Below are 144,179 nucleotides of genomic sequence, written 5' to 3'. Positions count from 1 at the left end.
TACTTTGACATTTTTGTACATTAATAGCGAGAATTATTATACCGTGTTAGTTGTTGTTTCTAATATACCTTGACTGTTGACTGATAATGTTTTCGGCTAGTGTGGGATATAAGTACCAATAAATATTTATTCCTTACTTGTTCTCAAGAACACAAGCAAGCTCATTTTCAAAGCACTTAGCCTCCCAAAGTTCCATAGAAACCTATGGAACTTAGCCTCCCAAAGTGCTTTGAAAATATGCCTCCTTTAAGGTGAACTTAATGAAGAATGAAGCCCTTGTAGAGACATAGATGCATTATTTGGCCAATGAGGTATTGAACATAGGTACAATATGATTTTTTTTTATCCCATAAAAATAGATCTGGAAAAATAGACCACATCATAGATCCATCTAATTTAACATCCTGTGTGTGACAGTAGCAAGCTCAGCCTATGGTAAGTTTCAAAATCTGCATGTGCTAATCGGGATGCTAATAATTTCAAATGTTTTTGGACAGGCATGTCAGGGGGGTGGAGAGTGGGTGACCTTGTGTAATCAGTTAGCACAGCTACATTACCACTCGCTAAGTGGTTAGCACAGGTTTACCGTGTGAGTCCTTACTGTCTACAAAATAGATGTTGGTAAGTTGCCGTTCTACATTTGATGGCAGTAGGAAGACTGCAATGGAAGAAAATGACAACCCTTATAAAAGGGTTGATGTCAGATCCCGAGACAGCATGCACCGACAATTTCCCTGGGTGAGAGAGAGAGAGAGAGAGAGAAGTTGTACCAGTCCCTCCTGAGGAGGTTTCTCTTCAGGTGTGTTCCAAAACCCAAACATTTAGTCCTTCCCAGTTTCAACATGACATCATTCCCTCATCTCTCTCTCTCTCTCTCTCTCTCTCTCTCTCTCTCTCTCTCTCTCTCTCTCTCTCTCTCTCTCTCTCTCTCTCTGACTGGGGTTGACATGTGGTTCCATTTGTTTTCAGTTCTGTTTTTACTTAATCATAATCCACTACAAAACAACTTAGGTGGATGTGGAACCAAACAAGTCAAAAATCTTAAATACGCAGCAATAAACTTGACCCGCTATAATGGCAAAAAAAAGTATGTGAAGATAAAGCACATTATATTAAAGGGAAGGAAACAGCCTCAAAGAGCTCCAGACCAGCTGGTCTAAGGAGCTGAAAGTGATCAATATGATCTGTTCATCATCATTGGCTGAAAAAACCTTCCCTCTTCTTCAAAACATACAAAATGTGCAAAAATCAAACCCCACTAACTCAGGGTATCAAAAGCTCAAATATTTCTAAAGCATATTATGTTCAAACACTCCAGGATTAGGTACTTAGCTTGAATGAAGTCACCTATCCTGAAGAATCATATCCATTCTAGAAGGATTTGACAGAGAAATCAAACTACTTTCCAGCATTTACAGTTACCCAAGGTAATATCAGTGGTTCTAGCATCAGCCCATACTCCAAAACTGCTTTTGTTCACCTGTTGAACTCTGTTATATTGTTGGTCTCCACAATATCTTTAATATATACCATTGTTAGTTGCATATAAGTTGCCCTTATTTAAGTCACAACCCTAACTTTCCCCTTAAGTACTAAGAAAATATCATGACTCGCATATAGGTTGCATTCAGGAGTGCCCGATCCCTTGGTCAGCTTCTCCCCTTCTCCTTCCAATTGTATATTCCTCCCTATGCTTGGTCTGCAAGTACTCAGATCTGCAAATTAATGTACATGTGGAGGGGCAATTTTGATAAAACCTCTAAGTCCAGTTTTGGATATTTTGCTAAAAATGTCCAAAAATTGACAGGCAAACAGTCACTTTCAAACCAGAAAAAGCCTTTGATGGTTTTTTGGTTCAAAAAACACCCTTTTCTAGAAATTTTCCCACAGATTCTATATATGGTGACTAAAGTTACGTGCACAAATTTTGGCACTGCGGCCAAATTGCGTGCATAACTTAATTGTTTAACAAGTTGATCAGCATTGATAATTGGGCAATAGCGAGCAATTATTGGCACTAATTAGAATTTATATGCATAACTTTCTAAGCATATTCTGTAAACTGGTGCACGTAAATTCTAATATGCAAATCTCAAAAGGGGAGTGACTATGGGAGGGGCATGGGCAAGTCTTGGGTATTCCCCAAATGTACGTGTACTAAGTTAGGCATGGGCATTTACACCAGGTTTTAGTTGGTGTAAATGGTTGCACCTACATTTAATTGTAAATCTGGGTGCTATGCATATTCTATAAACCACGCCATTCATTAGGCAGTTTATAGACTAGCGCTAAACATGTTTTTTCTGCACCAATTTTTCAGCACCATACATAGAATCTAGTCCTTTGTACTCAGGGGTCCTTTTACTAAGGTGCGCCAAAAAATGGGCTGCGCTAGTGTAGGTGCGTGTTTTGGGAACGCAAAGATCCATTTTTCAGTGCGCCTGTAAAAAAAAGGCCTTTATATTTTTGCCGAAAATGGATGTATGGCAAAGTAAAAATTGGCGTGCGTCCATTTTGGGTCTGAGACCTTAATACCACCTATTGACTTACCAGTAAGGTCTCACATGGTAACCATGCAGCAATTGTTTACACGTATAGAATGACGATTACCACCCGGTTTACGCCACACACTAGAAAATAAAAATGATTTTCCAGCGTGCATAATGGACGCATGTAAAAAATGAAATTACCGCCCAGGCCATGCGGTAGCTGGGTGGCAACTCTGAATTGACACGCGTTGGGTGTACAGAGGTACCTACACGGCTTAGTAAAAGGACCTCTGAGTGTGTTTTCTTTTGGGACTATATTGGAAAATAAAATCCAAGAGAAAAATGTCCAGAAACCAGCCATTAGGATGTCTAGTGGCCATCATTCTTAGTAGACTAGCCACACAGACATCCCAGCAGAGTAGTGGGGACACTGCAGTAGACTTCACATAAAAGGTGCCAGGTACACATCTCACCATAACCCCTTTATATTGTATGGTGAGCCCTCCAGGAACAGAGAAAAACTTACAGTACATCACTGTACATAATAAGAATAGCCCTCAAGTTTGCAGGTGGCACATATATATAGGTACAGTAGGTATTTAGTGGTTTTTGGAGGTCTCACATGTCCCACCACAACTGTACCAGTTAGAGTGGGATATGAGCCTGGGTCCCCTTCTCTGCAGTCCACTGCACCAACCACTAGGCTTCTCCTGGAACCTGCCTGCTTCTCTAACAAGAATGGTCATCATATCTGAAGCTATCATAGAGGCTGGAATGAACTGTTTCTTTCATATCTTAGGGGGGTGGTAGGGGGGGTCTGTGACCACTGGGGAAGTAAATGGGGTTATGCCTTAATTCCTCCAGTGGTCATTTGGTCATTTAGGGCACCTTTTGGTCACTTCATGATTGAAACAAGTCTAGCCAAAAAGTCTTAATTTTGGCCCTAGATGTTTTCATTTTGTTTAATTATTGCAGAAAAACGTCTAAGTTTTGGTGCTGCACTTGTCCCACCCAAAACACACACCCAACATGCCCCCTTGAAATTTGAACGAACTGTGGAGAAAAAAGTCTAAAATTTGAGTGTCGAAAATCGCAACGTGGACGTTTTTGAGAGAAAAACCTCCAGCTACCACCTTATGATTTTCTTTTTTAAATGAGCCTCTTAATCAATTTACACATTAAACATTGCTAACACAATATTTAAAACTTTTATTAAAACAAATGTGTTAAATGAACTAACTAAAACTTCCAAAACTGAGAGAAAAAGCCAAATAAGCCAAAAACAAACCAAAATGTTTTGCCCTGTGCACAGTCTCTGTGATTCAGGAGGTTAACTTCAAACTTAATCACGTAACTCCTTGTGAATATCAACCACTCTCTCTCTCTTTCTTAAAATGAACATCAAGGATACACACGACTCTCTGAGTTGACTTCTAGCACCTTGTAGATGCATTAGGCAAGTCTGCATTGTTGTAAAATTGTCAAAAGAGTACAGAAAGTTCTTGTTTTCTTGAATCTTTTTCAGGTTTCCAGACTGAGACTTTTAAGAGGAATGTGAAAATATCAGTCATTCCTCTCTTTGGCCCTGGCAATTTGCATTCCTTTTCTTGCCTAAGGATGTGAGCTCCTGTTATAATTTGCACCACTGCAGTGAGTAAAAGAATGGAAGATAATGTCTGGCATTACAGGGAGACAAGACAAATTTAGTACAGACAAAGAAACACCGCTGAAGATTGCCATGGCAGCCGAAGGCTCTGCAAAGTAATTAACCAAAGAGCTGCATCGAAGGGTGAGGATGCTATTTGACTCACTTCTGAAATTGAAGTGCTTTATCAAATTTGAAGTGGTTCAATATGGCTAAATCACTGCAAACTGAACCTGCCCAACAGCTGTTATTTATTTATGTAAAGGTAATTTTATTCTGCCCACTGATTGTGTGAAGCAAAATCTAGGAAGCTTACTGGACTTTTTCAATTTGTTATTTTTTAGTGAGCCACAAAAATGGCAAAGATAATAAATCAAAAAATCCGCTCCAAAATGTTTCAGTCATCTGGACCTCATTGGTTCAATAAATTTTAGAAATGCGCACAGGAAGAACATTTTTAGTTCATTCTTGGAATTATTTTTAGGATTTTTTTAAAACATTTATTTCAGATGGTTCAATTAAAAAAAAAAGTTTAATGTGTATTGGAACATTTAGAGGATGCAGATCAAATGTACACACATTAATGAGTACATTGACACATTAAGGGGCTCTGACACATTAAGGAGGAGATTCTATATATGGCACCTAAAAAAAAATCGGCACCATAATCAGTGCCGACTAAGCATATTCTATAATCGGCACCTACATTTAGGCACCGATTATAGAATATTATTAGTTGATATTTTAACACCTACATCTGTGCGCATCCATTTATGCAAACGGAAGCCTGGTAAAAAATCTCAGTGTGTAGATTTATTTATTTATTTAATTTATTTGTTGCATTTGTATCCCACATTTTCCCACCTATTTGCAGGCTCAATGTGGCTTATATTGTTCCGTAATGGTGATCGCCATTTCTGGAATTAAAAATATAAAGTGGTATTGCATTAAAGTTCATAAGCGACAGAGTAAGTTAGGCAGTCAAGTACAGAGAATTCATTTCCGGAATGAGAAATAAAGTGGTATTGCGTTAAAGTTCATTAGTGACAAAGTAATGAAGTAGTCATGTATAGAGAGTTCGGTTTTGTCCAGTTCTGGTATAAGTTTTGTTGTCTGGTATTTAGAATGGATCATTATGGTATGCCTTCTTAAACAGGTTGGTCTTTAGTGATTTTTGGAAGTTTGTTAGGTCGTGTATTGTTACTATGGTGTTTGGTAGTGCATTCCATAGTTGTGTGCCTATGTAGGAGAAGCTGGATGCATATGCTGATTTATACTTTAGTCCTTTGCAGCTGGGGTAGTGGAGATTCAGGAATGTACATGCTGACCTTTTTGTGTTCCTGGTTGGTAAGTCTATGAGGCCTGACATGTAGACCGGGGTCTCAACATGAATGATTTTATGAACCAGGGTGCAGATTTTGAACGCAATACTTCTTTAAGTGGGAGCCAGTGTAGTTTTTCTCTTAGGGGTTTTGCGCTGGTGTATTTCGTTTTTCCAAATATGAGTCTGGCTGCTGTGTTTTGGGCAGTTTGGAGTTTCTTAATGATTTGTTCTTTGCATCCGGCATAGATTGCATTGCAGTAATCTAGGTGGCTTAGTACCATTGATTGTACCAGGCTGCGGAATATTTCTCTTGGGAAGAAAGGTTTTACTCTTTTGAGTTTCCACATTGAATGGAACGTTTTCTTTGTTGTATTTTTTGCATGGCTTTCTAGTGTGAGATTTTGGTCAATTGTAACTCCGAGAATTTCCAGGCTGTCCGAAACAGGAAGGATGTAGTCTGGGGTGTTTATAGTGGTGGGTTTGTTTGTGTTATATTGTGATGAGAGGATGAGACATTGTCTCATTAATTGAAATGCATCCACCCATGAATTCATGATATGGAGGCTGTGTTTGATTTCATTTGTGATTTCTGTTAAATCATGTTTGAACGGGATGTAGATCGTGACATCATCTGCGTAGATGTAAGGATTGAGTCCTTGGTTGGACAGCGATTTGGCTAGAGGTGTCATCATTAGGTTGAAAAAGGGTCGGTGAAAGCGGTGATCCTTGGGGTACTCCGCATTCTGGTTTCCATGGTGATGATGTATTCGAATTTGATATCACTTGCTATGTTCTTGTGGTTAGGAAGCCTTTGATCCAACTAAATACGCTTCCTCCGATCCCGAAATATTCTAGGATGTTTAATAATATTTTATGGTTTACCATGTCAAACGCACTGGACATGTCAAATTGTAGGAGAAGTACACTATTGCCAGTTGCAATAGCTTGTTTGAATTTGGTTGAGAGAGTGATTAGTACGGTTTGGGTGCTGTGGTTGGATCGAAATCCTGATTGTGATTCATGTAGTATTGAGAATTTGTTTTAAGTAGTCGGTAAGCTGCTTGGTTACCATACTTTCCATTAGTTTGACTGCCAGAGGGATAGATGCTACTGGGCAGTATTTGGTTTTTTCTTTGAATCTTTAGGTATTGGGGTAAGTAGTATGTATCCTTTACCCTTAGGGAAGAGTCCATGTTGTAACATATAGTTTAGGTGTGACGTGAGGTCTGCTATGAAGCGTTGAGGGGCGGAATTTATTAAGTTGTTGGGACATATGGCCAGTTTGCAGTGGGATTTGGCAAACCTGTTGATCACTAAGGTGACGGTTTCATCGGTAAGTAGAGCAAAGTTTGTCCAGATTCGGTCTGCTAGATATTCATCGGGGATTGGGTCCAGACAGTCAGTGAATTTTTCGTGGTCGATGGTATTGATTGGTAATGTGTTTCCTAGCTTTATAATTTTCTCGTTGAAGTATTTAGCAAGGTTGTCTGCTGATGGGGTGTCTGTGTTGGTTGTGGTAACTGGTGTGGTATCTAGTAGTTTGTTCACGAGTTGAAAGGTTTGTGCATGTCTTTGTAGTCTAGCCCTATTTTGTTTTTGTAGTATGACCTTTTGGTTTGTCTTATTGCATATTTGTATTTTCTTTGCATTTGTTTCCATGTGTTAAGTAATTCATCCTTTATTTTATTCCATGCTCATTCAAGCCTCCTAACTTGTGTTTTTAGTTTTTTCAATTCTTCATTAAACCATGGTATCAAGTTGTGTCTTCATGAGGTTCTTGTTTGTAGTGATGCTATTTTGTCTAATATGCTTCTGCATCTGTTGTCCCAATCTAGGAGGTAGTGTTTCGAGACTGTTTATGCTTTCCATTCGTTCTTGTAGATCTGTTGCCAGAATGTTACAGGGTCAATTTGGCTTCTCGTGGTATAGGTTTTGCGTTCTTGATTGTGGTATGTGTCTTTTTTTGTTTAGTCACACTTCCTGCTGTGTTGGTAAGAAGTGATTTGCCAAGATTGTTGTTTTCATTGCTTTCTTTTCTACTGTCACATCTTGTCTTTAGCTTTAGCTGGGGGTGAGCACTTGAAGTGACCTGCCTCCATATGCCACCCCTGCCTTCTAGTTTAAATGCCTAGAAATATGTTGTCTAAATTTCTCCCCCAAGGATTTTTTTTCCTGCCACAGTGAGATGTAGCCCATCGTTACAATATAGTCTTTTGTTTTTCCATGTATTGACCCATCCTCCTATGTACCTAAATGCTTCGAGTCAGCTATTGAAATTGACAGGCATTTTACTTCAAAATGCTTTAACACATTGTACAGTAAGCCTTTTTCCCCATGTTAAGCTCATTAAGGGGCCTTTTTACAATGCCACAGTACAGCTACTGTGGCATTGCAGCATGCCAATCTGGCACTACCTCTGGCCCACCGTGGGAGCCAGCGGTAGTGCTGTCCCCACTGCATGCCATTTCTGGTGTCACAGAATTTGTTTTTTGTGCTGGGGGCTTAGCCGGCTGTAATTTGTCAGCGCCGCATGCTGCCTGGTTACCACCATGTTAGCATGGGAGCCCTTATCGCCTCCTAAATAGGCAGCAGTAAGGGTTCCTGCTGGAAATGGCCATGCGGTACGTGTGTACTTACTGCACAGCCATTTTCTCTTTTTTGCCTTTTACCTGTGCATGGCAAATCCACGTGCTAATGCTACCGCAGGGCCCCTTTTACCGCAGCTTGGTAAAAGGGGTCCTAAGTGATTTTGCATGCGCAATATTAAGTTGAAAATGACATCATCAACTATGGTACAAATGGAAAAAGAAGAAAAAAGACCTCTGATGCCGATTGATTTCCCTAAGGTTTGGGGATGTTTTTAAAGCATGAATATTCAGCCTAAAAGCCTCAGGCTGATTAAGCTCAAGTGCAACAGTAGCACTGAAGACACAATATCAAAAATACCAAAACCACAGCCCCTGAAGAAGCCCTTAAGTGAAATTGAAGGCCACTGTCAGGTCCAGATTAGTGTCTTTGTTCTTTGTTACATAGTTTATTGTTCTATTTGCAGTTTTTTTAATGTTATGGACACTAGTAGCATAAAAAAAAACTGCAAAAGTTAAAATATATAAAAAACTGGAAAGGGGGGTTTTGACCTATGAAAGAAACTGGTTGCCTAATTGAGGATACTTTAAAATATTAAATATTAAAATATTAAATTAAAATATTAAAATATTAAATTCAATATTAAATTAAAATATTAAATATTAAAATATTGTGTCAATTAACACGTGGGGTCTTTCAGTGGCATAGCTAGGTGGGGCGCCAGGGGAGCATCCGCTCCCCCAAATGGAGTTCTGCCAATGCTGGCACCTATTTGTTTCTCATCGTGTTGCATTGAAAATGTGCGCCGGCTCCGGCGGAAGTCAGCTCTCGCGTCGCTTTTGCTCCCCCCTTGCCGTCAACCTGGCTCCGCTTCTGGGGTCTTTCCCCCCATTTCCATTCATACCATAGTTAGGGCTCCTTTTACCAAGCCGCAGTAGTGATTACTACGCACCAAATGCAACAAATCCCATATGAATTGAATGGGCTTATTCTCATTTGGCGCACTGTTAATCGCTAGCGTGGCTTTGTAAAAGGAGCCCAAAATGATGAGTCATTTTCATCTTGGCTCTGTGTGTGATGTTACTGTGGTATATTGTGGAGCACAGGAGGTTTTTTTTCACCGCGTGGTTTGTTAATTTTTCGGTGGCACACTATGAAATGCACATCCCTAGTGAATTTGACTGATGCAGATTTTATACTTTAAAGTGATTACTTAATTATGTGAGAAAGAAGGCTTCAGAATGAAATACTATTATTAGGCTTTGAAACAGTTAGGAATGCAGATAAAATACAAGGTGATTAAAAAAGAAAAGCTACTAAAAATATACCAAGGAAAGAAATGTAAAACTTCTCTGAAATATAATTTGATATTAGTGAAGAAATGTCTTGGCAAGTAAAGCATAAAATGGTCTGTGTTAAATCCAAGGGAGCCTATTCCTTTTTCTTTTTTGGAGAGCCATCATTTATCACTAAGACACTAATACCTCCTGAAAGAGCACAGACAACTCTGTGTCACAAATGAAATACCAGGGCCATTTTCATAAAGAACACGGAGAACAGCTGTCAACATTAGCAGGCTGCACAGCAGTTTCCAGGTAACAAATATTAGATGGTGGTAAGACCTTTTAGAAATATATTATGAACCTCTAAATGTGTCATGTATTGAAATGTCTACTAATTTGGGGGCACTTTTACTAAGCTGAGGGTGGTAGATACTTGCAGTGCCCTCCCGCGGGAGGTGGTGATGAAAACTGTTGCAGAATTTTAAAATGCGTGGGATAAACACAAAGGAATCTTGCATGGAAGGCAAGAAACCAAACTAACTTAGCAGTGATTAGATGGCAACACCAGTAATTGGGAAGCAGTGCCGGGCAGATTTCTACGATCTGTTCCCTGATCATTGCTAGACAGATTCAGCTTCAGGAACTGGAGAACAAGGCCAATGCTAGGCAGACTTCTATGGTCTGTCTTCTGAAAATGGCAAAGACAAATCAAGATCAAGTAAGTAGTATCTCATCACACCTTATACTACAAGTTTATCTTGTTGGGCAAACTGGATGGACCATACAGGTCTTTATCTGCCATCATCTACTATATTATATGATATTGTTATCTTACTGTGTTAAACTAAATAAAAAAAAATAGTTTGAAAAATTGTATCTCATTCACCTGTTACCATCAAACTTAATTTCAAACAAAGTTTTAAACGAACAAGACCTCAAATCTCCCAGTAGGAACAAATACACAAGGTATTGCAAAACCCACCATCTTAAATGGGAGTGGGATATTATCATTGGTCAATTTAAGAGAAACAAAAGAGGAGGGAAAAAAGAATCAGCAGCAAAAACTCCCAAACTATGGAGAAAATCTACTGATTAAAAAAAAAAAAATGACCTCTCTTTTACCAAAAAGTAGAACAAGTGAATGAACATACAAAATTTATTCAAAAGTAGAGGAGTGTGGTAGCCGTGTTAGTCCACTCTTAAGGCTATCAATAGAAATCAAACAAAATAAAACATGGAAAAGAAAATAAGATGATACCTTTTTTATTGGACATAACTTAATACATTTCTTGATTAGCTTTCGAAGGTTGCCCTTCTTCCTCAGATCGGAAATAAGCAAATGTGCTAGCTGGCAGTGTTTATAAGTGAAAACATTCAAGCATTACTGTGACAGTCTGACAGGGTGGGAGGAGGGGGGTGGGTAGGAAGTATGCATGGGGACATCAAAGCATATCATTGATATTCTAACAGGGTGGGTGTGGATAGGTGAGGGGAGGGTGATCAACAGAGACATACAGCTTTATGGTTTATAATGGGCTAGGAACCCCAGATCCTTGTTGAGTCCTTTCTGTTGGGTGTTAAAATATTCAATCATTCTGACTTCAAAGGTCTTACGTTCTTGTATGGTTTTAAAGTTACCTTTGAGGATTCTCACTGTGAAATCACTGGTACAGTGTCCTGGTCCTGTAAAATGTTGACCAACAGGCGTGGGAACCCTGCTGGCACCAGTATTGTTCATATGATGTCTATGTAAATTGAATCTTGTCTTAAGCATCTGGCCTGTTTCTCCAATATAGCATCCTTCGTTACATTTTTTACACTGAATGATATATACCACATTGGAAGATGAGCAAGTGAAAGATCCCTTTATGTTGCATATCTTTCCTTTGTGGATGACTTTGGGGTCCTGTGAAATATTTTGGCATAGTTTGCAACTGGATAAATTACAGGGAAGTGTGCCCTTCTGTTCCTTTTCAGTCTGTGAAGGAAGTTTACTTCTGATTAGCTTGTGTTTTAAATTGGGTGGCTGTCGGAAGGCCAGTACTGGTGGGGATGGGAATATCTCTTTCAGTAATTCATCCTCCTGGAGTATAGGTTGTAGATCTCTTATGATTTTCCTCAGTTTTTCCAGCTCTGGATTGTATGTCACTACAAGCGGGATTCTGTCTGTGGATTTTTTCTTTTTGTACTGTAGCAGATTCTCCCTGGGTGTTTTGATGGAGGAGGCAATATTCTTGGAGATTATTTTGGGGTTGTAGCCCTTCTGTTTGAAAGATTCAGTCAGGGTTTTAAGGTGTCTGTCTCTGTCCCCTGGGTCAGAGCAGATACGGTGGTATCTTGTGGCTTGGCTGTAAATGATGGATCTTTTTGTATGTGAAGGATGGAAGCTGGAGTTGTGGAGGTAGCTACATCTGTCTGTGGGTTTCTTGTATATAGATGTTTGTATACAGCCATCACTGATTGAGACCGTGGTGTCCAAAAAATTGACTTTTTCTGGGGAGTAGTCAATTTTGAATCTGATTGATGGTCTGCATAATAAAAAAATATACACATCAAGACTAAACCCAAACATTCTTTCAAAACCTACATCACATTTAACATCAAACCCAATTCTTAATTCTCTTACCGGCCTTACATGGGTCGCTGGGAACTCACTCACGCTCCAAAGCTAAACAGCGGAAATGTCATCACGACGTCCGCCCATGCGTATGGAGTGTGTCAGGATCCCCTTCTATATATCATATAGCATATTATGCTATATTTATAAGAAAGTTAATGTTTGCAATTTGTATATGATAGGTGAGAGTGTGAGAGAAGTGAATGTGATTTGTATGCAGCAGGGTGAGTGGATGGGCATATATTAGTAGTTTAATTTTAATTCATCTGTTTATTGAAACACTTAATAAAGGAATTTGATACTTGAATAGTTGTTAGTATTGTGTGTAATTTTTATTGGAGAGACATTTGTATTTAAATGGCCGCATACTATTTTCCAGTTCCTTTAATTGTGATCTCCCTCCCCCATGCCCTGTTCCACACATAAACTGATTAGTCGGCTTGCTACAATTAGGGGCCTGGTTATTAAGGTGTGCCAAGCAGTTAGCATAGAATTTTGTACATACTAACCATTAACCTAGGTCCAAGATAACATCTTCCACATATTAAAAACAGCCAATCTGCTAAAAATCCAATGCTAAGGGCTAGATTTAGTAAATGGTGCTCAAATTTAGGAACTGGGAAAAATCTATGCTAAGAGCTATTTTGTAATGGGCAGTCCAGGCTGATTGCCTTTATAGGATAATACTTAGAGCAGATTCTCACATCCAAAGTTGGGCATCGGGACTTACGCCACCTGAAACTTTGTATGAATCCTAGTGCACATGTTGGGTGTCACGATTGTGACTGCATCCCATGCCTACACTCACCTTGCCTTCTGGTGACCAGGCCCTAAGACTGCTGTGGACTGTCTTCTTCCTGTTTCAAACATGTTCCAGAGTTCATTCCAGTCCTATTCTGATGTTCCAGCATTCCAGACTTGCTTTGGGGTTCCTGCAGCCAAACCTCACTTTGGTGTTCTTGCAACCAAGCCATGCTGTGGTGTTCTTGCAGCCAAGCCTCACTCTTACTTGTGACCTCATCTGTAATTGCCTTTATTAAGCACCTGCCATTTTTTATATCATTTAGAAGCACAAGGAAGCCGGTGCAAGCCCCTAAATTGAAAACTCCAAATTGAAAGCACATATTGGTGCCTGATTCCTGCTTTTAAATATATGCCTTCCAAGTTTAAAAAAATAAACATGAATGCTTATATTTAAAGGAAAAGAAAACAGACACCAATGTGTGCTTCACTTTTGGGTTTGCCAGGCAAATGAGCACAAGAGCTGAGCTTGCCATGAAGTTCTTCTGCACATGTGCTAAGCACATCCTCCCCTTGCTTTTGCTTTTACCGCATGCATATAATTTCAGTATCATTTCCTGTGAGCATTGGCAAGCTAGGTTTCTAAGCTGTTCCAGTGGTATGGTTTCTGAGCTGTTGGCTTACCACGGCAGCTCTGAGCATTAGAGATAAGAGTAACTTCTTAGCATGATATGGGACAGGAATGAGGTAGGTTATGGGTGGAGATAGGACATGGATAGTGCTTACTGTAGTAGTGGATTAATTAAAATTATTTACCTGGAGTACGGGGTTTTATGGGGGGCTTTGGGCATCTTCTGGCTCAGTGAGAGGCATTGGTGGCCAGCAGAATGTCCCATTCAGGCTCCAGAGGCATCTGGGGTCCCCTGGGAGGAGGTCACGCTGTTCGCGACCTCCCCTAACACTGCCCAGCCAAGGAGTGCTGTTTCCCAGCCAGGCAAGCTGAGAAAATGGCCACAGTCAGCCTGTAGTAGGAGGCTCTGAGTATGCGTGACTTTTCACGCATGTATGGTAGTGCTCCCAAGCCAGCACTAGGCCCAAAATGAAGCCAGGGCCTAGGTTTTAGAGGCACCCTGGCGGAATGCCACAGTAGTTGACTTCCACGACCTGGATCAGCGGTGGAAGTCAAGTGAGGACCCTGCTGGGAACCAGATAAGGGGTCTGGTGGCCCAGAAAATGTTTTAGTGTTTTTTTAAATGTGTTTTTTTTAGTCCCATTGGGCCAGGGATTAAAGATTTCCTTTGCCCTTTTTTTCAACTATCATAAAAACTGAAACAGTGAAAAGATGAACAGAAACAGTTAATGTGGTTTCTGACAGTGTAGCAGCTTCATTTATCCAGAAGAGGGAAAACTTTCTTGTGCTGTAGATAACTGTATATAGAGGAACAGAATGATACTGCATAATAAATTATAGTCCAGATGTATGGAACACTTTTGTCATAGAAACAAATAAAAACCCTTCTGTACATCCGGCCCATTGTACACTCAGCTATAAATAACACACACAACACAGGCTGATTATATCTTCTCATTCCTTTTCTATAGCAAGTTACAATGAGATTTGTTTGAAAGATCTACTATGATTAAATAGTTACAATACAATCTGTAATGGGGAGTAAGGCATGGTAGTGAGGATTAAATTAAAAATGAAACTTTAAATCTAATTGACTGTTAATTCACATCCTATGTTAGAAAGTAGTGCTTACAAGTGTATCTTCAAAATACGGTTGACAAAGCTTGATCTCCCATACTAGGAACGTATCCTGCAAAAATTATTCAATTTGTTTTTGCAATTTTCAGATTTTTTCCCCCAATTTCATAGTCTTTTCTTTTTTTGTTTGTTTCACATATTTGCTACAATGAAATTTTAAAGAGAGCAAATCAATTGCCCACACCTTAATTCAAAGATTAATATGCATTAAATTGATTTGCCTGTGCAAAATGTTTTAAGGTGTGCTAATAAATGCACATCTCTACCCCATAAATGGGTAGAACAATTTACAAAATTATTTACCCAGGCAAATTGGTTGTTCGTGAATTATTCACTGTTCCCTTTGATACAAGCACACAAGGGGATCCATATCATGTTTACTACTGTGGGCAGAAATAGGATAGCGGAGGCAATAAAGGGGACCATTTACTACTGGTTAGAGTTTACATTCCACCCTTCTTCACAATTCAAAGCAGATTATATCCTAAACATCAGAATGATAAAAATATAAACACACCAACCACACAAACACCCTGCAGAAAATAATATGCAATAAGATTGGGGTCCTTTTACTAAGCCACGGTAAAAAGTGGCCTGCGGTAGTGTGGGCACGTGTTTTGGGTGCGCACTGGGCCATTTTTTTACCGCAGCTGGGAAAAAGGGCTTTTTTTTAATGGGCAGGGAAATGGACGAGCGCTGAAATTAAAACTAGTTGCACCTATTTATTGTCTAAGCCCTTACCGCCACCCATTGACTTAGCAGTAACGACTCATGTGCTACCTAAGCAGAAGGGATCAAAACACACAAGGGTGGAAGAGCGCCAAAGTCCAAAAATAACCAGTCCTGAAACCACGATAGTAAGAGCACCAAAAGAAAGTTTATTGGGACCCTACACGGTCCATGTTTCGGCTATACAGCCTTCATCAGGGTCTAAAAACATAAAATTAATAAATTTAAAACATCAAACGTAAAGCATAAAAACGAATTATACTACAAATATAAGTTATAAGACATGACAGAAATTCTAAAGACTTTGAAAAATACTAAAACAATTTTTAAAAATACAAATTAGTATGAAATGATATTAATCATAAAAATCAATCATAAAAATCATTGAAATCAAACATAGTACAATGATATATTTTGCACAGGACATACATTATAGTATTTTGTAATAGAATAATGGGATATACATATCCATATATGTACATATACGTATACTCACACACGTCTATATATATATATATATACATACATATATATTAAAAATTAAAAACACGGATGTATAATAGCTGCAAAAGTCAGACACCCTAACCATATTGTTCTTATAAATGAAAACAAATAAATGACAAGATGAAAACGTACATATATAGTCTAATGCATAAGTGTATTTATATACTGAAAAAAACTAAAATGTTTATAAACGGCGTCATATGTTTACGTACCAATGGCTTGACATATACAGATTGGCTTCTTAATCTCTCAGATTGGTAGGTAAAAAGTATATGGACCTCATCGATTTTAAACCATAAAAATGAGTAATAATTAAAAAAAACCCAAGAAACCATAAAAAAGTAATAAAAATGGAGAAAATTGAGGAAAAAAGTTGAGAAAAATAATTATAAAAGAAAAAATTATTAAAAGAAAAATTAAAAGTCAAGTAAGAATAAAATATAAAAAACATATTGACAAAGTCTTATATGATCAATGGGTTCAAAAAACATAAGGGTAAAAACAATAGTAGGAGAGACCAAGTAAAATGAAATACAATGTAAAACATAACGTGAAGGGACCAAAACTGCTGATTACCACTGGGAACACCCCCATGCTAGCCCAGTAGCAGTGCTGATTTGGCACATGCTATCCATGTGCTTATTTTTTCATTTTCAACATTTGTATATTATTTTAAAGATTAACCGTACCATACAGAAAAATGCAGGTGCAAATTTCTTTTCCCTAGGCACCCATGAGCCTGCCTCAGGAGTCTCTTGATTGTGTTGTATCATAGAAGTAATGAGTCTGTCTTCAAAAACTGAAACGTTAAAAGAGGTTTTAAAAAAGACCGTTCAATAAGTAATGATTTAAATGATTTGCACTGCCCGCAAATGCTGTTGAACAGGGAGGCAAAACCTAGCGTCAAGCCCTATCTATCTGCTTAACACCTCAATCATTACATAGGCACCCATTAACACCTGTTAACTACTTAACACCTAATTCACTATACAGTCACCTGTTACACCTCAGTCACCACCTATGGCCCCTGTCCATGTTCTCTTCCTTGCCCTGTCCCTTCCTAATCTTCTTTCCCCCCCACTCCCACTGTCTACCATTAGAACCATCCGCTGCCCTCCCACCCTGCCCGCCACCGCAATACCCTATTCACCTCCATCCCTCACCTCACCATCCCTCTTGTCCCCCTCCTCCTTCCTAGCTCTCAACCTTCGGCACTTCCTTCCTGCCATTAACCCATCCCCTTTCCTCCTAAGTACACCCCGTCTTCGTTGCCTTCGTCGCCCGACCTCCCCCACCCTCCTCTGCACTCTCTTGCTCCTCCTCCTGCTATCCGCGGGAGACATAAACCCTAATCCAGGTCCCCCTCACCTGTCCCCGTCCTATCCCTGCGAACGATCCCGGGACGTCTCCAATCTCGTCTCTATTCCCCTCCTTCCCCCTCCTCCCTCCCCTTCTCATGCGCTTTGTGGAATGCCCACTCAGTCTGCAACAAACTGTCTCTCACCCACGATCTCTTTATCTCTCGCTCCCTTCAACTGCTCGCCCTAACCGAAACCTGGATCTCCCCGGAAGACTGCCTCAGTTGCAGCCCTCTGCCATGGAGGCTATCTCTTCTCCCACACGCCCCGCCCAGTTGGCCGCGGTGGAAGCGTTGGGCTACTACTCTCACCCTCCTGTAGTTTCCAACCCCTCCACCTTCCGCAGTCTCACTGCTTCTCATCCTTTGAAGCCCATTCCATCCGGCTATTCTACCCATTACCACTCAGAGTGGCAGTCATTTACCGCCCCCCCTGATAAATCCTTCCCTTCCTTCCTTACCGACTTTGATGCTTGGCTCTCTGTCTTTCTTGACCCCTCATCTCCGTCCCTCATTCTCGGAGACTTTAACGTACATGCTGATGACCTATCCGACCCCCATGCTTCTAAGTTCCTCACCCTAACATCCTCCTTCAACCTCCAGCTGTGCTCCACCACCCCTACTCACTGTGACGACCATTGTCTTGACCTCATCCTCTCCTCCTCCGGCTCACCCTCCAATTTCCACGTCTCAGCTCTTCCTCTCTCCGACCATCACCTGATCACATTCACACTTCTTCACCCCTCCCTCCACCCCGTCCAACTTTAACCACCACCTCCAGGAACCTCCAGGCTATTGACCCCTCCACCTTATCATCTACTATCTCTAATCTCCTCCCCTCCATCACGTCCTCCGCAACTGTCGACAAAGCGGTCTCCGCTTACAATACCGCTCTCTTCTCTGCTTTGGATACCCTCGCACCATCGATCTCCCATCCCACAAAACGCACCAATCCCCAGCCCTGGCTGACTCCTTGCATCCGTTACCTTCGCTCCTGCTCCCGATCCGCTGAGCGCCTCTGGAGGAAATCTCGTACCCTTTCAGACTTCCTCCACTACAAATTCATGCTATCCTCCCTCCACTCCTCCCTATTCTGTGCAAAACAAGACTATTACACCCAATTGACCAATTCTCTCAGCTCCAACCCTCGTCGTCTCTTCACCACCCTTAACTCCCTCCTAAAAGTGCCCCCCGCTCCTACTCCCCCTTCTCTCTCTCCTCAATCACTGGCTGACTATTTCCGCGACAAAGTGCAAAAGATCAACCTTGAGTTCACGACCAAGCCACCACCTTCTCTTCACCCTTTAACCCTCTCCCTCATCCAACCTACCCAGGTCTCTTTCTCCTCTTTTCCTGAGATCACCGAGGATGAAACTTCCCGCCTTCTTTCCTCCTCGAAATGCACCACCTGTTCCTCTGATCCCATCCCCACCAACCTACTCAACACCATCTCCCATACTGTCACCCCCGCCATCTGTTGCATCCTCAACCTCTCTCTCTCCACTGCAACTGTCCCTGACACCTTCAAGCACGCCGTTGTCACACCTCTCCTCAAAAAACCTTCACTTGACCCTACCTGCCCCTCCAACTACCGCCCCATCTCTCTTTTACCCTTCCTTTCCAAAATACTTGAGCGCGCCGTTCATAGCCGCTGCCTTGATTTTCTCTCCTCTCATGCCATCCTCGATCCACTTCAATCTGGTTTTCGCCCTCTGCACTCGACTGAAATGGCACTCTAAAGTTTGCAATGACCTGCTCCTGGCCAAATCCAGAGGTCACTACTCCATCCTCATCCTCCTCGATCTTTCCGCCTAGTTTGACACTGTCAATCATGATTTACTTCTTGCCACGCTGTCCTCTTTTGGGTTCCAAGGCCCTGTCCTCTCCTGGTTCTCCTCTTATCTCTCCCACTGCACCTTCAGGGTACACTCCCATGGATCTTCCTCCACTCCCATCCCACTATCTGTTGGAGTTCCCCAGGGATCTGTCCTTGGACCCCTTCTCTTCTCAATCTACACCTCTTCCCTGGGCTCGCTGATCTCGTCTCATGGTTTTCAGTATCATCTTTATGCTGATGACACCCAGCTATACCTCTCCACACCTGACATCACCGCGGAGACTCAGGCCAAGGTATCGGCCTGTTTATCCGACATTGCGGCATGGATGTCCAACCGCCACCTGAAGCTGAACATGTCCAAGACCGAGCTCCTTGTCTTTCCTCCTAAACCCACTTCTCCTCTTCCTCCACTCTCTATCTCTGTTGATAACACCCTCATCCTCCCCGTCCCATCTGCCCGCAACCTCGGAGTCATCATCGACTCCTCCCTCTCCTTCTCTGCGCATATCCAACAGACTGCCAAGACCTGTCGCTTCTTCCTCTTCAACATCAGCAAAATTCGCCCTTTCCTCTCTGAGCATACCACCAGAACTCTCGTCCATGCTCTCATTACCTCTCGCCTTGATTACTGCAACTTACTCCTCACCGGCCTCCCACTCGGCCATCTATCCCCCCTTCAATCCGTTCAGAACGCTGCTGCACGTCTTATATTCCGCCAAAACCGATATATTCATATCACCCCTCTCCTTAAATCACTTCATTGGCTTCCGATCAGATATCGCATACAATTCAAGCTCCTCCTCCTTACCTACAAATGCACTCAGTCTGCGGCTCCTCACTGCCTCTCCATCCTCATCTCCCCCTATGTTCCCGCCCGCAACCTCCGCTCACAGGACAAAGCCCTTCTCTCAGTACCCTTCTCCACCACTGCCAACTCCAGGCTCCGCTCATTTTGCCTTGCCTCACCCTATGCCTGGAATAATCTTCCTTTACCCATACGCCATGCCCCCTCCCTACCCATCTTCAAATCTCTGCTCAAAACTCACCTCTTCAATGCTGCCTTCGGCGCCTAACCGCTCGAGAAATATAAAATGCCCCAATCTATCCACCCTATCAGATTAACTGTTCACTCGTCCTCTAGATTGTTCACTTGTCTTTAGATTGTTCTCTTGTCTTTTAGATTGTAAGCTCTTTGAGCAGGGACTGTCCTTCTATGTTTGAATTGTACAGCGCTGTGTAACCCTAGTAGCGCTTTAGAAATGTTTGTTAGTAGTAGTAGTAGTAGTCTCTTGATTGTGTTGTATCATAGAAGTAATGAGTCTGTCTTCAAAAACTGAAACGTTAAAAGAGGTTTTAAAAAAGACCGTTCGATAAGTAATGATTTAAATGATTTGCACTGCCCGCAAATGCTGTTGAACAGGGAGGCACGTGGGTGCCGAAACACAGTACTGTGTTGAATCATCATTAAAAATCAACAATAAAAGCTGTATTTTCATATTGGTTGCTCCTTGGTCTTTGTTGGAAGAGCCTTGATCCATTTCCCACTCCTGTTTTCCTGCTTTATTCTGTATTCTCCCAAGTACTGTATGGAAGCGGCTAAACAGGCGTGACTGGAAATTGCTTCTATTCCCTTTGATCACAGGGGGATAGGGTAAGATGTGGGAGGGGAACTGGTATAGGAGGATAAAAGCAAACCTGAGGAGAGGGCGTTTTTAAGTGTGCAAGTGGGTTTAGGGGGGTAGTTATTAACAGTGTTGCATAGTAACTAAGTAAATGCAATTAGTTACTGTACTTAAAAGTTCTGTTACTTTTATTTGTAAAGAAATACAGAATAATATTTGTTACTTTTACTGAAGTAATAATTTCAGCAATTTTTACTACTGTTACTCAGTTACATCAGATGCTTGCAGTTCAAAGTAAAAAGTAAAAGTGGAAGCAAGACGTAAATGATGATTCCTCAGTAAACCAAATGAAACAGCAACACCAGGAACAGGATTTTGCTATTGCAAACCTCATTATGCAAATAACCAGTAATGGCTCAGCCATCATGGACCAACCCATACATCGCGCACACAAAATATAACATACTTTGACCTGAGTAAATGGCTACTTAAGGGTGGCAATGCAAAACAAAAACATATCAGTGTTGTAGAGCACATTTTTCTCTTTCAGATGATACTGTTCACAAGCTGATTCAGGCAGACTCTTTTTTAATAATTGGCTTTGAACTTTGGTACATTTTACCATTTGCGCTGACAGTGCCAACTTTGAAGAGATCCTGCAGGGCGGTTATAGATGAAGGTTAGTTGCAAATCTGGCAGTATTATGTCCAGCACAAGCATAATGCTGATTCAAAATTTTAAGTCTGTATCTTTGTTTGCATGGAAGTTGTTGCGGTCTGAATATTGGTCCAAATATGTTCCGATGAGTCGCGACCAATTTTGATGCACACTTTGAGTCAACTTGTTTGACTGGATTTTGCATCCATAATGTTAAAATGTATTTCATCAGAATTAGCATCAAAAACTGTACAGGATAGTGCTGGGCAGACTTATATGGTCTGTGCCAGAGCCGGTGGTGGGAGGCGGGACTGGTGGTTGGGAGGCAGGGATAGTGCTGGGCAGACTTATACGGTCTGTGCCAGAGCCGGTGGTGGGAGGCGAGGCTGGTGGTTGGGAGGCGAGGATAGTGCTGGGCAGACTTATATGGTCTGTGCCCTGAAGAAGACAGGTACAAATCAAAGCAGGGTATACACAAAAAGTAGCACATATTTATGGACTGCATAGACCCAACCCCCGGTGAATACCCAGCGGATCGAATTTGGAACAGCTTCGATTTACTAACCGAAAACACTATTTCTCAAGCAATCAACAAATTTTCCAAAACCCACTCCAAATTGGACACCTGTCCCAGTTATCTATTAAGGTCTGCCCCCAAACGCTTTATAACAGAACTTACGACATACCTGAACTACATGCTACAACACGGACTCTTCCCCAAAGACAAAGGAAACATATTACTCACACCGATACCCAAAGACCTAAAGAAAAAACTAAACGACACGACCAACTATCGACCAGTGGCATCCATCCCCCTGATTGTCAAAACAATGGAAAGTATGGTAACACAACAACTTACCAACTACTTAGACAAATTCACAATACTGCATGAATCACAGCGGGATTCAGATCCAACCATAGTACAGAAACAGTGATAACCACCCTCATAACTAAATTCAAACAACTAATAGCAACAGGACACAGTGTGCTACTCCTCCAATTCGACATGTCCAGCGCATTCGACATGGTTAGCCACCAAATACTCTCGAACATCTTAGACTACTTCGGGATTGGAGGAAATGTACTAAAGTGGTTCCAAGGATTCCTAAAAGCTAGAAGCTACCAAGTGATCTCAAAATCAAAAACGTCAGTACCATGGACACCAGAATGTGGTGTCCCACAAGGATCACCGTTGTCACCAACCTTATTCAACCTAATGATGACACCTCTAGCTAAATCGCTATCCAACCATGGTCTTAATCTGTATATTTATGCAGATGATGTCACGATATACATCCCGTTCAAGCATGACCTAACAGAAATTGCAAAAGAAATCCAACATAGCCTCCAAATAACGAATTCATGGGCAGATGCATTTCAACTGAAACTAAACGCAGAAAAGACACAGTATCTCATCCTATCCTCACAATACAACTCAACAACAACAGCACTATATACACCCCCAGACAACACTCTTATTGTCTCCGATAGCTTGAAAATCCTGGGAGTAACGATTGATCGAAACCTTACACAAGAAGACTATGCGAAAAATACAACAAAGAAAATGTTCTACGCCATGTGGAAACTTAAAAGAATCAAACCCTACTTCCCAAGAGACGCATTCCACAGCCTAGTACAGTCAATGGTGTTAAGCCACCTAGACTACTGAAACGCAATATATGCGGGTTGTAAAGAACAAGTCATTAAGAAGCTTCAGACAGCCCAAAATACGGCAGCCAGACATATTCGGGAAAGCAAAATACGAAAGCGCCAAACCGCTAAGAGAGAAACCACACTGGCTTCCACTAAAGGAACAAATTGCCTTCAAAGTATGCACCATGGTCCATAAAATTATACATGGAGAAGCTCCGGCCTACATGTCAGACCTCATAGGGCATTTTGGACGAGAATTTGATCCGCTTTATTTGGACCCTTTTTTTCAGGTCCAAGTCCCAAAAAAGTGCCCCAACTGACCAGATGACCACCGGAGGGAATCGGGGATCACCTCCCCTGACTCCCCCAGTGGTCACTAACCCCCTCCCACCAAAAAAAAAACACTTTAAAAACTTTTTTTTCCAACCTCTATGCCAGCCTCAAATGCCGTACCCACCTCCATGACAGCAGAATGTGTTCTATCCTGTGACAGTCTTTCCCTGGTTCTGATGTGGATCTCGGGTGAGAGTGACACCTTTTCTGTTATGTGCACTGCAGAGTCACATCAACAATGCATTGTGGTGGGTGTAGGGTATTGGGCTCCGTGATTCCAGTAGCTTGTGTTAAATGCTCACGATGTTGGTAGTTGGTAGGCTCTACTCCCATGGTACTTTTCCCCCTGCTTACTGGGTCAGAGTGTGCCCTGTTTTGTTTCCGTTAGTCCATGAGGTAGTGGCCATTTTTGTAACACAGTTTTAGATCCCTTTCATGTGTTAGCCACATTACAGAACTTAGTTCTTCCCTTGAATGATGCTGAAAGAGGGCATTGTACAGCATTCTGCCAGCTCTGACCTACTGCTAATCTCAGTACCAGGGAGACTCTTTGCCAGTGGGGCACAACCTCTGATTTGCAGTTAACTGTGAGTAAACGTGCTTATTCAAATAAAGGACTTTTTCAAAGAGATTAGTCTTCAGGTGTCAACTGGTGTGCCAAGGTTCTACAGCAGCAACAAGTCCTAGAGGCCTGCGTGTATGCAGGTCCCTGGAGCACTTTTAGTGGGTACCGCAGTGCACTTCAGGCAGGCGGACCCAGGCCCCCCCCTATCTGTAACACTTGTGCTGGTAAATGGGAGGCCTCCAAAACCCACTGTACCCACATGTAGGTGCCTCATTCACCCCTAAGAGCTATGGCAGTGCTGTACATTTGTGGGTAGTGGGTTTTGGGGGAGAGGGGTTGGGGGCTCAGCACCCGTGGTAAGGGAGCTATGCATGTGGGAGCGCTTTCTGAAGTTCACCGCACTGACCTCTAGGGTGTCCAGTTGGTGTCCTGGCATGTCAGGGGGGCAAGTGTACTACGAATCCTAGCCCCTCCCATGACCAAATGGCTTGGATTAGGACGTTTCTGAGCTGGGCGTTTTTATTTTCCATTATCGCTAAAAAAAAAACAAATGCCCAGCTTACAAACAACTAAATCCATGGCATTTGGGTCCGTACAAACCGTATTTTCGAAACGAAAGATGGATGCCTATTTTTTTTTAAAATACGGTCTGTCCCACCCCTTCACGTACCCGTACTCGGAAATAGATGCCCATGGAGATGGGCGTTCGCGTTCGATTATGCCCCTCCACGTATTTGAATTTTTTAGCCATTCTTATAAATGTGTTTGGATTTTATTAGACCCCAAAACTGGCATTTTGGTAAATGTTGCGCGCTCATGGAGTGACAACCTTTCATAAAAGGGGGTCTAGATCTGCAACTATTGCAGTTAGAGACCTCAAATTTTGGGAAACTTCATTTAACACCTGACTCGCGCAACAGATAAAATCTGAACAAAATTGGAGACATGATGGTGTGAAGGTTTAGACCACTTGGCATGGAATGACCCATATGATTGAGGTCTACAAAATCTTGAGTGGTCTTAGACCAGGGGACACTCAATGAAATTACACTAAAATACTTTAAAAACAATTAGGAGGAAATTTTTTTTCACTCAAAAAATAGTTAAGCTCTGGAACAGTGGTTAGTGTATCTGGGTTTAAAAAAAGATTCAGAGAAGTTCCTGGAGGAAAAGTCCATAGTCTTATGTTGAGATAGACATGGGGGAAGCCACTGCTTGCCCTGGGATTGGTACATGGAATGTTGCTACTATTTGGGTTTTTGTCAGGTACTTGTGACCTAGATTGGCCACTGTTGGAAGCAGGATACTGGGCTAGATGGACCATTGGTCTGACCCAATATGGCTATTCTTATGTTCTTATGTAATATTCATGAGATCAATTTGCACATACTGTCTACTTGGAATGCAAATTGATCTCATACATATTCATTGTGGATATCTTGAAAACCTGACTGGGTGGGGTCGGGGTTCCCTCAGAACAGTTTTGGGAACCCCTGGTGTAAACTAACCAGACACATGTGAAACCTCAGAATTAATTTTATAAAGTATTAAAAAATGGACACTAATATCCAACTATATGTAAATGTGGTAGCAAGCACAGTCCTCACCCATTCCTATTCTCAAGTTTGGGTTTGTGGCTAGCCTGAGAAGCTAACAAGGGGCCCTGTTTACTAAGCCATGCTATTTGCCCATGTTCCTATAAGCGACATAGCATTTAGTGTGTGCTAAAAATGTTAACGCGCCCTTAGTGCTGCTTAAACAGGGCGCTAGGTGTGGATAATCAGGAGGACGAGCGTAGGTCATAGAGAAAACTGTAAGCTTTGCAAGGATGATACTTTCATAGCCCAATATAACACTTGTCCAAAGGTGTGGTATATGAGCTTTTGACACCAGAAATCCAGCAGCACGCTTACTAATTCTGTTCTAAGAGTGATTTTTATCCTATTTGTCCAAAGCTATTCTTTCATTTTCACAGTTTCTTCCCTACAAACAATTTTTTTCTATTGCAATGCCCACTTCCTTTCTCTAAATGCACTCACTATCAAAGGTGCCATTAATGGCTATGGACCTGCAGATTTCTGGGCAATACCTCATTACAGTTGGCAACCTTTCAAATTCTGTTTATATACTAGCCAAGAGACCTATTTGTTATGTACTAAGAATAGACTCAGAATGGGGGAGGGGCTTCAGTACATCAGATCAGCCTCTATTGTGACCTTTTTACTAAAGCTTAGCGCACACTTATGCTAAGAAGCCCTTTTTATACCAATGAACTTCTCTTAGCATTTAACGTGTACTAAGCTTTAGTAAAACGGCTCCTAAATCTACTCGTAGGCATTCGATTGGTTGATTTTATCTGCAGGAAATTTAAAGATATCCGTAGTAGTTTAAAAAAACAAACTGCAGAGCAGTGAGTTAACCTAACCCCTGTGCCTGATCATTTTTTTCCCATCCTAAAACACAAAACTCTCAGTATAATTTTAAATCGAGCCTTCCCAGTCTCCTATCCGAAACGTCTCTGTAACCGACCCCGACCACACGCGCGGTAAAGCAGCCCTTGTTCCAGCCCTCCTTCAACTTTCCCAGACGACCTTAAAAAAGCGACGAGAGCGCGCCCAATCCTCACGGCCGCTTCACTTCCTGAGACTTCACTGCAGCTATAGCGCAACATGGCGGGTGGCGGAGAACGGGCAGAGCGCGAGGCCGTTTCCGCCTCGCGAATTGTTGTGTTAACGCTGCTCCTCCTGCTGCTGCTGGGGGTCGGGGCGGTACAGGCAGAGGGCTGCGGGGTGCGAGCCGTCACCGCCTCCAACTGGACCAGTGTGCTGCAGGGAGAGTGGATGGTGAAATTGTGAGTAGCGGCTATCCACCTTAATTCCCCTCCCCTGACGGCTGAAAAGGGACGAGCTGGGCAGAAATTTGGTGCAAGAGTAAGGGGACTTTCCATTTTCAGAGCCCGTGTAACCGTTCAGCCGCTGCATTTTTTCCAAGAGACAGGGCGGGGAAAAATCCACCAACACCAAACAAAAGAGCTGCAGACTGTCAAATGGGCTTGAAACAGCAGAAGGTGCATGCACATGCATTCTTCTTGGCAGTAGAAGCTTGTAATATTAAGCATAGGGGTTGGTTGGCTTCCTTTTTCGTTTTGCTGTCTGCAGAGTGATAGGATGCGGCAGGTTCTGGCCCAGAAAGTGCAGAGATGAGGGGAGGTTGTGATGCCTATTCGCTCACAAAGCACTGATAAGGGAGGTGCACTGCTGATTCATTTCCTATTCCATGCAGGCAGACCGTTGAACCTACACGTTTTGAATGGTAAAAGCGGTCACGCTTGTTAATTTACTTCCTAGCTCTGATTGCCGTCTGAAAAATTGGAGTGATTTGAGAAGGTTTTCTGGAGTGGAATTAACCAGAGAAGTAAGAGTTGAAATCCAAATGATGCTCTTGTGATCTTGGGGAAAGTCGTTTAACCCTCCATTGCCTTAGGTATAAACTTAGGGGGGTCTTTTACTAAGGCACACTAATATTTAGGGCGCGCTAAACGTTAGAGACAACCATATGAGCGTCTCTAACATTTATCACTCCCTAATTATTAGCGTGCACAAAGAAACGATAGCATGCCATAGTAAAAGAGGCTCTTAGGAATAAATATTCAGCCAGTAGCAGAAAGTTTGTGTTTTTTTGTTTGCTTCTGGCATTATGCCCAGATATTTTATGCCAGGCATCACATTGACTATCCGGATATATGCGGTGGCTATTTCTTATGCGGTTAAGTGCAACATTCAGCACTTAACCGCCTAAGTGAAACAGGATAAAGATAGGACTGAATTTTATGCGGCCATATTTGGTCATTTAATTTGGGTGGTTAAGTGCTGAATGTTGGCACTTAGTTGCCAAAATGTGGCCACTGCCCCCGGATTGCCCTCAAAATAGCTGTTTTTTTTTTAGTTTAGAGTTTAGTGCTAATATTCAGTTAAGTGCTGCGGAATATCAGCGGATAGCACACTTATCAGTGGATAATCCCCATACAGGCAATTTGACTGGCCATGAGCCTCTTCTGGTGAGTTAAATTGCTTTGAATATTGACTCGTTAGATGGTCTTCTAGGGGTGGAGTGATACCTGTAGTTACTGATTGTAACTCACCTTGAACTACTACTGAAAAAGCCAGAAGTAAATCCAAAATCCCCTTTCCTTGGTTATAGTTTATGGGGTCTCTACTTGGGTTCTGATAGGATGAGACTGGTGTGACACAGAAGTAATAATGATACTTAATCAACATGACATCAGCTCACTGGGAGCAGATGATACTCTAGAAAAAGCATCCGATGTGGTAACAGAGCTGAAGAAAGGTATCCCCCTCCCCCCCTCCAGACACAATCTCCAAGTGGCACTGTGTCTGCCACAGGATTCCATAAGGGAGCACACTCACTGGTGGTGGGTTGAGGGGGAAGAAGTGGATTTAATACGTGGGATGCCCCCCTCTGAAATTGTGTGTTGCAGAAGGCCTTTAATATCTGCTGGCTGTCACAAAATAACAGTTAGGCCACATAGAAGTTTCACCATTCTGTAGTAGGGCGCTTGTTCTCCTAGGCCAGTGATGGGCAACCTTTTGAGCTTGGTGTGTCAAAATTCGCCAAAAAACCAAGCATAACTCGGGTGGTGTGTCACTTCGAGAAAAATCACTGCTACTAGGACCGCCCCCGGGCCCCCCTACCCGATATCGCTGCCCACCCGAGGTCGCCGGGCCCCCCCTCCACCCGCTACCTGGCCCGGAACTAACCTTAAAGCCTCCTTTCACGTCGCAGCAAACAGCAGCAGGGCAGACCTCTCCTCCTTCCTTCTGTGCTCCGCCCTCGCGGACGTTACGTCAGGCGAGGGCGGGACACGGAAGGAAGGAGTGGCCTGCCCTGCTGCTGCTTGCTGCGACGTGAAAGGATGCTTTAAGGTTAGTTTCCGGGAGCGAGGAGGGAGGGCAGACCACACTGCGGCGGCGCCACGTGTCATCGAAAATGGCTACGCGTGTCAGTGCTGACACGCGTGTCATAGGTTCGCCATCAGGGTCCTAGGCAGTTCGTACTCTGGTTAGGAGGTCTGCCCCTGCTTGCGGAAACATCTGAATGGAACAAAAAAGAACCCTTTTGTAGTCTGAATACATACCAGAGTTTCTTATATTTGTTTGCATTTATGACTAGCCTAGCTGCAAACTACAGAGCAGTTATTCTGACTTGGGGGTTGGGAAAATTAATGGAAGCGGAAAAGATAAGAGATGTACCTTGACTCCAGTAGGTTGCAGGACCTGTGGCAGCATGCATTTATCAGACTGAAATCATCATGTTGGTTGTAATTTGCAATATAGGTATAACTTTTTTTTTTTTTTTACTGAAATTTGGTTAGGACAGGTGCTAGATGTTGTGCCTGTGGATTTTTGCAAAGTTGTAAGGGGCCCTTTTACTAAAAAGTGTTAAGAAATGGACTTTAGCGTGTTTTAATGCAGAACTTTCTAGAAATGAAGAACTTTAACCACTAATTAGTGAAGACTGCTTTTTAACATGCATATGGTTACTGAAACTGTGGTGATGAGTGAACTACATCTTGCATCATGCAGCTGTCATCAATATACTATAAGAAGGAGCAAAGTACTACGGAGGAAAAAAGTCTTTGGTCAAAGTTTGATTTCACTTCATAAGTACATAAGTACATAAGTAGTGCCATACTGGGAAAGACCAAAGGTCCATCTAGCCCAGCATCCTGTCACCGACAGTGGCCAATCCAGGTCAAGGGCACCTGGCACGCTCCCCAAACGTAAAAACATTCCAGACAAGTTATACCTAAAAATGAGGAATTTTTCCAGTCCATTTAATAGCGGTCTATGGACTTGTCCTTTAGGAATCTATCTAACCCCTTTTTAAACTCCGTCAAGCTAACCGCCCGTACCACGTTCTCCGGCAATGAATTCCAGAGTCTAATTACACGTTGGGTGAAGAAAAATTTTCTCCGATTCGTTTTAAATTTACCACACTGTAGCTTCAACTCATGCCCTCTAGTCCTAGTATTTTTGGATAGCGTGAACAGTCGCTTCACATCCACCCGATCCATTCCACTCATTATTTTATACACTTCTATCATATCTCCCCTCAGCCGTCTCTTCTCCAAGCTGAAAAGCCCTAGCCTTCTCAGCCTCTCTTCATAGGAAAGTCGTCCCATCCCCACTATCATTTTCGTCGCCCTTCGCTGTACCTTTTCCAATTCTACTATATCTTTTTTGAGATACGGAGACCAGTACTGAACACAATACTCCAGGTGCGGTCGCACCATGGAGCGATACAACGGCATTATAACATCCGCACACCTGGACTCCATACCCTTCTTAATAACACCCAACATTCTATTCGCTTTCCTAGCCGCAGCAGCACACTGAGCAGAAGGTTTCAGCGTATCATCGACGACGACACCCAGATCCCTTTCTTGATCCGTAACTCCTAACGCGGAACCTTGCAAGACGTAGCTATAATTCGGGTTCCTCTTACCCACATGCATCACTTTGCACTTGTCAACATTGAACTTCATCTGCCACTTGCACGCCCATTCTCCCAGTCTCGCAAGGTCCTCCTGTAATCGTTCACATTCCTCCTGCGACTTGACGACCCTGAATAATTTTGTGTCATCGGCGAATTTAATTACCTCACTAGTTATTCCCATCTCTAGGTCATTTATAAATACATTAAAAAGCAACGGACCCAGCACAGACCCCTGCGGGACCCCACTAACTACCCTCCTCATGACCGCAGAACCTCCATTCTTCATTGGCTAAAAAACCTCCAATATTTGCGTTTCTTTACTATCCTCTAATTTGTTTCAATTTGCTGTTTGTTTTGTTTTCCATAAAGTACAAAGTACTATATGCTATACTTTTTTTATGGAAACTCCCCCCCCCCCCAAAGTAAATTTGAAACATAATAATTTAGAGGAGAGTAAAGAAACACAAATATTGGAGGTTTTTTTTTAGCTGGTGAATAATGTGAGTCGTGAAGTGAAATCTAACTTGACCACAGATGAACATTCTTCTCCGTAGTACTTTGCTTCCTCGTATAGTATATTGATAGCTACATGTAGTTCACAAATCACTGCAGTTTTAGTAACCATATGCATGTTTAATGCAGAACTTTCCCATGCACTGAGCCCATTTCTAATCTGACCCTCAAAATAGCATTTTTTTTTCCTTATTTTTGCAGGGCCTGTGCTAATGTTTCCATGAGCGCACAAGACCTGCAAAAATATTAACACACGAGCACTTGCGGTCTCCTATTCAGAAGGCACTAAAGGGGTCTTTTTACTCAGGTGCTCTAAAAGGTGGCCTGTGCAGCTTTTAAGTGTGTGGGTTTCTCACAGGCTGCAGCTATCTTTAGCGTGCCACTAAAATGACCGCTTTTCTGTTTTTCGTTTTAATGGCCACGTGCTCATTTTCCCATAAGCATGTGGCCATTAACACAGGAGCCCTTACGGCCACCTATTTAGGAGGCGGTAATGTGCCCACGCTATCTGATTAGTGCAGGGCGTTCCTATTCTCCGCCCATAGGCACGCCTCCTGTGCTGGAAAAGAGAAAATATTTTCCAGTGCGGGATCAGCACGCTCTAATCTGAAAACTACTTCTGGATGCCTCGGCGCATCCCGTGGTAGTGCCTTATATACATCTAACTTTTCCTACATCTGCACGCAACTATGGAATGCATTACCATGTGCCATAAAAACAACACACGATCTGGCAGCCTTCCGTAAATTATTGAAGACTAACCTGTTCAAAGAGACTTATCATTTGGACCCTTCTTAAATGAACTGACTTCACAACTTTACAAGAACAAGCTAACATTGAACTCTTCTTATTTGTTTAATCTCATTGACATTATTGAATGTTTTAACGAATTGAATATCTATTCGTGGCTAACTTATATTTTCTGTACTTTAAATGCATAATACTCTGTATTTTTCATTCCGGTAATGGCGATCGCCATTACTACATAATGTAAGCCACATTGAGCCTGCAAAGAGGTGGGAAAATGTGGGATACAAATAAATAAATAATGCATAGTAGGCCTACTGCACCTTAGGAAAAGGACCCCTAAGTCTGCATTATTCAGTTAGCATGTGCTGTTGCAAATGTGCTAGCTAGATATTGCTTCCACGTCCATGACATGCTCCTCCCGCCCCAAAACTAATGAAAATTAGTAAACAGCATGCAGTTAGCGCATGTTGACTAAATGCAGTATAGTAAAAGGGGCCCTCGGGGAACTTAATTCACAGTCTTGGATCATAGGTGTAGTTTGGGGTGGGCTTAGGGGACACTGCCCTCCCCCCCTTTCCAAAATTGCAGGTGCTAATGTTGAATTGGTGCTCCCCCACCACAAAGGAAGGAACTAAACTGCGTGTGTCTAAATAGGGAGCCCATTAGTAAACTGAGTAGACTGGGACTTGATTAGCAACTGGTTGAAGATGGGGTCAGAAGTTTGATGGTAAATGGAGCTTGCTTGGAAGAAAGGTAGGTGTTGACTTCGTCTTGGAGATGGTTGTGGTTCAGTTCAGTAGATTTGTGAGGGATATCGTGGTGGGTTAAGGATGGAAATGGGTTTTTTGGGGGTTTTTTTTTTCTTTCACATTTGACAGTAAGATGGATTCAGACGATATGAGAAGTGATCTGAAGAAGCTTAAGGTGTGTATGACTGCTTTGCAGCTAAGTTTCAGTTCTAAAACAATACATTTTTATATTTGATGTTCAGAAATCCAAGGGAATGGGTATATAGTGGGAGGTGAGATACTGATGGCCATAGAACAGGAATGAGACCTGGTGATTACATGCAGTGATCTCTGGGTTTCATGAGACAGTATGTCAAGACAGTGGTGACCAGAACTGGAGGAGATGCCAGGGTACATTGAAAGAGATACTTAGGAAAAAAAAGGTTAACATGGGTTTGCACAGGTAATCAGTGAGAACTTGCCTTAAGTATTTTGTCTAATTCTGGAGGCTGAACCCTAACAATCACATGGAGGTGGTTTAGCTAGGTACATAACATAAAATATTGCCGTACTGGGAGAGACTGAAGGTCTGTCAAGCGCAGTATCCTGTTTCCAACAGTGGCCAATCCAGGTCACAAGTACCTGGTAAGATCCCAAAAGAGTAAAACAGATTTTATGCTGCTTATCCTAGAAATAAGCAGTGGATCTTCCCAAGTCCATTTTAATAATGGCTTATGGATTTTTCTTTAAGGAAATTACCCAAACTTAAAAAAAAAACCCCTGCTAAGCTAACTGCTTTACCACATTCTCTGACAACAAATTCCAGAGGAGTGAAGTGAAGAAATATATTTTATCAGATTTATTTTACATTTTACTACTAAGTAGCTTAATTGCGTGCACCTTAGTCCTTCTGTATTTGGAAAGAGAAAGCAAGCAATTCACATTTACCTGTTCCACTTCACTCAGTAGTTTATAGACCTCTATCATATCCCTCAGCTGTCTCTTCTCCAAGCTGAAGATCTCTAGCCGCTTTAGCCTTTCCTCATAGGGAAGTCATCCCATCCTCTGTCACTTTTGCCACCATTCTCTATAGCTTTTCAAATTTTGTTATATCTTTCTTTTTTTTTTTTTTTTTTTGAGATGCAGTGCCCAGAATTGCACACAATATTTGAGGTGCGATCGCACCATGGAGCGATACAAAGGCATTACAATCTCAGTTTAATTCTCTGTTCTTTTCCTAATAATTCTTGACATTCTGTTTGCTTTCTTAGCAGCTGCTGCACACTGAGGAGAAGGTTTTAACCTATCATCAATGATGACACCTAAATCCTTTCCTGGGTGGCAAATCTTAATGCAGAACTTTGCAGCATGTAGCTGTGGTTTGGGTTCCTCTTTCCTGCGCTATAATCCCCCTGAGCCTGTACTTTAGTAATGCTTTTGATAGCTCCTTTGCAGATCCCATAAGCTTTAACCTCCAGCGCCCACTTAGAGAATCCAAATGCCTGAAAAGTATGAATGATGCTCAACAACTATACCTTCCATTCACTTTGAAAAAGGCTTAAAACAAGGGGTCATGATACAAGACTCCAGTTTTATGTTGATATGTTTATAGGTGGGGGATGCATGGGTTACTCTGAGTGGGGAATGAAGATGAAAGAAGTACTGGACTTTTAAAGACGGCGTGGGATACTTGCAAATAGTGAAGAGCTGACAGTACCACCCATCGGCATGAGATTAAAGTGCCATACTAAAATGTTTGAACACTAAGTTTTGGTTAGGGATGTGTGTAGACATGTTTTTAAATTTCATTAGTTTTCACTTTTTCCCCCCGATTTATTATTTTTTTAAATGGGGTGGAGGGCTGATAGTGTTTGTTATAGCACCTAAAAAAACGCTAATTGACTTAAGGTCGTATTTACTAAGCTGCACTAATTTTTTTTTAGTGTGCATTAAAAATTAGCGCATGTTAAAGTTAGACACCCATTATATTCCTGTGGGTGTCTCTAGCATTAGCGTGCACTAAAAGGTTTGCCCGCCTACAGTGTGGCTTAGTAAACAGGGCCCTTAGTATGGTTAATTTGTCTGTATGCATTAAATCAGTTTAGCATACCCCAAGTTATAAGGTGCGTACTAACAAATGCACATTCCTAGTTTTGGTAAAGTGTGTCTGTCTTATAGGCTGCAAGGATAATACAGAGAAGGAAAGGGAAAGGGACTTGATATACCGCCTTTCTGAGGTTTTTGCAACTACATTCAAAGCGGTTTACATATATTCAGGTACTTATTTTGTACCAGGGGCAATGGAGGGTTAAGTGCCTTGCCCAGAGTCACAAAGAGCTGCAGTGGGAATTGAACTCAGTTCCCCAGGATCAAAGTCAATTGCACTAACCACTAGGCTACTCCTCCAGAAGTCGTTGCAGAAATGCAGTGCTACTATGGAGGGATACAGGAGGAGGAGTGTCTGGGCTACCAGCTGGTATTGGCTGATAGGTAGCAAAACTTTGTCATTTTGACATGGATGGAAATGCAGAAGATCCCCTATGCTTATCTATCCAAGGTGAGAGAATAAATTTGAGGAAGATGGATTTCTCTTTACCCAGAAAAGGTTCAGACTTCTAGTGCAGGGGTGAGCAACCATGGTCCTCGAGGGCCATAACCCAGTCAGGGTTTCAAGATTTCCACAGTGAATATGCATGAGATTGATTAGCATGCACTGCTTCTATTGTATGCAAATAGATCTCATGTATATTCATTGTGGAAATCTTGAAAACTCGACTGGGTTGTGACCCTTGAGGATCATGATTGCCCATCCCCATTCTAGTGGTTATGCTGTCCAAATTACAAGAGGACCTTACGAGACTGGGAGACTGGGCATTTAAATGGCAGATGACGTTTAATGTGAGCAAGTGCAAAGTGATGCATGTGGGAAAGAGGAGCCCAAATTATAGCTATGTCATGCAAGGTTCCACGTTAGGAGTCGCTGACCAAGAAAGGGATCTAGGTATCGTCGTTGATGATACATTGAAACCTTCTGCTCAGTGTGCTGCTGCGGCCAAGAAAGCAAATAGAATGTTAGGTATTAGGAAAGGAATGGAAAACAAAAATGAGGATGTTATAATAATGCCTTTGTATCACTCCATGGTGCGACCGCGCCTTGAATATTGTGTTCAGTTCTGGTCACCGCATCACAAAAAAGATATAGTGGAATTAGAAAAGGTGCAGAGACGGGCGACAAAAATGATAAAGGGGATGGGATGACTTTCCTATGAGGAAAGGCTAAAGTGGCTAGGGCTCTTCAGCTTGGAGAAAAGGCGGCTGAGGGGAGATATGATAGAGGTCTATAAAATAATGATTGGAGTGGAACGGGTAGATGTGAAGCGTCTGTTTACGCTTTCCAAAAATACTAGGACTAGGGGGCATGCGATGAAGCTCCAATGTAGTAAATTTAAAATGCATTGGAGAAACTTTTTCTTCACTCAACGAGTAATTAAACTCTGGAATATGTTGCCGGAGAATGTGGTAAAGGCAGTTAGTTTAGCAGAGTTTAAAAAAGGTTTGGACGGCTTCTTAAAGGAAAAGTCCATAGACAGTTATTAAATGGACTTGGGGGAAAATCCACTATTTCTGGGATAGGCAGTATAGAATGTTTGTACTTTTTTGGGATCTTGCCAGGTATTTGTGATCTGGATTGGCCACTGTTGGAAACAGGATGCTGGGCTTGATGGACCTTTGGTCTTTCCCGGTATGGCAATACTTATGTACTAATGGTAGGTGACATCTTTATCAGTATGGGGCCAATGCAGTAATCTTGAGTTAGAGCTGTGCACTCATACTTGCATTAGGAAGCGTGTGCTAAAGATTAAAATTGTGTTCTTGGAAATTGCACACAGTTCGTATTACTAACATAGGAAAGCACACCAGATGAATGCACAGTTATATCTTGCATTCAAAAGAATTGTATCTGCCACTGGAGTTGCATGTGCTGGAGTGCTATTCTGTAGATATAATTTTTGCAATACCAACTCTTATTGGCACAGGGGAATTTGTATGTCCATGCATGTGGTGGCATGCTATTTTACATGGGCATTTCTAATCAGTCCAGCACATTGCTCTTTTCCAGCACACCACCACCTCAGTCCTTTATCCCTGCTGTTTTTTTAAATTTTTTCACCTATTCACTTCAAGGAAGCTAGTAGAAAAAAACAGTTCAGGTCCTGAATTCCCGTTACAAACGGGCATGAAATCTTAGCTAACGCTGAGTGCAAAGGAACAACGAACTGTTTACCCTTCCTTTGAGCTTGTGTTAAAGGACCAATGGCTGAAAACCTTGCACTCAGCCTTTGGATCTTCTGCATGCTTCTATAAATCTGCCTTTAATAGCTAATGTCTTCATTATCATGGGATTTAAATTAGCTATATATGTGCTGATGTTAGCCTGAGTCTTTGCATAATAGGTCATATGCAAAACTTGTTTTTAACATAAGGCACCCACCAAATTGTATGCGAAGACCAGCACATGTGAGTGCATTGGGACAGCAGTCAGACTGAATGAGTTCATTGGTTACTAAGTATTACTATGTATTTGTAGAGAGTTTGTTTTTAAACTTAGGAAAAATGTGGCCTGGTTCTCAGACTAACAGTTGGCAACTCTGTATCTTCCTTAGTGACGAAAAGTCATGCAAGCAGTTGTAAAGTTTCAACGATTGACTTTGAAAAATTGAATCATGAATAATCGAACTAATGTACAGAATTTTTTTATGTGGGGATTTGGGAAATTATGGTACCTTTTTATTGAACTAATCCCAAGAAATGAGACACAGAATGCATTATATTTTAATTTCTTGGTGCCACATGGAAAGTTCCCTATTTGATCCCCACGTCAGGTCTTCTACTGCTTGAGTTGGCTGATGAGATGATTCTTTGGAGGCAGCATGGAAAGCATCCAGGAAGGAGATCATGCTTATTTTATACTGCTTATTCTTAGGATAAGCAGCATAAAATGTATTGTACTGTTTTGGGATCTTGCCAGGTACTTGTAACCTGAATTGGCTACTGTTGGAAACAGGATGCTGGGCTTGATGGACCTTTGGCCTGTGGATGAGGAACCTAATGTTTGTATCAGCAGGCTGAGAACCAGGGGGGCCAAGTTCAAATTCCACTGCAGCTCCTTCTGATCTTGAGTAAGACATTTAACTCTCCATTGCCTCAAGTACAGACTTAGATTGATCCCTTTGGGACCGGGACATACCTCTGTACCTGAATGTACACTGCTTTTGATAGCTTTTGGGTTTGCAGGCGGTATATAAGAAATTAAATATAACAAATACGTGGCTGGATACAGGTCCCATGATTGCAGTGCTCTGGAAAGAGGCTGTTACATGGTGCCCTGGCCAGAACCATCACAGTAATGTCCAAAATAAGTATGGTGGGGCAGTGATACATAAATCCCCAGAAGTGCCAGATCCAATCCTGGTTCTGATTATATGCAAATTCAAGGGAGCAGGAAGAAGCCACCAGATAACACATGCTTTAGAGATTTCAAGGTGCCCATTTTAACATATACATTAATATTTAAAAGGGCTTTCAGTTTGTCTTTAACATGAAAAAAAAACAGGGTAAATATATTATTTCTTTTCTAGATACTGGTATAGCAACAAATGTTCAGCATAGCCTTCATGCATATATTGGCTCAATGTCAGTCAGTTGACTGATTTCTAAATTGGACCTGGATGTTCTGTGCTTGACAATTTCCAGGCACCAGCACTGAATATCCAGTGGGACAGGCAATATTTGGTTCTGTACCTGCATAACTAACCTGTCAAATTTAGGACTGCCTTCTGTGTGGTCAGTCCCTCATGCTGTGAAGGCATTGGCATGGAATATCTGGAGAATGCTGGGATGGTCTGAACCTTTAATCAGAGGTTAAGTGTTTGAATATCAGTGGCTGGCTCCCTCAGCATGTTTTATGCTTTAAGTGAGCAGGAGCCTCTCCTGCCCCTCCCCCAAACCATGTGGAATATCAACCCCTCTGTTTATAACAGTGCTTTAACAGTACACCAGGAATTGTCTCTAAAAATAAGAAAATCTAGCATCCCATCTCCTAGGTGGTATGTGTTTAAATTGATGTGACGGGGGCAATTTTTTGGCTTTTTTTTTGAGGGGGGGGGGGGGTGATTAAGGCCCTCTGTCAAGAGCAGGGGTTCTCAGTTCAGTCCTCGGACCCACCCAGCCCCTCTTTCCCATTCATATTGTAGTTCTTCCCAGCTACCCTTTTTTTTCATGGTTGTCTTTTTTTCTTTTTTTATCCTTTCTTTTCTTTCTATACTTGTCTTTTAGGTTGTATACAACCCAGATGGCTAGTTATGTTGGGCGGGATAGAAAGTCTTTAATAAACTTGAAACTCATCAAGCTTAGGTTTAACAAAATAATCTTTGTATTTTGCAGTAACTAATCTGGTTATCCCTAAATATAATGAATTACAGTACTCGATATGAGAAGAAAACAGTATTGCACACAATTGTCTATAGATCATCCATCTCAAAATAGGAACATATTCATCATAAAAAAGCCTAACTTGAAAACACAATAGATATTAAAGTGACAAACTTGTACATTTCTTGTCAGGGAAGACTGAATCCACACCTAAACTACGGAATGAAGACTGATTGTAAAGTCTGTTGAGCAGGGACATTCTCACACTTATTTAGTGTACAGCGCTGCATACATCTAGTAGTGCTATAGAAATAAATAGTAGTAGTAAGAGGTATCAGCCTGCTGCTTTTTAACATATTTATAAATGACCTAGAGATGGGAGTAACTAGTGAGGTAATTAAATTTGCCGATGACACAAAGTTATTCAAAGTTGTTAAATCACAAGAGGATTGTGAAAAATTGCAAGATGACCTTGAGAAACTGGGCATCCAAATGGCAGATGTTGTTTGATGCATGGTTCCACGTTAGGAGTCGCCAACTAAGAAAATCATTGATGATACTTTGAAAGCCTCTGCTCAGTGTTCTGCGGTAGCAAAGAAAGCAAATAGAATGTTAGGTATTATTAGGAAAGGAATGAAAAATAAAAACGAGGATGTTATAATGCCTTTTTCTCCGAGGACAAGCAGGCTGCTTGTTCTCACTGATGGGTGACGTCCACGGCAGCCCCTCCAATCGGAAACTTCACTAGCAAAGGCCTTTGCTAGTCCTTGAGCGCCCATGCGCACCGCGCATGCGCGGCCGTCTTCCCGCCCGAACCGGCTCGTGTTCGTCAGTCTTCTTTTGTCCGTGCTCGGTACGGTCGTGTTTGCGCCGTTCGCGCCCCCTAAGTTGACCCTCGCGCGTCTTTTTGACTTTTCGCTAGTTAAAAAAAAAAAAGGGATTTCGGAGAAAGGCCTTTCGGTCTTTTTCCCCTTCCCGTATTTCCAGTTTTTGCCCCGTTAAGTTTCCTTTCGTTTTCGGGGTAGGCCCTTTTGAGGCCTCGGGTCGAGTTTTTTCTCTCCCTCTTTTTGGTGCCTTACCACAATTACGAGTTTTGATTTCGCCGGCGTGATTTTTCCGCCCATGTCATCGAAGTGCGCTCGGGTAGTCTCGCTCACTGATAGACACGCGTCGTGTCTTCAGTGTCTGGGGGCTGGGCACCGCCCGCAGGCCTGTAGTCTTTGCGCCCTTTTACAAAAAAGGACTCAGGTAGCGAGATTGGCCCAGTGGAACGTGTTGTTCTCGGGCTCTTCGTCGGCAGCAGCACCTGGGGTATCGAGTGCATCGACGTCGACAGCGTCAAGACCTCCGACCTCGGCGGCGACTGTATCGATTGCATCGAGGCATCGACCCTATGCATCGTCGGTACCGAGTCATCGGAAGGCTGCGTTGGCGTCGGTGGTACCGGGACCTCCACTAGTGCTGATGTCGTTGGACGGTGGTGCTTCGACTGGAGTGCAGGTGAGGGCTGTCCATTCCCCTGCTGGTGGCGGTGAGCCTTCGGGTGGGTCTCCCCCTACCCTGGGGGCTCCTGCGGTACAGCCCCCCCGAGACCGACCGACCTTCGGCCTCGGCCCCGAGGAAGCGCTGGTTGGATTCTACGTCCTCGTCGGTACCGGGAAGTTCCGGTGACATGCTTCGTTTGAAAAAGTCAAAGAAGCATCGACACCGGTCTCCTTCCCGCATCGGTACAGAGAGCTCTGGGTCGCCGAGGGAGTCGGCACCCAGTAGGCATCGGCACCGGGAGGACCGCTCACCCTCTGTTCAGGAGGTGTCGATGCGCTCCACCTTGGACAGCCCGGAACAGCCTCCACGCCCGGAACAGACTCTGACTTCGATGCCTGCATCGGCTTCCATGTCTTTCTCCACAGCCGCCCTGCACGAGAGTCTCCGGGCCGTTCTCCCAGAGATCCTGGGAGAGCTGTTGCGCCCTTCCCCTCCGGTACCGGGGGTGCTTGCACCACCGGTACCGTCGAGTGAGGCGCCGGCTGGCCCCTTGCCCGGGGTGAGGTCTCAGACATCGGTGCCGCTTGCGGTACCGACTGCGGTCGCCTCCCAGGAAGGCTCCCCGACGACGTCGGCGGAGGGAGCTTCGCCGGTGCGGGCGAGGGATTTTACCTCTCGACGCTCACACCGTGGCCGTGTTTCCACGGAGTCGAGCCAGGCACGGCTTCAGACACAGGTTCATGAACTTGTGTCTGATACCGATGGTGAGGCCTCGTGGGAGGAGGAGGAGGACATCAGGTATTTCTCTGACGAGGAGTCTGATGGCCTTCCTTCTGATCCCACTCCCTCCCCTGAAAGGCAGCTTTCTCCTCCCGAGAGTCTGTCTTTTGCGGCCTTTGTCCGGGAGATGTCTACGGCCATCCCCGCTGTTATGATTGGGGTCTGAACCCCTCTCAAACTTACCTCTTTCCTGGGGGTCAGCTTCTTAGCTGGCTTCTGTTTCTTTCTCTGTCCTTTCTGAGCTGGCTCTGTCTCTCTGTGCTTGCAGCTTCCAGCAGCAGGGCTCTAATTGTTTCATTATACTGCACCTGTGTGGGTAGTCTGAGTTGCTCTAACTCTCTTTGGGTGTACTGGCTTCAAGTGTTTCACGGTTTTGCATTGGTGTGGGTTGGGCCTCTCTGGGTCAGTGTGCTTTTGCCTAGGTCTAGGGAGTGTGACATCAGGGAGGGCCTTGATAAGGAAGTGGTGTTGTTTCCTTCAGGGCCTTTGCAACAGTGGTGTTTGCTGTAGGTAGGGTGGTGCAGTGTGCACTTCTGACATTGTGTCTAGTTTCCCTGCTTGCTTTTGCTAAGGGCCAGGTTAGTGTTAGTGCAGTGTGCACTGGTGACTGTGTGTTTAGCTTTCCTGCTTTTCCCTTTTGGTTCCCTTCTGTTCCCTCTTGGTTTTGGTAGCATTGCTGTGTGTAGGGCTTTGGAAGCTCTGTTGCTGATAGAAGTACTTCAGGGTTTGGTGTTGTTAGGAACACTGCAGAGTTTGCTGTTAGAAGTACTTCTGGTGTTTGTGCTATTAGGAGCATTGCAGTCTTTGCTGTTGGTGTTTGGTGCTTTAGAAGCACTTTTGGCTTATGTGTTAGCTTCCCTCCTTATGGCTCCCCTGTCTTCCCTTTTAGTGCTAGGAGCTCTTCTGGTTGCTTGCCAGAGTAGTGCTTAGGAAGCACCTTGTTAAGTTGTATCTAGCTTGCTAGAGCAGTGCTTAGGTAGCTGGTTAGTTCTGTGTTCAGCTTATTAGTGTAAAGCTCTGCTTGTAGCTTGGTGCTTAGTAGCACCTGTGTTAGCTTTGTGTTTAGTTCCCTGCTCTGTTAGTTTAGGGCTTAGGAAGTCCCTTTGTTGAGCAGGGCTTAGGAGCTCCTGTTTTAGTATAGGGCTTAGGAAGTCCTTTTGTCAGTTTACTGTTAGGAACACTCCTGCTGGTTTAGGGCTTGGGAGCACGTAGATCAGTTTAGGGTTAGGAGCACTTCTGTTTCCAGTCCTGGTCCCTATGTCACCCGGTATCCAGTAAGTCCTGTCGGCTACTCGAACCCAGAAGCTCAACTCCTGGGGGGCTTAGTAGCTAAGCACAGGTGAAGCTGTGCGGACCAGTCCAGTGTGCTCCAGTCCAGTGTGTTCCGGTCCGGTGTGTGTTCCAGTCCTGTGTCCTCCAGTCCGGGGGATTCCAGTCCATGTGTTCCTGTTCGCTGGGTAGTGCCTGCAGTCCCTGCCGGTGTGCTTACCCAGTGTTGGTTGGTGGGTTTTGCCTGCTGTTGTCGCTCCTCGGCAGCAGCCCAAGGGCTCACATTTGCTCCAGAGCCCGGCCCCGCGGGCTCTGAACCTGAGAACCTGACACCCTTCCTGGTGGTTGTGGAGGACGAGCCCAGGGCTGAAATGTTTGAGCTCCTGGACTATCCTTCTCCACCTAAGGAAGCGTCCACAGTACCCATGCATCATGTCCTAAAAAAGACATTGCTGGCGAACTGGACCAAGCCTCTAAGTAATCCCCACATTCCCAAGAAGATCGAGTCCCAGTACCGGATCCATGGGGACCCAGAGCTGATGCACACTCAGTTGCCTCACGACTCTGGAGTTGTGGATCTGGCCCTAAAGAAGGCTAAGAGTTCTAGGGAGCATGCTTCGGCGCCCCCGGGCAAAGACTCTAGAACCTTAGACTCCTTTGGGAGGAAGGCCTACCATTCCTCTATGCTCGTGGCCAAAATTCAGTCTTACCAGCTCTACACGAGCATACACATGCGGAACAATGTGCGGCAGTTGGCGGGCTTGGTGGACAAGCTCCCTCCTGAGCAAGCCAAGCGATTTCAGGAGGTGGTCAGACAGCTGAAGGCATGCAGAAAATTCCTGGCCAGAGGGGTATATGATACCTTTGATGTTGCGTCCAGGGCCGCTGCTCAAGGTGTGGTGATGCGCAGACTCTTATGGCTGCGTGCCTCCGACCTGGAAAACAGGATCCAGCAGCGGATTGTGGACTTGCCTTGCCGCGCGGACAATATTTTTGGAGAGAAGGTCGAACAGGTGGTAGAGCAGCTCCACCAGCAGGATACCGCTTTCGACAAGTTCTCCCGCTGGCAGCCTTCAGCTTCTACCTCCACAGGTAGACGTTTTTATGGGGGAAGGAAGACTGTTCCCTACTCTTCTGGTAAGCGTAGGTACAATCCTCCTTCTCGACAGCCTGCGGCCCAGGCTAAGCCCCGGCGTGCTCGCTCTCATCAGCAGCATGCGCCTCAGCAAGGTTCCTCGGCTCCGCAGCAAAAGCAAGGGGCGAGCTTTTGACTGGCTCCAGCAGAGCATAGCCGACATCAACGTGTCAGTGCCGGGCGACCTGCCGGTCGGGGGGAGGTTGAAAGTTTTTCACCAAAGGTGGCCTCTCATAACCTCCGATCAGTGGATTCTTCAAATAGTCCGGCAAGGATACACCCTCAAATTGGCCTCCAAACCTCCAAATTGCCCACCGGGAGCTCCGTCCTACAGCTTCCAGCACAAGCAGGTACTTGCAGAGGAACTCTCCGCCCTTCTCAGCGCCAATGCGGTCGAGCCCGTGCCATCCGGGCAAGAAGGGCTGGGATTCTATTCCAGGTACTTCCTTGTGGAAAAGAAAACAGGGGGGATGCGTCCCATCCTAGACCTAAGGGCCCTGAACAAATATCTGGTCAAGGAAAAGTTCAGGATGCTTTCCCTGGGCACCCTTCTCCCCATGATTCAGGAAAACGATTGGCTATGCTCTCTGGACTTGAAGGACGCCTACACGCACATCCCGATACTGCCAGCTCACAGACAGTATCTGCGATTTCAGCTGGGCACACGTCACTTCCAATACTGTGTGCTACCCTTTGGGCTCGCCTCTGCGCCCAGAGTGTTCACGAAGTGCTTGGCTGTAGTAGCAGCGGTGCTTCGCAGGCTGGGAGTACATGTGTTCCCCTATCTTGACGATTGGCTGGTGAAGAACACATCCGAGGCAGGAGCTCTACAGTCCATGCAGATGACTATTCGCCTCCTGGAGCTACTGGGGTTTGTGATAAATTATCCAAAGTCCCATCTTCTCCCAGTACAGAGACTCAAATTCATAGGAGCTCTGCTGGATTCTCGGACGGCTCGTGCCTATCTCCCAGAGACGAGAGCCAACAACTTGTTGTCCTCCGTCTCGCGGATGCGAGCGTCCCAGCAGATCACAGCTCGGCAGATGTTGAGATTGCTGGGCCACATGGCCTCCACAGTTCATGTGACTCCCATGGCCCGCCTTCACATGCGATCTGCTCAATGGACCCTAGCTTCCCAGTGGTTTCAGGCTGCTGGGGGTCTAGAAGACGTGATCCACCTGTCCACGAGTTTTCTCAACTCCCTGTATGGGTGGACGATTTGGTCCAATTTGACTCTGGGACGTCCTTTCCAAATTCCTCAGCCACAAAAAGTGCTGACTACGGATGCGTCTCTCCTGGGGTGGGGAGCTCATGTTGATGGGCTTCACACCCAGGGAAGCTGGTCCCTCCAGGAACGTGATCTGCAGATCAATCTTCTGGAGTTACGAGCGGTCTGGAACGCTCTAAAGGCTTTCAGAGATCGGCTGTCCCACCAAATTATCCAAATTCAGACAGACAACCAGGTTGCCATGTATTACATCAACAAGCAGGGGGGCACCGGATCTCGCCCCCTGTGTCAGGAAGCCGTCAGCATGTGGCTGTGGGCTCGCCGTCACGGCATGGTGCTCCAAGCCACTTATCTGGCAGGCGTAAACAACAGTCTGGCCGACAGGTTGAGCAGGATTATGCAACCTCACGAGTGGTCGCTCAATTCCCGAGTAGTGCGCCAGATCTTCCAGGTGTGGGGCACCCCCTTGGTAGATCTCTTTGCATCTCGAGCCAACCACAAAGTCCCTCAGTTCTGTTCCAGGCTTCAGGCCCACGGCAGACTGGCATCGGATGCCTTCCTCCTGGACTGGGGGGAAGGTCTGCTATATGCTTATCCTCCCATACCTCTCGTGGGGAAGACTTTGTTGAAACTCAAGCAAGACCGAGGCACCATGATTCTGATTGCTCCTTTTTGGCCGCGTCAGATCTGGTTCCCTCTTCTTCTGGAGTTGTCCTCCGAAGAACCGTGGAGATTGGAGTGTTTTCCGACCCTCATCACACAGGACGAAGGAGCGCTTCTGCATACCAACCTCCAGTCTCTGGCTCTCACGGCCTGGATGTTAAGAGCGTAGACTTTGCCTCGTTGGGTCTGTCAGAGGGTGTCTCCCGCGTCTTGCTTGCTTCCAGGAAAGATTCCACTAAGAGGAGTTACTTCTTTCTATGGAGGAGGTTTGCCGTCTGGTGTGACAGCAAGGCCCTAGATCCTTGCTCTTGTCCTACACAGACCCTGCATGAATACCTTCTGCACTTGTCTGAGTCTGGTCTCAAGACCAACTCTGTAAGGGTTCACCTTAGCGCAATCAGTGCATACCATTACCGTGTGGAAGGTAAGCTGATCTCAGGACAGCCTTTAGTTGTTCGCTTCATGAGAGGTTTGCTTTTGTCAAAGCCCCCTGTCAAACATCCTACAGTGTCATGGGATCTCAATGTCGTTCTCACCCAGCTGATGAAACCTCCTTTTGAGCCACTGAACTCCTGTCATCTGAAGTACTTGACCTGGAAGGTCATTTTCTTGGTGGCATTTACTTCAGCTCATAGAGTCAGTGAGCTTCAGGCCCTGGTAGCCCAGGCCCCTTACACCAAATTTCATCATAACAGAGTAGTCCTCCGCATTCACCCTAAGTTCTTGCCAAAGGTTGTGTCGGGGTTCCATCTGAACCAGTCAATTGTCTTGCCAACATTCTTTCCCCGTCCTCATTCCTGCCCTGCTGAACGTCAGCTGCACACATTGGACTGCAAAAGAGCATTGGCCTTCTATCTGGAGCGGACACAGCCCAACAGATAGTCTGCCCAATTGTTTGTTTCTTTTGATCCCAATAGGAGGGGAGTGGCTGTGGGGAAACGCACCATTTCTAATTGGCTAGCAGATTGCATTTCCTTCACTTACGCCCAGGCTGGGCTGGCTCTTGAGGGTCATGTCACGGCTCACAATGTCAGAGCCATGGCTGCGTCAGTGGCCCACTTGAAGTCAGCCACTATTGAAGAGATCTGCAAAGCTGCGACGTGGTCATCTGTCCACACATTCACATCTCATTACTGCCTGCAGCAGGATACCCGACGCGACAGTCGGTTCGGGCAGTCAGTGCTTCAGAATCTGTTCAGGGTTTAGAATCCAACTCCACCCCCCTAGGCCCATGTTTATTCTGTTCCAGGCTACACTCTCAGTTAGTTGGATAAATTGTTAGGTCAATCTCAGTTATGTCCTCGCCGTTGCGAGGTCCAATTGACCATGTTTGTTGTTTTGAGTGAGCCTGGGGGCTAGGGATACCCCATCAGTGAGAACAAGCAGCCTGCTTGTCCTCGGAGAAAGCGAATGCTACATACCTGTAGAAGGTATTCTCCGAGGACAGCAGGCTGATTGTTCTCACAAACGCGCCCGCCTCCCCTTTGGAGTTGTGTCTTCCCTTGTCTTTGTCTTGCTACATAGGGGACTGACGAACACGAGCCGGTTCGGGCGGGAAGACGGCCGCGCATGCGTGCGCGAGGATTAGCAAAGGCCTTTGCTAGTGAAGTTTCCGATTGGAGGGGCTGCCGTGGACGTCACCCATCAGTGAGAACAATCAGCCTGCTGTCCTCGGAGAATACCTTCTACAGGTATGTAGCATTCGCTGTATCGCTCCATGGTTTGACCGCACCTTGAATACTGTGTGCAATTCTGATCACCGCATCTCAAACATACAGCAGAATTAGAAAAGGTACAGAGAAGGGTGGTGAAAATGATAAAGGGGATGGGATGACTTCCCTATGGGGAAAGCCTGAAGTGGCTTGTGCTCTTCAGCTTGGAGAAGACAGCTGAGGGGAGATATGATGGAGATCTATAAAATACTAAGTGGAGTTGAACGGGTAGACGTGAATTGCTTGCTTGTTCTTTCCAAAAAATACTAGGACTAGGGGGCATGCACAGAAGCTACAAAGTAGTAAATTTAAAACGCATCGGAGGAAATATTTCTTCACTTAACGTGTAATTAAACTCTGGTATTCATTGCCATAGAATGTGGTAAAAGCAGTTAGTTTTGTGGGGTTTAAAAAAAGGTTTGGATTGCTTCCTAAAAGAAAAGTCCATCAGCCATTATTAAAATGGACTTGGGGAACATCCACTGCTTATTTCTGGGACAAGCAGCATAAAATGTATTATACTGTTTTGGGATCTTGTCAGGTACTTGTGACCTGGATTGGCCACTGTTGGGAACAGGATACCGGGCCTGATGGACCTTCTGTTTGTCCCAGTACGGCAACACTTATGTACTGTGTACTTATGTATATAAGAGAAGTATTTATTATAGGGTTTTTTTTTATAAAGATGTGCTAGTGTTTTTAGCATGTGCTAAACGCTAATCCCTATGTATAGCGCCCTGAAACCACTAGCATGCCTTTTTAAAAGGACCCCTATATTGTTTGTCAGGGCCTGGGAGCATCCCAACGGTGGATATTTTGAGTATTCTTCAGGACAGAGGTTGGGCCTAGTAGTGCATCCCATCTCAACCCCTGGGAAGTCCAGCTTTGTTTGCAAAGGCGGCATTCAAGCAGGACTATTAAAGTGAGAGGTTTAAGGAATTCTCATTTTATTTTCCTATTAGGAGAGTCATTTTTTTCTCTTGTTGGTGTTGATTCCTTTAAGGAGGTATTTTTATTGAGATGTAATTTTATGGTTCTTTTTTCTTTTATGGAGGGTCCAGCAGTGGCGGCATCACTGAACGGATTTGTTCTTCATTCTAGAGAGATGTTTGTGTGGGGAATTTATTTTTTTTTGGGGGGGGGGGGTGCATTCCTGTGATAGTATTTTTATAAGAAAAGAGGAAGACTGAGGAGTCTAGGATACCTATCTCAGGGCCTATGGAGAACCAAGAGGAAGGGGGAATCCACCTCTGGTGAAAACATTTTTTCCTTCAGGGCTTATAATTTTGGGGGACTTTTCTGTTATCCAGTGTCTTCCCTGCCTAGCAGAACCCTTACATTTTTTTTTCTGCAAATTTATATACCCTCCATAGAGCACCAAAATTTAGGAACCAAAATGCTGCATGCTGAGCACAAATTCTGTAATGGCATCTGGGCTTCCAGATTCAATACTAGCTTAAGTCAGTATTTAGGTGTGCCTACTTTACCATATGTCAATAGCAGGTCTAAATGTAACACTTCAGAGTGTAAATGGAAGTATTTTATAGCCTGTGTGTGTAAATGTTTGATATGCCCAACCTATGTATCTCCCCTTATACACGCCCCCTTGCATTTATTTATTTATTTGTTGCATTTGTATCCCACATTTTCCCACCTTTTTGCAGGCTCAATGTGGCTTACATTATGCCGTAATGGCGATCGCCATTTCCGGATTGAGAAATACAAAATAGTGTTACATTAAAGTTCATAAATGTTGAAGTAAATTATAAAGTAAGTCGGATAGACAGTTCATTTCAGGCATAGAAATAAGGGGGTGATGCGTTAATGTTCATTGGTGAAGATTGAAGCGGTCAGGTGTAGAGAATTCGGTTTTATCTGGTTTGGTAGAGTTATGGTGTTAGGTCATTTATGATGGCTCATTATGATATATCTTTTTGAACAGGTTGGTCTTTAGTAATTTCCAGAAGGCTGTTAGGTCGTGCATTGTTTTTAAGGCCTTTGGTAGTGCATTCCATAGTTGCGTACAGATGTAGGAGAAGCTAGATGCATATATTGATTTATATTTAAGTTCTTTGCAACTGGGGTACACTTTGTGGCCCAGATTCAGTAAATGGTTCCTAATTTGGTTGCTGGAAAAATTGGCATGGAGCACTTATTCTATAAAGAGCAGTCAGTGAGTGTGCTTTATAGAATAGCACTTAGAACCCATTCCCTCGCCCAAATTTGGGTGCTGGTATTTATGCCTGCTGAAACCTAGTGTAAATGTTGGTGCCCTGGTTGGTGCCTGGGAATGGCATTATTCTGTAACTCCGTACACAAATTTTAGCAACACTCTGGCGACACTCTTTTGAGTTCCACACTAGGGGATTTAGGATCATATTGAACAGGAAGAGGCGTGTGCAAAATCTATTGCTAATTAACTGCAATAATTGTTTTAATATCAACTTATTGTTAGGTCATGGTTTGTTAGCTAATTAATTTGCGTGTGCATCTTCAATCTGCGTGCAAAATTGGGCACCATATATAGAATCTGGGGGTATGTGACTTGTGTGCTCCTACGTTATAGTACCACTGAGTATGTTCCTAGCACTTATGCATGTGAATGTAGTATTAACACCCCTAAGGGCAAATATTCTATATCTTAGTTCTCAAATGCCACTTAAATATTTATTTTATATATTTATTTGTTGCATTTGTATCCCACATTTTTCCACCTATTTGCAGACTCAATGTGGCTTACAATAATACATCATGACAGGCGCCAATCAAGAGTAGATAAACAATTGGTTACATAAAGAACAAGTGTAACAAAATGGATATAATCAATTCAATAAAGCATAGATCAAAAATATGTTTTTTTTTTCTGCCAACTATATCTCATTCCTGCCATTCAAATCCAGACAAAACTGATTTTATTTTGGATAAGTAACTCTTGAAAATTCCTATACATGGCCTCCTCTATTAATATGAAATGTTAATCCTGTTTCAACTGTTCATAGCTTTGCTATTGTTTGACTCCGCCCATATAATATATGAGCAAGTAAAGGGTCATAGATTTGATATACTGCCTTTTGTGGTACAACCAAAGCAGTTTACTTTATATTAGATGCAAGTATTTTGTAAATCCATTAGGGACAGAGAATCTGTTTTGTACCTCATAGTAACACAGTAGATGATGCCAGATAAAGACCTGTATGGTCCATTAAGTCTGCTCAACAAGATAAACTTATAGTATAAGGTATGATACATATATTTAATCTTGATTTGTTGTTGCCATTTTTTGGGCACAGACCATAGAAGTCTGTCCTGCACTGGCCTGTTCTCCAACTAGTTGTCATCAAAGCCCCACTCCAGCTCATCCAAATCTGTCATACCACGATCGGGGCACAGACTGTAGAAGTCTAACTAGTACCAGCCTTGTTCTCCCAGTTATGGAAGCTGAATTTTTCCAGCCAAGATCGGCGCACAGACCGTAGAAGTCTGCACAGCACTGGCTTCACTTTCCAATTACTGTTGCCATTTAATCACCGCTAAACTTGTTTGGTTCCATGCCTGCTATATCTCTCAAATTTTTTAATTCCGTTACCTTCTCTAGGATTTTCTTACGTGAACACCAAAGAGAAGTATTTGTTTAGTTATGTTCATTTTATCCTCATCACTTTCCACATAGCTGTTCTCAGTGTCTTTCAGTCTACCAGTTCCATTCCTATCTTTTCTCCTTTCCCCAATATATCTGAAAAAGGGCGCCCTGACAAAATAGCCTGGTAACAAAATGGCCCCTCCCACAAAATAGCCCCCTAGAAAAAAATGCAGTGCCATATTCTGGGCAGCCTGATCAGGCCCTTTTGTCAAGGGCTATATTGTGGGCAGGCCGTTTTGACAGTGGCTGTTATGTCAGGGGCTATTATGTTGGGAACTTTTTTTTTGTTTGGAGCTTTTTTTCTCGGGGCTATTTTGACCGGGTACCCTGAAAAAGATCTTGTCACCTCTCTTTACATCTGTAACCATTTTTTCTTCTGCCTGCGCTTTCACTAGCTGTATTTCCCTCTTCTTTGAGTTTATTCCGGTAATCTTTTCCATGATCCTCTTGTTGCGTTCTTCTGTATTTCTTGATCACAGCCTCTCTCTCTTTTGCAACCTTGGGCAAAGGAGGGTTAATTGAGCAAGCAGAGTTACAAGGAGCCCAGGTTCTCGGCTCACTGCTCTAACCATTGGGCTACTCTTCCAAGTAGTATGAATTTTATTTATTTATTGCATTTGTATCCCACATTTTCTTACCTCTTTGCAGGCTCAATGTGGCTTACAATACATCATGAATAGTGGAAATAAGAAGTGAATAGACATTTGGTATTATAGAAGGTTTTTGGGTTACATGATAATGTTAGAACATGATAGTAATATAACAAGAAAACATTATGAGACAATTCTGGGTACATGTGGGGGAGTTCACATTTGTCGATAAATAAAATGAACTTAACAAGCAGTTATAACACAATTGGCATTAATTAGAATTTATGTGCACAAATGTCTATAAAGTGATGCGTGTAAATTAAGACGATCTGAAAAGGGGGCATGGTCATGGGTGGGACATAAGCGTTCCTAGAATTTACGCACACTGTTACGTAATATGCCCGTTCCACACGTAAGTTAGGTGTCTGCATTTACACCAGGTTTCCATTGGTGTAATCGGCAGCAATTAAATATAGTAGCGGAAAACCTGTGTTGGGCATATACTATACACTATACCCAAAATTTAGGCGTGGTTTATAGAATACGCCTAGGTGTATTTTTTTTTTTTAAGGCATGATATATAGAATCTAGCCCTAATTATCTGACAGCAGCTGGTATCGAGTTGATCACAGAAGATCATAACTGGGGATAAGTGAAGGGATTGCGTCACCTTCTAATTTAGTTTATAACTGGCTACTTCTTACACTGGTTGCTAGTAGAAGGTGTCCACTGAAAAAGCTGATCATAAATGAACACAGTTAAATATATTTATATCGGTAGATGAAAAGTTCATTTCAGGGACTCTGTAGTTGGTGGAATGGGGGTCTTCGCGTTTTCAGTGATAATGGGAAAATATAAGTTTTGTTGTAACAGGAACACTCTTGTGTAGGTGCTAACCTTGTTAGCATTTTATACAATGCGAGCTATCTTGGAATGGATGCGATAGTTTATTGCTGCTTTTGAAAAGATGCCTGATGGCACACTTGAAGATATGTCACTCATGAGTTATGTTGATCTCTTTTGAGGGGAAGATAAATGCCACCTCAGACTCTAAATCATTAGACATCCCTCTGTGTGGCTAGCCAGACTGGTGAGGAGAGGGGATAATGGGATGAAATGATATATAGCGTAAACTATTTATTTTCCTTAGTTTGACAAAATAATTTACAAATGGCAGAATGAGGTCTTTATCACTGCATATAAATATCAGTCAGTGGGATTTTTTTTTTTGGTCTTCAAAATGATGATCCTTGTTTTGCATTTAATACATACCACAGGCAGTTGAGAGGCTTAGTCCTTTCCAATATTGTTCTAGCCTGCTTTTCCCCTCCCACAATCTCTTCTTCCCCGTCACACTTATGGTTCTGACTTTTTTAATTTTCCCATTGTTTGTTTTTTTATATTATTTGTGGAAGGTGGTGCCCAGTGGAATTCTGGGAGTTTGCCTGTCAGTTTGGTAAGACGCTATATACTTCTGATGGAAAAGAGGCTTGCCAGGTAACACTTGTGGGGGAGAGTATCTTCTGTTGCTGTATTTTGGTCGTGAGTCTTCCTTGAACTGAAGCCGTTGGCTCTGAAAAAGGCAGGCAGCAATTTTGAACTCAGAGTGGCTGAAAAATCACAGCATCGGTTTTTGGTTGCTGTTTGTGTAATGCTTTTGTACCTTATTTTTACTTGTTTTTCTTATTCTATGAACATCTGTCAGTTTGTATTTTAGAAATCAGAATGTAGCAAAATCTGTCCACATGATAAGAAAATAAAATTTCCTGGTAAAGTATTTAAAAAAATATTTTTTGTTGTTGCTTTGTTCGGTAGTTTATGAATATTGGAAAATACATTAAAATTTTTTTTTTAATTTTCTGCTCAGGTTCATTCGCTCTGGAGCAGTAAAAATTAAATATATACAGGAAAACATATACACAAATGCACAATCTCTGCATGACACACACACATTTCTTTTTTAACCTTTTAGTTCCACATATTGAACACTGCATTTTTTTTTACTTTACGTTTATTGAATATTTAAAAAATATTTACAACTAAATCAAAATAACCATAAATACATCATGTATCATATACAACCAACAATGTGAACAATGCATTTTTAAGACATTAATTCATTTTATGTTTTTAAAAATTTTTATAATTCTGCTACTGTTTTTCTTCTGTTGCTGTGGGATTGGTATGGGATTTGATAAGTACATAAGTAATGCCATACTGGGAAAAGACCAAGGGTCCATCGAGCCCAGCATCCTGTCCACGACAGCGGCCAATCCAGGCCAAGGGCACCTGGCAAGCTTCCCAAACGTACAAACATTCTATACATGTTATTCCTGGAATTTGGGATTTTTCCAAGTCCGTTTAGTAGCGGTTTATGGACTTGTCCTTTAGGAAACCGTCCAACCCCTTTTTAAACTCTGCTAAGCTAACCGCCTTCACCACTTTCTCCGGCAACGAATTCCAGAGTTTAATTACACGTTGGGTGAAGAAAAATTTTCTCCGATTTGTTTTAAATTTACTACACTGTAGTTTCATCGCATGCCCCCTAGTCCTAGTATTTTTGGAAAGCGTGAACAGACGCTTCACATCCACCTGTTCCACTCCACTCATTATTTTATATACCTCTATCATGTCTCCCCTCAGCCGTCTCTTCTCCAAGCTGTATAGCCCTAGCCTCCTTAGTCTTTCTTCATAGGGAAGTCGTCCCATCCCCGCTATCATTTTAGTCGCCCTTCGCTGCACCTTTTCCAATTCTATATCTTTCTTGAGATGCGGCGACCAGAATTGAACACAATACTCAAGGTGCGGTCGCACCATGGAGCGATACAACGGCATTATAACATCCTCACACCTGTTTTCCATACCTTTCCTAATAATACCCAACATTCTATTCGCTTTCTTAGCCGCAGCAGCAGAAGGTTTCAGTGTGTTATCGACGACGACACCCAGATCCCTTTCTTGGTCCGTAACTCCTAACGTGGAACCTTGCATGACGTAGCTATAATTCGGGTTCTTTTTTCCCACATGCATCACCTTGCACTTGCTCACATTAAACATCATCTGCCATTTAGCCGCCCAGTCTCCCAGTCTCGTAAGGTCCTCTTGTAATTTTTCACAATCCTGTCGCGATTTAACGACTTTGAATAACTTTGTGTCATCAGCAAATTTAATTACCTCGCTAGTTACTCCCATCTCTAAATCATTTATAAATATATTAAAAAGCAGCGGTCCTAGCACGGACCCCTGAGGAACCCCACTAACTACCCTTCTCCATTGTGAATACTGCCCATTTAACCCCACTCTCTGTTTCCTATCCTTCAACCAGTTTTTAATCCACAATAGGACATTTCCTCCTATCCCATGACCCTCCAATTTCCTCTGTAGCCTTTCATGAGGTACCTTGTCAAACGCCTTTTGAAAATCCAGATACACAATATCAACCGACTCCCCTTTGTCCACATGTTTGTTCACTCCTTCAAAGAATTGAAGTAAATTGGTCAGGCAAGATTTCCCCACACAAAAGCCATGCTGACTTGGTCTCAGTAATCCATGTCCTCGGATGTGCTCTGTAATTTTGTTTTTAATAATAGCCTCTACCATTTTCCCAGGCACCTTTCTGCATTAGTCAAAGCGGTTTACATGTATGTACCTGGGACAAAGGAGAGTTAGAGTCAAAAGGGCTGCAGTGGGAATTGAACCCGGTTCCTAGGCCACTGCACTAACTATTGTACTACTCCATTCCTGTGGCTGAATTCTTTGCCATGGGCAAGAATATGCAAATGTGCGGTTGTGTATTGGAAAGAAAGCCACAAGCTTGTTCTCTGTATGGTGTGACTTGCTGCTCAACAGGTGCCAAGAACGATATTAAATGAGGGAAACAGAAAAGTAAAATTTTGAAACTACAAAGAGCCAAAATTAGGAGTAAGTATGTTGGACAGTAGCATATTTAGCACTGAAGATTATAAGCCATTTTTTTACTTCTGTCATTCGTAGTGTATAGTCTGAAATTCCCACACTGTACGATAACAGATTGTGAATCATGACTTTCCTGTACAGAATCAGGATTAAAGCCAATGAAGAAACCTTTATATGCAAATGTTTTCATTCATTCCTGCATTCATTTCAGAATTTATATACCGCTCAGGCCTCAACGGTTTAAAATTTAATTTTCCAGGTACTGGGTCTGGTCCTAGTGGGCTCACAATCTAAGTATTACATTGTACTACTGTTTCAACCCACTGCCGACTGTCGGGCAGCTGTGGGAATTGAACCCAGTTCCCTAGGTCCGCAGCCCGCTGCAGTAACCATCAGGCCATTCCACACTTTCAGCTGTGGGCTTGTGGAGTGCAGTCCCCCCGCCCCCCCCCCCCAGCCCAGTGTGCACAATCTAGATGAATGTGTGCATATTTCTGCTAACCAAGAAACCATTTGATCATTTGAGGGGGATGACGTACCTTCCAATTTTGACCAGATAAAGCACCATAGTAGGGAAAATTCCTTGTATGTAACACTTACTTGCTAATCAGGGCTAATTATTTCAGTATGTTCCTTATTGGCTCCTTTGATTATAAATGCAGCAGCAGGTCTACACAAGGGAGTCTGCAGGGTTAACTTGGGAGACTCTTGGAGGTACGTGAAATATCTTATGATACTATGGGATAAATTGAATGTGCTTAGTAAGTTATGTTAAAATGCCGGAATCAGTGTGACATTTGCAACAGCTGAACACCACAGCCCACAAATTTTTCAATATGCCCTTGAGTACCAGCATGGTAGAATTGGATTTGATATGCTGGGTGGAATTTGGGCATTTCTTGTGTGTGGGATAGAACTCTAGCAAGTCAGTATTTATGTCCATAAGTAATTTTACATATTACATATAAACGGACAATTTCTAAGTTGTTTTATCGCTTGTAAAAATTCAAATGGTTATAAATAAAAAAGGAAAAACAAATCCTCAATTATTACCTTAAAAGGAGTGAAAACTGGGATTACTTTAATCAGTGGGATCTGAATTAGAGACTTAAGTATATGTATTGTTAAATAACTTCTGGTTTTTAAAAGAGAATGTAATCAGATCTATTGTTTATAACTAATATTGGTCAATAAGTATGTTTTCAATGAAATGATTTGACTATACACCGTATTGGCCTTGAAGAAGCCAACCAGATGGATCAATGTGGAATAATGAATTAGACGAGTAATATCTGGGGATAATCAGGTTTAAAACTACGTTTTTTTTTTTCTGTTTACTGTTTAATTGATCTCCTTGTCTTGTTTCACTCTCCCTATTTAGTGGTCTAAGGAAGAGACTAGAATTACCTGACTGAAATAATTCCTATATATTACTTTCTCTGTATTTCTGCCAAGTTGTTTTATCGCTTGTAAAAATTTAAATGGCTATTAAAAAAAAAAAAAAGGACAATTTCTAAAAAATATTTAAAACAAAAAAATGCTGTCTTGTTAATTTGAAAAGAAACAACTCGCTGTATATATTCATTTTAAACAGTGAAGTGGTACATAGCCTTGTCCCCAGAGCCCACATTCAGTCCATTGAATACCGTTTCTCTCTCTCCCTCCCCCCCCCCGTCCCCTACCCGCAGTGGTTCAAGATAGCATCATCCTACTAGTGCAATCTCTGTCTCTCCAAACAGATGTTCAGTTGAGGATACCTACTTCCAGTCCGAGCATATTTCCGTTAATAAAATACATCTCAGTCTTTGTATTTTCATTAATCTAACTACTTATGGTCCACGCCTTTCCCAAATGTACCTCCAGCCATCTACAGGCAGTCTTCTTTCTGTCTGTCCTTTTCTTTTCTATCATCTACTGCCTAATCTCATGGGTTCCATTGTCTTGCACTATGGAAATCAAGCACCGTCTTCTATGGGTTAATCTGCTTCTCTGTTTGTGTTATCCCATTCCATGGCTTCCTCTTGCGTCTGTAGCTGTTTTTAATGCTGAAACGAATGCTTCCTCTTCTGTGCTTTCTTGCCCTCTTCTCCCTGAAAGCAAACCTGTTGTATCTCACGTGTCCCATTTGGGGCTGGAACCTGCACCTACTTAGCTCTTAGAAACTCATCCCCCCCCCCCCCCCCCCCCCCCCCCCCACAGAGCCCCATTGCTTTCTTCATGCCCACAGGATTCTGGGATTTGTTAGGAACTGGGCAGCATTCTGGTTAAGGAGGAGCCTAATCTGAAAGGATGGACTCCACCTTAACCGGTATAGAAGTAGGCTGCAGACATAACATTTAAAAAGGAGAGAGAGAGCAGCTTTTAAATTAGAGCAGTGAGGTTTGGAATAGTCGCCCTTTCCTTTCTGAGCACACTACCAGAACCCTCATCCACACTCTTATCACCTCTCGCTTAGACTATTGCAACTTGCTTCTCACAGGTCTCCCACTTAGCCATCTCTCTCCTCTTCAATCTGTTCAAAATTCTGCTGCACAACTAATATTCCGCCAGGGTCGTTATGCTCATATTAGCCCTCTCCTCAAGACACTTGACTGGCTTCTTATCCATTTCTGCATACAGTTCAAACTCCTCTTATTGACCTATAAGTGCATTCACTCTGCAGCTCCTCAGTACCTCTCCACTCTCATCTCTCCCTACATTCCTCCCCAGGAACTCCGTTCACTGGGTAAATCTCTCTTATCTGCACCCTTCTCCACTGCTAACTCCAGACTCCATTCCTTTTATCTTGCTGCACCATATGCCTGAAATAGACTTCCTGAGCCGGTACGTCAAGCTCCATCTCTGGCGGTCTTCAAATCTAAGCTAAAAGCCCACCTTTTTGATGCTGCTTTTAACTCTTAACCCTTATTCACTTGTTCAGAACCCTTATTTTATCATCCTCACTTTAATATTCCCATACCTCTTGTTTGTCCTAATTAGATTGTAAGCTCTGTCGAGCAGGGATTGCCTCTTCATGTTCAAGTGTACAGCCTGCGTATGTCTAGTAGCGCTTTAGAAATGATAAGTAGTAGTAGTGATAAGTAGTCCTGTTAAAACAGGACATTTAGGAAATCCCAATAGAGAGTTTCAACAAAGGTGAAAGAAAGCCAGAAATGTTTAAGGGTAGAACAGAGCAAAGGTTGCAAATTATCCCTGACAATTTCTAAGCAGCATGTAGATGCAAAGAAAAAAAAAAACCACGCAAACTGTGTTGGGTCCCCTGGGAAATAGTGATCATAACATGATCTAATTTTACTTATTATAATAATGAGTGCAGTCACTAAGAAAATCTAACTGTAGCAGCATTTAATTTTCAAAAGGGTAATGGAAATGAAAGAAACTATTAGAACCAAAAGAACATCTTTCATAATATGGGGACACGATCCAAAAAGTAACAATAAGCACTGACTGGCAAGTTAGATGCAAAGCATCGATAAAGAAGGCCAAAAGAGAAACTTGCCTCTGAGGCAAAAACTCATAGTAATAGTGTTTTCAGGTATATTGGAAGCAGAAAGCTTATGAGAGAATCCGTGGGACCTCAGGGAAGACAGGGCCATGTACAGAGATTGAATTAATTCTTTGCCTCAGTCTTAAGAAGATGTAAAAGATTTACCTGTACAGAGATGATTTTAAAGGGTGACTATGCAGAGGAGCTGACAGAAATCTTGGTGAACCTGGAAGATGTACTGAGCCAAATCAACAAATTATGGAGTAGTAAATCACCTGGACTGGATGGTATACAACAGCAGAAAAGAGGAGGAATAAAATAGTGACAACACACAAAAAATAAAGCATCATACAAAAATTAAATAAAAATGTTAGTGTTGGCAGCCACTTGTGTGCCTGCCTCTGGAGTCTTAACAAATGAATAACGGTGGGAAAATGTCTTAATGTATCGTCAAGGCAAAACAGAGCAGTGAACTGGTGATCACATCCCGACAGGAGCATGAGAGCGAGAACTCCAAGGCCTGTCCCCCCTTGGAGGTTAGGGAGGACCCCGAGGAAAAGACAAAGCAGGACTTCTAGTTTGGCTGACGGGAGGTCCGTCCCCCCCCCCCCAGGCCCCGCCAGCAGAAGAGGTCTTCCTCCAGCTCGGTTCTTTCCTCTGCCGCATTGCCCGCCAAGCAGCTGCTTTTTCCCTTCAGGCTGTGCATGCTCAGTTTTGAAACTAAGCATGTGCAACATGAGAGAAAAAGCAGCCACAGAGGCAGGCAATGTGGCGGCGGAAAGACCAGTGCTGGAGGAAGAAGACCTCTTCTGCTAGTGGGGCCTCGGGATCCCCGCCAACCAAGGCATTTGCAGTTCTGGTGGGTGGTTGGGTGGGGCCATAAGCACGCCAATGCTGGCCTTGTGCCAGTTTTCTATAACCAAATCTTGGTGCCAAGATGCCGTTATAGGATTGGCACTAAGCGCACAGAATTGGGGCCTCTAAATTGAGGCACCAATTTATAGAATTGCCCTTCACCCCTCTTCCTTTCCTCTAGAGTTATGAAAGAAGTATGGAAAGATGACATTGACTGGGAATTGAACCTGGGTCTCTTGCATGGGATTCAGCATTGCTATTGCTGAGCACCCATGCCAAATTCCTAAAGTGAATTAAAAATTGTATTCTGCACATCCCATACCACTTAGGCTTTGTGATGCAGCAAGGATGTGAGTCATGACTTCACATATAGATCTGCAGGGAAGCCACATAGCTATTTTCTCCGTCTCTTATCTTGGAACATTGCCCACCCATTCCTTCTTGGAGCGTCTCCCCTGTCATTGGTTTATTTTGGACCATCAGGGTGAATGACAGCTTCTGTGGTGCCATCTGTCCTTTAAGGCAAAGTGTACATAGTGTTCTAATTAAAGCAGCGTTATGGTCCTTTCCAAATGCTGTGAAGAAAATTGGTTATCGGTGTAATATCCCCATTTAAGACTACAGTAAGGGCGTGATTCATCAAAGTCTTCTCCCACAGATATAGAATTGGTGACAGTCTTAGTGATATGGCCTTTGAGTAGAATATTCTGTGATATGAATATTGAAATCCATGCTTAAGTGTGTGTTCTGAGGGTATTTCCCAGACTTTTCTCCTGTATCTGTGTGGAGAAAAAAGGAAGGGGAAAGGGTTTGATATACGTCCTTTCTGTGGTTACAATCAAAGTGGTTTACATATTAGGTACTTATTTTATTCCTGAGGCAATGGAGGGTTAAGTGACTTGCCTAGAGTCACAAGGAGCTGCAGTGGGAATCAAACACGAGTCCCCTGATTCTAAAGCCACTGCACTAACTGTTAGGCCCTACATGTAATGATTTATGTGTTAGTTTTATAACTGCCCTCATTGATGGAAAATAACACTTGTATTTTCAAGTTAAAGTACATAACACTTGTTAATTTATGAGCATACTATTTCTGATAAAGGTTATGTATTCAGTTTAAAATCCCCCCCCCCCATTGCTATTACTAAATATTTATATAGCACGACGAGGTATATGCAGTGCAGTAAAGGCTTAAGGACAGTATTTGCTCTATAGAAGTTAGTCTAGTTGTGACTGTGAGGCAGAGGCGTGGCCAGACACCCAATTTTGGGTGGGCTTGGGCCCAAGATGGGTGGGCAGAACACCATCTTGTCCCACAAGTGATTTGGTCTGTCCCCATCTCGCCTGCATGCCATATGGTCTCTAAAACATCCTCCCTCCCCTACATACCTTTTAAATAGCAGATTTTCACTGGCAGTGAGCAGCAACTAATACACACTGCTTATGTTAGCCCCACAGCCTTCCCTCTGATGCAATTTCATGTATCTACATAGGCGGGAATACATCAGAGGGCTGTGGGGCCAGTGCGAACAGTATGTATCAGTCACTGCAGGTAAAGATATGCTATTTACAAGGTATGCAGGAGGGAGATTAGTTGGGAGTTTTTGGATGGTGGGGCTTGGGGATCCCTGCCAGCCACATCATAGGTGTGCTACTACTGGTGGGCCTGAGCCCAAAGTGGGTGGGCCTGGGCCACGCCACTGCTGTGAGGAGTAAATATGAATTCAGAAATGTCACTTTTTTTTTTCCTCTCCTTTGCTTTCACCCATTGTTAAACTGATCCCAGTGGATAATCTAGTAGGAGCTTTTTTGAGGGGAAATAGTGACAACTGCAGCTAAGAAAAGGTGACAACGGTGCTTTAGGTGTGATGCCCTAATGATGACACCCTTAGCCAAATTACTAGCCAACCAAAACCTCAACCCTTATATATACGCAGACCATGCCACGATATCTATCCCGTTTTAAACACAACCTAAATGAAATCACCAACGAGATCAACCAGAGCCTCCAAATCATGCACTCCTGGGCGGATGCTTTCCAGCTAAAACTCAATGCAGAAAAAACTCACAACACAATATAACACAAACAACTTCACCACCATAACCACACCATACTGCTGCCTTCCCATCTCACAAAATTTGAAAATTCTCAGAGTTACCATTGATCATAACCTCACACTCGATGCCCACGTGAAGAATACGACAAAAAAGATGTTCCAATCCATGTGGAAACTCAAAAGAGTAAAACCTTGGGAGTCAAGATGGCGCCGATACGCTGAACGCTGTAAACCTGCTCAGAACAATTCGCTGCTGAACCTGATTTTCCTCAAAAAATAATGCCCCATAAGTGAAAAGGGTCGGTGAGAGCCTTACCTTCTCAGGTTCTTACGTCTTCCCCGATGCAGCGAACTCTGGACGGATTTGCAATTCGGCGTCCACCAGGTGATTCGGGAGGAGGAAATCCGCTAGACGCCAGTGCAGGGGCTTGGACGTCGTTGGAAGTTGAGACCTCTTTATCTCCCCCGATTGTTGGTACTCCACTCTGTCCAGCCGCGATTCGGGAAGGGATTGCCGAACTACAAGCCCCGGAAGTCGGAGGCGATGTGGTCGGCGGAGAGGGCCCCATCCCAGAGTTGGAGTCGGCTGTTGAAGGTAAAACAACGCTGGAGAACCCGCCCAGAGTGGTAACGCTTGACATGCTTTGGCAGTCAATGCAAAAAATGCAAGATTTAATTATAAATTCTACTCAAGAGACTAAAAAACTTGCCAACACTGTAGGCCAGCTATCCCAATCTTTGGATAAGCTGAAGCAGGATTTAAAAGATCAGGAAAAACACTCTCAGGAAGAAGCTGTAAAAACAAATGAAAAATGTATTGCAGTGATGAAAGATAATATGTCTATGCGTCAAAGGATTGAACAAATAGAAAATTATAATAGGCGATTGAATATGCGAATTCTTAATTTCCCCAAACCAGTAGGAATGTTACCATATGATTTGTTCAAAAAGTTTCTTCTGGAGAATTTAAAATTTTCAGCTCAAAATATTCCGCCGATAAATAAGATTTATTTTTTACCTACAAAAAAAGATCGAGAAGGTGTTTTGGAGGAAGCTGAAGAATTGAAGGACATTTCACAGATATTGGAGGACTCCTTGTCCGAGGTTGTAACTAGAGCTACCCTCCTAGTATCTTTTGTATTTGAACAAGACTTTGATGCTGTATTAAAACTTTATTTTAAAAATACACAGCAACAATTTTGTGGACAGAAATTGTGGATATTTCCTGATGTGACTAAAATCACTCAAGAAAGAAGAAAACAGTTTCTGGAAATGAGAGAGGAAACCAGGTCTTTAGGGGCAACTTTTTTACTTGCTTATCCTTGCAAGTGTGTTATAAAATATCTAAATATAAAGTATGTGTTTTTTGTACCAACACAATTGAGAGAATTTATAAATATGAAAAAGCTTGTCAAATGATAAAACCAACATAAAGTATTCAATGGTGGTATTTAAGGCTATGCCTTTTCTTATAATTTTCCTTTTTTTCTATGTTCCCCTGAACAATTTTGACTCCTTCCTCTTTAATTGTGGTCAAAGGAAGATATGATGAAACATTAATGTTTTTCTTTAGAATAATTTTATTCCTATTTGGATGTTGTGTATTAATCATATCTTTGTTTCATGTTGCAAGTATAATGCTTGTAAAGTTATGAAAAGTTAATAAATAAAAAAAAAAAAAGAGTAAAACCTTACTTCCCGAGATATATCTTCCGGTCCCTGGTACAATCGATGGTACTGAGTCACCTGGACTACTGCAATGCACTGTACGTTGGAACCAAAGAACAGAACATCAAAAAACTCCAAACAGCCCAAAATACTGCCGCCAGACTCGTATTTGGAAAATCTAAATATGAAAGTGCAAAACCCCTAAGAGAGAAACTTCACTGGCTTCCACTTAAGGAACGCATCACATTCAAGATCTGCACGATTGTTCACAAAATCATCCACACATATGCCCCAACCTATATGCTAAACCTTGTAGACTTGCCTCCCAGAAATGCCAAAAGATCATCGCGCAAATTCCTGAATCTACACTTCCCCAGCTGCAAAGGACTAAAATACAAGCAGATGCATGCAACCACTTTCTCTTACATGAGTACGCAACTGTGGAATGCATTACCTACTACCTTGAAAACCATTGAAGATATAACCAACTTTCGAAAATCTCTGAAGACGCACCTCTTCAACAAAGCATACAAAGAGAACCCATAACCTTACTAAATCACCCCACCAACTAGCCCAGATATGACAGTCTAATTTTTTTTTACCTATCCACCTAATCCTTTTCTTCTCTCCCTATCTAACACTTTTACATCACTAATCATATCTATTATCCTGGAATGGCAAAACCATAACAGAACTCTGTAAGCCACATTGAGCCTGCAAATAGGTGGGAAAATGTGGGATACAAATGCAATAAATAAATAAGATTGCATGAGTAGAGAAAATTATAAGGAAAGAGTATTGGACGGCAGGATTGAGAATGAGAAGAATAGGACCAGTTGGATGCAGGGCTCACTGGATTTGAGTGAGGCGTTTGCTGTATAACGGAGAGGAAGCGGTCCTATTGACATAGATCAGGGGTGTCCAACCTCTGTCCTCGAGGGCTGGGGTTTTCAGGATATCCCCAATGGCTATGCATGAGATCTGTTTGCATGCACTGCCTCCATTGTATGCAAATGGATCTCATGCATATTCATTGTGGAAATCCTGAAAACCTGACCTGAAGAGGGCTGAGGTTGGACACCGCTGGCATTAGACATAGATAGCACTTTTAAGTGAAAGTGAATGCTGTCCTCCAGAAACTTGCATAAGAAAAACTGCCAATGAAATGGGTAGTTGGGAGCTTGAGGGCCTGATGTTCAAAAGCAATTATCTATAAAGCGGCAGCCTATATGGGTAGTTGCACTGGTTGCCGCTATTCATGGGTACATAAGTATTGCCATACTGGGACAGACTAAAGGTCCATCAAGCCCAGCATCCTGTTTCCAACAGTGGCCAATCCAGGTCACAAATACCTGGCAAGATCCCAGAAAAGTACAAAACATTTTATACTGCTTATCCCAGAAATAGTGGATTTTCCCCAAGTCCATTTAATAATGGTCTATGGACTTTTTCTTTAGGAAGCCGGCCAAACCTTTTTTTTAAACTCCGCTAAGCTAACTGCATTTACCACATTCTCTGGCAACGAATTCCAGAGTTTAATTACACGTTGAGTGAAGGAAAACTTTCTCCGATTTGTTTTAATTTTACTACATAGTGCCGGAGTGGAGTAAGGGGGAGCAGGAAGTTATCCAGATTGCGCAATATTCATTCCCTAACTTTATCTGGATGGGGGGTCTCTATATCGCCACTATTATGATAGCAGCAGTTCAGCTGTCTACCTGCATATTTAGCACAGGTCATTAGCTGGGTTACAGTGCTGAATATCCATGATTTGTTTAAACTGCATCATTGGTGCTTTTTTTTTTTTTAATATCAACCTTGTAAGTCTTTAACTACTGGAAGTAATTACAGAACCTTCTTTTCATTTGCTGAAATCAAATGTACATAGTTAACAGCGGGTAAGATTTGGTGCACAGTAGTACTATTGTGTAATGTTGCCCACATAAAGGTAGGCAGTTTTATGGAAACTCATTCTAAGTACCCTCTTGGGGGCCCTTTTACTAAATGGCATTAGAATCTGGGTTTAGCACATCTCTTAACGCATGACTTTTCCCGCGCACTAAGCCCAGATTCAATGCCGGCAGTATTTGGGGCTTTTTTTATTTTGCAGGCCCCATGCTAATTTTTCAATTAGTGCATGAGACTTGCAAAAAATTAATACGAGAGCCCTTAAGTTCTCCTGCATTAACTCGGTGTAGCACTCATTAATGTGCACGTGTAAGCTGGTTAATGTTTCCATATGTATTCTCCACTCATGACTTGCCCCTACAAAAATTAATTTTTAAAAAAATAGATAATGCATGCGTAGTGCGCACAAACACGCAAAATGTTTTTCACACATTTTGTGGTAGTTTGTTTTTCTCGTGCTAACCACACGTTATAGCTTAATGCCCTATAGTAAAGGGCCCCTTAGTGTCTTTCACTAAAATATTGAGTCATTCAATATCAAGGACTTTAGAACACAGTGTATGGCCCATGGCTACTCAAATGTTCTGAGTGGCGGTCCAGAAACTTCAGCTCTCTGAAACCCGGGGTCTGCAAAGTATCATGTGCACATCATGTCTTGTGTGTTTTTTTTTTTTTTTTTTTTTAATATTTAACCATGCAACTTCAAAACAGTTTCTCTTTCTCTCTTCTCATTGTCCTCCAACACAGATTCTTGTTCTTTCCTTACCACATACACTGTCTTGTACCCCATTCCAGATCTCCCTCTCAAATGCATACATTATTTTGTAGAGAGCTGCATGAGGATGGGGTTAGTGGAAATCCTGCAGAGATCCCCCTCCAGGTCCATGGGACTCCTGTGGGGATGAACACAGGTCCTGCAGGGATCTCGCGGAAGTGTAGTGCCAGACCACCCTGCCTATCCTTTCCTTGTGCCATAGCAATTTGTAATAGCACTAAAAAAAATTAATGGATATGGTTGATAGTGTTGAAATCTCCATAAGCACTGAGAGGGGACGATATCAGCAAGGGCTACTGTTAATACCACAAGTTGGGTTATTTTAGCACGGGGTTGGTGGGGATGGAGGAGATTCCAGTGGGCACAGATGGGGATAGAGGAAATTCCAGCAGGGACGGGTGAAATTTCTGTCCCCATGCAACTCCTCTGTATTCTCACTGTCTTCTTCTTTCACTGCTCTCCTTCCCCCCCACCCCCACCCCCATAACCTTTTGGCGCTCTTTCCTTCTGTCCGACACAGTTTTATCTCCCATCAAGGCACTGTCCAACTTCGTTTAATCTCTTTTCGTTCCATCTCTCTCTCCCATTGTCCAGTAACTCTCTCTCCCTCCCCTCCCTTCTTTCTCTGGGTCCAATATCTCTTTCCATCTTTCTTCACTCACTTCTGCCCAGACACTATCCAATATCTTTCTATCTCTTTCTCTCCGCCCCCCCCCCCCCCCCCCCCCCCCCCGCTACCTTAGTGTTTCTCTGTCCAGGTTATCGGCAGCAGTTCACACAGGCTGTGTTCCGCCAAGCCTGGAGCCTGCTCTACACTTTTTCACATCAATAACAACAAAACTCATGTCTGACATAACAAAGGGCCGCAACTTCATTAACACACAAATCTTATTTCATAAATATAACAATTTAATTCATAACATCAACATGTACAATCACCCCCCAAACCCCAGAAAGGCCTTCCTCCATCCCTGAAGTTAGTCTGTAACAAACTAGCCTTAGCAAGCATTGAAAAAGGCAACAAACAAAATATTTTGAACCCACTGGGAACAAAAAATCTCAAGCACTCTTGACCAAGTCCAAAGTGTGCGATAACGCAGGACTTACCAAAAATCACCATGGCAGTGCCGCACATGATGTAGCATATACTTTACAATTTTCACTTAATTTAGGCAAGGGCTTCTTATCAGTTAAAAAAAAAAAAAACCCAAAACATTCTGCCCCCCCCCCAAAAAAAAACCCCACCCTCAAATACACCAGAAATACGGAGGGAAGGGTTGGGTGATCACCATGAAACTCCCACCTGCTCTCATGAACCACTTCCCTCCCACACAAAAAATATTATCTGCCCGCCAATATCTCCAACATTCCAAATTCTTTCCCTGGCATTCCCACACCCAAACAAGGAGCCTTAAAACCTTCCCTCACTGTCACCTATACCTGATCCTACCTTTAACTTCCCCCCCCCCCCCCCCCCCCCCCCCATTTAGGCTTGCTCAACTGCTGTTATCCACTCACAGCCAAGGCTGTGAGACTCCTAAATAAGACACTGCACAAGTCTAGTCCAACACCATCACAAAACAGAGAGATACAGTTTCTAGGTGTGTCTGAGTAGAGTGGAAGGCAGATCTGGTTCCTTTTTTTTTTCTTTCCTGTGTGTTGAATATTTCATCAATATATCTCATCTATGACACGCTGTTTTGCCTCCCGAGGATAAACATCTTTTGGGGTGATGTGATCCCTTTGTGAAAATCCAGAGCATTTAGGTAAGGAGAGAAGGTTTTCACAAAGGTTCTTCAGTTTCTTCTGTAGTGTATTTTACGTAATAAAAAAATATTCACCTGTGAGGTTATGGGGCGCATTTTCAAAGCACATATCTCAAAATGGCAACAAAAAAATAAAAAGGTACATCTGCCAGAAATGTCCAAATTGCAATTTTGGAGCAGCAGAATTTGGTCGTTGATGAAAATAGATTCTGAAGAACAAAACACAATCTACAAGTGATCAGTGAAACTGGTCTTTTTTTTTAATTTTAGATTTGCATAAGGTATCTTGTTAACACAGTGGGAGACTGATAGAGACATCTCTCTGCTAGTAGTGCAAATGGTTACATTTATAGCTCTGAAACCACAGATGAGGTAATAGATTATATTCATTCCAAAAATACAAAGGACAGGGGTCTTTTGAGTGACAAATGTTTTTTAAGAAAAGCAAAACATGGTATTTCTCAACTATTGATAAGGAAAGTCTAACAATTATACAATATTTTGTGTCTTGGGAAGAAATAAAACAGTTTTCAATAGTAATTTTTTATCTAGAGATAAACACCTTGTACCAAGTTATTCTCCTTCCTCCATCTTGGGGCTCCTCATTAGTGTAAATTTAGAAACAATCCTGTTCACGTACTAACCAAGTATGGCCCTTTAATGTCCGATGAGAATTGCATCTTCTGAACTCGCTGAAGGCGGTTTCTTACATTTTCAGACAAAAATGTTAACCCTAAGTTTTCCAGATCCACAGCATCTTACACTGCAGTTTCTCCTAAATAGCAAGGGGGCATGTTTTGGGCAGGACTAAGGAGGGACCAAAATTAGGATGTCCAACAGTGGTAATTAAATGGGAAGAAATGGTCAAGTCTAAAAATTAGGATGATTTTTATTTAGACCTAATTCGACCAGGGTGCTGTGATTGAGCATCTGACCACTGAAGGATTAAGGGCCCGATGCACAAAGCTTACTGTTCTTTGTTTGCTTTTGACTGGTTGTAGCCGTCTAAAGCAAACATAATTTAGCAAGTAATGCACAAAGGGTTTTCCGTAGCTCTAATGTGTGTGGTTAGCAGCTACAGAAAGCACTCTGCAAATGCATTACAAGGAGGTCATTAGTATTAAAATGAGCATTCCAAGTAATGTATAAACAGTTCCGTGCACAGAGTGCCAACCTTTTAACATGCAGAATTTTATGGCTGGTCTGGACCTGTCATTATGGGCAGCAGGCTGCTTGCTCTGTATAGTAGTGCAAGCAGACTGCCCCCATAAGGTAGGCACTCAAGTGCATGAACCCCCCACCCCCAGAGATTTTGGCATTGTCCCCACAACCCCCTGTCCACAAATGCAAAAAGCCTCGATAGTCCAGTGGACCCTGAACCCACCCCATGCCTCCCAACTCCCTCCGCACTCCCCGACTCCAAGTGCAAAAAGGTGTTGCAGTCACATACAGTAGGTATTTCCCTGTTACTGAAGGTCTCAGTCTTATAAGAGTTGTAGGAGGATACGAATCTGGGTGCCCTGGTTTGCAGTCCACTGCATTGACCACTGGGCTGCCCCTTTGGCTACAAGGATGTCTGTGTGGCTATTTTTGAAAAAAATGCTGCCAGACACACATCTTTGTCCCTGGTTTTTGACCTTCATAATTTGGAAGTTTCAATTTGTAAAATGGATGTTCATTTTGGACGTTCTCACATATTTTTAACAGGAAACCCCATTATAGTTTCTGTTTGAAAATGGCTGTGATATGGGCTTTTTTTCCCCCCCATGGGCATCATGGGCAGGATATCCAAATTCTGACTTGGATGTCCTTTTGAAAATGCCCCCCCCCCCCCAAGTTTTATTTGCTTAATTTGCCACTGATTTTATTTCTGTCTTTTATTGTACAATATATCTTTTCTGTTTGTAGCTATGCCCCATGGTGCCCAGCATGTCAGCAGATTGAGTCAGACTGGGAGAATTTTGCCAAAAGTAGTAAATCTCTGGAAATTAATGTTGGAAAAGTGGATGTCGCTGAAGAACCAGGTACTGTCCTGTAGAAAAAGGATTCCATGCCAAAAAAAAAAAAGTACAGAAACTATGTGGATAATATAGCTCATGGAATTTTTTTTCTAAAGTCTCTCTTTGTATCTCCATTCTCTGTGTGTGTGTATATGTGTTAGTGTAGTCTAGCAGTCGAGATGAGGTAGTCTAAATGGCACAGATCTCACATTTAGGTTTGGAAAGATCAATTGGAAGTATGACACACTATCATTAGATATCGCTGTCAACAGATTATAAAAATTTACATTTTACTTTTTAGCAAACTGTCACCATACCAAGGCAACAGGTATTGCTGAGCTTCACCACTACTAGATGGTAGTACACACACAACTAGAAGAAAAATTGTATACTTCAGTCTCCAGATATTTATATATATATATATATATATATTAGTATCCATTAGGATAGCAGTGCAGTTGAGGCATGAGGTTTCACAGTAGAATTTACAGCAGAGAAAATTAAGGTCCTCTTTTACAAAGCCACTCTTCTTGTGTGATAAATAAGAGGAAGCCCATTCAGTTCCTATGAGCTTCCTGTAATTTGCTGCATGGGATTCGCTAACGAGACTTTGTAAAAGAAGCCCTAAATATACATTTTTATTTTTAAGAGCTATCCCAGCAAGCAGCAGTGGGGGAGGAGGAGGGTGGCGTTGAAGGAAAGTACTCTAGCGATTCTTGTATGGTAAATCAGAGGAAGCCCATTCAGTTCCTGTGGGCTTCCTCTAATTTGCTGCATGGGATTCGCTAAGGAGGCTTTGTAAAATAACCCTAAATATACATTACTATTTTTAAGAGCTATCCCAGCAAGCAACAGTGGGGTGGGAGGGGGAGGAGGAGGGTGGCGTGGAAGGAAAGTATTAGGAGTATTCATCTTGAAATTTCCAGTCTTGCATTTCTGTTTTATCTGTATTCTCTGTTTGCATGTGTGTGTATCTGTGTTGGCTCTCTGTGTTTGTGACCAGGAGATTAGAAGGGAGGGGCAGTTGGAAAGGAGCAGTTCCCTAGCTGCAGTGTTTCAATGTATGTTTCTGTACAGCAGCTATTTGAAATTTTTCTCCCATAGCAATGCATTGGAATATTTGAGGAGCTGTGGTGAGGGGCTTTTTTTTTTTTCTTTTGAACCTGTGGCCCTATTAAGCCAAATTTTGAACTTGTTGCATCTTTTCCAGGGTTTTACCCATGCCAAATTTTAGTACCATTGCATTAAGATTCTGGAGAGTTATAATTGTCCCGAGACAGATGGACAAATATGTTTTTGACATGTAATTTCTTTTCAACAGTTGTTTTGGTTGAAAAGAGAAATACATATGTTCATACTGATCATAGTGATAACATTTGTGATAGGGGTCAAATCAAGGTAGGTTTGAAATTTGTGAGTGGAAGTGCTAATCGTCATGCCTTCACTGTGGTGTTTTTTTTTTTTTTTTGTATATATTAACAATTGTTACCTTAAGAAAAGTCTCTCACATTTTATATATATATCATACTTAAATTGGAAATGACTGAATATTCAGGCTGCAAACTCTTAATGAGTAAAAAAAAAAAATCTGTAGGGGAAAGAGGGTTGTAGGTGGATGCAGTTGTCTAGGGAAGGACAGCATGACCATTGCCAGGCTAGATAGTGTAAGATGGCTGGGTGGAAGCATTCTGGGCCCTTCCCCCCTCCCCCATTCCATGTCTGGCCTGGTGAAGAGACACATTGGGATAGTGAAGTTAGTTGATTGTCTCTCAGTAATATAGCCACCAATGAGCAGCCGTGGAGAACCTTGTTGTAGTGACAGAAGGGGTGATGGTGACAGCATGATGTAAACAGTAATGGATTTAATATACCACCCTTCTATGTTACAACCAAAGTGGTTTATATTTATTATGTCCCTAGTGGGCTCACATTCTAAGTTTTCTACTTGGGACACTGGAGGGTTAAGTGACTTTGCCCAGTTCACAGGAGTGCACAATGGGAACTGAGCCTAGTTCCTCAGGTTCTCAATCCACTGCACTAACGGTTACATTATTCCCACATTCCTCAGCCTGGTGCTCTAGGGGGGCTACTGTTATACCCATCCCTTCCATTAGAGGGGAGGGAATAGGCTGTAAAGAAGCAGGATGTTGTCCTGGAGCCGGAGGCTAAAATGCATACTCTGTAAAGCAGACTATAGGCTATATATGTGTAAAGAAATTTGGAGACACATCCTTCCATGCTCCACCCCCTCTCAGCTACGCAGTAATGCTCCTGCATGTTTTTTTATAGAATTATATTGGTACTTAGGTACGTATGGTGCAGAGGATGAGCTGAAGGAACGCATCCAAGGAGCAAGGCGTGCTCCTTTGTGTGCCTCCTGAGGGCTCTGTCTGTTCTTATCATGGGTAAGCTTCGTTCTATACTTCTGTATATGTGTCTTCACCAGCCCATCCTGGTGTTCTGGGGACACCACCCTCGGCGGAACCCTAGAGCACCTTCTTTATCTAAGCCATTCCAAACCCAGTCCTCGGGGCACACTTAGTCCCATCGAGTTCAGGATATTCACAATGAACATGCATGAGATAGATGCACTGCCTCAATTGCAGGCAGATCTATCTCATACAGTTGACTAAGTTTGCCCCAAAGGAGTTGGTTGGGAAAGGCTGATCTGGACAGTTAATCACTATCCCGCTAACTGCTTTCTCCCTCGGCTCAATCCCAGTTTTCCAATACAGCTATGCTTTCTTAACTGCCATTCAATCAGCAATAAATATTTCTGAATCCGTGATCTTATAATAGTAACACTTAGATATTCTATGTCTAACCGAAACTTGGCTCACTGACTCTGATGCTTCATATTTAAAATTGGTGCTTCCTGCAGACTATACTTATCTTAGTGGTTAGTGCAGCGGACTTTGATCCTGGGGAACTGGGTTCGATTCCCACTGCAGCTCCTTGTGACTGTGGGCAAGTCACTTAACCCTCCATTGCCCCAAGTACAAAATAAGTACCTGTATATATGTAAACTGCTTTGAATGTAGTTGCAAAATACCACAGAAAGGCGGTATATAAAGTGCCTTTCCCCTTTATCATAGTCACCCAAACCTCCACAGTGGGGGTATCACTATTATTTTCTTGCCTAGAATTAGCTACTCTCAATCTAACATTGCCCCCTACTTCCCCGTCGAGGCCCTTCATTTTCACCTCTCAGGTTCCACCCCTGCTGATTTCTTGCTCATTTTTCACCTCCTTCTTCTGTCTGCTGCCTCTTTTAACTGTCTTCACTAACTTATCATTGATCACTGTCTTAATAATGTATGGCCTATCATCTTAGGGGACCGTAATATTCATATTGACAAACATTCTTCCCCCTGTTCCTCAGTCCTCCTTACCCGTATTTAAGATGTCAATCTCACCCAACGTGTGGCTGGTCCTACCCACTGAAACTGTCACACTCTAGACTTAATTCTGTCACTAGCAAATGATGCCAAAGCTTTACATCTGGCTTCAGTTCAACCTATCCCCTGGTCAGACCATTCTCTTATTTTATTTAATCTCACAACTTCCGCTTCACCTACTGTCCCCTTAAAACATCTTCCTCCAGGGACTTTTCTAAAATCACATCATCTCTTTCTGAACATCTTCACTTAGATATTTCCTCTTTCAATACATTTTCTTTAGAAGTGAAAATTGCATACTGGAATTCTGACTTAAAGGAGGGCTGCGATTTCCTGGCCCCCTTAACTGTACACACCTCTTCCTATCCCAGTCGCCACTCTGACCCATGGTATTCCTCTGACCTGCGTCTCCATAAATGACAATTGAGACGGGCAGAAAGAAAATGGTTATGTCTCTCTACCAACTTTTTTTCCCCTTGCCTTTAAGGCAGCCGCTCAATCTTACAAACAGGTTATTGCTACCGCCAAAAATATATATATATTACTCTGCTAAAATTACTAAAGCCCCCAATATAGCGATTTTTATATAGAACCTTAAGACACTTAACTACATTCAAAAATTCTTCAAACCATGTGGACAAACCCAACCCACCAGTACAATTACTTGCAATGCATTTTCAATCTAAAATCCCAACTCTCCGAGGCCGTTTCAGTAATGGACTTCATCCTAATCCTTCTCCATCTTCTATTACTTCGCCACCCCCCCCCCCCCCAACTTCTACCCTACCTTCTCTACCAGCACTATCTAGCTTTCATATCTCTATATTCTCTGACTTCTCCAAAATACTGTCCCAGATGTGATCTACCACCACTCTTCTGGATCCCCAACCTTTGACTCTGGTTAAAAAGTATCAATCCATCATTCTACCCTTCAATCATTATCCTAAATTCAAAGACTTCAAACTGCCTTTCAGTGACCAATCAAACTACAGGCCTACAGCCAACCTTTCTTTTCTCATAAAGATTGTTTAAAAAATTGTTCATTCTCAACTTACTGATATCATTAATCAAACTAATGTCCTGCACCCAAACCAGACTGGCTTTTGCCAGCATCATAGCACTGAAACAAACATTGTTAGGCATCACCAATATTATTCGCTATTCCTGGATAAGTTTAGACCAGTACTTCTCCTCTCCCTAGACCTTTCCGCTGTTTTTGACTTAGACCATTCTGTTCTGCTGTCTCGCCTACTCTCTATACGAGTCACAGCCAACGTTCACCAATGGTTCGTCTCCTACCTGGAAAACAATATTGTCTATTCCAATGACACGCAGTCCATTCATTTTCACCTTTCAATAGGTGTTCCCTAAGGGTCTATTCTCTCTCCTTTGCTCTTCAATATTTTCATGGACCCCCCCCCCCTTTCTTAACAGTAGCACAATCCATCGACTTCTTTTGTGTATGTAGATGACATTCAAATCCTGTGTCCTATAGATTCAGCTGATCAAAAAGATATGTTGTCACTTAACACCCATCTTAAGCAAATTTACGTCATGGCTTACAGAAAATAAGCTGATTCTTAACCCAGAAAAACCTAAAGTTATATTATTCTCCCCTTCTTCAAATCAGCCACTTCTATCTTCTATCCTTCTTAATGGTTGCTCTGTCTCCCAGGTTCATTGTACGCAAATTCTTGGATTTAGTTTTGATTCCACACTCACCCTTAGTGAGCAAATATCCAAGGTTGTTCAATGTTCCTTTTATAAGTTTACGTCTCATTAGATCAGCCCAACCTCTATTGTATCCTGCTGCTCCCAACATCCTTGTACAGTCTCTAGTTATCACACAAATAAACTACTGCAATTCTCTTTATCTTAGACTCTGTGCTAAAGATCGTTACCGAGTTGGTTTAAAACACTGTTATCAGAATCGTCTACCATCTTAGAAAATATGATCACGTTAACTTGTCACCTTAAAACCTCCCATTGATTACCTGTCCCACGCCACATCACCTTTAAGATCTCCTGCTAATCTTCAAAACCCTCACCTTCTCGGAACCTCTTTACCTCTCATAATACCTCACTCCCTGTTCTCAAACTCGCACTCTCAGATCTGCTCAACTCCTTACCATTCTCACTCATTGTGGAATTTTTCATGAACATATTTGACTTGCCATGTTCTCATTTCAATGTCCAAAACTATGGAATTCCCTACTGGCCCATTTCAGACAGATTACCTCTTTGCCACTTTTTAAACTTTTCTTTTTCAAGATGTGTATTCTTAGCTGCTCTGGATGAGGCAACATATACCTGGTAAATCTGTTTCCCTCCCTTGCTGTTTTTCCTCCTATACTCTTTCCTATTTTTACATTGTAATTCCATCTTACCCCTTCTGTATCATGTTTGTCTCTGTTAGTATTTTCTCCCTTTCTCTTTTTGGCCTGTATACCACCAAGATGGTTGCCCTGTTGGGTGGGATATTAAATTTCTAATAAACTTATAACTCCTTTACGCTGCCTCAGTCCTGGTGGTAATTTTCTCACATTGTGCTCCCTTAAAAACTTCTCTGTATTGTGGTACAATAGCCTACTTTACACTTATTTTAATGTACTGTACGTCTATGTCTACTGTGTGAGCCAACTCCCATGCCAAACCTATTTCTGTATTATTCACCAACACTTCTGCTTACCCCTCATTAACTGCATGTTGCTGCTGGTGTATGGCTTCTGCATTGGTGCCTGGGTGCATGAATGGCACGTTGCTTTGCAAGGGGTAAAATTCCTTTTATTTTACTTATTATTTTTCTTAACAGTAGTTGTTTGCTCCTGTATGATCAGGAATTTTTAGGGTTTGTGGACATTTTGATAGTTTCCTTTTCATCCATTAGCTTCTTTAATATTCTGCCGTTCCAAAACAGTTGCTGCTCCAGTTGAAATACAAGTCTGCTGACTAAATCTTGATCTTAAATGCTCCTAACAGATTTCTTTAATCTGTAGTTCATGTTAGGAAAAATGTACTGTTCTAGTTTGTGGTGTTTTTACTCATAGTGATGTATCTTTACTTAATGTGGTGTGTTTTTTTGTTTTTTAAATCTAGGTTTGAGTGGCCGTTTCTTTGTCACCACACTCCCTACAATTTTCCAGTAAGTCTTTTTTGTAAATAAAGTTGTTCTCATCTTTTGTGCTAAAATAAAAGGCCTGGGTTAGTTTTGGCAGTATATGTGGAGCCATCCAAAGTGGCTCAATCAATTAACAGTTGCTATTCAACTTTTTTTTAAAATTTTTAAATATACACCTGTTTTTGAAATATTCAACTTTTTTTTTTTTTTTTACTTTTTTAAACTTTTTTAAATATATGTAAAAAAGGAAAAAAGCCTCTGTATTCCCGTTTTCAGTACATATTTGTGTCTGTTAACCGGGATGGCAACGGCAAGGACGGCACTAAAAGATAAGTGTTCGTCACAATGATGTGTTTTTGTTGATTAAAAATAAGAGGAGGTTTTTTAGCCTATGAAGATTCCATCCCGGTTAACAGACACAAATATGTACTGAAAACGGGAATACAGAGGCTTTTTTCCTCCTTTTTTACATATATTTAAAAAAGTTTAAAAAAGTTAAAAAAAAAAAAAAAAAAAGTTGAATATTTCAAAAACAGGTGTATATTTAAAATTTTTTTTAAAAAGTTGAATAGCAACTGTTAATTGATTGAGCCACTTTGGATGGTAAAATTTCATTTGTTTCAAACGCAGTGGTATTGTCCTATTGTTTATTTAAGTATATGTGGAGCCTACAAGTTGTGTCTAGTCATGTTCTATAGTTCAGTGTTTCCCAAACTTTATCTAATTTGACCCCATTTTAACACTTAAAATTTATGTGACCCTAGTTAACGATGAAAAAAAATAAATATCAGACCTCCATGTTCTTTCCTTCCCTCAACAGCTTCATTTTCCATCAACTCATTCAAAGGATGAAGACAACAGTACTAGTGGCAGGAGTCCGCCCAGGACCTTGTTACTGTTGTTGGTTCCGTTGCCACCTTTATACTTTATATAAATGGGGAAAGACGAAGCGAATGAGAGAGCAGGGGAATGGACAGCTGCTACTTTGTGTTTTCAACATCTGGGGTCATGTAACATATTTTAGTATTAAGATGGAGTCAGATTGGATAAACCTTTGGCAGAACAGCTCTTAGGGATCATGAATGAAAATAAAGGTTAACAAATGAAAAAAAAATGGTGATGGCTAGTAACTTAATAGAATAGGTAATACATTTCTTGGTTAGCTTTTGGATCAGAACAGAATGAGTGAATGATGATATCAGAAAACGTAAGTGAATTATAATGACAGTATGGATGGGATGATCAGAAGGTGATATGCAGTAGAATTTTTGACTCCTAGGGCCCTGTTTACTAATCTGCGCTGTAGGTGCACGCTAACATTTTTAGCGCTCACTAACACTAGACACCCATAGGAATATATGGGGGTGTCTATCATTAGCGTGTGCTAAAAACATCTAGCGCGCCTTAGTAAACAGGGCCCCTAATGTGTTAGGATACAAAACAGCTACATTTTTCTTGTCACATTAAATAGCCAGCGTGTTAGTAATGAGTTTGGAAAAGCCATTTCTTTCATGTAAAAATGTATGTGTACCCATGGAATTCACAGGTTACAGGGAGGAGGGGTTATGACTGGATAGACTTCTGAAGTATGTGTGTATTTCCTATTTTGTGATGGAAATACCTGTTTGCTCCATCAACACCTGCTTTGGGGCATACAAAACTGTCTGCCAACTACTTATTTGGAATTGGGAGGAGTACACTTACATGTACTCAGTTTCAAGTGATGCCACTTTTTTTTTTTTTATAAAATGGCTGTTCTGTTGAATGTGCCACCAAACAGACAGATTTTTCTGTGACTTTATTTAAAAAAAAAAGAAAAAAAACTCCACATTCAGTGAGACTTTTTTTTTAACAAATGAATACTTCAGATTTTGAATGTTTTGACCTGGATAATCCTATATAAAATTGGGCTTTGCAACTAACTAGGAGGAGATAACATTAAAAAGCTTCAAACATGTTTTAATACTTATTTCACTAAGCATGTTGATGTGTTTTTTTTTTTTTTATTGAGCGTGTGTGTGCGTTTTAATTTCACATGCTCAATAAAACAGACACATCAACCAAAGTGGAAGAGTGGCCTAGTGCTTAGAGCACCGATCTTGCAATCCAGAGGTGGCTGGTTCAGATCCCGCTGCTGGTGCTCCTTGTGATCTTGGACAAGTCACTTAACCCTCCATTGCTCAGGTACAAACTTAGATTGTGAGCCCTCCTGGGACAGAGAAATATCCAGTGTACCTGAATGTAGCTCACCTTGAGCTACTACTGAAAAAGGTGTGAGCAAAATCCAAATAAATTAAAATAAATAAAGCAATAACAGTACACACTTCCACACCCTAATGCTGTTTTCACGTACCTTGTAAAATAGGACTCAAAAGTTTGAACAAATGTAACACTTTTCCAGTGAACATTTAGGAAAAATCTTATGTGACCTTTTTCAATTAGTAACAAACACAAAACCACTCCTGTAAAGTAAATAAGGTTAATTTCAGTCAGAATTTGTTCAAAATATCCTCCCTGAGCAGACACCCAAGCACAAAGGCCTGTATCTCAAGTCTTACTGCAGCATCACTTAAATATTTGATTAAGTTCTTCCTGTGCAGTCGACACCCTTTTTGATGTTCTGTTGTACCAGTTTTATCAATCTTTTTGAGAAGCTTATTTAAGCTCAATATCCAATTCTTTGTCAGAAATTTAGCAATAAGTTATTTGGCACTGTAATGCTTGGAGTTAATTTGTTTTAAAAACTCAATCATATCTTCTTCAGTAAACACCATTTCACAGTTAGTATAAATAACGACATCACACTGCCGTCACTGTTTCTTCGAGTCTGAGTGGGAGTCCTCTATCTACAGTCCTGACAGTGCCTAATGGTTAGGGTGGTGGACTCTCGTCCTGGGGAACTGAGGAACTGAGTTTGATTCCCACTTCAGGCACAGGCAACTCCTTGTGACTCTGGGCAAGTCACTTAACCCTCCATTGCCCCAGGTACAAATAAGTACCTGTATATAATATGTAAGCCGCATTGAGCCTGCCATGAGTGGGAAAGTGCGGGGTAACAAATGTAACAAAAATAAATAAATAAGGGACGGGCAAGCTCTGTAGGACTCCAGGAACCTACCTGTTCCTAGTGATTGATTGAAAACACAATGTTGAATCACTATCCCCAACTAGCAGCAGTAAAGTTGGAGGACTGGAACGGTGACTGCCGTCACATTTGCATGGTAGAAAAAGTAAATAAGCGGTGAGTTTTGGTGGTCAATTTTGGTGGTCAATTATGCAAAGTGTTGATTAATGCTTATTTTGGTACAGAGTTTCCAAATTTGCTTAAATTACGCTGTTACATAGTAACATAGTAGATGACGGCAGAAAAAGACCTGCACGGTCCATCCAGTCTGCCCAACAAGATAACTCATATTTGCTGCTTTTTGTGTATACCCTACTTTGATTTGTACCTGTGCTCTTCAGGGCACAGACCGTATAAGTCTGCCCAGCACTATCCCCGCCTCCCAACCACCAGCCCCGCCAAACAACAAAGGTTGATGGCAAAATCCAGGGGTTCTCTATTTCCTCAGTCACTGTAAATTTTTATATATATATATATATATAATATCATGTAATACTGTTAGGCTTAAGGCTTTTACTATAGTTTTAACGTGACTATTTCTGATGTGTTGAAGACATCCATGTAAAAGTTACTACAGTATGTATCTGTGCTCTATAGTGCCAAGGATGGAGTCTTTCGCAGATATCTTGGCTCAAGGACATCAGAAGAATTCCAGAATTACATCTTAGAAAAGAAATGGGAATCCGTAGAACCTGTGGCAGGATGGAAATCTCCATCATCTATTACGTAAGTAGAGCTTATCTTTCTCATAGTAAAAGTAGGAATCTTTCTCTTGTCTGTATCCAGAAATTTAGGTGGAATTAGTGCCCCATCAGTTTTCTTGCTTGCAGTTCCCTATGCATTCCAGATTTACTGTTCTTTTGTTCTGATATTTCCTTTACTATTGAGACTCATCGCACCATATTTAGAAGCTTACCTCATAGAATTGTAATGGAGGAAACATTAGATGAGAAGTAGGAATGTACGGTTCCAGGGATTTTATTTTTCACAGGTGCGACATACTTCCTTACCAATCCCATTTAACACTTACATGTACTTGGTTTCAACTAAAAGGATTAATGATTACTACACAATTCAGGCACAATGCAGGGAATAGGGTTAAGATCCTGAATGATTTAATATCTATATTTCTATATATACTTCTATAAATATCTATATATCTATCTATATCTGACTGATATTCAGTGCTATTTAACTGGCCAGGAGCCATTTCTGGCTGGTTAAATAGCATTTAGATGGCTAACCACTAATATTCAGCAGGAGATAGCTGGTTATCTCTGCTGAATATTTGCAGTTAGCACATATAAGCTAAATTAAGACATCCTAAATAGCAGTCCTATCTTTGGCCACTATAAATTTAACTGGCCATTGCTGAATATTTCCTCAGCCGGTTAAGTTTGAGCTGCCAAAAAACCACCGGATATTCAGTGCTGGTCACTGGAAATGGCTCGGTATTGATTATCAGGAGTCGGCGCCAATTGTGGCACGTCTACTTCTTTTGCAGTCTGAATATCGGGGTCTGAATATCGGGCTCTCTTTCTCTCTATGTATGTATGTGCGTCCAAGCCAGGTAAGTCCTGCTTGCTGGGGTCAGTGGCTTTATCCGGATAGTGTTGGGATGGCCTGTAGGCAGAGCCAAGACACATCCAGAAGTTACCAGGGTACAGCCAGTATTCAATGCTGATACCCAGTTAACTATCTAGATAAGTTAGGACAGCAGAATCCTAGGGTTAGACAGACTCTGCTGCCACCGGACCAAATCCCACTCATCTCATTAATCTTTAGGGGGTACTTGATTAGGGGATGGGTTAGTGAATGTATAGATAGAGGTAGCTATATGGTTGGGGAGCATCATAGTTGATAGATGGGAGTAATCCAAGTGGGAGGCATTTAGATGCTTGAGGGATAGGTGTGTGGAGCCGTATGTGTGTGTGGGGGGGTGGGTAGGGGGAGAGGCATCTGTGTGTTTGATTAGTATTAGTGGGTGTGGAGGGGGTCCTGTGGTAGATCTCTCTGGCTCAAGGGTCTTGGGTAGATTAGAGCAGTGTTTCCCAAGTCGGTCCTGGAGTACTCCCTTGCTAGCCAGGTTTTCAGGATATCCACATTGAATATGTATGAAATTGATTTGCATATACTGCCTCCTGTATATGCAAATCTCTTTCAAGCATATTCATTGTGGATAACCTAACTGGCCAGGGAGTACTCCAGGACCAACTTGGGAAATACTGGATTAGGAAACCTTCAAGTTTTTAATCCAGTGGTTAGAGCAGTGAGTTAAACTTCCGTTTTTAAACAGTAGAAAAGTTAGGGACGTTATACCATATTTTAGTTCACCTTCAGATATAAAAGGTGCATTAAGCTTAATGAACATTTTTACTTATGCTTTTGTGCACGTATTTTTATTAGGGGTGGGCAATTAACACATTAATGGCCCTGTTTACTAAGGCGCGTTAGTGTTTTTTAACTAACCGTGTAGGCGCCTATAGGGATATTGTAGGCGCATACACAGTTAACGTGTGAAATGTTAACGCGCCTATAACGTGGCTTATTAAACAGGTCCCTAATATTTTAACAGAGGCCATGCATTTTAATGCAGCCTAATCTAATTTTTTTTTTAATGCTGACCAGTGACCCACTCTTACTTCTACAGCAGGGCTCCATTCTCCTTCCTCGGCACTCCTTATCTCTCCCTGCATGGCCAGGCTCTACATATATTTGAGCTGCCACAGTGCAGGAATTTGGGAATTTTCAAATCCTACTAGTCTTGTGGGATTTGAAACCGCAAGATTTTCCCAACTTACTGCACCGCATAACTTGAGTATCTGCAGAGCCCAGCCATGCAGGGGGAGATGAGGAACACCGAGGAAAGTGAAAATGAGCCCTGCTGTAGAGGTAAAAATGGGGAGCAGGTTGGCGTTAAAGGAGCGCTGAGGAAGGAGCCCTGCAGGAGGAGGGGTAGAGAGGCTGGGGAAAGGGGCCATGAAAGAAACTCGAGGAGAGGCTGGGAAGGGGGACATGAGAGAACCTGGGTGAAAGCTGGGAGCATGCTGTGATTATGCGCAATTAACCTCATGATTAAAATGTTTAATCATACAATTAATCATGATTACATTTTTATCGCTGCACTTTAACTCTTGTATACTGTATTTTTACTGTGTTCTGGGTTAACTTTTTTAGCTCGTGATTTAAAATGTGAACTAAAAGTTTTGAATACCTTTTTTTCTTTATTTATTGGGATTGTTGCCTGTTTTTCTGGGAATGTCTAAGAAGTCACAGTACAAACATACATACCATTTTATTACAATGGCCTCTTTGTAATTGGAATTTCAGTAGTTCTCATCGATGTCTTGATAAGGGATATGGAATAAATCTAGAAGAATCACATGGATTAAAGATGGCAGCCTGAGAGCAATATGCTATGGAGGAGGAAGAATGTTAAGATAGGCAAATTATTATTTCAATCATTGTAAAGTGAAGATCACTAAGTGATAATTCTTAAAGAATTGTGAATGATTTTCTTTGTTTCCAGCATGTATGGAATGGCGGGTCTTTTTCATCTGTCAGGATGGATCAGGGTAAGTGGTAAATCCATTTACTGTATTCTATATATTGGTCAAATGTAAGTATTACTGAGTGAAAAAAGTGAGATTTTTATCTGTCTGTGGCTCTGTATCTTTGAATCTGAAAGATATCTCACATATACTGTAAGAGAAATCACTGGTAGAAGTTATTTTTATTTATTTTATTGTAAACTGTTGCAAGGTGTAGCATACTGTTTTAGGATCAAATCCAGCATAACGCCCCAAACCTTTCTCTCCTTCTCTTGTTCACTTTTCTGTTATTGGTCAGTAATTCCATCTTTCACCCAGATGTAAGAATGCTAGAAGACACTTTTTTCATTTCTTCCTAAAACAGCTGTGTTGAGTATTCAGCTGTCAAACAAGGGTCTCTACATTTTGAAGGTTTATCATGTCATGTCTAAGAGTAGTAAGCTGTGACCTGTGCATATTCTGTACACAGTTCTTGCTGTACTGAAGTCAGTGATGGTATGTCTGCTTCCAGGCTTGCCCCACCATTAGCCTTACTGCTATTCTAAGCAGAAAGGTGTCAGGTAGTGTCATGTTGGGTGAAGGTCCATTTGACATTGTCTTTTTAAGAAGTTGACTCTGCATCTTGACACATTCCCACTTTTTCTCTGTAACAAAGCTTTGACTTATTCCCATATATTTTAAACAAAATACTAGCATGTAATGTCATCTGTGCCAAAGTTATGTTAGAAAATTATATAAAAGTAAGAGGAGAAGGAGGCCTCTCTGGTACTCGAATGTAGTAGCGGAAAAGATAAGGGAAAGGAGGCTAGCCTTTGCACGTTATAAGACGACTCCAGAAAGATGAAGACAGGATAGAATACCTAAATAAGCGAAGAGAAGCTGGAAAAGATATCAGGAAAGCGAAGCGGCAAATGGAGGAAAGGATAGCTAATACAGTAAAATTGGGGGACAAGACCTTTTTCAGATATGTAAGTGACAAGAGGAAGTGCCATAATAGCATTGTGAGGCTCAAAGCTGAGGGAGAGAAATATGTGGACTGCTTAAAGATTATTTTAGCTCTGTGTTCACGAATGAAAGACCGGGGGTAGGGCTGCAGAAAACAAAGGCTAAAGGGGATGGATATATGGTAGACCAAGACCCGTTTACGGAGGACTGTGTTCGTGAGGAGCTTGCCAAACTAAAAGTAGACAGAGCGATGGGGCCTGATGGGATTCACCCGAGGGTGCTTAAGGAACTCTGAGAAGTTCTGTCAGCTCCGCTGACGGACCTCTTCAATGCTTCCTTAGAAACTGGAGTTGTCCCGGTGGACTGGAGAAGGGCGGATGTAGTTCCTTTGCACAAGAGTGGAAGTAAGGAGGAGGTTGGGGCTTACAGACCTGTCAGTCTGACCTCTGTGGTGAGTAAGCTAATGGAAAAACTTCTTAAGAGGAGGATTGTGACATTTCTTGAACTACATGGAATGCGGGAACTGAGGCAGCATGGCTTCATTAGTGGCAGGTCATGTCAGAAGAATCTGACTGTCTTCTTTGACTGGGTGACGAAACAGTTGGATGTGGAAGGGGTGCTTGATGTGGTATACTTGGATTTCAGCAAAGCCTTTGACACGGTTCCGCACAGACGACTGATAAATAAATTGAGTGCCCTTGGTATGGGACCTAGAGTAACTGGGTTAAAAATTGGTTGAATGGTAGGAGACAGGATAGTGGTAAATGGAGCTTGCTCTGGAGAAAAGTATGTCGTCAGTGGAGTGCCACAGGGATCGGTCCTAGGGCCGGCTCTTTTTAACGTCTTTGTAGCGATATTGCAGAAGGCTGGTAAGGTTTGCCTCTTTGCAGATGATACTAAACTCTGCAACAGGGTGGACACCCTGGAGGGTGTGAATGACATGAGGAAAGATCTAGCGAAGCTAGAGGAATGGGCCGATATTTGGCAACTAAGGTTTAATCCCAAAAAATGCAGGGTCATGCACTTGAGTCGCAAAAATCCGAGGGAGCGGTACAGTATAGGGGTGAAGTGCTTCAGTGTGCGAAGGAGGAGCGGGACTTGGGGGTGGTTGTGTCTGATGACCTTAAAGCTTTCAAACAGGTAGTAAAAGTGACAGCCAAAGCCAGAAGGATGCTTGGGTGCATAAAGAGAGGCATGACCAGCAGGAAAAAGGAGGTGATAGTGCCGTTGTATAAGTCTCTGGTGATGCCTCATTTGGAGTACTGCGTGTGCAGTTCTGGAGACCGCACCTATGGAAAGATATAAACAGGATGAAGTCGGTCCAGAGGGCGGCTATGAAATTAGTAAGCGGCCTTGAAAGCAAAAATTATAGGGACAGGCTTATGAACCTCAACATGTATACGCTGGAAGAGAGGAGACATGATAGAAACGTTTAAATATCTCAAGGGCATTTATGTACAGTAAGAGAGCCTTTTCCAAATGGAGAGCTCTGGAACGAAGGGGCATATGACAAAGTTAAGAGGGAATAGCCTTAGGAGTAACCTGAAGAAGTATTATTTCACAGAAAGGTGGTGGAGTCGAGGACTGTTCCAGAATTTAAAAAGGCATGTGGGATCGCTTAGGAACAGGTAGAATTGGGGGTTACAGAGGATGGGCAGACTGGATGGGTCATATGGCCTTTATCTGCCGTCATGTTTCTATGTTTCTATATTCAGTCATATACCTCACAATCACCCCCTTATGTATTTGCTTAAATAATTGCCACTGATCAGTTTCCTACTCCACGGGAATGTCTGTTTCCCAAGCTTATGCATATTTTAAGTCTTGCTTATACCCTGGTTCCATAATTCTATGAAACTTTTAAATACCTCCCCTTCATAGTACTTTGTCTACACAGTATTTCAATGGGTTTAGGCTCATTACACACTATCCCCACCCCCTTCAACTCATTTCCTCAAGTAGTAGGCTGTGATCAACAGTGTGAAAAGCAGCAGATCGAGAAGGATGAGAATAGAATACAGACCTTTGGATCTGGCCAGGAACAGGTCATTGGAGACTTTAACAAGCGCTGTTTCAGTTAGATGACGAGGGCGAAAGCCAGATTGAAGTGGATCAAGAATAGCTTGAGATGAAAAAGTCAAGACAACGGCGGTGAACAGCACATTCAAGTATCTTGGATATGATGGGGCGATATTTGGAAGGACAGGTAGAGTCCAATGAAGGTTTTTTAAGGAGTGGTGTGACTATGGCATGTTTGAAGGCATCAGGAACAGTCACAGTGGAAAGTGAAAGATTGAGGATATGACAGATAAAAGGGATGACAGTAGGAGAGGTAGTGTTAAGTAGATGGGTGGGAATAGGATCAGAGGAACAGGTAGTTAGTTTTGAGGAGGAAAGAAGATGTGCAGTTTCCTCTTCAGTGATTTCAGAAAAGGAAGCAGGGGTTGGAGGGTTGAGAGAATGGACTAAGGGCAGGAGAGGTGGAGGTGACTTGGTTGAGAATTCAAGTTTAATCTTGTGAACCTTATGAAAATGCTCAGCCAGAGTCTGGGGAGAAAGTGAAGGGGGAGTTGGAGGTGAAGGCACTTTGAAGAGAGAGTTCAGTGTGGCAAAGAGACGTCAAGAGTTTGAGCCAAGAAAATTTGTCAACTGGATGTAATAGTCCTGTTTGGAGTGGAGGAGTGGCCTAGTGGTTAGGGTGGTGGACTCTGGTCCTGGGGAGCTGAGTTCGATTCCCACTTCAGGCACAGGCAGCTCCTTCTGACTCTGGGCAAGTCACTTAACCCTCCATTGCCCCAGGTACAAATAAGTACCTGTGTATGTAAGCCGCATTGAGCCTGCCATGAGTGGGAAAGCGCGGGGTACAAATGTAACAAAAAAAAAAAGAGCAGACTGGAAGGATGTCAGCAAGAATTTGAAATGTATGAAGTCAGCATGGGCACGTGATTTCAGCCAAAGGCGTTCGGCAGAGCGGGCACAGGAATGTAGGAATGTAGGTAGCGAATTCTAGAGGTCAGCCAAGGCTGGGGTTTGGTACGCCTTACAGAACGGGGAATGGGAGGAGCAAGAGTATCCAGAGCAGAGGAGAGAATAGGAAGAGAGAGCCTCATTGACAGACTTGGATAACAAAGTGGTAGAGAAGAGATTTGAAACACTGGAGGACAGAGTAGAAGGGTCAATAGCATGAACATTCCTAAATGTATTGGTTAAGATTGGACGGGACTGGGGAGGAGGGTGTTTAAGTGTGAAAGTTATCAGATGGTGGTCAGATCAGAGAGGGAAAGAGCTGAGGCACAGAAACTGGAGAGTGAGCAGTTTGAGAAGATCAAGACAGTGGCTATTCTCGTGAGTTGGGGTAGTGGAGCACAGTTGAAGATTGAAAGAGGATGTTAAAGCGAGAAACTGAGAAGCATAAGAGTTAGAGGGATCATTAACATGAATGTTAAAATTCTCAAGAATGAGGAAAGGAGATGAAGGTTCAAGAAAGAAGGAAAGCCAGGCGTCAGTCAGTGAGAAAGGAAGAAAGAGACTTATCAGGAGGTCGATAAATGACTGCTACTAGGAGAGGCAGAGGAGTGAATAGACGGATGGCATGGACTTTGAAGGAAGAAAAGCAGTGAGACTGAGGTGGAAGAAGAGGTTGAAATCTACAAGAGGGTGAAAGTAGTAGCCCGACACCACCTCCGCGGCCAACTGGGCGAGGAGTATGGGAGAAAAGATAACCTCCATGGCATAGGGCTGCGACTGAAGCAGAGTCTTCTGGGCGAAGCCAAGTTTCAGTTAGGGCAAGCAGATGGAGAGTACGAGAGATAAAGAGGTCATGGATGTAGGAAAGTTTGTTACAGACAGAGCGGGCATTCCACAGAACACACGAGAAAGGCAGGCAAGAAGGGGGGAGACAACATGAGGATTCGACATCTGCACCGAGGAGTCTTAGTCACACACTTCAGGTGAAAGCCAAGAAGCATCGTTATCGGTCACTCTCAATGCAAGGTGCCAGGAGCTCTGGGGCGTCAAAGGATTCGTCGGTGCTGGGAGGATCGCTCCCCCTCCATACAGGAGGTGCTGATGTGCATCGACCCCAGTAGTTCTGCAACCTGTGCCTCAACTGGTACCCCAGCTTTTCCCTGTTGGCTCTCAATGAGTGCATCCGGGCCTTGCTCCCAGAGCTTCTGGATGTTCTTATGCAATGGTGTGCATTAGTGTCATGGGTGCTTGTACCTACTCTGCCTCATGTTGTGGCCCTGCCTGGCCCTCAGCTTGTGGTGTGGCCTTCGACACTGGCGCCACTTGCAGCCCCGGTGTCGACTGCCACACAAGCCGACATCCCCCCCGACGTCGTTGGAGGAAGCTTTGCCGGTTTCAAGGAGGTAGTCGACTTGTCGACGCCACTCTCAAGAACATGGTTCCTCGGCATTGAGGCAGGTTCGGTCTTGGCAATCTGATAGGGAGATATGTCCGACACGAAGGAAGAGCGCTCATGGTTTTCAGAGGAGGATCCCAGATACTTTTCCTCAGATGAGTCTTATGGGATTCTCTCTGAACCCTCCCCTCCACCTGAAAGAAGACAGTCTTCCCCCCCCCCCCCCCCCCCCCGAGAGCCTTTCATTTCCACCTTTTGTAAAGGAAATGACTAAAGCGATTCAATTTCCTTTGGAAGTGGAGGATGAGCCCAGGGCCAAGATGCTCAAGGTCCTGGACTACACATCTCCTCCTAAGGAGGCTGTGACTGCCCCTCTCCATGAGGTGCTCAAGGAAGTCCTCGTCAGGCGCTGGGAGTCCCCTCTGTCGGTCCCAGTCATGCCCAAGAAGATTGACACCCAGTGTCGGATCCACAGTACATCTGGCTTTGATGGACCTCAACTGCCTCACAGTTCCATGGTGGTGGAGTCCACTCCCAAGAGAGCCAGGAGTACTAGAGACTATGCCTCGGTGCCCCCAGGCAAAGAAGGTAGAACCCTGGATTCTTTTGGGAAGATGTACCAGGCTTCAGTGCTCTTCTCCTGCATACAGTCCTACCAGCTCTTCACGAGTGTCTACTTGTGAAACTTGGTGTGATAGTTGTCGAACTTGGTGGATGTGCTCCCTCCGGAGCATGCCGAGCATTTTTGCCAGTTGATGAAGCAGCAGAAGGCGTGTCGAAAGTTCTTGGGTAGGGGCACTTACAACACTTTTTTGATGTGGCATCCAGGATCTCTGCACAAAGTATAGTAATGCATAGACTTTCATGGTTGTGTGTTTCTGACTTGGAACACTGTTCAGCAGTGGTTGGCGGATGCCTTTTGCCAGGGGGATAACCTTTTTGGAGAGGTTAAGGAGGTCGCTGAGCAAATCAAGAAGCATACTGATATAATTTCTTCTCTCTCCCGCCGGGTGCCTTCTGCATCTACCTCCTCAGCTGGGAGGGTTTTTGGCAAGCCTGGAGCGATTCCTTTTACTATTCTAGGTGTAGGTGCACTCCTTTGGCTCGCCAGCCTACTCGGGCTCAGCCCCAGCGTGCTCGCTCACGTCAACAGCATGCGCCTAAGGCCTCTGCTGCTCCCCAGTCAAAACGAGAGACAAGCTTTTGACTGGCTCCAAAATTCTGCAAAACACTGTTTAAATTTGTTCTGTCCCTGGAATTTTTGTCTTTAATTTTAGCTATATAATGGTGAGTCCAAAACTACTACAGCTTAATTTTCAAAAGCTTACTTGTTTTATTCCGCTTCTGAAACCACATCTGCTTCGTATTTACTAGTTCAAAATTTATTCTTGTAGTTTAAGATCCTGAAGCTCTAAATTGACTTGTTTTGGGTTCTTGGGTACTGTTTTTCTTTAAGCTGAGCAGGAGTCCTCCAACTGCATTGCTTGGGGGGGGGGGGGGGTTGCTTAATATTGTATTTTCATTTTCTAGGTACAGGCAGGTTGTCTGGAATCCTGTGGAGCTTTCCTGTCCCTCACTATTGAAAATATGATGGTGAAACAGCTGCTCCCCACTGGCAGGACTGTAGGTGGAGGACTCCCACTTAGTTTAGAGGGAACAGTGTTCGTGGACCTCCACTATAGATTTTTATGCTTCCTTCTCAGTGTAGAAATGTATGGGCCCCTATTGCAATAAATTGCCCTCTGACTACCAGCTTGAGGCATTCCTAAATTACTCCTTGGGGTATGTCAGGAGACTCATTCAAGCTTAAGTATTCCTCTGTAGTTTCCCTATTTTTTTTTCTCTCATGTCTTCCTTATTAAACAATGCTGCATTGAGTTTCAGAGCGGCTTCCTCTTCTCTCTCTTCCTCTTCTGTCAATGTCCACTCACACCATAGTGCAGCATTGACCAAAGTTTCCAATTTCACATTTTAATACTTTGGAAAGCATGCTTTTTTTCCCCATACATATTAGATCAATTCAGTGAATATGTATCAAGGCCTCCTGAGTAGCACCTGTAGTCTCACTATGTAGAGTGACGCTCCAGCTATATATCTACCAGGTCAAATAATCCCAAGGCCATATTTTGTGATTTAATAAATCAAATTTAATTCCCCTTCTGAGGATACTAGAACTGTATACGAGAAAAGACACTTCTGCAGTCAGATTTTTCCAAGTGACTTTCATGCTTTATAATTCAAAGATGAAAGAAAAATGTAGTTTTAAAATCAGATGATCCCTGAAAAGAAATTGCAATTGGAGACAGCATATGCTCTTGGTCAACTGTAAAATTTATGCTTTGTTATCTCTGAGTGTAGATAGACCTAAAGGGTACGTTTGTCCTTGGATTTGCATCACAGGACTTGTAGATTTGTTGCCATTGCTTTGAGGTTGCAGATAAGATTGTGATCAGAGTCCCAAATACTTTTGACAGATTAATTTGATCCTCACATTAACTTGTAGTGTAAAAATGAAATAACATAGCTTTCGAGGCATTCAGCACTTGGGCAGGGAATAAATTTAGTTGAGAACTGTGTGAAGAATGTGAATTAAAGTTCTTTGATCTACAGTGGAAACTTGTTTGCTATGAAAATGTATAGGCTTTCATATCTCAAAAAGCAGTTGTCGCATGTAAATGTGCGTGTGCAAGTATATACTAGATTTTCACAAACAGAACCTCTCTTTCTAATTTGCTTTGATAATATGAGACTAGGTTCACTCTTTGATTGGCTATGGACAAATATCAAAAGCAGTCTTCCAGCGATATGGCCAGTAAAAGCAACAAAAAGGATGGAAGCCTGGAGAGGATAAAATGGCGGTGCCCACAGGGATGATGGTAACTGTTTTCAGAGTCTGCTCTCTCTGACTTAATGGCAGCAGTTACTAAAGTGCTTGACCCTCCTGGACATTTTGCTGAATGGTATTGCATTCGCATGACAGAGCTTGAGACTAGGGTTTCTGTAGTGGAAGATGACACGTGCTACGCGAGCAGAACTGGAGTCCTTACGTGCCCAGACAGCCAGGCATTATGAATGCCTTGAGGAGCTAGAGAACCGCTCATGCAAACTTGCAATTCCTGGGTTTTCCAAGACAATTCCGGATGCTCACATTTTTCCTCTCTTGGAGGATTGGATAGTGGACAGTTTCCCTCTACAGGAAGCAATGGGTTCAGTAAGGCTGGATTGGGCACACTTTCTAGGGTGTAGACATGAGGATTCAACCAGACCATGGATCATAATTGCTAAGTTTTCAGAGTTAACGACTCCAAATGGAGGTGTTGTGACACTATTTCCTGGACAGGGATACATTTACTTATGATTCATTGCCCATTAGAATCTTCCAGGATTACTCTGCTGACCTTGTTAGAGAAGCAGAGGTGTTTTTGGCCCCATTTGATCCACGTTGGCAGAGCAGTTCATGTTTCTTTACCCAGCCCTCTTCAATATATACCACGAGGGAACCTGGCACCAAATGGACTCTGTGGAGAAGGCCCAAGAGTTTGAGTTGCCTTAATGTGCTTCCTGGAGTGGATTTGCAGACTTGGTGACTCTGATGGGCACTTGATAGGTAGATTAATGCATCGCTAGGTACTACATAGCTGTGCTTGGCTACCATTTCTGTTATGTAATTAGATTATAATTGTAAAACTTATTGGTCCTGTAATAACTGCTGTGGTGGGTTGCGTATATCATGTAGACTGTTACTAATATCGAGTGGGCAGATGGCGCAGTGAGCGGGGACTCTTGCTGCACTATTCCTGACTCTTGCACACAAGTCGGCTACGCTTGGAGTGCATGAAGGGTAATGAGTTGGGGTTGTTAAAAGGGGTAACTAAGGTGGGGAAAAAGAGGTGGGTGGGCTGGGCTGGGAGGGTCTTTTTCATACTTGGTGGGTGTCTCGGAGCTCTACCTAAAGCAATGTGGTTTTCCATTATGGTTTAGCCACTTGTCCAGGGTGAGGGCTGTGCACTCTGGGCCAGCAGGTGGCTATGAACCTATGCTTGTGCCTCGCTTTCCAGGCCTAGGAGCATGCTCCTTGTTGTTGTTCAGCCACATGGAATGTGGGGGATATTGCATCCCTTGTGAAGCGGACTAAAATGCTAGCAGTTTTGTGATGTCAGGGGGGGTAGACATTGCTTGCCTACTAGAAACCAGATTAAATGATTTAGAATATCAGAAGCTCTGGTGGCAGTGGGTTGGAGAGGTGTATTTTGCTTCCTCTGGTGGCAGAAGAGAAGGAGTGGCACTATTATTCAATAAATCCTTAAGCATATTCTGTAGAGGAACTTGTTAAAGATGAAATCAGAGAGTTTCTCTTACTAGTCGTATATGGTCCCACCCCTTATGATCCCATCTTTTACCCACACAGCAGATATCATTTACCCTGGACAGAAGGGAGGGGGTGATTCAATCCTTTTGTCAGGCACTTGAGGTGGTGGATGCTTGGAGGTTGCTTCACCTCACGGAACACAATTACACGCTCATTTCCCTTTCAATATTATATTATTTTTTTACTATCTCTTTCTTTGTTTTCGTCAGTCACTGAGGTGGTGGTGGGCCCCGAGGAACTGTCCGATCATTTTGTGGTGTAGATCAACTTAGATGGTCCACTAAGCTATCATAAGACTGTTGGCTGGCAATTCACTGCTTACTTAGCTCAGAACAGGGACCAGTTTCTGACTCACAATGAGCAGCATGTAGAACATATGGTACAGTCAAGTGGTTTACATTTATTATAAGCAGGCACTTTCTCTGTTCCTAATTGACTGAGTCTAAGTGGATCTTTTTATTTATTTTTGTGTACCCAGGGCGGTGGAAGTTTGAGTGACTTGCTCAGAATCGCAGATAGCTGCATTGGGAATTCATAAGGGGTGGGACCATATACGACTAGTAAGAGAAACTCTCTGATTTCATCTTTAACAAGTTCCTCTACAGAATATGCTTAAGGATTTATTGAATAATAGTGCCACTCCTCCTCTTCTGCCACCCCAGGAAGCAAAATACACCTCTCCAACCCACTGCCACCAGAGCTTCTGATATTCTAAATCATTTAATCTGGTTTCTAGTAGGCAAGCAATGTCTACCCCCCTGACACCACAAAACTGCTAGCATTTTAGTCCGCTTTACAAGGGATGCAATATCCCCCACATTCCACGTGGCTGAACAACAACAAGGAACATGCTCCTAGGCCTGGAAAGCGAGGCACAAGCATAGGTTCATAGCCACCTGCTCGCCCAGAGTGCCCAGCCCACTGCACTAACCATTAGGCTACATCTCCACTCTATAAAACATATTGGAATTGATGCTCAAAGCTCCTTGTGGTTAACTTGTAAAATTGTCTTCATAAACTCCAGCATTTTCATTTCCTGCCTCTCATATTAGCTGAAATTTATACACATTAAGTAGAAGGTGAAGCTGGAGGTGTTGTGGGCATGCTTGTAACTTTATGGACTCAGTACTGATATTTGCTGCGTAAGTCTGGCTGTACGTTAAATGCTGAAAATTCAGCAAGAACTGTTTGATTTGTAATAGGAAACAAAAATAAAAAGTAGACCTAATTTATAAAATTGACTTTTTGATTGAACAGAAAAGCATCAACACATTACTAAGATGAGAATTTGAAACTTGATTTTGTTAATTTGACCAATTAATTTGGACCTGCTGTTATAGCCAGTGAGAGAAATGTGATTTAAAAGTCTGTAATTTGTTTGTTGATATAATTTGTTTTACATTGATTTTTTTTAAATGGTGCACAGGAAATTAGCTTAATACGGTGAATAATGTCTTAAATTTAGATGTGACTGTTTCATCTGGAAATTGAACATTGTGCAATAATTTTTTTAAAGGTAGAAAATGCAACAGTAAAAGCTAGAAGGATGCTTGGGTGCATAGAGAGAGGAATGGCTAGTAGGAAAAAGGAAGTGATACCCCTGTGTAAAACTCTGATGATAACTCGTTTAGAATAGTGTGTGCAATTCTGGAGACCACACCTTCAAAAAGATATAAACAGGATGGAGTTGATCTAGAGGGCAGCTACTGAAATGGTCAGTGGTCTTCATCATAATGCATAATGGGGACAGATTTAAAGATCTCGATATGTATACTTTAGAAGAAATAGCAAAAAGTGCAGCTGGGCCTTCAGGATTGAGATAGTCCTTTAATTCTGAAAAAAGACCCAACATGGGCCGTGTTTCGTTGCCAGAATGCCTGCCTCAAGGGTTGCTTAGAACAGAAGGCATAGTCCGTTCAGTGTATATTGTGAACTTCTGAAAAATCCTCACCCGAGCTGAGCTGGGCTGGCAGTGGCCACAGAGCAGGCAAAAATTCTAATAAGCATTCCAACTGGTGCTTGATTTCTATTGGCTGCTGCCTGAGCTTCTCTTCCACGTAGGATCCTAGCCAGTCCAAGTCAGAAGTACAGAATACACACTGAACGGACTATGCCTTCTGTTCTAAGCAACCCCTGAGGCAGGCGTTCTTGCTGTGAAACATGGCCCATGTGTGGTCTTTTTTTTCAGAATTAAAGGACTCTATCACAATCCTGAAGGCCCAGCTGTGCTTCTTTTTGCTATTGTTTGTGTTTGTATGCTGTTTCACCCTCTCTTTTGTTATCTTGTGCTTTAGAAGAAAGGCAGGAGAGGGGAGATATGTTAGAGATGTTTAAATATCTTCCTGGCATAAATGCACAGGAGGCAAATCTCCTTTCAGTTGAAAAGAAGCTCTGGGAAAAAAGGGGATAGACTCAGAACTAATCTGAGAAAAATACTTCTTCACAGAAAGGGTGGTGAATTCATGGAACGGTGTTCCAGTGGAGATGATGGAGACAAAAACTGTATCTGAATTCAAGAAAGCTTGGGACAAGTACATAGGATCTCTAAGGGAGAGGAAGGGATAGTAGATAGCAAGGAAGGGCAGACTGGATAGACTATATGGTATTTATCTGGCATCATTTTTCTGTTGGGACTTATTCAGGAAAAAAGGGTTTTGTGCAGAAATGACCTTTTTTTTTTTTTTTTTTTACCAATACCAGTGCATTCCTTGTATACAACTATATCCCCACTTCTGTGTCCAATGCAGTTCACAACAATGGTACATAAATACAGCATTACAAAAGTAAGAATGATACATGAGCATCACAAAAGTAAAATTTCCACCAAGTCTTAAGCTTTTTACGAAAAGCAAGATAGCTCGACTCTAATCTAATATCCAAAGGTAGAAGATACCATTTGGAAATCGCAAAAGACCCAGCCATCTTAGAAAATCTCAGGACGAAGAACCTTCAAGTCCTTAACCTAGAGGAGGATCTAGAGAGAGGTGCACAGATTAAATTGGTCACCAATTCTGATGTAAAGCCATAAATAGTCAAAAAAAATCATGCAGACAGACTCAAACGATATTCTCTTGCAAACCGAAAGCCAATGCAATTTAGTCATATAATGAGAAATGCTGTCAAATATTTTAAGCCTAAAAATTAGTCTAGCAGAAGTTTCACAGAAAGACCTGAATAAAGAACATTGCAGTAATCAAGTTGATCAATATTAGCATCTGAATTTAACCTAAAAACTGACTGATCAAAAAACAGTCTTACCCAATCTTAATTGTCACAGCTTGCACTGGTTTTTTTTCCAAAGCAAGTTTACTTGTGGTTCAAAGGTTAACCATGAATCAAGGACCCCCCCCCCCTAAAACCTTAGCTTTATCTTCAACTGAATATAATTTATTTAAACAATTTCTATACCACCTATAACTAGGTGGTTTACATTATTCATAACACAAAAAAAAAAAAAAAAAATCCATAAAAAAAATTCAGTCTTCAAAAAATTAAAAAATAAAAAAAACGCTGATAACAGTTTTGTCTTCAACAACTTTCTAAATTGTGTTGCACTACTACAATGGCAAAACTGGCCAGGCAATGCATTTCACAATATAATCCCAGCAGGAATAAAAGCTGTGGCCCGTGTATCTGCATACTGTAGCTGAGCTACTGTATCAGTTGAAAGTCTCATAGCAGTTTACGACCGCAGTACGCGTCTTGGATGTAAACAGTCAACGTGTTTTCGATAAAATGGAGCAACATCAAACAGAACCTGATGTATAGTTGTGAACACTTTAAATTGGATCCTTCATAGAACAGGAATCTAATGTTGAGCATAGATGTTACATGGGAAAACTTTGCCTTCCCCATTATCATTCTCACGGCTGCATTCTGAACCACTTGCAATGCCTTGACACTCAAGGACGGCATACCAATGTACAAGGCATTGCAGTAGTTCAAATGTACCAGAACCATACTTTGAATAACACATCGAAAACCATAAACAGAAAGCATACGTTTCAGTCTATATAACATATTCAAATGTTTAAATGCCACCTGAACTACATTCACAACCTGTGATCATTTACTGTCCACAGTTACCCCTAACAATTTCATCTCTTTAAGTGGTACACACATGTCTCTTAAGCATACAGTAGTCAGTCAAACAGTTCCTCTTTACCACAATCATAACTAATCCATGCTCAGCCATCCATTGCTTCACTCACCATGTATTCACTTAGTTGACCATTCAAACCATCTCCTCAAGATAATATCAGGAAAAAAAAGCAATACCCAGAGCTTGAAACACGTTGTCTAACGATGCCAAAAATATATTACACAGTAAAGCTGACCCCGTGGCACCCCTCAGCCAATCTTGGCCACATCTGAAATCTGTAAACCACTTCGTACAATCATTGGTCTCTCCCTCAAGTACGAGATAAACCAACAAAGGACCTGTCCTGCCATTTTTAATTTCTGCAAAGCATCAATTAAATTCAAGCTCACAGAGTCAAATTCTCCGGATGTATCCAAAGATACCAGACAAAAATAAGTACTATCCTCCATATTTCTCTTACTGTAATCAATAGTAGAAATCATCAGAGTCTAAGTACATATTGAAATGGATCTAGACCACCCACTTTCTCTCTAAATTCATCAGGCTGTTTTATCACTACTTTATCTAAAACGTCACCTAAAAAAGGCACAGTTGATATTGGCCAATAATTATTCAAATCTGCAGAATCCGATGTAGCTTTCGTCAACAAAGGTTTCACTGTAACCTGTTTACAAAAATCCAGAAAAAATGCCCTCCCTTAATGATGTATTCACAATCAGTCCTACAGATGGGGCTATCATATGAGCTAATTCCTGTAACACACCTGCGGAATAGGGATCACGCAAAGACCGTGTAGGTGTAATCGACCTCACTATCGTCTCAACCACTTTAGCATACACCAACTCAAACATAGCTCTTTTTTTTTTTGTACCCCGCGCTTTCCCACTCATGGCAGGCTCAATGCGGCTTAGGTACTTATTTGTACCTGGGGCAATGGAGGGTTAAGTGATTTTGCCCAGAGTCACAAGGAGCTTGCCTGTGCCTGCAGTGGGAATCAAACCCAGTTCCCCAGGACCAAAGTCCACCACTCTAACCACTAGGCCACTCCTCCACATTTAAAATCCTGTCGCATCAACTGACTCTAATGTCGTCTGTTGATCTTGCAAATCTACAGCAACTTTCAATTTCATCACCTTCTCACACAAAAAAGCCAAAAACATATTAGCATCTGGCCCTTTTAACATTTTCCTTTATCTTGTAGCCATACAACAGAAAATTCACTGTTTGATATAACTCCCTAGGTCTGTTCATCCATACAGTTTGCATGGCTGCATTCCTGGTGTTGGGGTTGGGAAGGGATTAGTGCTTACCACCTCCATTTAAAAATAATATTGTGTATTTATTGAATTTTACTATACTTCCAAACAATACACATATCAGAAAACTTAATTTAGAGGAAATATTAACATACAATTAATATATCAAGCCAAAGAAGAAAATATACATCACTCAAGTCCACAGTAATTGGATCCAGGATTTAAGGAGAGGATTTTCGAAAGAAAGGAATTAACATACCCAAAATGCTTGGGAGTGGCCTAGTGGTTAGAGTACTGGTCTTGACATCCTTCTCTTACCCTTCAAAAGGGGGGCAAGAAGTCATACTCTTTTCTATACTCTATAGAGTTTAAAATTAAACTACCTGCTTCAAGGCAACTTTAATTTGTATTTTTTGTTCACAAAGATATGCAAGAGTGTGAAGAATTTCTGTGGCACTATAACTTCCAGTGAAGGCAGGAAAACATTAGCTAAGCTTCACTTTTCTTTATGGCCAAATATAGGAATGTGTGACATGAATCTTTTATAACACTTTTTTAGGGGAGAATGTTGGAGAGATAGTTTGCTGTTAATGGGGTACAGAACAAGGTTGCTCATGAAGATGTGTTTGTAAACTCCACTTCTCTTTCTTTTCTGGCTCTCAAAGTATTTCTGATTGAATTAAACATTCTTTAATCCATGCTATTCAAATAATCTTCTAGTATAAAATGCTAATTTCTAGTTGGGTAAAACAAGGAACAGATTTTTATGTGGGAGTGTTGGTGAGGAGACAAAAGGGTTGAGTAAGTAGCCCAGTTCTATAATTTATACATTTTCTAAAGGATTGGAGCAGGTTCTGTTTACGTAAAAAGGATTAAAACCGCATATGTGTCTGAACAAGGGGGATCCACAGGTGCCATGGCACCTTCAAAATTTTCCTTCCTCTTTCGTACCTCAGTCTCTAGCACTTCCCTTCTTCCCTCCTGAGCTAAGTACTGATTTCTTACCTCTCTCCACCATGCAGCAATTCTTCAGCCTGCTTAACAAAATGGGGCCTTGATCATCTGCATGTGCTCAAGGCCTGCTAGTTTCGACTCCCCTCTGAAACAGAAAGTTCGTAGAGGTGGAAGCTGGAAGGCCTTGATCATGTGCAGATGCTCAAGGCTGAGCTCCAGCTGGCCATATTGTTGAGCAGATTGCAGCGTCACCATCTGGGGGAGAGAGGTAAGAAACTGGTAGCACGGGAAGATGAAGAAAGATGTTAAGCCCTTGGAGAGCTCTGGAACGGCTCCCATGATCATATTTTTTTTATTACTCTGCTTCTCTACTCAAGCTTGTGGATGGGGGAGAAAGCTGTATGCTGGAAGGACAATCCATGATGAAGAGAATGCATTTGAAAACACCCACCTTCTTGAGAAAATTAGTCATGGGATAGGAGTCAATGTTCTTTTGTGGATTATGAATTGGTTATTGGACAGAAAACAGTGGATAGGGTTATATGGAAGGGCATAATCGAACGCGAATGCACATCTCCATGGGTGTCTATCTCCGAGGATGGGTCCGCGAAGGGGCGGGCCAGACAGTATTTTCGAAAAAGATGGGCGTCCATCTTTTGTTTCGATAATACGGTTGGTGCCGGGCAAATGCATCGGATTTGGGCGGATTTGAGCTGGGCGGTATCTGTTTTCAGTGATAATGGAAACCGAAGGTGCCCAGCTCAAAAACGAACAAATCCAAGGCATTTGGTCATGGGAGGGGCCAGGATTCTTAGTGCACTGGCCCCCCTCACATGCCAGGACACCAACCGGGCACCCTAGGGGGCACTTGTAATAAAAAAAAAATACCTCCCAAGTCCATAGCTCCCTTACCTGGGGTGCTGAGCCCCCCAAATCCCCCCCAAAACCCACTCCCCAGAACTCTACACCATTACCATAGCACTTATGGGTGAAGGGGGGCACCTAGATGTGGGTTTTGGGGGTGGTTTGGAGGGCTCCCATTTACCAGCAGAAGTGTAAGGTGGGGGGGATGGGCCTGGGTCCACCTGGCTGAAGTCCACTGCACCCACTAACAACTGCTCCAAGGACCTGCATACTGCTGTGATGGAGCTGGGTATTTGAGGCTGGCATACAGGCTGGAAAAAAAGTTTTTAAAGTTCTGTTTTTTGGGTGGGAGGGGGTTAGTGACCACTGGGGGAAGTCAGGGGAGGTCATCCCCGATTCCCTCCGGTGGTCATCAGGGCAGTTGGGGCACTTTTTGGGGACTTGTTCATGAAAAAAAAAGGGTCCAGAAAAAGTGACCCAAATTCTTGCTTCTGGCGCCCTTCTCTTCTCGGTCGATAAACACGCCCCAGTCCCACCTTCACCACGCCTCTGACACGCCCCCGTCAACTTTGGCTGTTCCCGCGACAGACTGCAGTTGGAGGCGCCCAAAATCGGCTTTTGATTATACCAATTTGGGCGCCCATGAGAGAAAGGCGCCCATCTCCCAATTTGGGTTGAAATATGGGCGTTTCTCTTTTGAAAATAAGCCTGATGGCCATTTTTCTCAATGGTGGAGTGTGAACAGGAAATCCACTCCTTCCAAATAAAAGAAGAACCAGTTTTTATATGAGCATGGCTCCAAAGCCATCTAAGAAGAGGACAAGGATATTTCACAAGTAGAATCTAAAAAAATAAGAGCCTTAAGAGTGTCATAAATGATGGGCCATGAGGAAACTATGGCGGAAGATGACAATAAAGGTAGAAAGTCTAATGAAAGAGGATGATTCATCTCTTGTTCCAAAAGAAGCCATGCAGGAGCAGGCACACTAGAACAATTAAGCCATGCTACTACTTCTGTTTTTAAATCTATGTTGAAAGCTCACTTTTTCACTACTGCCTTTGGCTCCTAACCGTTACTAATTTGCCCTCCTCCTTCCCTGTTCCTCTTTACCCTGTAATTCCCTTGTCTGTAATGTCTTGTCTGTCTGTTTTACTTAGATTGTAAGCTCTTTGTTCAATCAAGTGTTCAGCGCTGCGTGCGGCTGGTAGCGCTATATAAATGTTAGTGCCGCAGGGATCTGTACTGAGACCGGTGCTATTTAACATATTTATAAATGATCTGGAAATCGGATCAATGAGTGAGGTGATTAAATTTGCAGATGACACAAATATTCAAAGTTGTGAAAACATATGTGGACTGTGAAATTGCAGGAAGACCTTTGGAAACTGGAAGACTGGGCATCCAAATGGCAGATGATATTTAATGTGAAGAAATGCAAAGTGATGCACATTTGGAATAATAATCTAAATCATAGTTACCTGATGCTAGGTTTGTATTGAATTGTATTAATGAATGTATATTCCTCTATTAACCCTTAAGTTGCAAAGTAGATTACAGGTATTAAAACAACTTCGTATCAGAAGTAATAGTGAAAAAGCACAAATTTAATAAAAGTAGTATCCGTCGACCTGCCTAATACGAACAACATTCCTGTCTAAAAGGATGAGGCGTATGTTCCTAAGCTACAATCACTGCTTAGAAAAAAAAAAGGGGGTTTTCAAGGCCTTTCTAAACAGAAGATAGAATGCTACGCATCGAATTTCAATTGGAATACTATTTCAGACTTTTACACTTTGAAAAGTAAAAGAGTGTTCCCAGATTAATGTACAGTTTGTATCTTTTGTAAAAGGGATGCTCAATAAAAACCTTTCCACAACTTCTAGAATTAAATCCATTATCTGACAATACTAAAGACTAAGCTATTATCTCAGGGTTCAGCTCATAAAGACTTTTATAAGCACAGCAAGAAAGTTTAAAAATTATGTGACTGTTAATCTTTAACCAGTGCAGTTCATTAAGTAATGGGGTAGCTTCACTGTATCCTCTCAAGCTATAAATCAGCCTAGCGGAGGTGTTTTCGACCTGTTGACGTTTTTTCTTCAATTTCACAGTTAATGAGAGTTACAATAGGCTAAGTGAGGCACTAAAATAGCCTGTGCTACCATTCTAAAACAGGACTGAATGAGGACCTTATTGTATTGATCTTACTGAATGTATGGGAAAAAATTAATCTTTTAACTAATTCATTAATTTGATGTTCAAAATTAAGTCTTGAGTCCAAAATAATTCAAGTACTCTAGACTTAGCCTTAAATTTGAGTACTGCACCTCAAGATAAAATTATATCGACAGTAGAAGCCCAATGATGTTCCCCAAAACCAAAGAAGAATAGTCTTTTAAGTGTTCAGTTTTAAAAAGTTGGCTTTTGCCACGCTTTCGACTATGGCTTTTAGCCTTTTAGTGTCCTGTATAGTGCCTGGCTCTAGCCAAATGACAAATATATCATCTGCATAAGACAAAGCATAAATATTCAATTTTTCTAGATATTTCCCCAGAGTATGGTCAGCCCCCAATAAAAAAAACAAAAAAAGAACTAGGTGTTGTAGACAATACGCCGAAATCATCTGCCCAGTGTGTGGCAGTGGCCAAAAAAGCAAACAGTATGCTAGGAATTGTTAGGAAATGGATGGTAAATAAGACTAAGAATACTATAATACCTCTTGCACCATGGGGTGCACTGTGTTCAGTTCTGGTCACTACGTCTCAAAGATGTAGCAGAATTAGAAAAGGCTCAAAGAAGAGTGAAAAAGCTTCAAACATTTTTTAATACTTATTTCACTAAGCATGTTGATGTGTCTTTTTTTTTTTTTTTTTTATTGAGCGTGTGTGTGTGCGTTTTAATTTCACATGCTCAATAAAACAGACACATCAACAAAAGTGGAGGAGTGGCCTAGTGGTTAGAGCACTGGTCTTGCAATCCAGAGGTGGTTGGTTCAAATCCCGCTGCTGCTCCTTGTGATCTTGGGCAAGTCACTTAACCCTCCATTGCTCAGGTACAAACTTAGATTGTGAGCCCTCCTGGGATAGAGAAATATCCAGTGTACCTAAATGTAACTCACATTGAGCTACTACTGAAAAAAGTGTGAGCAAAATTCAAATAAATAAAATAAATAAAGCGATCACAGTACACATCTCCACACCCTAATGCTGTTTTCACATACCTTGTAAAATACAATACTCAAAAATTTGAACAAATGTAACACTTTTTTCCAGTGAACATTTAACAAAAATCTTATGTGTCCTTTTTCAATTAGTAACAAACACAAAACCACTCCTGTAAAGTAAATAAGGTTAATTTCAGTCAGAATTTGTTCAAAATATCCTCCCTGAGCAGACCAGTGGCATAGCCACAGGTGGGCCTGGGTGGGCCGGGGCCCACCCACTTAGGACTCAGGCCCACTTAACAGCAGCACTCATTTAGTGGTAGCTGGTGGGGATCCCAAGCTCTGCCAGTTGAAGACCTCCCCCTGATGGTGCTGAAAACATTGCTCTCCACTTCAGCAGTCTGAGCTTCCTAAGCTGGCACCTGCGCATGCTCAGTTTTCGGCGCATGCCTGCTGCAGGCTGCCAAGGTGGAGAGCAGTGTTTTTCTGCCAGCTGAGATATATTTTTAAGTTGGTGGGGGATGGGGTAGAACACTTGGTGCCCACCCATTTCTTATCTAGGCCCACCCAAAATCTGCTGTCTAGCTACGCCCCTGGAGTAGACACCCAAGCACAAAGACTTGTATCCCAAGTCTTACTGCAGCATCACTTAAATATTTGATTAAGTTCTTCCTGTGCAGTCGCTGCCCTTTTTGATGTTCTGTTGTACCAGTTTTAGTAATCTTTTGAGAAGCTTATTTAAGCTCGATATCCAATTCTTTGTCAGAAATTTAGCAAAATGTCATTTGGCACTGTAATGCTTGGAGTTAATTTGTTGTAAAACTCAATCATACCTTCTTCAGTAAACACCATTTCACAGTTAGTATAAATAATGACATCACACTGCCGTCACTGTTTCTTCGAGTCTGAGTGGGAGTCCTCTATCTACAGTCCTGACAGTGCCTAATGGTTAGGGTGGTGGACTCTCGTCCTGGGGAACTGAGGAACTGAGTTCAATTCCCACTTCAGGCACAGGCAGCTCCTTGTGACTCTGGGCAAGTCACTTAACCCTCCATTGCCTCAGGTACAAATGAGTACCTGTATATAATTTGTAAGCCGCATTGAGCCTGCCATGAGTGGGAAAGTGCGGGGTAACAAATGTAACAAAAATAAAAATGATAAAGGGGATGCAACTCATTTTTCTTTCTCACAAAAATAAAACAATCTGACCTGAGTGTGGGTGATATGGATGGGCCAGGCTAGACTGGAAGGGATATGACTGTGGAACAGATGGGCTGTGGGTGGGGAGTTAGAGGAGAAAGGAAATGAAACATGAGGTGGAGTTAATTGGTAGGGATCAGCTGGGGTTGGGGAAGAAGAGAGACTGGTGGGACATTCAGTGCTTCCCTAGCTCTTTTTAAAAGGGAAAGACAGCTGAGGGGTGATTATATGCTTGAAGTCTACAAAATCCTGAGTGGTGTAGATCAGGTAAAAGTGAATCAATTTTTCATTGTTTCAAATAGTGCAAAGACTAGGGGAAACTCAATGAAGTTACATGGAAATACTTTTTAAACAAACGAGGAAATATTTTTTCACTCAAAGAATAGTTAAGCTGTGGAACTCTGCTGGCGGATGTAGTAACAGCGGTTAGTGTATCTGGGTTTAAAAAAAGGTTTGGACAAGTTCCTGGAGGAAAGGTTCATAGTCTGCTATTGAGATAGACATAGGAGAAACCACTGCTTGCACTGAGAGTGGTAGCACAGAATGTTGCTACTATTTGGGTTTCTACAGGTGCTTGTGACTTAGATTGGCCTCTGTTGGAAAGAGGATACTGGGCTAGATGAACCATTGGTCTGACCAGTCTGGCTATTCTTATGTAGGATACTCCCCCCAATGAACTGTTTGAAGGTTGACTAAATATTTTTGACATATGCTGGCCAGCAGTGTTGTGGCCCAGCTTGGTAGCATATTTGGTACCTCTCTTTCAGCTTGCTTAGATTCATAGTGGGCCCCCAACTTAAATTAATGAAGAGAATTGTCTAGCTGATAGGAACAGGGCAGTATTTACCCCCTAACTCTCATCTCTATGAATTTCAAGGGGTCCTATTAATCATTTAACCTTATCTAATGATATTGGATAGAATTCCTCCAGTATTGAGGAACTTTTCAGATGTTTCCATTTCACTCAGACTGGTTCTAAATCTTAGGTGCCCTTTTACTAAGCCGCGTAAGCGTTTACGCGCGCCCAATACGTGCCAAAATGGGCTTACTGCCTGACTACCGTGTGGCTCCTGTGATAATTTAATTTTTGCATGTCTAGAAAAATATTTTTCTGATGCGTGTAGCGTACGTGTACAGGTCATTACCGCACAAATTCTTTACCGCTAGGTCTATGGCTGGCGGTAAGGTCTGAGACCCAAAATGGATGCGCGGCAATTTTGATTTTGCCGCACATCCATTTTCGGGGGGGGGGGGGGGGGAAGAGGCCTTTTTTACAGGCGCACTGAAAATTCTGCGCGCGCCCATAACCCGCACCTACACTACCACAGGCCACCTTTTACCAAGGCTTAGTAAAAGGACCCCCTAGTGTAGTTTCTTTAAACCATCTTAACCTAAAAATCTGCTGACACAGCATTCACCCTTTCCTCCTCACTCTTTTTAACCCAGCTACTCTGAACCAAAAGATTCCTAACAGTTCTACATATTTCTTCTGTCTTGTTTTTTTTTCCCTTTTCAGTGATCTCAGACAATGCATTTTTATTCACTTTTTGAATGTTGGCTAAGTAGGAACTTGATTCTCTCTGCCAGACTTTATCTTGCTCCAAGCCAGATTTCCTCCAGCACCACCCAAGGCAATGTACTTCTTGTTTCAGACCCCTCAGGGCTGTGGGATACCTGTGATTTATTACCTTGATCTAGCTTTAACCAATTACTTGGAGCTAACCCATCCAAAGCCTCACTCACCACCGTCTGCCAATCATCCAGCTGTAGCTCCACATTATCCTTGCTATTTTTATTGTTCTTCATTCTTCATGATTATCTTAACCCTAGTATTCCTTGTTCCTTCGTCCTCTTGCTGTCTAGAACAGTCCTTTACTGATGGAAATGGGCTTTCATAAAATTGTCCTCCTTCCTCTTAATTCTATTAAAAGCATTTTAATTGAATAATTTAATTAGCACTAATACTTGGCTTTTTTAACAAGCAGTTATTGGCACTAATTAGATTCAGTTAACATGTAAATTTTGGTACAAGTTGGAAAAGATTTTTTATTTGTCCCAAAAGTACAAAGACTAGGGGACACTCGAGGAAGTTACATGGAAATACTTTTAAAACAAATAGGAGGAAATGTTTTCATTCAACGAATAGTTAAGCTCTGGATCTCATTGCCAGAGGAGGTGGTAACAGCGGTTAGCGTATCTGGAGGAAAAGTCCATAGTCTGCTATTGAGACACACGGGAAGCAACTGCTTGCCCTGGGATTTCTAGTATGGAGTGTTGCCATGATTTGGGTTTCTGCCAGGTATTTGTGACCTGGCTTGGCCACTGTTTGGAAAACAGGATACTGGGCTAGATAGACCATTGGTCTGACCCAGTATGGCTACTCTTATGTTCTTATGGGTGCAGAAGTGGCTGTGCTGCAGCTCTGTCTGTACATTTTAGACTTAGCAGCTCTGTCTCTGAATCTCCCCCACAAATTCAAACTTAGTGGGTGTGACCTGATTCTCTGTTAGAGGGGCAGCCTTCTATACCAGTTTTTCTTGAGAAATCCATCTTTTTTACAGATTAACTGGCTGTGCTGCAGCTCTGTCTGTACATTTTAGACTTAGCAGCTCTGTCTCTGAATCTCCCCCACAAATTCAAACTTAGTGGGTGTGACCTGATTCTCTGTTAGAGGGGCAGCCTTCTATACCAGTTTTTCTTGAGAAATCCATCTTTTTTACAGATTAACTGGCTGTGCTGCAGCTCTGTCTGTACATTTTAGACTTAGCAGCTCTGTCTCTGAATCTCCCCCACAAATTCAAACTTAGTGGGTGTGACCTGATTCTCTGTTAGAGGGGCAGCCTTCTATACCAGTTTTTCTTGAGAAATCCATCTTTTTTACAGATTAACTGGCTGTGCTGCAGCTCTGTCTGTACATTTTAGACTTAGCAGCTCTGTCTCTGAATCTCCCCCACAAATTCAAACTTAGTGGGTGTGACCTGATTCTCTGTTAGAGGGGCAGCCTTCTATACCAGTTTTTCTTGAGAAATCCATCTTTTTTACAGATTAACTGGCTGTGCTGCAGCTCTGTCTGTACATTTTAGACTTAGCAGCTCTGTCTCTGAATCTCCCCCACAAATTCAAACTTAGTGGGTGTGACCTGATTCTCTGTTAGAGGGGCAGCCTTCTATACCAGTTTTTCTTGAGAAATCCATCTTTTTTACAGATTAACTGGCTGTGCTGCAGCTCTGTCTGTACATTTTAGACTTAGCAGCTCTGTCTCTGAATCTCCCCCACAAATTCAAACTTAGTGGGTGTGACCTGATTCTCTGTTAGAGGGGCAGCCTTCTATACCAGTTTTTCTTGAGAAATCCATCTTTTTACAGATTAACTGGCTGTGCTGCAGCTCTGTCTGTACATTTTAGACTTAGCAGCTCTGTCTCTGAATCTCCCCCACAAATTCAAACTTAGTGGGTGTGACCTGATTCTCTGTTAGAGGGGCAGCCTTCTATACCAGTTTTTCTTGAGAAATCCATCTTTTTTACAGATTAACTGGCTGTGCTGCAGCTCTGTCTGTACATTTTAGACTTAGCAGCTCTGTCTCTGAATCTCCCCCACAAATTCAAACTTAGTGGGTGTGACCTGATTCTCTGTTAGAGGGGCAGCCTTCTATACCAGTTTTTCTTGAGAAATCCATCTTTTTTACAGATTAACTGGCTGTGCTGCAGCTCTGTCTGTACATTTTAGACTTAGATCCCTCCCACCCACCCCTCTACCCACCCACCCCTAGGGTGATAGTTCTTATATACCCTCCCAAGCAACCTAATCTGCCTGCAGATAACTGCTCTGTCTCTGTGTTCAGGCTCTTCACCTCCTTTCCTCCCACATTTTTCAAACATAGTGGGTGTGACTTGTTCTTACTGGGCAGTGCCTACCTGCCTGCTGCCTACCATTCCAGTTTTAAGCCTCTAATCCAGCTCTGCCGTTCTATCTATCACTTAACACCTCAGTCACTACATATATACCCATAACACCTCAGTTACTACTTATGGCCCCTTTACACATTCTCTTCCTTGCCCTGTCCCTTCCTAATCTTTTTCCCCTCCCCCTACCGCTGTCTACCACTGGAACTCACTGCCCACCCATGTCCTCTCCCATCTTGCTCACTACTGCAATACCCTACTCACCCCCGTCCCTCACCACCTCACCATCTCTCCTGTCCCCCTCCTCCTTCCTAGCTCTCAACCTTCAACACTTCCTTCCTGCCATTAACCCATCCCCATTCCTCCTAAGCGCATCCCGTCTTCGTCGCCTTCGTCGCCCTACCTCCCCCACCCTCCTCCGCACTCTCTTGCTCCTCCTCCTGCTATCCGCAGGAGACATCAATCCCAATCCAGGTCCCCCACACCTGTCTTCGTCCTATCCATGCAAACGTTTCCGGGATGTCTCCAATCTCATATCTATTCCCCTCCTCCCCCCCTCTTCCCTCCCCTTCTCATGTGCACTGTGGAATGCCCACTCGGTCTGCAACAAACTTCCCTTCACCCACGATCTCTTCATCTCTCATTCCCTTCACCTGCTTGCCCTAACTGAAACCTGGCTCTCCCCTGACGACTCTGCCTCAGTTGCGGCTCTATGCCATGGAGGCTATCTCTTCTCCCATACTCCCCGCCTAGTTGGCCGTGGAGGAGGCGTCGGGTTACTACTCTCGCCCTCCTGTAGCTTCCAACCCCTCCTCCTACCACAGTCTCACTGCTTCTCATCCTTTGAAGTCCACTCCATCCGTCTATTCTACCCGTTGCCACTCAGAGTGGCAGTCATTTACCGCCCCCCTGATAAATCCCTCCCTTCCTTCCTCACCGACTTCGATGCCTGGCTTTCTGTTTTTCTTGAACCCTCATCTCCATCCCTCATTCTCGGAGACTTCAACATACACGTTGATGACCTGTCCAACTCTCACGCTTCTCAGTTCCTCACTCTAACATCCTCCTTCAACCTCCAGCTTTGTTCCACCACCCCTACTCACCGTGATGGCCATTGCCTTGACCTCGTCCTCTCCTCTTCCGGCTCACCCTCCAATTTCCACACCTCAGCTCTTCCTGTCTCTGATCATCACCTGATCACCTTCACACTTCTTCACCCTCCCCCTCAGCCCCGCCCAACATTAACCACTACTTCCAGGAATCTCCAGATTATTGACCCTCCCACCTTATCATCTAGTATTTCTAATCTCCTCCCCTCCATCATGTCCTCCGAGTCTGTTGACGAGGCTGTCTCCGCTTACAATGCCACTCTCTCCTCTGCTCTGGACACCCTTGCACCATCCACCTCCCGTCCCACAAGGCGTACTAATCCCCAGCCCTGGCTGACCCCTTGCATCCGTTACCTTCGCTCCTGCGCCCGATCTGCTGAACGCCTCTGGAGGAAATCTCGCACCCATTCAGATTTCCTTCACTACAAATTCATGCTATCCTCCTTCCAGTCCTCACTATTCCTTGCCAAACAGGACTATTACACCCAATTGACTAATTCTCTCAGCTCTAACCCTCGTCGTCTCTTCGCCACCCTTAACTCCCTCCTCAAAGTGCCCTCCGCTCCCACCCCCCCGTCACTCTCTCCTCAATCACTGGCTGACTACTTCCGCGACAAGGTGCAAAAGATCAACCTTGAGTTCACTACCAAGCCACCTCCTCCTCTTCACCCTTCAACCCTCTCCCTCAACCAACCAACCCAGACCTCCTTCTCCTCCTTTCCTGATATCTCCGAGGAGGAAACCGCCCGCCTTCTTTCCTCCTCAAAATGCACCACTTGTTCCTCTGATCCCATCCCCACCAACTTACTTAACACCATCTCTCCTACTATCACCCCCTCCATCTGTCATATCCTCAACCTCTCTCTCTCCACTGCAACTGTCCCCGACACCTTCAAGCATGCTGTAGTTACGCCACTCCTCAAAAAACCATCACTAGACCCTACCTGTCCCTCCAACTACCGCCCCATCTCCCTCCTACCCTTCCTCTCCAAGACACTTGAGCGCGCAGTCCACAGCCGCTGCCTTGATTTTCTCTCCTCTCATGCCATCCTTGATCCGCTTCAATCCGGTTTTCGCCCTCTTCACTCGACAGAAACAGCACTTTCTAAAGTCTGTAATGACCTGTTCCTTGCCAAATCCAGAGGCCACTACTCCATCCTCATCCTCCTGGATCTATCCGCCGCTTTTGACACTGTCAATCATGACTTACTTCTTGCCACACTGTCCTCATTTGGGTTCCAGGGCTCTGTCCTCTCCTGGTTCTCCTCCTATCTCTCCCACCGCACCTTCAAAGTTCACTCTCATGGATCTTCCTCCACCCCCATCCCCTTATCTGTTGGTGTTCCCCAGGGATCGGTCCTTGGACCCCTTCTCTTCTCAATCTACACCTCTTCCCTGGGCTCCCTGATCTCATCTCATGGTTTCCAGTATCATCTCTATGCTGATGACACCCAACTGTATCTCTCCACACCAGACATCACCGCGGAGACCCAGGCAAAGGTATCGGCCTGCTTATCCGACATTGCTGCCTGGATGTCCAACCGCCACCTGAAACTGAACATGTCCAAGACCGAGCTTATCGTCTTTCCACCAAAACCCACTTCTCCTCTTCCTCCACTTTCTATCTCAGTTGATAACACCCTCATCCTCCCCGTCTCATCTGCCCGCAACCTCGGAGTCATCTTTGACTCCTCTCTTTCCTTCTCTGCGCATATCCAGCAGATAGCCAAGACCTGTCGCTTCTTCCTCTTTAACATCAGCAAAATTCGCCCTTTCCTCTCTGAACACACCACCCGAACTCTCGTCCACGCTCTCATTACCTCTCGCCTGGACTACTGCAACTTACTCCTCACCGGCCTCCCACTTAGCCATCTATCCCCCCTTCAGTCTGTTCAGAACTCTGCTGCACGTCTCATATTCCGCCAGAACCGATATACTCATATCACCCCTCTCCTCAGGTCACTTCACTGGCTTCCGATCAGATACCGCATTCAATTCAAGCTTCTCCTTCTTACCTACAAATGCACTCAGTCTGCTGCCCCTCACTACCTCTCTACCCTCATCTCCCCTTACGTTCCCGCCCGTAACCTCCGTTCACAGGATAAATCCCTCCTCTCAGTACCCTTCTCCACCACCGCCAACTCCAGGCTCCGCTCATTCTGCCTCGCCTCACCCTATGCTTGGAACAACCTTCCTGAACCCTTACGCCAAGCCCCCTCCCTGCCCATCTTCAAGTCTTTGCTTAAAGCCCACCTCTTCAATGCTGCGTTCGGCACCTAACCCTTACCGTTCAGTGAATCCAGACTGCCCCAATTTGACTGCCCCTATCGGACCGACCGTTCACTTGTCTATTAGATTGTAAGCTCTTTGAGCAGGGACTGTCTCTCTTTGTTAAATTGTACAGCGCTGCGTAACCCTAGTAGCGCTCTAGAAATGTTAAGTAGTAGTAGTAGTAGGGTCATGGGCAGATCGGGATGCATGGGAGGCATGATGTTTAGTTATACTCGTAATTATAGAATAAGGGGGTTCTTTGCAGTTATGATGCATTCATTTTTGCAACTAAAGCATGGCAATTGCTTCTCTGAGTTTACTGAAGTTTAGCAAACAGGCCCCTGATTCCTTAAACTTGGCTCTTAAAACTAATCTGTCGAAGAAATGAGCAGAAGATCTGAGATCCCCATTCACCTTGATGGTGCAGCAGTCTCTTATTCTGGTCTGATGACTGTTTTAATTCTGAAAATTGCCTATTGGATAGAGCAATTCTCAGTAGACCTTTATATGTATTCCATAACATTTATATTTTACCTGCATTTAGCAAGGGCATTCCAGAGAGTATGGGTTCAGGGTGGGGAATGCTACAATGCATCTAATATCGCTAAATCTGCAGATTACTTTTTCTGACTATATAACACTCGTAAAACAGGCACCCTAAAGGTTCTTTTCAGAGATCCCAGTATACAATTATTTGTTATATAGGATCCAAACAATAACTTTTTGGATTGGTTAAATTTATGTAATTCTGCTATGATAACTAATTATCTAACATTCCGTAACTTCTTAAAACCATTTCTTTACATTAATGGCTACCATGCATAATTAACCTTATCAACCCTTATCACAGACCAAACTTCAATATGTTACTCTTTTTCTACATACCTGTCTACCTGTATTCATATTTCAATGTTCAAACTTCATTATGTTTGCTTATTCTTGTTTGCATTACAAATTTGTAATCTTGCTCAAATGTATAACTTTCAAATTTTTCTTATCAATATTGTAAGCCACATTGAATTAAATAATTATATTTGGATAATGTGGGATATAAGTATGAAATGAATACATTTTTTCGGGATGTTAGGACAATAGATTTATTGCCACTGTTTTTTTTTTTCTAGAACAACTGATTGCAATACTTTTTTTTTTTTAATCCAGTTTCTTTGATAACGTCTCCCCTTCTCAGTTTCTTTCTTACAGAATTAACAGACTTTAAAAATTGGCTGCTTCTTGGCAGTCCCCTTGGGTCCCTTCTTTGATAAAGTGATTAAATAAGTTGTGGTATATTTGTGAAATGGAGAGACTGAGGGCTATTAGTGGTAACACTTTGTCTAAGTGGGAGGAGGTTTGGGAACCGTTTACTTCAAAATGTTCATTTTAATTTCTGTTTGCAGAAGCTTAAGGGGTAATGTGATGGGGTGATTTTTTTTGGTGGGGGGCAGGGTTGAGTTTCTGTTTTCTAAAAATTATACTACATTATGGAAGTTTCTAGGTTGTGTTTGGATAACTGCTGTTGCGACTTGTTCCCTTTTGGGACCTCTAGTGCTGTTTATTTTCAGTTATGTGACTTGTTGTATTTGATCTATTTTGGGTTTCAGTGTTGTCTCTGTTTAATAAAGACTTTTTTAAATTTCAAAAATTGTGTGTGAAATTGAAAGCAAGTAGTTATCCTTAAATATAGTAAAATCTTATTTACAGGCATTATGGGTTAGATTCAATATATGGCGCCAAAACAAAATTGGCACTGAAAAAAGTGCTATTCTATAAGCAGTGCTTAGTTAGGTGTGGTATATAGAATAGCACATGCCCGGGAACCATGCCTAAGTTTAGGCGTGGCCATTTATACCACCATGTTTTTAGTAACGCCTCCTTTCCGCCCATCTCCACGTCCTGTTTAAAATCGCATGAAAATTTGTTATGCACATAAAGTTCAATTACCTTTTTGTTAAAAAGCAAATTATTGGCACTAATTAGCTTGTTCAATTAAATTGCACATGCACCCAAATTTGCATGTGCAATTTATGGTGACTTTTATGGAATTAGGGGAAATATAACAGTCACAAAAGTCTATTGAGCCACAAGCAGAGTCATGATTCAGTAGTGTGTGTATGTGGAATGAAACGCTCATCTTCATGTAAAAATATAGCAACTATTTTGCTTACATTTTTTCAAGTAAATTTACAGCTAGGCCCCGTGCATACCTTGTCTAGGGTATACATATATAAATCTTGTAAATGCCTTTTTTTCATTTAATTTTATTTATATGCCAGTTACTAGTTGCAGAGTGGTATATAGCAATCAGTTACACAATAACAATTAAAGCAGTTAAAAATATATAATATAATAACTTAGTGCCCTGTTTATTAAGCCGCACTGTAGGCATGGTAACTTTTAGCGCGCACTAAAAATTAATGCACACTAATTCTAGAGACAGCCATATATTCTTATGGGTGTCTCTAGAATTGGTGTGCACTAAAAAGTTAGCGCGCCTACAGCTCAGCTTAGTAAACAGGGCTCTAATAATAAAACCAGTACTTCTCCTGTTAAAAGCACTTTGAAAAAGCCAGGTCTTTAAGGACTTCCTGAAACTTCATCAGATCTGATTCTTGTCTTATACCAGTTGTCAATGAGCTCCACAGCAAAAAGCTATGAATGAGAAAGCTCAGTTTTAGTGCTCGACAGACAAATTGAAATATAGATGGCACACACAATAAACCTTCCTGTGCATAGGAGCCAACATTTCTAAATGATTGGGGTTACTCAGTTGTTCTACATTCCCATGTCTATAACGAGGAAAATAAAGTATGGCAGGGTCATGGACAGAAGTGGCCAGACCATATTTAGATATAAAGCACAACAGGTAATGCACACACTGGAAGTACTTGTGGCTAAAAAGAGCTAGGGAAGCACTGAATGTCCCACCAGTCTCTCTTCTTCCCCAACCCCAGCTGATCCCTACCAATTAACTCCACCTCATGTTTCATTTCCTTTCTCCTCTAACTCCCCACCCACAGCCCATCTGTTCCACAGTCATATCCCTTCCAGTCTAGCCTGGCCCATCCATATCACCCACACTCAGGTCAGATTGTTTTATTTTTGTGAGAAAGAAAAATGATTTTCCTTTCTATTTCTCTTAATTTGAGACTTGATTGTAGGTCCTCTCCATTATAGAACTTTTTCATACCATGGTATTATGCACTGCTAAAACTTCCTCTGCTCCCCTATGTTCCTTAACTAAAATAACTTGGTTATCATGGTGACCATAGGGTTGGAGAATGGCAAATACCAGCTACTTCCCACCCTTGACCCAGGCAAGCTACCACAGAAATCTTTACTTTTGTGTCTATAGTTTTTCTTACATTCTGTCTCTGCTTATTCTTGGTCTTCTCTTACACTTACTCTGTTGTGTTCTTTGTCTTTTATGAATTCTTTTCCAGTCTTCTCTCCTTTCATTTCTCTTCATTTCATGTGTTTGACTTTCCATAGTCGACTCTCTCTCTCTCCCCCCCCCTCTCAATTCCTTCTAGTCACTCCACATACCACTTCTCTTCCTTGTCACCTTCATGTCTCTCTTCCGTCCATCATTACCTCTTTCCTCTGTCCCTCTTTTTCCAATTCCACAAAGATTCACTCCATCTTTTTTCTCTGCATCATGTCCTCTCTGCCTGCTCTTCCAAATCGTGTCTCCTTCCCCCCCCCCCCATCACAGCCCATTCTCTCCCCCTGAATCCCTATCACTCTTGCACCTGTTTCTTCTTCACGCACGCAGCCACATTCCCAGTTTCTGCCCCCACCACTCAGCCTCTCTTCCCTTTAGAGCTACATTCTGCCACTTCCAGCTCCTTCCAGCAATGTTCTCTTTCCCAACAAGTAACCTCTTTCAATTCCCTTTACCCCTTCCTAGCCCCCTCCTTCTCTCCATAGTTCCACTACTAGTACCTGTCCCAATCACCCAATCCTTCTCCCCCTTACAGCTCCTTTCTGTTTCTTCTAGCCTTTTACAGCAGCATTCTCACTCCCCTAAGAACCAACTTTTCAAAATGATTGAAGGTGCTCAACTCGATACAAATTACCAAGTCTATATAAAGGGCATTAAAGCATGGTGGGCTGAGAACACACAACTAGCCAGGAAGTATATAAATGAGGAGCACAGCAGTTGTTCACATACAGGGAAAACGTATAAGTGTTGCACTGTAAGTCTCACCAGTTTCTCTCTTCCCCCCTCCCCCCCCCCCCCCCACAATCCCAACTCATTGCCACAGTTTACCATCCTACTCGCAGCCCATCTGCACCACACTTATTTTATGACTTCCAGTCCACCCTGGCCCATATTCTCCCCCTCCTAGCCAGTCCTCAATAGTCCCTCTTCCCTACCTAACCTATGCACGCAATACACTTTCCTTTCTCTCATGTCTTCTTCCTCCTCTCATCTTCTTATTCAGTTTTCCCCCTCACTTCTTTCTCTGAATGCAGTTTGACTTGTTTTGAGGTAGGATGCTTAACACCCCCCCCCCCCCCCATCATACCTACTTCATTCACCCATTCTATACTTCTCTGCTCTATACTTCCTCCTGACCTGCCTTGCCCAGGCCCTATGAATTCCTCCCTGCATTTAGGTTCCCCTCTCACTCCACCTTGGTCAGTGAGGCTCGCCTATCCCTCATACATCCTAAGCAGATTCATCTCACATTTCAGATGTGCTATCCCCTCCCTTCCTGGCAAGGGTCATATTCCTACTCGCTCTTCCCAGAGCACCAGACACCATTCATATATGGAACTTAGACTGAAATATAATAGCAGTTTCACACCCAGAAAGGCACTATGAGCTGCTTCATCACCTGCATGCACAAACCTTAAAAGCTCAGCAGTCAGTTACTCCACAGCTCCTAGGGCCACATTTCGCATGTGTTGCTTCCTGCTGTCAGACTGAAAACCCCCAAAGATCACATACTGATTAGGAATTTGGTGAACCCAAAGGCATACATCCCTATCAACCCTCTATGTGCTAATCCATGTGCCAAAGCTCCAGCAGTCACAGAGGAAGTGTTGGCTTAGGGAGCTGAGATAGCACTGACTCTAGTGCCTTCTGCAAAAATTAAAATTGGTACCTCATTTGTTGGTAACTAGGGCTGTACCAAACATTCATATTTGATTTGGCCCCGAATAGTGCCTCAAATACATTATTCGTATTCAGCCAAATAGTGTTCTAAATTTGAATACGAATGATCCGAGGGTCCACTGTGCTAAATCCTATTGAAATAAACACTTATGATTTTATGTTGCTTCTTTTATTTGTTATGTTAAAGCTCAGTGCACATTATTCATGTTTGGCTGAATAATATTTTTCATTATTCATATTTGCCAATTAGTAAATTGCTATTCGATACAGCTCTAGTGGCAACACCTTTGGCATGATACCCTCTCCTTTATTAGTGGTGATTCCTGTAGAACATCCTTCTTTCTCTCTCCTTTTAACAAACATCCTCTTCTTTCTCTTCCATTATCCCCCCCCCCCACCACTACCCCTCTTTCCCTGACCCACATGATATGGGGGTGGCACACCACTATAGCAGTACCCCCACCCCTCATTCTTGGTGCCTGCACAGCCGCGCAGATCACACCCCCCAAAAAATAGCCTGTGGCAGAACTGTGCTGGGAGTGAGAGTGGAAAGTCAGGGCTTAGTAGCTGAGCCAAGAGGCAAAACCAAATCGAGAAACACGTATAGTTGGAAAGCAGTGAACCCCCTGACCCTCTTCCAAACTCCAACCGTCTCTCCTGTAACCTCTTCCTGCTACTGCCATGCTATTTCTTTGGGATGATACAGCATAATGAGCCCACTTGGTACAACAACCACTGTCTCCCATAAGATATAACAAGGGATTGACTCTTTTATTTTTGTGAAAAAAGGGAGATACTAATCAGGTGGCTGTGTGCACACCAGAGTTTTAAGACCTGTGGATAGTTGGTTACTGTTTGATGCCAATGCTTGAACCAAATGTGAAACAATCGAGGAACTCACTGGATTTTTAAAAATATATACATTTTTTTCCTGTCATCTTTATTTTCTGCATAATGTTAGTCTGGTTCTTGTTTCATTTCACTTAAATGCTGTTTTACGTTAATGTAAGTACTTGACCTGAGTGTTGTCATGAAGGAAGTGCATCCAGCACATGGTTCTGTGAGTTCCTGCTCATTTTGGTGCTGATTGTCTATTACTGTATCTATTACTATAGGATGCTCAGTGCACGGATAACTGCTGTTGTGATAAATGACCATCACTACTGTGTGTTACTTGTTAGCATGTATTTGGTTTTGTTAGCACTTCTTAAATAGGGGTTTCCAAACCTGTCATGCATGAGATGATTTCCTTACTAAGGATGCAATGTATGCAGATCGATTTCATAACTATTCATTGTTGATATCCTGAAAACCTGACTGGCTGGGGTTCCCCCAGGACAGATTTGGGACTCACGGCCTTAAATGTAGGAACCTGTGTACTAAAGTGTGCTAAAAGCAGTTAATAAGTGAATTAGAGTGTTCGGTTGGTGTATGACTATGGTAACTGTTAGCATGCTGGCATAACATTGCACACTTTGGGGCTGGTACAGGGATATTTATAGGCATAGTATGAACTGTGCATTGTGGTTAGCACACAATACTCACGCACACATATCGCTTTTGCAATTAACACGGGTGCATCAGTAAGTGCATCCATGCTAACTGTAAATAAACTTAAGCCACAAAGAACTTTTCTCTGGGGTAACTGCAGGTCATATACCCTGACACCATACAGCCTTTGCAATTTAAACATGCATTAATGTATGAATTAACACATATTAAGTTTTATTTTGTTAAATGTATAAAATGAATGGGAAAAAATGTCTGAAAATCAGGAAAAAGCCTTAAATGACTTGAAAACAAACCATTTTTCCCCCATACAGATAGCTAATGAACAGGATCCTATGTACTCTTGGGACAGGTACATAGGTTCTCTGAGAGGAAGGGATAGTAGATGGCATGAATGGGCAGACTGGATAGGCCATATGGTCTTTATCTGCCTTCTTTTTTTCTATGTTTCTATGAGCAGTACATTTTTGGAATGATAGAGTGCCGTCTAACTGACCTGACTTTATGATGCTCTGTAAGATTTGCAATATTTATGTATTTTTTATTTTTTTTCCTCCTCCACTCCTCTTTACAGCAAATTCACAGCTATTTGACAGACACCCTTGGAATTCCTGCTTGGGGTTCCTATGTAATCTTCACATTAGCCACCTTGCTGATTGGTCTTTTCCTGGGCTTGGTAAGAAAGCATATAACACTTTCTTTTTACTTCACACATATTGTAATAAGTTGTATCACATTTAGGAATGAATTGTGTTTCTTTGGTTTATAACTGCATTCCTGAACATATTTATAGTGCTTCGTGGATACAAGAGTATAGAATGCAACAATACTGTTCGTCAACAAAATGGATTGTGTTAGATCCTTGGAATCTATGAAACTGAATTATAAAATTCAATGCCAGTTATATAAATAAAGTCTCTATAGGTGATGACTGCTATAGTGCAGTATCTTAAAATAGGTTAGTTCAGTGCCAAAGAAAATTGAACACTCTAGAAATCTGAAAAAGTGATAATATTTGCAGAAAATATGAAAGAAAATGGAGGGGGCAAAAGCTAGTTTCTCCTGCAATTGACTTTCTGAGATGACTGCTCAGGAAAATGTGCTAGCTCGCTGTTAGATATTTGGTGGCTTTCATTGGTGGTTGCTTGATGTTGTAACAGGATAACGTAGAGCCATTGTTTAATTTTAACCAGCTAGAAAGCTCACTTAATCCCACCCAAGTTTAAAAATGTATGTTTTAATGCTGTGTTGACAATCCAATTATCAAATTGCAGTGAAACTCACAAATATATCATAAACACAATAAATAATAATAGATAAATGGAAGGTATCATACACCTATAAACCAGTGTGGAAAAAACTGGTTATAGGTGCTCATTTTCAAAGCACATAGACTTACGTAGGTTGTTTTATGTAAGTTTGTAATTTTGTAAATCTATGTGCTTTGAAAAAGAGTCTTGTATATTGTACTACTTAGGCAGTATAATCATTTACCTTTCATATAACCAAAAAACCTTAAAATCTTTAAAGTGCTCTAATAAAAAAAAAAATGAAGACACCAGCCTCTAGTGGGTCAACAAGTGATGCATAGGGTGAAATTCAAAAGTAGCATTAATGTACAGAACTACTGTCCCAACAGTTGTGTTTCAGCAGAACTTTCTGTTGCAAAGGATGTCCTCAAGTTTTTCCAAATATAAACACTGCTCAATTACTCGTATAAGGCACATCCACCATGGTTGAACCATCTTGGCCGAAGTGACTCGAGCAGCTGAGACCTCCACAACCTGGAAGGCAGCTGTCATGGTTAAAATCCTTTATCTGCCTGATGCAGAAGTGGGCATGGAATTGGCGTGACATAAGTGGGTGAAAGTGTGGCTGGCTCTGACAGCTAGCATGTGACTTGGTACTGTTCGCTAGCTGTCACCACTGTATATAGCACAGCTGAACTTAGCATCATCTCAAGAGGAGGTACTAGCAGTCTGGTGGCATAAGGTAGCACACTTTTAGGGTAGATGCTGTGGCACTGTCCTCCCCTTTCCACACCCTCCTCTACCCGCCTAGACACACATGCTAACCCCCTGACAGCAACCAATCTTTATCCTGTGCCCATGATCAAAACATACTGACCCCCCCCCCCCCCCCCCCCCCGCCTCCAGCAGTGATTGCCCTTCCCTGCTGCCCAGGTAGATACTGGAATCCAAAATGGTAAGAATACCACCAGGGGCATTGACACCATTTTGGATGCTGCCACCTACGTGAGTGATGGCGAAGGGGGATCACTGTCGCCAGAGACCATTAGCCATTGACGCAGACCCCCAAAGTAAATCCCAGGGGGAATGGAGGGGTGGGGGAAGGTAGACCGGGAAGCAGGGTTTTGTGACAAGGGGTTGGCTTTTCCAGGAGGGGTAGGGTTTGTGTGTCAGGGGGCCTGGGATGTTGTGGGGGGGAGCCTTGATGTGCAGGCGATTCTGTATGTTTGGGGAGGGGGGAGGGAATGCAGGTTAGGCATTGGGTGCTGTCAGGGGGGTTAGCATGTGGAGGATCAGGTGAGGGATGTGGAAGGAGGAGAGTGCCGTCACACCAGAACTGTTTGTTTGTTTATTTACAGCTGATCCTGCACCACATTACATGCAGGAGCAGGTACAGCAGCTGCATGTAATGCAGTGCCATGCGATGTGGTAATCCTCTGCCATCTATAGTAAATACAGGGTAGATGCTGAACACACCCCCTGCATTTACTGCAAAGGATTTGCAGTTACGGTTGCCGCATGTTAATTTTTGCATTAACATATGTAGTAACTGCAAAATCTACTGTACTTTAATAAAAAGGCCCCTTATTTACTTATTTTTTTATGGAATGATACTTTTACCTGTATTTTATATATAATATTCAAGGCTTTTTTTGAGGGGGTACTTGGGGGTACTGAGTACCGGCACCTTTTTCATTGTCTGCTAAATTTGACCCATGGTCCCCAAGTTTTTATGAAAGAGCTCAGGCTCTACACAACAATTCTACCTTGTCATAGATTCTGTGACTGGTTGCAGGGAGCCTGGCTATTGTGGGGTGGGTCACTCAATGATCACCCCACCCCTGAAGGGTGGCCTGACATTTGAGTACCGGCACCTTTTCTTGCTAGGAAAAAAGCCCTGGTAATATTACTACTATGTATTTCTGTAGTGCTACTAGACATACACAGCGCTGTACACTAAGAGCTAGCTTTTATATATGGTGCCGAAAGAGCGCTATTCTATAAGCCACACTGAAAGTTAGGCACTATTTATAGAATAGCATTTATGCACAGGAATCGCACCTAACTTTAGGCGCGGCCATTTGCACAAACTGAAATGTGCAAATGTACGTGCCTACATCTCATTACTGCCTTGAGCAGGATTCCCAAAGCAATAGTCGGTTTGGGCAGTCAGTGTTGCAAAATCTGTTTGGGGTCTAGAATCCAACTCCACCCTCCTAGGCCGTTTTGTTCTGTTCCAGGCTGCACTGTCAGCTAGTTTGTATATAGTTTCAGGTTGATCTATGTTTCGTACTCACCGTTGCGAGGCCCAGTTGACCACTGTTTGTTGTTTTGGGTGAGCCTGGATGCTAGGGATTCTCCACATGTGAGAATAATATAACCTGCTTGTCCTCAGAGAAAGCGAAGATACATACCGTAGTAGGTATTCTCCAAGGACAGCAGGCTTATTATTCTCACAATCCTGCCCACCTCCCCTTGGAGTTGTTTCTTTCTACTTTTTCTTATGCTGCTCAATTAAACTGAGGAGCGCGACGGGCGGGAAGGCACTCTGTGCATTTGCAGTGAGCGCGGCATGCATGGCATAAGGCTGTGGCAAACCTTTTGCTATATATTATGCCGGTTCCCATATCGATGCGGATCGTCGACCCACTTTTGAGAATAATAAGCCTGAATACCTGCTACAGGTAAGTATCTTTGCTTTATGCAAGGAAAGTAAACCAAAACAAAACAAGAGAAACAGGAAGCCTATATCGTTCTCCCAACAAGTGACTGGAAAAAATATGGGCAAAAGAGGCTTTGTTCAAGAAATACAGAAGAATGCAACGTGAGGATCACAGAAAAGATTATCTGCTTAAACTCAAAAAAGTGAAGAAGGAAATATGTCTAGCGAAATCGCGGGTGGAAGAAAAATAGCTAAAGATGTAAAGAGAGGTGACAAAACCTTTTTTTTTTTTTTTTTAGATATTTTGGGGAAAGGAGAAAAAATAGAAATGGGATTTGCAAGACTGAAAGACACTGAGAATAGCAATGTGGAGAGCGATGAGGATAAAGCAAATGTACTAAACAAATACTTCACTCTGATGTTTACGGAAGAAAATCCTGGAGAAGGACCGGTCGGCTGCCAAGGATATATCTGTGAATGGAGTGAATATAGCACTATTCATGGAAGAAAGCGTTTATAAATGACTTGAAAATCTGAAAGTGGATAATGCTATGGGGCCAGATGGGATATATCCCAGGATACTGAGGGAGCTTAGAGAAGTCCTAGCAGGACCTCTTAAGGATTTATTTAATAGATCTTTAGAGACAAGAGAGGTTCCATGGGATTGGAGACGAGCTGATGTGGCCCCTCTTCACAAAAGCGGAAAAATGGATGAAGTGGGAAATTACAGGCTGGTAAACCTCACATCGGTGGTAGGAAAAATAATGGAATCGCTGCTGAAGGAAAGGATAGTTGACTTTCTAGAAGCCAATGGCTGACAGGATCTGAGGCAACATGACTTTTACCAAAGGAAAGTTCTGCCAAATGAATCTGATTGACTTCTTCGACAGGATGAAGGAGTGCGATAGATGTGATCTACTTGGATTTCAGCAAAGCCTTTGATACGGTCCCTCAGAAGACTCATGAATAAGCAGAGAGGGCTGAACTTAGGACCCAAAGTGGTGAACTGGATTGAAAAAACTGGTCCCCTGGTCTTTGTACTTTTTGAAAGAGTGAAAAATCAATTCTCTTTTACCCATTCTGCACCACTCAGAATGGCCCTCCAATCATATCCCCCCTCACCTGTCTCTTTTCCAAGCTGAAGAGGCCTAACCTCTTTAGCTTTTCCTCATATGGGAGGAGTTCCATCCTCTTTATCATTTTGGTTGCTTTTCTTTGAATATTTTCTAATTCCACTTTATCTTTTTTTTTTTTTTTCTTTTCTTTTTGAGATACAGCAACCAGATTTGAATGCAATACTCAAGGTGAGGTCGCACCATGGATCGATACAGAGGCATTATAATATTGTTGGTCTTATTTAACATCCTGTTTGCTAGGAATTATTAGGATTATTAAGATTTCAGTGTATTCTCTACAATAATACCTAGATCTTTTTCTTGAGTGCTGATGCCTAAGGTGGACCCTAGGATCAGGTAACTATGATTTAGATTATTCTTCCCAATGTGCATTACTTTGCATTTGTTTACATAAAATTTTGTCTGCTATTTGGATGGCCAGTCTTCCAGTTTTCAGAGGTTTTCCTGCAATCTTTTATAGTCTGCATGTGTTTTGACAACTTTAAATAGTTTTTTGTCATCTGCAAATTTAATCGTCTCACTCGTCGTCCCGATTTCCAGATCATTTGTAAATACGTTAAATAGCACTGGTCCCAGTACAGATCCCTGCAGCACTCTAATTTTCACTTTTCTCCATTGAGAAAAATGGACATTTAACCCTATCCTCTGTTTTCTGTCCAATAACCAGTTCCTAGTCCACAGAAGCATATTGCCATGTCTCCCATGACTTTAATTTTCTCAGGAGTTTCTCATGGGGAACATTGTCAAAAACTTTCTGAATATCTAGATACACTCACCTTTTATCCACATGTTTATTCATGTCGTCAAAGAAATTAAACAAATTTATGGGGCAAAACTTTCCTTGGCTGAACCAATGCTGACCTGTCCCATTAAACCATGTTCGTCTACGTGTTCCATAATTTTTATTCTTTGTAATAGTTTCCAGTATTATGCCCTGAACTGAAGTCAGTCTTACTGGTCTGTAATTTCCCAGATCACCCTTGAAACCCTTTTTAAATATCGGTGTTGCATTGGCCACCCTCCAATCTTTAGGTACTACAGACGATTTTAACAACAGATCACTATCAGCAGATCAGCAATTTCATGTTTTGAGTTCTTTCAGTATATTGGGGTGTATACCATCCGGTCCAGGTGATTCATTACTGTTTTTAACTTGTTGACTTGGCTCAGTGTGTCGTCCAGGTTCACTGAGATTTCTTTCAGTTCCTCCGCATTGTGTTCCTTGAAATCCATATCCGATACAGGTAGATCTCTTACATCTTCTTCTGTAAAGTCTGAAGCAAAGAATTCATTCAATCTCTTCACTATGGCCTTGTCCTATGGCGTTGTGACACTGGCAGAAAGTAATTTGTGCAGGAAACATAAAACTTTTCTCCAAACTTTATGAAGATATGCTAAATGTTCTTGTATTTGATAGCAAAGGTAAAATTTGGGAGGTGGTCATAATCTTGGTCATGATCTTGAAGAGATGACACAATGACAAGCCCTGCAGTACACTGAATTTGTTTTCTTACGTCTTTAATTTTTTTCTTTAGCACCTAGACTGAGTTAAAGCACTATGTATATTTGGGAAGAATGCTGTGTGGAAAGATTTCACTAAAATCTATTCTCCTTTCATTCAGATATTGGTGTTACTTGCAGACTGCATTAGTCCAGCCAAACCAACATACAGAGAGGTAACGCCAGGTAAGCATTGGACACATGCTGGACTGATTTATGTCAATTAACGCAACATGCAGCAACAAAGGAGTTGTGTGATCTTCCAAAAAGCCAAGGAGACGTGGTATGGAAAAATCTCTTTAATATTTACAATTAAAGATATTTTTCCACACTATGTCTCCTTGACGTTTTGGAAGAGTCCTATTGATCACACTACTCCTTTTTTGCTGCGCCTTTCCTCTCTAAGCGGATCCAGTTTCTCTACCTTGGTGGTTGCCTTTTGTCTTGCTCTCAATTAACGCAACATGAACACTTTCAAATGAATTCTGCAGAAGTGCTTCCTTAACAGTACATAATGGTAATATTTAGAAGGAAACCAAGTTACAGTGCATCTTGGTTGATCTTGAGATTATTACAGGTGTGCTTAGGGAGGTTTGGAGTTCTCTGGTGGACTAGCAAGTGATCAGAGCAGCACTAGATAAGGAGCAAAGCTCTAAGGCAGTGATTTTTCAACTATTGTGCCACAGGAGTTTAGGGGAGAGTCATGTATTAGTAGGGCCATTGAGGGAATATGAGGGAGGGCATAACCCAGGGCCAGCCTTAGACTGGGATGACAAGGGTCCCCATGGCCCAGGCTTAATTGTGCTGGAATCATTCTGGCTCTGAAAGTGTTCTCTCCCACCTTGAGAAGATAGGATCACAAGGCAGGGACAGTGTTTGAAGGATGCAGCAACGGATGAGCCTTGGTCGGGGAAACTAGTTGGAGAAAGAGGATGTCTTTTAATGTTTTAAGAAGAAGAAGAACAATATGGAGACACACGAGGAAAAGGGAGACAGTCAAAGCATAGAACTATTTTGATTAACAACGGGAGGAAAACTGTTTTTTGCCAGTCTAAAGAATATTAGTGGTGAAAGAAAGTAAGCTTGACTTGCACTGCTAGCAAAAATGAGTAAACCTCCCCCCCCCCCCCCCGGAGATTAGCAGAAAAACCACCCCTGTTGCCGAGAGAAAATAGTATTGCCATCCACAGGAAACGGCAGCATGGGTTGCGAGTAGCAATACCACCATCAATGATAGGCAGTAGGGTGATGGAGCAAGAGTGCCAGGTTACTAATTCTTAGCACCTGCTAACTGTTATCACTGCTGCTGAAAAGAAGCAGGAGACACAGCACTCTCAGTGTAGAGGTACTGCAGGAAGTATCTTGCAGTCGAGGAGAACAGATGGGTGGAGAAGAGGTGTAAGGGAAAAGAGTGAAGGGATGCTGAACTGGGGGAGGAGAGAAGGGAATACATTTTAAGTGAGGTAGAGTATGAAGAAGAGCATAAGGGATTTATGAGGGTGTTGGGGAGAGGTATGCACTGTTCAGACTAGAAATGCATGTACCATATAACATAGACCTTGGATGATGATCATCATCCTCCTCCTCCTCTTCCAAAGATTCTAAAGGAAATATGTTTGCCTATCCATGAGAATGTGTCTAAAATGCCTTTTACAGTGAGGGCTGTTTATGAAGCCATTTACCCTAGTCTTAAGTAGGAAGGCTGAAAACTCTTTCCTGTAATCCTCCTGGTATGTGTTTTGGGGAATATGATGGTCCTTTGCCCAAGTGATGAATTGATGTATAAGTTAGCTTTCTTGAAGGGAAACGGGTGAATGCAGTTTTCTAAATCTCAGTAGGCCGCCTGCTTCCTTGCAGTGTCTTTCTTTAGAGAACCTTTTGTGATGAGGTCCTTATACAAATGGTGTAGAAATGCAGGAGCATAAAGCACTTCTGATTTCAAGTGAAAGTGAATGTTATTCAGTGTTATCTAAACAGCATTTCCTGACTTGACACTTCTTGTATTTGCATATTCAAAATAAAGCTACAATCAAAAGGGGCTTCAGGTTTAAAGTGATTAACACAGCATTAGTGAAGGCAATAAAGAACAGATGAGGAGGAGTATTTTAAAGCATGCGCTGCTGCTGACTGTTCTTCATAGATTTGAAAACTAATATTTCTTTGGACTAATTTGCATCAAAATTCATTCTGACATGATTCATTGTAGAAGCATTTTGTTAATGTTATATTAAAATAAACCTTTCACCACTTTTTCGTTCTGTTATTGTCAGAAATAAATCCACTGATGAAATGTCAATCTTTCTGCAGGGAATTTTGACAAACTGTGGGGCCTGTGTGCCAACCATTTTTTTTTTTTTTTCATTTTTGTGGGTGGTTTGATAATGTGTCACCTAACTTCTATGGCAATGTTTGCAGGTTACCACCAGTATTCAAAGGGAAAATATGCATATACTTTTCCCTTTTGAAGATTATCCCACAGATCGTACATGCACACATGTACATCTCTTTAGATCATCCAGATTTCCTAGCTTTTTTTAAATGTGTATATGCATATATTTAATAACATATACATGTAGACACTAATACTTCACCAACCCCACCTCTGTAGGTGCATACTTTAACCTGTAACCAGACTAGACAATTTTAAAATAAGCCTTTTTTGCTTATATAGCAGATGTTTATGTGCAGATGTCTGTTAAAATTACTCCATTTGGAGATCATTTTATATGCATCTTGAGCGTATAGAGCAGCATTTTTATATTCTAAGGGGCCCTTATCCTAAGCTGCGATAAAAGGGAGCCTGCTCAGGTAGCATGTGGCACTGCCCGATTACCGCCGGGTAAGCACAGACACTACAAAAATAGAAAATATTTTTGTATCACTGGAAATGGCACGCGCTGGGGGTGGGAACTACCGGCGGGCTCCTGCGGTATCCTAGCAGTAGCTCTTGTTCGGCATGTGGTAAGCACACAGTGGACTTACCACCGCATAATAAAAAGGCCCCTAAAATAGATAGTTGTAAAATTGTCCAAGCATATTTATGCATATAAGTAGTTTCTTAGAAAACTGTCGCTACTTGTATGTGGTAAGAGTGGTTTGTCAAAGTCTACACATGCTTGCACATTCTTCATATATTTTACTGTTTGAAAAATAGAATTCAAAATGCATTAAAGTTGGAGGGAATCTAAACATCATCAGACACTCTCTTCTGTATGAGTGAAAGAGGAAAGCTTTCAATTTTTTCCTAAAGGAAAGATAGTTCAACTCACACCGGACATCCATTGGTAAACTATTCCAAAAAATCAGAGCTGCTATGGGAGAAGCTTGCATCTACCAAACAACCTTCCTAACCTCAATTAATGAGACACTTGGCAGGCATCCATGACTTGAATGTAAGTGCCTAGTTGTCAAGTACCAACATTTTTCACTTCCTTAAGTAGGTCAGTTTCTAAATGCATAGCATAAATTTCAAAATTATCAGCTTAAACTTATAGGGAGCTAGTTAAAGTGCCTCAATGCTAGTCACGCCCTTTCCCTTCTGCAAATTAAAAATGTCAATCTCTCTCATTAGCCATAGTTTTATCAGCCTGTGTTTCACTCCCCCAACTGCAGAAGAACTCGCTTGGTACTTCACCAATAAGAGTCATTTGGTAGCAGCAAAATTATCCATCAATTCACCACCTTTCACATAATCAAAAACGGTTTCTTTGCTGCTATAGGATTTGATTTACTGATTTTTAATATACCATTCTGTACTGACATGTCTGAGCAGTTTACAACAAAAAAAGGTGAACATGCAACATATATCATATAAATCATACTAAAACTATAAAATTAAAAAAAAAAACCACACATATCATACAAGAGGTTAATAATATTGTGACTACATCATCAAGCAATTATCCAAAATATTGCTGAAGGGTCTTCATGAGTTTCCGATAGTTATGATATGATAAGCAGTCAGAAAAGCATTGCAACCATGAGTTCCATAAGGATGGTCCTTGATCTTCAACTGTACTGGATACAGTATGGCATATCAGTGCTCCTGTTTATGAAGTACTTTCTCTTACTTCCAGAAAGTCTTGTCAGCTGAGAAATCCTAAATATTTCGACTCCTTGAAAGGATAATTCTCTAGTCAACCTTGATGCTTGCTGGAGCTTGAACCATACCCTATGTGCCTGGTCAATTTTAATGGCACTGTTTTCAGTAAGCAGGTTTAAGAACATAGCAAGCCATTTAGAAAATAACTTTGATCTTTGACTTCCATTTTCTGTGGGTGTCAAACAATTTTAGGGTCCTGTAGGAATATATGGGTGTTTCTAGCCTTAGCACGTGCTAAAAACGCTAGCGAGCCTACAGCGCGGCTTAGTAAACAGGGCCATTAATGTACATCATATATGATTTTTGAGGTCACCCAGCATGTTTTGCATCAGTCACCGATTATATTCAAGTTTTCCAGTGTCTTCAGCTGTTAATCTGAGTAAGTCCTCAATATCACTTACCTTGCATTCCACATCTATCCAGGTAGTGTTTTCATGCATGTTAGATACCAGTTATGCCACCTTCTCTATGACCACTCTGAGCTTAAGAGTTCAGGGGGCAGTTTCTCCAAGTGAGTTATTTTTGTGCATTCTCAAACAATAAGCCTATTATCTGAAACTCATCATACTCAGCTGAAGAAATATAATATTTAGTTCCTGGCAGCAAAACTTAGATCTGGGTTGAGGGAAGATGATAATTTAAGTTCAGTATTTTTATTGAAAAACTCAAATACATACAATCCCCAGTCCACAGGATGCCATTCTCAAATAATTGAGTTTCAAGCACAATTAACATTAATAAGTTGACAAAAAGCATCCAATGTTGCCCACACCTTTTAAACTATTGAATGTTACATCTCTTAACAGCAACCACTTCATATTTATGAAACAAGACACCATTCTACCAGACATTCATTGACAAAGCTGGTGAACAAGACCAGCTGTATTCTAACATCAGAATTATTGCAAGTAGTAATTGACTCTGAACCAGGCCACGCTAGACCCAAACACCACGTCACATATTTTAATACTTGTGGCACGCCCTGCAATGTCAGAGAACAAGGCACTACTTTCTTAACCTGCTCTGTAAAGCAGACTGTACAAAAGAAACAGCAGCAGCAAGCGCTCTCTCTATCTGCAACCACTTAAGAAGCTCCTCAACCAGCAGATCTGTAAACCAAACTGCAACAGCAGCAGTCAAATAAGCAAAATGATAGTTTAAAATCAGGAAAGTTGCCCCTAGCCGTAAGCAACTTAAGCTTCCTCAAAGCAATTCTGGGTGTTTTATTATGCCACAAAAAATGCAAAATCTCTTTATTTTATAAAAGGAGTCCTGAAAAGTGATAGACACCATACTAATTTAATCTTTGGAGCAAGAACCATCTTAATTGCATCTAGTTGTCCCCACCAAGACCAATGCAGTAGAGACCACTGGAAGAAAATATTGTCAATCAACCCTAAAATGACTTTCCTATTACGCTCCAAAGTGGTCTCTGTTGTACATCCAGACCATACTACCTGTTATTTCAACTTATCTGGTGCCCACAAAAGAGGAAAACTCATCAGGTGCTGTCTATAAACATACAAACTAAGGGGCATCACCACAGACTTACTCTTATTTATTTATTTTACTTTATTTACCGCCTTTTTGAAGTTAATTTTATAGCCAGATATTCCTGAGAATCCCTCAATCAAATAAAATAAACTGGGTAAAGACTGTCTACATAAAACATTAAATCCTCCTGCAAATGCTGATAACTTACAACTAACCTTCTCACACTGCACTCCCTTTATACTCACGGCCTCCCTCATAGCAATAGCAAGAGATACCAAAGCTGGATTAAACAACAAAGATAATGGACACTCCTGCTTCATTCCTCCTACAGAGAGGAACAGAACCCAACAAAATTCCATTTACAAGACCCTAGACCAGTGTTTCCCAAATCAGTCCTGGAGTACCCCCTTCCCCTTGCCAGTCAGGTTTTCTGGGTATCCACCATGAATATGTACGAGACTGTTTTGCATACAGTGTCTCTATTGTATGTAAATCTTTCATGCATATTCATTGTGGATAGACTAAAAACCTGAATGGCAAAGGGGGATACACTGATGGGAATTTCTAGTGAATGAGATGTCACACCTTGTTGTGCCTTTGTGTATAAAACTTTTTCACCATCAGCACTTCTCAGCCAGCCACGAGATGAGTAACTGTTTCTAGCTTTTTCTTACAGAATCTACAGATGTCTGTACATAAGTCTGCTTCACGAGTTTTTTCAGTGCTTACTGTAAACCATCTTGTCTGTAATTTGTCCTGGGCTGCAGCTATCATCAATTGCTCATCTATAGGTTTCAGTTCACCTCTCCTTAACCATTTATGTGTCCAATTTTGATCAACGACTATTCATGGAGTAACGCTTTGGATTTCCCACCAAACGTGCATTTGCCATTTGTTTTTTTTCTCTTGCTGATCTAATTTCTTGAAGGGTTGTTTTTTTATCTCTCTTCCTTTGCAAATTCTGCTTTCTTTCCTTTTGGTCCAGCTGTGTAAATTTTAGCTACCAACCTGCTTATAATTGAACGAGAAAAACGCCCAAGTTCCGACCTAAATCGGGAGATGGACGTTTATCTCACAAAAACGAATAACGCGGTATAATCGAAAGCCGAACTTGGACGTTTTCAACTGCACTCCATCGCGGAAGCGTACAAAGTTGACGGGGGCGTGTCGGAGGCGTGGTGAAGGCGGGACTGGGGCATGGTTATCACCCAAACAGAGATGGGCGCCTTTCGCCGATAATGGAAAAAAAGTATGCGTTTGTAGCTAGAATTTAGGGCACTTTTCCTGGACCCTGTTTTTTTTATGAATAAGGCCCCAAAAAGTGCCCTAAATGACCAGATTACCCCCAGAGGGAATCGGGGATGACCTCCCCTGACTCCTCCAGTGGTCACTAACCCCCTCCCACCACAAAAAATGATGTTTCACAACTTTTTATTTTCACCCTCAAATGTCATACCCACCTCCCTGGCAGCAGTATGCAGGTCCCTGGAGCAGTTGTTAGGGGGTGCAGTGGACTTCAGGCAGGTGGACCCAGGCCCATCCCCCCCTACCTGTTACAATTGTGCTGCTTAATGCTTAGTCGTCCAACCCCCCCAAACCCACTGTACCCACATGTAGGTGCCCCCCTTCACCCCTTAGGGCTATAGTAATGGTGTAGACTTGTGGGCAGTGGGTTTTGAGGGGGATTTGGGGGGCTCAACACACAAGGGAAGGGTGCTATGCACCTGGGAGCTCTTTTTTTGTTTTTGTAAAAGTGCCCCCTAGGGTGCCCGGTTGGTGTCCTGGCATGTGAGGGGGACCAGTGCACTATGAATCCTGGCCCCTCCCACGAACAAATGCCTTGGATTTATTCGTTTTTGAGCTGGGTGCTTTCATTTTCCATTATCACTGAAAAACAAAAACGCTCAGCTCACAAATTGTCGAATAACACATGGACGTCTATTTTTTGCGAAAATACGGTTCGGTCAGTCCCTTCACGGACCGGTTCTCAGAGATAAACGCCCATGGAGATAGACGTTTTGTTCGATTATGCCCCTCCAAGTATTCTATGTTGATATCCATGGTGATCAGGGAGAAAAGCCCACCAGCCTATACTTCATCATCCAGGCCTGGCTTCTCCATGACAGGCTTTTAATCTGCCCCTTAGGCGTAGCTTCCTGATCCTAAAGGATAAAAGAAATTACTGGGTGTCTACAGGAGCTATGCAAGTACACAACTTCCAAAATCATAGCATCACGTGACCCCTATCCCAGAAATGGGAAGTTCATTGATCGCATAAATCTTCAACTTTTTGCCATAACAAAAGTAAATTAGCTACATTTCTGAACATTGCTTTAAAAAAGTTCAAGATCTGGATGAAGAATCAAGCTGTTTCTTTTGAGTGAAGTTGTTGAGTGAACTCTAGGATAAAGTTATTCAAAGCTACAGCTTAGAGGAAGGATATAAGAAAATATCCATGTCTCAACATCCCCGGGGCACTATTGGGTCCATTTAAAGTAAGAACAGTTTGGCACCAGCACGTAGTCATGGGTTGAAAAAATTACAGAGGAAATCGCTTTGAGGCCTAGGATTACTTAATTTTAAAATATCTGCAAAGTCCTCTGGTTGAGACTCAGAAAAATATAGATCGTTTTAAATACATAAAAAAAAGAAGAATTACTCCATGAGTCTGGCCTGTATAGGAGGCAAAATAAAAAAGCTGGGTGGGGTGAAATTCAATAAATGGCGCTCCAAAGTTAACGGCCAGGATAATCTGTGCTAAGCTAGTTTTCTGTAAAGGGTGCTTTGCGCAGAACGACCTTTACAGAATATTAGGTTAGCGTGCATTTTGGGCCTAACTTTGGGCACGAGCATTTACGCCTGCCAAAGTTTGTTGTAAATGCTCGCACCCAGCTAACGGCAGTTGGGCATACAAATGCAGATATTCTGTAACATTGCGCCTAAATTCTGGGAGCACCTCTGAGCTGCCTATGCTGCTTTCATGGTCACACCTCCTTTGAAATTCTACGCTATGAAATTTAAGCGTGCATTTTATTGAATAGAGCGTAGGGCAGATCAGATGTAACTCCTAATTACTGCCAATTAAGTGCTTGTTAACACCTATTAATATTGTCTAAATAGCTGATTAGTTTATGGGAGAAGGTTTTGTGGTCTGAGACCCATGTGGAACTTTTTTTTTTTTAAATCTCAACTCTAAGCTGTAGGCGCACAAACCTTTTAGCGTTCGCTAATAATAGGCACCCTTTATATTCCTATGGGTGTCTCTAGCATTAGTACGCACTAAAACGTTTGTGCGCCTATAGTGAGACTTAGTAAACAGGGCCCTTAGTGACATATGTGACAAAAAACAAACACAGCATTTTAACCTGCTTGATAAGCATTCTAGTGGCATAATGTTGTGGTAGTGATTTGCAGTAGTGGGGACAGAGAGGTTGGTAAAGATCCAGGGAAAGATGGATGTGCAAAGCACAAGTAGATCCTGGAGGAAAATTTTTTCCCGGTCTAGCATAGACTTGAAACTGGAAAGAAGATTCACTTTTCAGCAGGGCAATGATGCTACTCAGAAAGCAGAAAGCAGTGACATGGTTCAGCATGAAGTATGTGACGATCCTTGAGTGGCCTAGTCAAAGTCTTGTGATAACAGTAGTTGGGCAAAAAACAGCTTAGCAACCAATTTATTAATGGGGTCTTTTACAAAGGCGAGCTAGTGTTTATACTGCATGTAATGTAAAAGGGACCCTAAAAGAGCCTGATGGGCCATATTGTGGTTTATGCCTGCTTCAGGGGCATTTGATGTTTCTAAAATACAAATAAAAAAACATAAATCATCTCACTTGAATAAACAGTATATATGAAAATCAATAAATAAAGATGGGGGGGAGTCCTCAAAAAGGGGTCCAAACACTTGCAAAGTCCATTCAGTGTTCCTACAGGAAGCCACAGCCCTTCATACATAACGGGAAGAGCGTTCTCCTTCCCACAGGACAGTTCATCCATGCAGGTGGGCCTTGGTCCGTTTGCTTCCTTAAGGTCCTTGTTGTGGGTCCCTTTTACACACAAGATGAACAAACAAGTTCAAAACAGACATCAGCATAAATGCTATGGGCCTTATTCTATAAAGGTTATGCTAGTAAATTTACACTTTTAAATTACGCTCCTAAATTTATGAGCATAATCTGTTCTAAATTTATGCTACTAATTTAGGGCCTATTACGCTCATAGGTTTAGCATACATTTAGGAACATAAATTAAGCTCCTTTTGTATGAGCATAAATGTAAGGTATGCTCATAAATTTGAGTGTAAATTTAGGAGCATAGCCTTTATAAGGCCCTATGGGGCTCATTTTCAAAAAAATAAAATGTACAAAAAATGGCACAAGGCGCAAATGGATGTATTTGTCACTGGAAAACTTTTAAACCATATAATCAAATAACCCCCCCCCCCCTTCAAAAAATATTAGCCCAGAGAAAAGTGTTAGTGTTTTGAAAGTGGGAGTTTCGTGGGCGTGAAATGGATGGTACTTTGTGATATACGCTTTTTTTGCAGTAACGGATAGCTGAATGATTTCCTTGTGCCGGAAAGAAAAAGTTCTTGTCTTAGACCTGCTTTAAAAGCGACTAGCTCAAAACCAAACTTGTCTTTGGACCTATTTGTGATTTTGCTCAGTTGGAGAGTAGAGAGGTGGAATTGTTGTTTTTTTTTTAAAAAAGATTGAGTAGTTGCTGAGTGGTTTGTTACCTTTGTTTGCCTCTGTCTGAACCTTTTGGCTCTCACATTTTCTGCCTTACCTCCGTAGTATCTCACCTCATCAAGTCCTTGCCCACACCTGCCTTCCCCCCCCCAGCCACATCCATCCCTTGCTCTGTATCTCACCCCCACACCTCCCATATATATATATATATATATATATATATATATATATATATATATATTCTCCAAAGTAGGTTGGCATCTATCTATAACACAACTCCAAACCCAGATCATTCTTACTACAATTTGTAATCCAAACTATACACCTCTGGAATCTCTGTGTCCCTGTCATCTACCTGTGGAAATAGAATTCTGAAATTGCTGTTTACACATGTATGCAATCTACACATGTAAATGCTGCTATTTCCACATGTAGCTGCTTCTCAATTTACCTTCTGTACGTGCAGGCATTCATTGGGGTAGGATATGAGTGGAGTGGGGCTTGCATAGACAGTTACTGATGATTCTCTCTCTTCTGAAACAACACACGTTGATTTTTTATGGCACATATGCACCCACAAAATTACTTTTGGGGAGGTAAAAACAAAACAAAACCCCACAACATATATGGTTATGTAACTTGGCTGCTTTTGCACCCTTCTATGTCCTTTTTTATTGGGGGGGGGAGAGGCGTTCTTAGTAAACAGGGCCTTCTGTGAGTTAAAATGCCAGGCTACAGAGTAATCAAGGCATGCTTGTATAATGCTTGCTTGAATCTTTCAGCAAATCATGTTAACTCAGTTTAAGCATGTGAATGTTCTATAATTCCATAATACAAGATTATTGTGAATAGCCTTGCAAACTTATATGATTCTGTTTCTGTGTGGGCATATGTGATCAAAGTTCACGTCATGTGGTCAGACATGACGTTGTGTTCTTGATAGACTGAACTTTGATGTAGTGTTGTATTTTGAAGCCTGGGGAAATAATTCTAAAATCTTATTTTTAATTGTTGAACAACATTTCAGGTACTACAGTGCAAAATTTCACTTTTCTCTTTAGTTCCAGCAGTAGTGAATGAGGATGAAGAACAGGATGAACCTTCAGATGAAGAACAGGAGGAACCTTCAGATGAAGAACAGGAGGAACCTGCAGAGGAAAAGAAAACTATTTCTGACGTGGAAGATGAAGAAAATGGTGAAAGTGACAAGACCTCAGGTGAAGATGAAGGAAATGGTGACAGTGACAAGGCCTCAGATGAAGACTCAGCTGTTGAGGAGGGCACTGAGACAGAGGAGGCAGGAGAAGATGTTCCTGAGCAATATCCAACTGAACCTAAAGAAGAAAATAAAGTAAGGCAACGTCAAAGACAAGGACCTGGTAACGAATTATAGTTCTCATGATTGCATGTCCATCTGGACCAAATAAATCACCAGCCCATCTGGTCTGCACCTGATCTCCAACAGGACATCTCCTTAACATATGAGGGCTCTGTTTTGTTTTAAAGCAGTCTGATTGCAGACCTCTGCTTTACCAAGTGCACTGAGCTCCTGATAAGAATTATGCTAGCCATGACAATCATGATCTAAAATACACCCTGCTTTAGGGACTCCTGAGAGGAGGAAAAGTCAGTAGCTGTGCTCATTGGTACTAACTGCCATTCAAGTTTAATAACTCCATGCCACAGTGAGATGGATAAGGGAGGCTTGCTTGCAGACTGCAAATGCAAGGAGTATCGTAAGGAGTCTAGCAGTAGCTTGCATTATGCTTAAATACCATTATAAACGAGCAACAACATAAAGAATGAGGACTGCTTTTATTTTTATTAAAAGCAAGATTAATATTTTTTTTTCTGTCACCCAGATGAAGTACTTTATTTCTATTACTATTTTTCTTTCTTTGCTGACATTTAATATATTTTGCCTGAATGTGTTCTGAAAATTATATTCTTATGCTTACAATGGATCCATGTTTTGCTCAGTCTTTCATGTAACCCAGGCCTTTTGATTCAAACCTATCTATGGTTTTGACATGTTGGTTCCTTTAAGCTGCTGTTTTTTTTTATCATCCAAAAGGAGAGGCAAATGTCCACAATACCATTGGAAAACCAAAGTAGAAAATGGAAAAAGTCATATACCTGAAGGGGTGTGTGTGTGTGTTTTTTTTTTTTTTTTTTTTGTAGTTGTTGTTAACTTTAATAACCATAATGCTGAGCTATACTTTTTACCTACGTGTTCATGTTTCAATCAAAATCTGCATTGGGGCATAATTTACAAGTGTTGTAAATCTTAGATATCAACCACTGTTACTGATGACGTAACATTTTCCAAAGCTTCAGTCTTACCTCTGTGCTTTACATGCAGCTCTTCACCAAAGCCAATTGCAAAAGTGAAAAACTTTGGTTCATTTCCTAACGTATGTCCCTGTTGCAGATTTTTAATGTGCTGCTTTTTAACTGTGTTCAATTATGGTTACTGGTTTTTTTTTGTTTTTTTTTTTTAATCCCTTTGGGTATAATTTGACTTTTTCATTGTCTGTTCTGGTTTGCTGCTGTTCTCATCACCCGAAGGAATTTAGACTATCAAATCAAATATAATAGGTTATAAGAGACAAGTTGATCTGAAGATTATTTTTTTTGTATGTGGAAGGGGGGAATTTTTGGCAGAACATAAGGGACTGTTTACAAAAGAGTGGCAACTTTTTGTTTTTTATTTTTGCACTTTTCTGTGCATTTTAGATTCAAACATTACCATGTGGTAAGTGCAGAGACTTTGCAGTAACTGGGAAGGTTACCACAAAGGGTAGATACTTAACACATGATAAATGCTTTAGCAGATTAGTGTAATAACTGCATTGACAGTATGGATGCACTTACAATGGCCCTATGTGTGAAACGCATCTGATCCGTTATCACCATAACCTCCCACTCCCAACCCCTCAGTAAAGCTTAACATCCCAGCAAAGTTCAGACCCTCCCCCTTACCCCAATGAGGCACTGCGCACTCTGATTACATCCCCCACCTCTCTGATCCTTACATCTTAAACATTATCATTGCCTTTACATTTACAGCATTTTACCAGTGGGTTTCCTGGTGGTTTAGTTGTAGGGCTGGAGCAATCCCTTGATGAAATCCTCTGGGGCAAAGTGGTGGCTCTGACTTTTGCAGTAGTACCTTTTAGACTATGGCTAGTGGTCATGCACCACCATTTTGAATCCGAAGCAACTACAGGGGTAGGCGCATCTGGGGATCACTGCTGAATAAAACAGCTTGACCCCCTAGTTGTAGTACCACAACGCTACCACTAGGGTTCGAGTTGCCAGGAAATTAACTGAGTAGGAGGCAGCAGATATGTGCAGGGGGGAGGGTTTGATTCCTTTTCTGGGGTTGGGTGTGATGATTATGCTTAAGAGAGGGTGGATTTGGGTGTAGGGGTGTTATGCAGTTCATTGAGGGGGGGGGGGGGGTCTGGAGTAGACTTTGATCAGAATGTTGGCCCCCTTGGGGTGAGGGGGGAGATTAAGGATTTGTTCTGCAGTAGGCCACTGCAGTAACTGCTTGCCTGCAGTGTGGATGCACTGAGGAGGCGTTAAATGCACCTATACTGTCTACAGTGATGATAGTGCCCACAAACTTATAATGCGCTAACCGCAAGTACTGTACATGCCATATCTCACTCACCCACCCATTCTCCACCCTTTTCTGCCCCCTGCTGCACGAAGGAGTTAACTCGTGAATTTTAATGCTGCATATGCCTTGGCCACTTAGTAGTTATTACTTGCTAATTTGCACTTAAATGCTCTTAGGGGTCCATTTACTAAAGTGTTGTAAAAACGTGGGCTTAATGTGCCGAAAAAGGCTTACTGCAGGATGTGTTAAAGCATTCTGCAGTAATTTTCCTGTTTGTACATGCTAATCCTGTGCTATTTTTTTTTTTTGAGAGGGTGTGTCATGGGTAGAGAATTGGTATGGCAGCGTTGGTTAACGCAGTAGCTCTTAGCACATCCTAAACGAGGCTGTAAACGCTCTCACGTTAATTATTTGCAGTTGTTTCATGCTAATATTAGTGCATGACCTACAAATAAAAAAAATCAGAAAATGCCCTATTTTCCTACAGTATTTAAGACACACTAAGCTCATTTTTTTTTTACCACAGTTTAGTAGAAACACCCTTTAGTGCTCTTCCTTTTAAATGTTTTAGTGAAAAATACTAGTAAATCCTGGTCTACTCCAGCAAATGGTCGTCTCTGTTCATCTTTGATGGTAAAAGAAGAGCCTTCAATGGGTGCAGCCATATCTCTGATGAACACATTAGTTAAAAAGGTACACACACAGAAAATGTACTAAATCAAGTTTGACTCTGTTCTATTTGTACATGTTGAATATTCAAACAGCATGCAGAGTTTTTCAGATGAAAATATTTTTGGGCAGATTATCAACTCTCTGTATTGTTTGCCTAATGTATTTTACATTTTTAATTTCTTTTTAAAGCTAAAGTACACAGTTCTCCAACTTTCCACTGGCTGCTCCTTTTTTCTGATTTGTTTTTCATTATTTCTTTTCTTTTATAAATTTTTTTATCTTTCTATATTTTTCTCATTCTTTTTCTCTTTTGTTACAGCTTCTAGTTCTTTATTTTGCTAGGGTCACGGTTGGGGAAGGGAAGCCATTGGACCGTGATGAGGTTGGCTCTTTACTTGCTCGCCATAAGTGCTTGCGCAGGCCCTCTCAGTGATTGCTGATGGGGACCGCCTGGCACAGTCCAGGAGCTGGAGAAGGCAGGACCTGACTCGGACAGGCAGAAGTGTAGTACTAGGCAGTGCCAAGCAGACTGGCTGTAACACAATGTGGTTTGTTTAGAGGTTGGCTCTCAAGAGATCCCTTGGGGGGGCTGGCCCAACGGAGTCAAGGCCAGGGAGTAGCTGGAATAGGCAGGGCTGGAAGCAGAAACTGCCAGACAACAGAAGCTGGAGAGGCACAGCTCTGGAAACCTGTTGCCGCAGCACTGGAGGAGTATAGAGCACTTCCTTTTATATCCCTATCCAGGAAGTGAGGCACTCATTCTGAGCACTGTTCACTATATTTAATGACACTATAGTTGTATAATATGACATTGAAGGTTTCTGGAGTAGTATTAGGCTCAAGTAAGTTAATTCCATGGAAAATACATTGGGGGTTCTTTACTAAGCTGAGGTAAGCACTAGCGCCTGCTTACCGCAGGTTAAAGAGGCACTGAGCACATCGTGAAGTAGTTATACAAATGCACCCAGAGAGGAAGGAGCATCACTTTTAACCTTGTTTATCTGTTGGACCAGATGTGGTGACGTTTGTAATTTTCTACCAGCTGGTAACTTAGTCCCTGACGCAGCTACTTCAGTGTGAAACATGGCCATGTCCAGCACAGATGTGTAAATCTCTGGGAGCCTTTGTGTTTTAAATAAAGACTGTTTATCTTGTTACATCTTCCATGTTGGATTTGGTGGAATGGTTGCCTTGTTGTTTTCTCAGGAATATACCGTCTAGCATGGTCAGGAAGTGAAAGTGTACCATCTAGTGGCAGAACTCAAGTACTGCCACCACCTGTCACTAATGGGTGCTAGAAGAAGTTTTCAAAATCCATAGTTTTCTCCTGCAGCCAGCGTCTAAATCGTGCAAAAAAAGTAGAATATACAGTACCATCCTACAGCGACTGTTCAGTACAGAACACATTCATGTATTTTCATTTATGTACATGAAAGGTATTTTCTTTTTAAGCAACAGGTTTAATCCCTCTGGTCTAGCAATGGTTGGAACATCATATCTCTTATGAAGTCAGATGCCAGGGGTTGAACCCCCATATTTTACAGCAGTGTTTCTGAAACTTTTCAGGTTTGAGGCACTCCTTTGTTATCATAAATAAAAACTGAGCACTGGAGAAAACACACTGCCTCATCCTCTCATCTCAACAAGTACAAACCCACATTCATAAACACCCCAGAACACACCCTCCCCACCTCAGACAGCCTAAAAATACTCAGTGTCATAATCGACCGCAACCTTACCCTTGGGAGCCAAGTAAACTCAGTAATAAAGAAAATGTTTTACTCAATGTGGAGACTCAAACAAATAAAACCTTTCTTCCCAAGGGAAACTTTTCAAAACCTTATACAATCAATGGTCCTAAGCCATACAGACTACTGCAGCGGAATCTATGCGGGATGTAAAGAACAACTCGCACAAAAACTCCAGTCCGCCCAAAACACAGCTGCCTGGTTGATATTTGGTAAAACACGCTTCAAAAGCGCTAAACCTCTCCGAGAAAAGCTACACTGGCTCCCAATCAAAGAACGGATCATCTTAAAAATCTGCACCTTGGTCCACAAAATTATCTACGGCATAGTCCCAGGATACATGACAGACCTCATAGATCTACCAACCAGAAACAGAATCGGATCATCATGATCATACCTAAACCTACATTACCCAAAATTGCAAAGGACTGAAATACAAAACAGCTTATGCATCCAGCTTCGCTTACTTAAGCGCACAACTTTGGAATGGACTCCCAAAAGCAGTGAAAATAATCCCTGACCATCTAAACTGCAGAAAATCACTAAAAACCACCCTCTTCAAAAAGGCCTTTGCTGAGGGGGGGAAAAAACAAAACCCCCTGTGGGGTCGCTATTCAAAGTGATTTAACTGATCAGAAATGGCTCCTAGCCAGTTAAATCGCCTGTTTGTGGCTGTTAATTTTCAGTGGCACTTAACCACTTAATGTCACTGAAAAGAACTGAGATTGTAAGCTCTTTGAGCAGGGACTGTCTTCTATGTTTGTGCAGCGCTGCGTATGCCTTGTAGCGCAATAGAAATGCTAAATAGTAGTAGTAGTAGTAGTGTTGAACTGAAAACCAGTTATTTTGGGGGTTGAATTAGCACTTGGTCAGTTAAGTGCCAATATTCAGCACTTAACCAGCAAGTCCAACTGCATAAATAGTGCTGCGTAAAAGTCGGTCCTATCTTTATAGTGAATATTGCACTTAGGGGGTCTTTTATTAAGCATCAGTAGCATTTTTGGCTCATGGTAGAAATCAGCTGGTGGTAAATGCTGAGATGCCTATTATATTCCTATGGCTGTCTCAAAATTTACTGCCAGCTGATTTCTACCATGAGCTAAAAATGCTACCGTGGCTTAGTAAAAGATCCCCTTAACCGGCAATGCATTTCCAACTCAGAAATTCAACTAAGATGAAGAGCTAGAGCTCAAAACCAATCCCACTGTAATCTGTAAAGCTATCAAAATGATGTATATGTTCAGGGGTCCTTTTACTAAGCTGTGGCAAAAAGTGGCCTACGGTAGTGTGGTGCATGTTTTTGGTGCACGCTGGGCCAGTTTTTACCACATCTGGGGAAAAAGGGGTGGTTGTTTTTTTCCCAGTGGACCGGGAAAAGGACCTGCAGTAAAATTGAAACCAGTTCATGCCTATTTATGGCCTGAGTCCTTAACACCACCCATTGATCTAGCGGTTAAGGGCTCACTATACATGCAGTGAACAGCGTATGCCAACTGCCAATTAATGCCAGAAATGCCATGTGGTAGGAAATAAAAATAATTTGTGGCAGTATGGGCATACACCAAATCTGAAATTACCACCATGGGATACACTAGCCTGGTAGTAATCTCATTTTGGCGCACACACGTAGAGCGTACCATGCCTTCGTAAAAGGGCCGCTCAATGTTGTAAAGCTCGAAAAACAAAACCCATTTCTGTTCTAAACCTATATGCTGCCAAATAACAAGCAATCAACCCACCTCCAGTTATCTGGTGGTTTAAGGGGCTTATTTTGGAAGTGGTAATCAATTTTTAGACGTGTATAAACTGGCATTTAGTTGTTTTATATCAAATAAAGGTCTGAATCCTGATTATACCAAGCCAGGATAGCCAAGTCTAAAACTAAAAAATGTGTATCTGGCAAAGGGACGTGGTCTGGATATTTTGAGTCGGAGTAAAGTGGGCCTATAAAATAAATGCCCCAATTTCAGAATGAGAATGTACATCTATATCCAAAACTGATGTTGGAATTTACACTTGCGACCCAGAAATCCTGGGTTTTAGAAAAGTACTCCTACTGAGCTGCATTCCACTGTAGGGATTAGTGGAAATCACCCTCTAAATCCCTCAGTGTTTGATGCCCCTCCCCCTCTCCCTGAAAACAAAACTGGCTAGATATACTAGCCTTTCTGATAACTTGGGGGGAAAATGTTTGTTTTTAAAATGACTAATATAAGTGTTTTGTGTTCTGGCACATAAAAATGTTTATGTTGCTATTTCATGTCATATATTTTGAAAATCGATGATCCTGTCACATGGGTAAATGGTGCAATAAATGCCCATTTTGCCATGAATCTTAGAACAACCTGTATATGAGTAGATCCTGTTCTTAATGTAACCCATGCTAAGGAAAAAAAATTTACCTGGGGGGGGGGGGGGGGGGAGGAGGCAGGTGATAGGGACTGCTGGTGGCCAGTGCCCAGACCTGTTTTGGGTCCATTTGATGTCCAGATCTCTTTGGGCCTGGAGACATGGCAGGTGTGACCTGCCGCAATGCTGTTTATGTCAGGAATGAAGGCTGGCAGGCAGGAGATGGAAGAAAATGACCAGTTTTCAGCCTGGGCTGCCATAGCTCCAGTGTATATGTGGATGTTCTTACATGTGTGGTAGGTGCCTCGGAGCTCCGGTAGATCCAAAATAAAGCTGAGGCCTAAATTAGCTAGTGGGCCTGAAGTTTTGCCATGAGAGGTTGCAGTTAACTCCTGCAGATGCTGGAGGTTAGTCTACTACTACTACTACTACTATTTAGCATTTCTATAGCGCTACAAGGCATACGCAGCGCTGTACAAACATAGAAGAAAGACAGTCCCTGCTCAAAGAGCTTACAATCTAATAGACAAAAAATAAATAAAGTAAGCAAATCAAATCAATTAATGTGAACGGGAAGGAAGAGAGGAGGGTAGGTGGAGGCGAGTGGTTACAAGTGGTTACGAGTCAAAAGCAATGTTAAAGAGGTGGGTTTTCAGTCTAGATTTAAAGGTGGCCAAGGATGGGGCAAGACGTAGGGGCTCAGGAAGTTTATTCCAGGCGTAGGGTGCAGCGAGACAGAAGGCGCGAAGTCTGGAGTTGGCAGTAGTGGAGAAGGGAACAGATGAGAAGGATTTATCCATGGAGCGGAGTGCACGGGAAGGGGTGTAGGGAAGGACGAGTGTGGAGAGATACTGGGGAGCAGCAGAGTGAATACATTTATAGGTTAGTAGAAGAAGTTTGAACAGGAATGCGAAAACGGATAGGGAGCCAGTGAAGGGTCTTGAGGAGAGGGGTAGTATGAGTAAAGCGACCCTGGCGGAAGATGAGACGGGCAGCAGAGTTTTGAACCGACTGGAGAGGGGAGAGGTGACTAAGTGGGAGGCC

General features: G+C 42.3%; 1 protein-coding gene across 1 annotated transcript; it reads left to right on the top strand.

The window, feature by feature from the left end:
- The first annotated feature begins 26,347 nt into the window (after nt 1–26,347).
- On the top strand, nt 26,348–136,879 carry TMX4 (thioredoxin related transmembrane protein 4). The gene is made up of 8 exons (XM_030196315.1): nt 26,348–26,561; nt 69,491–69,606; nt 76,077–76,122; nt 79,820–79,948; nt 82,752–82,797; nt 118,478–118,579; nt 124,574–124,637; nt 135,800–136,879. The coding sequence occupies exons 1-8, from the start codon at nt 26,380–26,382 to the stop codon at nt 136,129–136,131; spliced, it is 1,017 nt and encodes a 338-aa protein (XP_030052175.1). The 5' UTR covers nt 26,348–26,379; the 3' UTR covers nt 136,132–136,879.
- Nucleotides 136,880–144,179: the final 7,300 nt, after the last annotated feature.

Source organism: Microcaecilia unicolor, chromosome 3 (assembly GCF_901765095.1).
Source record: "Microcaecilia unicolor chromosome 3, aMicUni1.1, whole genome shotgun sequence".
NCBI lineage: Eukaryota > Metazoa > Chordata > Amphibia > Gymnophiona > Siphonopidae > Microcaecilia > Microcaecilia unicolor.
The sequence above is the reverse complement of the archived record's forward strand: the minus strand, read 5'-3'. Positions and strand labels throughout refer to the sequence as shown.

Bases quoted from the DNA above. Each gene is read 5' to 3' on its own strand.
- TMX4 (XM_030196315.1), top strand. From the start codon at position 26,380: ATGGCGGGTGGCGGAGAACGGGCAGAGCGCGAGGCCGTTTCCGCCTCG. The intron at 76,123-79,819 runs GTAAGTCTTTTT...TGTGCTCTATAG, and splicing joins ACACTCCCTACAATTTTCCA to TGCCAAGGATGGAGTCTTTC. The intron at 124,638-135,799 runs GTAAGCATTGGA...TTTTCTCTTTAG, and splicing joins ATACAGAGAGGTAACGCCAG to TTCCAGCAGTAGTGAATGAG.